The sequence below is a fragment of the Neoarius graeffei genome, chromosome 9 (assembly GCF_027579695.1).
Source record: "Neoarius graeffei isolate fNeoGra1 chromosome 9, fNeoGra1.pri, whole genome shotgun sequence".
Classification (NCBI taxonomy): Eukaryota; Metazoa; Chordata; class Actinopteri; order Siluriformes; family Ariidae; genus Neoarius; species Neoarius graeffei.
In genome coordinates, this window is record NC_083577.1 from 272,685 (window position 1) to 391,276 (window position 118,592).

General features: G+C 41.8%; 1 protein-coding gene and 17 non-coding genes across 18 annotated transcripts; 12 read left to right on the forward strand and 6 right to left on the reverse strand.

Moving 5' to 3' along the window:
- The first annotated feature begins 771 nt into the window (after nucleotides 1–771).
- Nucleotides 772–844, forward strand: trnat-ugu (transfer RNA threonine (anticodon UGU)). The gene has a single exon. It is a non-coding gene; the product is annotated as a tRNA-Thr (tRNA).
- A 9,485-nt stretch (nucleotides 845–10,329) lies between these two features.
- On the reverse strand, nucleotides 10,330–10,401 carry trnap-cgg (transfer RNA proline (anticodon CGG)). Its single transcript has one exon. It is a non-coding gene; the product is annotated as a tRNA-Pro (tRNA).
- Nucleotides 10,402–10,495: 94 nt separating this feature from the next.
- LOC132892224 (U5 spliceosomal RNA) lies at nucleotides 10,496–10,610 on the reverse strand. The gene has a single exon (XR_009655410.1). It is a non-coding gene; the product is annotated as a U5 spliceosomal RNA (small nuclear RNA).
- Nucleotides 10,611–23,226: 12,616 nt separating this feature from the next.
- LOC132892225 (U5 spliceosomal RNA) lies at nucleotides 23,227–23,341 on the forward strand. The gene has a single exon (XR_009655411.1). It is a non-coding gene; the product is annotated as a U5 spliceosomal RNA (small nuclear RNA).
- Nucleotides 23,342–23,435: 94 nt separating this feature from the next.
- trnap-cgg (transfer RNA proline (anticodon CGG)) lies at nucleotides 23,436–23,507 on the forward strand. The gene has a single exon. It is a non-coding gene; the product is annotated as a tRNA-Pro (tRNA).
- Nucleotides 23,508–29,756: 6,249 nt separating this feature from the next.
- trnaf-gaa (transfer RNA phenylalanine (anticodon GAA)) lies at nucleotides 29,757–29,829 on the reverse strand. The gene has a single exon. It is a non-coding gene; the product is annotated as a tRNA-Phe (tRNA).
- Nucleotides 29,830–34,156: 4,327 nt separating this feature from the next.
- LOC132892240 (U2 spliceosomal RNA) lies at nucleotides 34,157–34,342 on the forward strand. Its single transcript, XR_009655422.1, has one exon. It is a non-coding gene; the product is annotated as a U2 spliceosomal RNA (small nuclear RNA).
- A 1,697-nt stretch (nucleotides 34,343–36,039) lies between these two features.
- trnaq-cug (transfer RNA glutamine (anticodon CUG)) lies at nucleotides 36,040–36,111 on the forward strand. Its single transcript has one exon. It is a non-coding gene; the product is annotated as a tRNA-Gln (tRNA).
- A 15,475-nt stretch (nucleotides 36,112–51,586) lies between these two features.
- Nucleotides 51,587–109,088, reverse strand: LOC132891405 (rap guanine nucleotide exchange factor 2-like). Its single transcript, XM_060928914.1, has 17 exons — nucleotides 109,071–109,088; nucleotides 108,815–108,917; nucleotides 108,419–108,559; nucleotides 76,801–77,064; nucleotides 76,252–76,322; nucleotides 64,501–64,653; nucleotides 62,680–62,844; nucleotides 57,599–57,706; nucleotides 57,277–57,480; nucleotides 56,897–57,005; nucleotides 56,280–56,523; nucleotides 55,478–55,705; nucleotides 54,777–55,163; nucleotides 54,384–54,595; nucleotides 53,950–54,073; nucleotides 51,782–51,981; nucleotides 51,587–51,651 (listed from the first exon to the last, which is right to left on the reverse strand). Exons 1-17 carry the CDS (start codon nucleotides 109,086–109,088, stop codon nucleotides 51,587–51,589), a joined length of 2,796 nt encoding a protein of 931 aa, XP_060784897.1.
- On the forward strand, nucleotides 84,688–84,759 carry trnaq-uug (transfer RNA glutamine (anticodon UUG)). The gene has a single exon. It is a non-coding gene; the product is annotated as a tRNA-Gln (tRNA).
- trnas-uga (transfer RNA serine (anticodon UGA)) lies at nucleotides 84,931–85,003 on the forward strand. The gene has a single exon. It is a non-coding gene; the product is annotated as a tRNA-Ser (tRNA).
- On the forward strand, nucleotides 87,720–87,792 carry trnat-cgu (transfer RNA threonine (anticodon CGU)). The gene has a single exon. It is a non-coding gene; the product is annotated as a tRNA-Thr (tRNA).
- On the reverse strand, nucleotides 93,326–93,398 carry trnaf-gaa (transfer RNA phenylalanine (anticodon GAA)). Its single transcript has one exon. It is a non-coding gene; the product is annotated as a tRNA-Phe (tRNA).
- Nucleotides 100,549–100,659, forward strand: LOC132892221 (U5 spliceosomal RNA). The gene has a single exon (XR_009655407.1). It is a non-coding gene; the product is annotated as a U5 spliceosomal RNA (small nuclear RNA).
- Nucleotides 100,758–100,829, forward strand: trnap-cgg (transfer RNA proline (anticodon CGG)). Its single transcript has one exon. It is a non-coding gene; the product is annotated as a tRNA-Pro (tRNA).
- On the reverse strand, nucleotides 106,766–106,838 carry trnaf-gaa (transfer RNA phenylalanine (anticodon GAA)). The gene has a single exon. It is a non-coding gene; the product is annotated as a tRNA-Phe (tRNA).
- A 2,964-nt stretch (nucleotides 109,089–112,052) lies between the features above and the next one.
- LOC132892238 (U2 spliceosomal RNA) lies at nucleotides 112,053–112,238 on the forward strand. The gene has a single exon (XR_009655421.1). It is a non-coding gene; the product is annotated as a U2 spliceosomal RNA (small nuclear RNA).
- A 1,721-nt stretch (nucleotides 112,239–113,959) lies between these two features.
- Nucleotides 113,960–114,031, forward strand: trnaq-cug (transfer RNA glutamine (anticodon CUG)). The gene has a single exon. It is a non-coding gene; the product is annotated as a tRNA-Gln (tRNA).
- Nucleotides 114,032–118,592: the final 4,561 nt, after the last annotated feature.

Below are 118,592 nucleotides of genomic sequence, written 5' to 3' on the forward strand. Positions count from 1 at the left end.
CTTTGTAAACTAGGGGTGGTGATTTCAATTCTTACTGGGGCCTCTGACCTACCTTCTGAAGATAGAGAGTTCTGATCTGAATTATTGGGACTGAGGACAAGTGTTGTCTGGATCATTCCTTGCTTATAAGTTCTCACTGTTTCTTCAAAACAGTTCTGCTCAATTCTCTATCAGTGAGCCAGTTGATATCAACAAAAAGACTACAGCTAAAACTCTAAAGGATTCTTATCATGCTGCACATATTTGTAAGTTCCTGGTTACACAATTATAAATTTAGACTATGTAGCGCAAGGAAACTTGGGACAAGAAGTCTGTGAGATATGCATGGAAAAAGCATGAGGTTGAGAAAATTACTTTTTTTTTAAAGAACCAAAAACACTGGTCAGCTTTTTTGGGTTGGAGTTCTCATCACCTGAAAACCACTGGCTGCTGCTGAGGATGGCCCCACATGAAGAGCCTGAAGATCAGTGAAGTCACTCATGGTGCTTATAACCATGTCTCTTGAGGGCTTGGCCTGTCCAGTGTTTTTGTTAGCTCAGATGAGAAAGTAGCCAGAATGTACAGCCCACAGCCCACTCTATGATTGACACAGCACATTATTTAAAATGTGTGTCCATTTTTTGCGACGAAAATAGTAAACAGAAGCTAACTGCAGCTAGGAACTAAAGTTGTGAGTGACGTTACAGCAGTTTCTGTGGGCTGTTTTGAGGATTGCCACAGGGGCTTCAAGGTTCTGCTATGGCCCCAATCTTTAGCTGCTGTGAAAGTCAGGGCTCCATAGCTCAGTGGTAAGAGTGCTGGTCTTGTAAATCAGAGGTCGTGAGTTCAATCCTCATTGGGGCCTGTAAGGGGCATTTTGAATGGAGAAAGATGATCCAGACAAAAGAGGGGATATTGAGAACACTGACCCCAGAAGGTGAGCAAGTGCTGCTCATGATTTTTCATCACCTGAAGACCACTTTCTGCTGGTGAGAATGGCCCCATTTGAACAGTTTGAAGATCAGTGAGATCACTGTGGATGAGACTGAGGACCTGAAGGTGTCTTTGGTGTGCAATTTCCGCAAAACACTTTGCACTCAAGTCTGCATCAATGCACAGTTGATAAAATCAACAAAAAATAAGTTCAAGGGGGACCACATGATGATGGCTGGTGAGAAGACGTGTTTGGACAGCATGCAGTCATCTTATCAGAGAAGTCTGCTTTTTATCCAGTTGTCTTTATGTTTAAACTTTTTATTTATTTATTTTTTTTTAGTTCTAAAAAAAAATTCCTGAGGTCCAGACCTCAGTGACCTTATAGCTGGCGACAGACATGATTTTAATACAGCCTAATTCCCAATAAAGCTGTTCTCATTTACATTTTTTTCTGTTTCGGTTATCAGGCAATGGAACAAGTATGAAACAGTGACTAAAACGTGGCCTATTAAAACAACATGTTCACCAGCAATCACATCCAAGCCATTTTCACGCTGCTGCTCTGCACCGAGAAAATTCCTGTTTTATAACCTCAGTGTCATCTGACAAAATCAGCATGCACATAATTTTAAAGAAAACAACCGTGCAGTGATAGTTACTATATTTCCATATAAAACGATTACTCAGAGAGAAAGTTTGAAGAGACAATGTGTTTTCCTTATGTTTTCTCTCACGCAGTGCACAGCCTCTGTCTGCCTGGGAAACCAACCACAAGAAGGATGTTTCGCTTTCAGTCAGGGATGATTTGGCCTCATCTGCCCTGGAGTGAATAAACCGTTTAATCCTCTGGAGACAAAGATATCGTCTCCCGAAAGTAGCTAATATTTGTCCAAAAACTCACAAGATTTGTTGCTAGTCGCTTTTTTTTAATTTAAAAAAGTCACTAAGTTGGCAATAATGCTTCGAGAACTGACTGTTCACTTGTTGCCTAATATTTCCCACTTCTTGACAGGTGCCACTGTAACGAGATAATCAATGTAATTCACTTCACCTGCCAGTGGTGTTAATGTTATGGCTGATCGGTGAATATAAATGTACTATGTATGTATGACTGAAGAACAGATCGGGCCTGTATAATTGTGTAAAGTGTTATTTATATAATGACAGAAGTCTATATCTCTGGGGGGGGGTGCAGGATCCTAGTACTTGGCCCACAGTAAGATAATGGACTATGCCATTTTATGTAGAAAGGAGAAAGACTTTAACCCACCAAAGTTATTATCTATCTATCTATCTATCTATCTATCTATCTATCTATCTATCTATCTATCTATCTATCTATCTATCTATTTTCTTTCACTCCTCCCTACCACTTTGCCCCATTTTGCACAGATAAAAATGGATGCTGGGAAGAAGAATGACAATAAAATACAATTAAATTAAATTTTACCTGTAAAATGCTTTTATCAATGGACATTGTCACAAAGCAGCTTTACAGAAATATATAAATCCCAGATATAAATGTTACATATATAGAATTTATCCTGAAGGATGAAGCCAGAAGGTGATGGTGGCAAGACGGGGTCACTGGTATCTCAGGAGTCGCATGTGTAGCGAGAGAGCGAGGGGGTCGGGCAGATGGAAAGAGAAACCCTCCTCTAAATACACACAATTTCAAACTGAAAGTCTGCAATGTAATTGGACAGTCAATTCAAAATATTTTTGGTTGTTTATTTTATAACAGACATTTTCTGGAGTATTTAATGAAAGAGAGAGAAAAAACAGCTGCTGGTCTTGGTAATACTAATATATAGATTGAGGTGCTGCCTAAAAGCAGAGCTCCCATCTGTTTCTGGGTTGTAGAATTTTCTTATGTCATAGCCAGCCTCTTTTGTTTTATATTGAGAATTATTTTAAAAAAATTAAAAATAAAAATTCAGGTATGACATGCGCACATCGTGCATGGAGATTTTCCCGCCATCATTGGGTTGCCTGTGATGGCAGGTACGCGAGTACACGACACACAGTGACATCGGGCGACAACAGCGACAAGTTACTCACTACTATACTGTCCTGACTACTACTCTACTTCACACTTCACTACTCACTCCACTAGTTGTTGGGTTTCCTGTGGTGGCAGGAACACAGGACCAAAACCATCAGAAAACAACTCAATGGGTTTCTTTATGTATCCACACTCTATGCCTATGGGGCTCCGCTCACGCGGGCCGGAGCTCCGCTAACACATAGTCTGGTGGTTATTTCTCAATAGGGCACTCCATAACACTTTCATGCACATCTGGGGTAAAAGCTGCCAAACATTTTTTTAGTCAGAAGGGGTCCTAACAAGTAGAAATAGGGTGGATGGCATCTTTGAAAATGCCTATGACCCTGCTTTGGCAGCCGTTGTGGAAACTGCCATAGATATTTAAAGGTCCCATGGCATGAAATTTTCACTTTCTGAGGTTTTTTAACATTAAAATGAGTTCCTCTGACCTTCTTAAGTCACCCCAGTGGCTAGAAATTTCATAATGTGTAAACCAAACTATGCCCAACATTTGAGAATGGCGCGTCAAAACGGCGCATTGATAAGCTCTTCCCTTTACTACGTCAGCAAGGGAGATGATCCCCACGCCCCCCCTCTGGATTCCCACCCACTGTATGGATTGCCCGCCCAGTTGTAGTGAGGAGACCATAGAGGACACAACAACATGGCATCACCTAAGCGAGTGAAACATGGAAATTGTGCTGTACAAGGATGTGACAACACACAAAGGATATTTTGATTACGTTCATTATGTCTTATATTAAATATAGTTAGTTTTTTTTTTCTTTTTTATCAGACATCTAGTTTTTGGGTTTGTTTACCTGACATGTTTCGACGTACGACTGTCGTCTTCCTCAGAGTGTCACCGGATGTTAATTGGTGACGCATCTTTTATCAGCTGATGTTTCTGAAGGCGTGATATCACAATCCTCCCAGCAGATAAAGGCAGAACAACAGTTATTATGGACACTGATGAATATGAACGGAAAATGATTGAATTACTCAGTGACGATGCATTTGAAATATTAAAAAAAGACCCAACAGAAGACAAGAAAAAGAAACTTAAAGCACTACTCAAACCACTACTCGATGAAAATAAAATAGATAAGCAGGCATACAATCATTTAGTACCCACAGCCAACGTCATCCCCAGGATTTACGGCACACCAAAGATACACAAACCAGGAACACCATTACGCCCCATAGTAGATAGCATTGGTTCAGTCACTTACAACTTATCAAAAGCACTTACCGAAATAATTAAACCATTACTAGGACTCACAGACCAACACTGCAAAAACTCAAAACAATTGGCAGAAGAACTAAAAAACATAAAAATGCAGCAAGACGAAGTTTTCATATCACACGACGTCATATCTCTGTTCACCAGAACACCCACGGAAGCCACCATACAGATAGTACAAGAAAAATTAAAAACAGACAGGACGCTCAAGAAACGCACAAACCTCACTGTACAAGACATCACTCAGCTCCTTCAATTCATCGCCACATCCACATACTTTCAGTTCAGGAACACAATTTACAGACAGAAGGAAGGTTTCGCCATGGGAGACCCACTATCAGCCATCATGTGCGGCTTTTTCATGGAAGATCTGGAGCAGAAAGCACTCACTACAATACCAGCAGAATACAAGCCAACACTCTGGAAACGTTACGTGGATGACATACTAGAAAAAGTGAAGAGGGGACACACTCAACAACTCACCGACCATCTCAACACCATAGACAATACCGGCAATATAAAATTCACGCATGAAGAAGAAACGGAGCAGTCAATAGCATTTTTGGACTTAAAAATACATCACACAGAAGATGGGGACATCAAAATAAAAGTACACAGAAAACCCACACACACCGACCAATATTTAAACTGGACTTCCGAACACCCCATAATGCACAAAGTATCAGTAGTCAGAACATTACATGAACGCACAGCAATAATTACAGATCCACAGGACAAAGAACAGGAGAAACAACATATACAACACGCACTGAAGGCATGTCAATATCCACAATGGGCAATATCCAAAGGGGCGGAACAGGTTAAGAACAACAAAACACAGAAGAAAGAGAAAAAACAAACCAACAAACAAGAACACAGGGGAGTAGTGACATTACCATACATTAGGGGAATAACTGAACACATTCAAAGAGCAATGAGGAAATACAACATTAACACACCTGTCAAACCATACACAACACTCCGTCAGATCCTGGTTCATCCCAAAGACAGAATACATCCGGACAACAGATGCAACACCATATATGAGATTCCATGTCAATTATGCAATAAAACTTACATTGGGGAGACAGGAAGGAGTTTCAACACAAGAAAAAATGAACATAAGAAAGAATGCGAAAAGGAGACAGCTACAAGACAAACCCGAACAATAAAAGAAAAGGCACAACAGGAAAATTATAAGTCAGCTATAACAGATCACTGTAAAAGGGAAAATCATATTATGGACTGGGGGAATGCCAGAGTCATCCGCACAGAAGATAACAAACATCAGCGCTGGATCAGGGAGGCCATGGAGATCCGTAAGCAAAGCCCGAGGACCATCAACCGGGATGAGGGAGCATACATGCTCTCCCACACCTGGAGTGCCATCTTGCAGGGGACAAACGGACAGTAGAAGGCGTGACCGACCTGTCAATCCAGACAGGAAGGCCACGCCTTCAGAAACATCAGCTGATAAAAGATGCGTCACCAATTAACATCCGGTGACACTCTGAGGAAGACGACAGTTGTACGTCGAAACATGTCAGGTAAACAAACCCAAAAACTAGATGTCTGATAAAAAAGAGAAAAAAAAAAAACTAACAACACAGAAAGGAGTCTGTTTTTACTGCCGACGGGAGAGCCCCTGAAGATGCAGTGGCTTAATTTTATTTACTCCAATAATACGCCGTCGAGTCTACCTAAGACGGTATATGTTTGTCGGAAGCATTTTCCTGAGGAATGTTTCCACAACTTGGGACAGTACAGGGCAGATTTTGCACATCAACTGTCACTGAAGCCTGGGTCCGTACCAAGCATCCCTGCCGCATCAGCCACAAACACCGAACAAGTAAGTGTATAACTGTTAAGTCGTTTTGCCGTGTTTTAAAATCGGTGCCACGTTAGCCTTGCAATGGCTACATTAGCTGTGCAGCTAACCGCTTCCTGCAGTTAGCCAGGTACTCTGCGCTACAAAACCAAAAAGCATGCAGCATGCTCTGTTATAATAGCCAATCAAAACAGTTTTTACAAAGACACCCACATTCTTTTTATTAAGTCACTCGTTCATTTTATTTGTTTGTTTGTTCAGTAAAAACCCAAACATTTGTTGAATTTATTTTATTTCCTTGCGTCGCACCTTAATGACGTCAGCGCGCGGTATTTTTCCCTTCGCGGTTTGTTCCTTCTCTCTCGCCATAGTAAGACACCCATGTCCGCTTGTTCTGACCCACTGGAGGTAGCGTCACAGTGCTGTTAGCCAATCAGAGGTAACACGTTTACATGTCATGAATATTAATGATAAGACCCGCCCCCACCCTCTACCCTTCCCCGCCTCCTGCTTCTCATTAGCAAAACGACGCACTGGGAAAAGGGCTGAAATGGGGCTTTCTCCCAGGAGGCTATATCTACGTGCCGAGGGTTCATTTCAAGAAAGGCTGCGGATATAACATCCGGAAACCTCCACGAGCCCGTTTAAAGCATCAACAAACCACCATGCCATGGGACCTTTAACAAAATAAGATCTTGGGAGCAATGAAGAACAATTAATATGCTGCAAAGCACAATCCTTCTTGTACAGAGGAAAAAATTGTACAGTTTTTACATTTTCATGAAATGTCAGCCATGTTAGTATTCCAATATGGCTGCTGAAGAACGATATTATGAAATTAATTTTTAAAGAGATAAAGAATTTTGTTGTTTCAACAGCTAATAAATTTACTGGTGACATTAACAGTATTGACACCAATTAAGAATTAAGGAACATACAAGAACATTTATTTCTGCAAAGTATGAAATGTTTATTGTGAACATCATAGCAATGTCTTCAATATTAACAGGGCTGAAGATTAATAACACTAATATATCCTTTTAAACAGCTTCAGTAATGTACATTTTATACAGCTAACACTTAATTATCACTGACCCAAGAGCATGTTCTTAGCTAGATACCCTACTCATCCTCAGGGTCACAATTGTTTATGCAGTTGGCAGACCATTCACATTCGCCATGGGTTTTGACCTTGTTGCTTTTTCAGTCTTGTTATTTCTGTTGCATTTGTGAATTGAGAATAGCATGTTTTATGCCACTTGATGCTATTGGGGTCCAGATTCATGTGCTTTTGTAAATATTCAAAAAACTCAAAATATTCCTCATCTTTATATCTTATGCGTTCTTCAGCTTTGGTCTTTAAAGTCATCATTCCTGATTCACTTGCTTGACGTAAAGTTTTGTCATTCTTGTTCCTTCCACAGTCTCGTTGACATATGAAGCACTTCTGGAAGTCAATATCCCTTCCTCTTTTTCTCTTCTTGGAGCTGAATAAGGGTTCCATGACTGACTAAAAAACAAGGGATCCACAACACAAATAGTAGTGTCTCAGTGTACAGTTTTTAAAAATGTGAGACTTAGAAATGAGTGCAAAAACTCATACTTAATGTAGCTTTGGATCCGTTAGCTCCATTCCTATAGAGACCGACTACTTTATATAAAATATATGTCTTCACCAAATTCACGTGTTCTTGTCTTTGTTCCAGCTCCAAGGTGTCTTCATCCAGGCTGTGTTAAAAACTGGCAAGCAGGCAATCTGTCTAGTTTACAATGTCTTGTAAGGCTGTCTTGTACTGTCTTGTACAATATCACATCTGCACCTTGTCTCCCATTTTATAAATAATATGCATCATGTTACAAAACACATCAGTGTTTAATTGGCAGAGGAAAACTACTTTCATGTTGAATAAAGCCACTGATTTTCTCTGTTTTCAGGTACACTGCTGCACCTTCTAGGATCTTCTAGATTGCTGCCTCTGGAACAAGTGACCTTATTGGCTGCTTTTTCCAGTTCTTCCAAGAAAAATCAAACCAAAATGTTTGAAGTATCATATTTTTAAGTGAATAAAAGCAGGTCTCTGATTGGACAACATAACATATGTTTCACACTCATAAAAAACAATATATATTGCAGGTAATGGAGTGAAATTTCTTTGATACCCATAATGCTTCGGTGGTCAACCTATAGGCAGTTATGAACTATGGCTTACACTTGTTATTTTGGTTATTTAAAATTGTTAAATTATAATATTTTTCTGCTTTTCCATGACTTTTGAAATATTTTAAAACATTCTATTTGTAGTTGTTGTTGTTTTTTTTAATTTCAGTATGCTTGAAGTGAATGGTGGAACAAATCTGATATATATATTTTTTTAAATTTGGAATTTAGCATTATTTTATATTGGAAAGGCTTCATTAATGATAAGTGTGGATGTTATTTAATATAACCACATTATTTCTAACCATCAAAGACATATAATTTTTGACACCAAGATCATGTTTGTATCTTCCTGGAAGATAAAATTACATATTTTTATTACATTTCTGGCAGCCATATTGAATTCCAAGAGGGCCACCAGATAAAATCCTTGTTGGTAGATACCAGAACATCTATTGAACAAAAAACTTAGGTTTAACCACAACTTTTATGGTGTAGATTGCTCCAGGAGTCCATACATTTAGGTGTTCAAGATTGTCCAATAGTCAGTTTCAAAATGGCTGCCAAGGGATAGTCAGAGGCATTTCCAAAGATGCCAACCACCATATTTCTGTCTCTTAGGAACAATTTTAACTAAAAAAAAACATGGTTGGCAGCTTTTACCCCTAGATGTGCGGGGTGGGTGGGTGGGGGGTTATAATACCATTTTTATCCTCCAGACTAACAGGCCACAAGGTGGCATGCATGACTGGCAATTACTATTATAACACTGGCCACTTGGCAGTGTGTATGACTGGTAATTACTCACACTGGCCACTAGGCGGTGTGTATGACTGGTAATTTCTATAACACTGGTATGGTGGCGGCGGCATGGTGGTGTAGTGGTTAGCGATGTCGCCTCACAGCAAGAAGGTCCGGGTTCGAGCCCCGTGGCCAGCGAGGGCCTTTCTGTGTGGAGTTTGCATGTTCTCCCCATGTCCGCATGGGTTTCCTCCAGGTGCTCCAGTTTCCCCCACAGTCCAAAGAAATGCAGGTTAGGTTAACTGGTGACTCTAAATTGAGCGTAGGTGTGAATGTGAGTGTGAATGGTTGTCTGTGTCTATGTGTCAGCCCTGTGATGACCTGGCGACTTGTCCAGGGTGTACCCCGCCTTTCGCCTGTAGTCAGCTGGGATAGGCTCCAGCTTGCCTGCGACCCTGTAGAAGGATAAAGCAGCTAGAGATAATGAGATGAGATAAATAACGGTAATTGTGCTATAACCCCCCCCCCAAACACACACACACCTCTCTACTTAAAATTGTAGCACAAAACAGAAAGGGTCTACATGGTCCTAACTGGTTCTGTTAGAACCAGAAAAGGTTGGTAGTTTTATGAGCAACTTAGTTTTGGAGGTGAATCCGAACAAATTCCCGCCTGTTGTGCGCCACCTGCTCCTGCAGCTCCAGCACTGTAAAGTGAGAGTAAGTGTCTATTTACTGCCATTATTGAGCCTTCTGCCGAGCAAGTGAGCTTACAAAGGTCACAATTACAAAGAGACACTGCTTTATCATAACTGTGAAAGCTGAACACCAAATCAGTTAAAAAAAATAGCAAACTATGATTTGTACCATGTATTAACTTCCCGGGTTCCAGAAAACAGCTGGTGCAGTTGTTGCTCTTCTTCTTCACGAGTGACTTGGCTTGTGTATTCACCTGCCTCTTTCTCCATGGCTATAGGTTCTAAATCATCCTTAGACATCTAACCAAAGATTGAGGATGAATTTGAAGAGCTTTGGTGTCTTTTTCAAAAGAATAGGTATCAAGAACCCACACCACTGCAGAGAGTAGGATGGAGTCTGGGTGGAAACAAAAGAAGGTTCTGGCGCAAATGACATCACGCGTGCAGCGCCGCCGACCTGTAAATCTGCGATCTAATAATGGCGGACGAGCTTTTAGTGATTTTTGGAACAGAATTCAGACGCAAGAATCTTCTTTTTTTTTTATTTATCCGCCAACTTTACAGTGTATTTGAGCGCATCACACACACAAAACTGGGGATTTTCTGATGCAACTTTCATTAAACTCGCGCTTTGAGAACAATGCAGCTAAGTGAAATCCATGTCACTGGCAGTTCAGATCGACCATTTAAAGTAAAACTTGGGCTCGTCCGGGAGTTGAACCCGGGACCTCTCACACCCGAAGCGAGAATCATACCCCTAGACCAACGAGCCAAACAACCCACAAAAAGCTGCGTCCATGCAGCTGGAATTGCATTATATCCTTCAAAGGTTACTCTTCAAAAAAAACTTTTCCACTTGAATTCTGTTCCACAAATCACAAAAAGCTTACAAAAATATGTTGAACTCATTAACATGTCTCGCTCCGGAAATAATTAGTAAAAGGCGAAAGATTTATGCGGCAATGAAAAGAACCCTGAGCTGCACTTAACACTGGATCAGGTTAGTGACACTGGATTGGAGGTGCAGAAAGCTGGTATTGAGGATTTGCAGTCATGTGACCCGCACGTGTGTACTCCGCCCACTCCGGCATATTGGACGGCTTCAGGATAGTTTACCTTGCGCGAGCGTAATGGATCCAGGCAGTAATCCCCAAGAAAATTAACCGACTTTAACCGGCTAATGAGGCTCGGTGGTCGGTCAAGATTTTTTTTAGTTTTCGCATCCCTACTATGGATTGTCCTTTCAAAGGCATATATGAGCCAAAAAGATAAAACATTGTCATAGACTAGGCCAGGGTAGTAGGGCTAGGCATAGCCATTTTAAACGTTACGGGCCTTTTGCCCGTAGTCAGCTGGGATAGGCTCCAGCTTGCCTGCGACCCTGTAGAAGGATAAAGCGGCTAAAGATAATGAGATGAGATGGTATGGTGGCAGGCACGCACGGGACCGAAACCATCAGAAAACAACTTGATGAGTTTCTTTATGCATCCACACTCTATGTCTATGGGGCTTCACTCACGCGGATCAAGAACGCACACCAATGCAGATAATAGTATAGAGTCCGTGTGGACACAAAAGAAGGCATTGGTGCAAATGACATCACCTGTGCAGCACCGCTGACCTGGAAATCAAAGTCCTTCCCATACCATGCAGCGCAAAGGGCAGGGCCAATCTCCATAGCCCTCGGCCTCTCGCCTATTACATAGCTCAGGTTACAGTGGGGGGCTAGTCCTCTGGGAACCGCAAAAGTTTGTCTCCCCACTCGCATCTGTATTGCAACGTGCCTTGCCAGATGGCAGTAGGTACCATTTTTATGATGGTCTTTGGTATGACCCGATCGTCAGTAGAACTCGTGATCGACCAAAAGGAGCATGCAATTGAAACAATCTGGGCATGTTAGCTCAGATGCTGCAAACAAAGCCTTCGGAAGTTCCACTGACAGTTGAACTGACATTACTGGAGTTAAAGTTCAGAGTGCTAACCGTTACACCATGGAACCAAAACATAGCTGTAGGATTGTTTTCAGCACCAAATTACCAGCATATACTGACATTGCCCAGGCAAAAAAAAACCTCACAGTCTTTGATATACATAAACCACACTCCTCAATGCTGAAACCCAAGATTGAACCAGGGACCTTCAGATCTACAGTCTAACACGCACCCTACTGAGCTATTTCAGCAAGACCATTGCTAGAAGCTCGTTGTGCCGAATTCGGGCTAGGCATGGCACATCAGGGTGGCGTAAGCAGCGGCCTTATTTGTTGCGATGGTTGCATTTGTTGCAATGGGTTGTCGACGAGCCTTGTGGCCCGTGCTTGGCGCAAGCAGCGAACATGGGTGAAAACGGAGGCTTTGGCTGACGTGGCTTTGCGAAAGTAAGTGCTGCAAATGGGTTTTTTTGTCGCACATGACGCTTAGCCCCTCAGTTAGTTGTGGCTGAATGGTGAAGGCGATGAACTTGAAATCTGTTGGGGCTTCCCCGCACAAGGTTCAAATCCTGCTGGCTACGTGCGGTGTGATGATCGAAGCCCATCGAGTGCTACCTGTATTGGTTTGGCTGCTGGTGGATTGGTTTCACCTGTGCTCTTGGTGTGAAGCAGGGTAGTGGTCTTCTTTCAATCACCGCACATAGGTATTTGAGCAGTGGCCCAAGTGCATCACCAACTCACGTGGTCAGCACAAGACCTGCGTGCGGTCAACGATGCGTCTCACTTTGGTGTCTGGCCAAGCGGACTACGGAGCAGTGTTCGGCTAGCGGTATCCAGTGGAGAAGCGTTCTTCTATCTTGATCCTGAGGTCTGTTAAGTCCTGCTTACTAATGTTCGGGATGGTGTACTGATACCATGCTGAAATCCAGTTTTGCATCTTAAGGTACTGAAACGGATGCCTTGATGATTCCCTATGCAGTTCAGCATGCTTACGAGTAAGTTTGAGATACTCTTTGCCATACGATGGGTGAAAACTGGTCATTGCAGTCCATTGTAGGGTTTCATTTTACAGCGCTGGCTTTATTTAGCAGCGCTGCCCTTAGACGGTTGTACAGTACATCCAGTGAATCAACTAGGCTAGGTCGTAGACTCATTCACGTCCAACCTGAGGATTTTGCCTCCCTGAAGCATATGCGTTTTGAAACGAAGTGCAGCAAAGCATCTCCTGACATTTGTCCACGCTGTCACGAGGCCCCGTGTGCAGTTATGGCCACCTGGTTAAAGCGATGTCCTTGACGTCCACTCAACGTCTCCCATGCTGCTTTGAATGTGCTGCCGACTCCATCTGAAATTTGGTTTGCCTAAAGGCAGCCGAAGCCTTGTTTTGTGGTGGCTTTTACCCGAGCTTGTCTGGCAAAAGAGGTATCTGTCCTAACCGGAAAGGGCTTCTCTCCCAGACAGGTCGAGTCAAAGCACTGTCGTAAAACGTTTGCAGAAAAGTCCGTCTTTTCTGCAAACTTGTAAAAGCACTGCCCAGAGTATTGCAATAGTTAGCCAAGCGCATGGCCCATGCGCGAGAGCAACATGAGACCTCAGCATGTTCTACGCCGGATTCAGTGTCATTGCAGTCCATTGACTCCTCCGTCATCGCCCGAGACAGTGCTTTGACTCGACCTGTCCATCACTTTCTGACCCAAGTGCATTGCCAACTCACATGATCAGCTCAAGACCTGGGTGTGGTCAATGATGCGTCTCGCTTTGGTGTCTGGCCGAGCGGACTAGGAGCAGTGTTCGGCTAGCGGTATCCAGTGGAGAAGCATTCTTCTATCTTGATCCTGAGGTCTCTTAAGTCCTGCTTACTAATGTTCGGGATGGTGTACTGATACCACGCTGAAATCCAGTTTTGCATCTTAAGGTACTGAAACGGATGCCATGATGTTTCCCTATGCAATTTAGCATGCTTATGAGTAGGTTTGAGATTCCCTTTGCCATATGATGGGTGAAAACTGGTCATTGCAGTCCATTCTAGGGTTTCATTTTACAAGACTGGCTTTATTTAGCAGCGCTGCCCATAGACGGTTGTACATCCAGTGAATCAACTAGGCTAAGTGATCCAGACAAAAGACGTCATATTGAGAACACTGACACCAGAAGATGAGCAAGTGCTGCTCATGATTTCTCATCATGTGAAGACCACTTTCTGCTGGTGAAAATGGCCCCAGATGGACAGTTTGAAAATCAGTGAGATGACTGAGGACCTGAAGGTGTCTTTCATGTGCAATTTCTGCAAAACACTTTGCACCCAAGTCTCCATCAATGCACAGTTGATAACATCAACAAAAAAAAAGACTTCAAATGAAGACTATAATGAATTTGGAAATAACACAGATGCTCATGACTACTTGGTAAAGCAATAGACCCCTTGTGTGTGGCGTCAGGTGATAATTTCTTCTGGGGGACAACCAGACCCTGTCTTTCTTGTGTGCAACGCTTAATGGGTCTGTAGCGCGTATCGAGTGTGGGTGGAGCACAGAGGACGGCAGGACAACGTTTGGAGGCAGACAAGGCGATTTATTTTTATAACTTTTCAGTTTCACTAATCTCATTCATTCACACACACACACACACACACACACACACACACACACACACACACACACACACACACACTCATCTGGTCCTGGGTTGCGCTCCCTCTCCTCTCTCTCTGCCTCCTTAAATAGGGAGCGGTTACTGGGAAAACACACACACAAACACAGGTTAATTATCCTCAGGTGTCGCGATTCTGCCACTCACCTTCCCCGGCTCCACCCTCCTGTCACAGACCGGCGCTTGACCACGCCCCCGCTGCCACATACCCCCACCGCCCGACTCAGGCTGGGTGCTCGTCCGGCCCGCAGCCGAATCCCCCCCCTTTGACGGGAGAGGAAGTCCGCCACGACCATCTGCGCCCCCGGCCTGTGGACCACCTTGAAGTTGAAGGGTTGGAGTGCCAGATACCAACGGGTGATCCGCGCGTTGGCATCCTTCATGCGGTGGAGCCACTGGAGGGGCGCGTGGTCTGAACAGAGAGTGAAAGAGTGCCCCAGCAGGTAGTAACGGAGGGCGAGGACCGCCCACTTAATCGCCAGGCACTTTTTTTCAATTGTGCTGTAGCGCCCCTCACGCACTGACAGCTTCCGGCTGATGTACAGGACCGGGCGGTCCTCCCCCTCCACCTGCTGGGACAAAATGGCCCCCAGCCCTCTGTCCGACGCATCGGTCTGCAACACAAAAGGGAGAGAGAAGTCAGGGGAGTGTAAAAGTGGCCCCCCACACAGTGCAGCCTTTACCTCAGAGAAAGCCCGCTGGCACTGCTCTGTCCACTGGACCGGATCTGGCACCCCCTTTTTAGTGAGGTCAGTCAGCGGGCTGGTGACGTCCGAATAATTAGGTATAAACCTACGATAGTAGCCAGCCAGCCCCAGGAACTGTCTCACCCCCTTTTTGGTCTTGGGCCTTGGGCAGGCCGCAATCGCTGCTGTCTTATTAATTTGGGGACGCACCTGCCCGTTGCCCAAGTGGAAGCCCAGATACCATACTTCCACCCGCCCAATCGCACACTTCTTCGGGTTGGCAGTGAGTCCCGCCCGCCTCAGCGACCTAAGGATGGCCCTCAGGTGTTGTAGGTGCCGCTGCCAATCATTACTATAAATGATGATATCATCTAGGTAAGCGGCTGCATAGGTGGCGTGGGGCCGGAGGACCCGGTCCATCAGCCGCTGAAACGTAGCGGGCGCCCCAAACAGCCCAAAAGGAAGTGTGACAAACTGGTGTAAGCCTAACGGTGTGGAAAAGGCCGTTTTTTCCCAGGATAATGGAGTCAAGGGGATCTGCCAATATCCCTTCGTCAAATCCAGTGTCGAGTAAAAGCGAGCCGTGCCTAGTCGATCGAGCAGCTCATCAATACGAGGCATTGGGTACGCGTCAAATTTAGACACCGCGTTGACTTTTCTATAGTCCACACAGAACCGGACCGAGCCGTCGGCCTTGGGAACCAAGACCACCGGGCTGCTCCAGTCACTGTGAGACTCCTCGACGATGCCCATTTCGAGCATGGCCTGAAGTTCTTCCCGAACCACCTTTTTTTTGTGTTCGGGTAATCTATAAGGACGGCTCCGCACTACGTGGTGTTCTATGAGGTTAGTGCGACCGGGCAGGGGCGAGAACACATCCGAAAACTCGGCCTGCAACTGGGCAACCTCCGTGAGTTGGGTCGGGGAGAGGTGGTCTCCACAGGGGACTGGAGAGGTACGTGATGCCAATGACCCTTTTTGGACCTCCGGCCCCGGCTCCGCCTTCTCCGGAACTACCGACACCAACGCCACGGGGACCTCCTCGTTCCAGAGTTTCAGCAGATTGTGGTGGTAGATCTGTAGCGCCCCCTCCCTGTCCGTTCGCCTAACCTCATAGTCGACGTCCCCGACTCGCCGTGTGACCTCAAAGGGTCCTTGCCACTTGGCGATTAATTTGGAGCTCGACGTGGGCAACAGGACGAGTACCTTATCTCCCGGAGTGAACTCTCTAAGGCGCGTGCCCTTGTTGTACAGGCGGGCTTGCCATTCCTGGGCCTGCCGCAAATTCTCCTGAGTTAGGTGGGTGAGCGTGTGGAGTTTTGCGTGCAGATCCATAATGTACTGAATTTCATTTTTGCTCGGTGAAGGTCCCTCCTCCCAATTTTCCTGCAGTACATCTAAGATGCCGCGCGGCTTACGCCCATATAATAATTCAAATGGGGAGAACCCCGTGGAGGCTTGGGGGACCTCTCGCACTGCAAACAACAAGGGTTCGAGCCACTTATCCCAGTTACGTGTGTCCTCACTTACGAATTTTTTGATAATATTCTTGAGGGTGTGGTTGAACCGTTCAACTAAACCGTCCGTCTGTGGGTGATAAACGCTGGTGCGGATCGGCTTAATACCCAGTAGCCCATACAGTTTGCTGAGTGTTCGTGACATAAACGAGGTGCCTTGGTCAGTCAGAATCTCTTTCGGGATTCCAACCTGGGAGAAGACGTGGAAGAGGGCCTCCGCAATACTGCGTGCTGAGATATTGCGAAGAGGCACCGCTTCCGGGTATCGCGTTGCATAGTCCACCAGAACCAATATAAAGCGGTACCCTCGTGTTGACCGATCTAATGGCCCGACGAGATCCATCCCAATTCTTTCAAACGGGGTCTCGATTAATGGTAGGGGGCGCAAGGGCGCTTTTGGAATGGCCGCTGGATTTACTAACTGGCATTCGCGGCACGCCGTACACCACTTACGGACGTCGCCGCGAATCCCCGGCCAATAGAATCGGGCCATTATCCGGGCGAGTGTCTTATCCTGCCCGAGGTGTCCAGCCATGGGATTAAAGTGAGCCGCCTGAAATACCAATTCCCGGTGGCTCTTTGGAATTAGCAATTGGGTGACTCGCTCTTTCGTCTGAGTGTCCTGCGTCACTCGGTATAACCTATCCTTCAAAATGGAAAAATAGGGGAAGGACAGGGTGGCGCCCGGCTGGAGCGTCTGACCATCGATTACTCTCACTTGGTCAAACGTGTGTCGCAGAGTCTCGTCTCGCGATTGTTCCAGTGGGAAATCCGCGAGGGATTCCCCAATAGAAAGAGGAGGGGCCGGTGGCTCCTCACTCTGTCGCGGAGATGACGTAGACGGCTCTGCGACCGCAGCTCCAGCCAAAGCGACACCGGGACCCTCCCCTGTTAACTGGCAGGACCCACTCTTTATTAGGCGTGCCATTAAACCCCGAAATCCCGGCCAATCAGTCCCCAAGATCAAAGAGTGGGTAAGGCGAGGATTAACCGCCGCCTTCACTATCGATTTCTCCCCTCTGAAATGTATGTGGACCGACACCAACGGGTAGCTGTGAATATCCCCGTGCACACACAACACCTTCACCCCTTGTGCTCCCCCCAATGCCTCGTCTTGCACCAGGCTTTGGCGGATCGAGGTCTGATTGCAACCTGAATCCACCAACGCCTGATATGTAGCCCCTTGTACACTTACCGGTATGCGATACGCTCCGGCCCGATCGAGGGCAGTCTCTGGTGCGTCGGGGATCCGCACCACCGCCCCCACTTCCATCGCTGCACACTGTTGCTGCAGGTGGCCCGGTTCCCCGCTGCGCCAGCAAACCGGCCCGGGCCTTCCCTCTGCAGCTGTGTTCTGGGGCTCACTCACCTGAGGGGGGGGAGAGACAGACACAGAAGGGAGAAATGGGAGGGCACCACGGGTGCGGCAGGCCGGCTGGGGTGGAGCCGGCTCCCGCCTCCTCGGTGAGGGAATGGGGCGAGGACGGGACACGGGAGGAGGGGGGGAGAAAGAGAGAGAGAAGAGGAGAAAGAAGATGCTGTCGTCCTCTGTCCTGCTGCCGGAACAGCCGCCAGATGATCCTCTGCCAGTCCCACGGCCTGATCCAGCGACGCCGGGCGGTGGCACTGGACCCACTCTGCGGTTCCAGCTGGTAAGCGGGCGATGAACTGCTCCAGCACCACCTGGTCGACGATTCCCTCGGCGTCGCGATCTTCGGCCCTCAGCCACCGCCAGCAGGCGTCCCGGAGCTGCTGGCCGAAAGCGAACAGGCTGCCGACTTCCTCCATCGGCAGCGCGCGGAAGCGTTGGAGCTGCTGCTCCGGCGTGTGCCCCACGCGCTGGAGGACAGCCCGGCGAAGGTCGGCGTAGGCCAGCCTGCAGTCGGCGGGGAGCTGTAGTGCGGCCAGCTGCGCCTCTCCCGGCAGGAGGGGGAGGAGGCGCGCCGCGCGCTGCTCCATCGGCCACCCCGAGGCTTCGGCGACCTGCTCGAACAATGTGATGAAAGCCTCGGGGTCATCCTGCGGGCCCATCTTGGTCACGGTGAGGGGAGACGGGCCCGTGGCCGGGGCGCTGGTGGACCCCGCTGACACGAGGAGACGCCGGAACGCCTCTCGATCTTCCTGCTGGGCCAGCACCAGGGCTTCAAAGCGGCGCTCCTGCTCCTTTCGGAGCGTGACAAGTGCCTGGTGCTGGCTCTGCTGAGCCGTGGCGAGGGTGTGGACCAAGTCCGCGAATGGGGAGGATTCCATGGGGCTGCTGTGTTGGTGCTCCACCTTTTCCCGGGTTTTGGCACCACTGTAGCACGTATCGAGTGTGGGTGGAGCACAGAGGACGGCAGGACAACGTTTGGAGGCAGACAAGGCGATTTATTTTTATAACTTTTCAGTTTCACTAATCTTATTCATTCACACACACACACACACACTCGTCTGGTCCCGGGTTGCGCTCCCTCTCCTCTCTCTCTGCCTCCTTAAATAGGGAGCGGTTACTGGGAAAACACACACACAAACACAGGTTAATTATCCTCAGGTGTCACGATTCTGCCACTCACCTTCCCCGGCTCCACCCTCCTGTCACAGACCTGCGCTTGACCACGCCCCCGCTGCCACAGGGTCTTAAATATGGTTCATTTTTGCCCTGCTTTTGTTGTTCTGATCGTTCAAACAGAGGAAAACATAAAAAGTATTACTCTCTCCCTGGAATTTTGTCTTGAACGTCTGATTGGGGCTTAGGAACTTGACTTTTGGCATTTCTTCAGAAAGAAATATCTCTGAACTGGGAGTAGGAGATGTTTTTCACTGAAAGTATTTATCTGTAACTGTCAGTGAATCCCTTTGTTTCACTCCAGCTTCGATAGCCCACAACAGCAATGGCACGTGAGAAAAGTTATCTCTAAGGCCTGCCATACAGTTGCAGTTTGTGACCATGATCTTGCCATTTTATTAACCAACAATCCATGGAGTTAGATATTTTTCAGTCGTTCTTTGCAAGTGCTTAACCTGGAATAGAGCAGAGGTTGTATTCATTCACGTAACTTACTTGCGAGTTTATGTCCGGTGAATGAAGTGGTGGTCAGGCAAACTGATTTGGCTGCTGGCATGTAAAGAGTTAGTGAAACTGTCTCCGATTCTTGCTGTTTGTAGGCATCTTTGCAGTGATTGCTAGGATGCTACAAGTTTTGTTATTGGGTGTAAACAAACCACAGCTGCTGGATTCAAAATCTTCCCTGCCCTTCTCTTTCAGCCAACAATAAGTTTTGTTTATATATATATATATATATATATTTTTTTTTTATTACAACAGAGAAAATGCTGTGAGAAGGTACATTCTAACATCCATGGAGGTAAACCTAGGCCACAAATGGACATCATCACTCCAGTCGTTTCAGGTAATTTTGCACGGACCATAACGATAATAAGCTCTAACTTCTGCATGTATCTATCCGTTGCTTCTCTCATCCAAGCAATCCGGAAGAATAGCTTTTTTTAGTGGTAGCTTTTTTTGAACTGCAGATGTCTGACATTTCCAATATCGCTTGCCTTCAGTATGTAAACAAAGTTCATTTGTCCCCCAGGACAAGGGCAGTCACAGTTGCTAATCTAAGTGTGACGTCAGTGCAAGGGGTCTGTTGCAAATTTTGGCAATGTGCCACAAACTTATTGAAGGGAACTTATTTATAATCTTACTATCTGGTGTGACCCAGATGAGGATAGGTTCTCTTTTGAATCTGCTTGCTCTCAAGGTTTCTTCCTCATGTCATCTCGTGGAGTTTTTGCTTGTTTCTCAGAGACGAACCCTTAAATGTTGTATGAAAAAAAAAATCCTTCAAGACTGTGTCCCAGCAAAACATGTCCTAGCCACTGACGTAAGCAGTTCTTGGTTCTGGACCAGCAAAGATTTGGTGGCACTCTGGGACCAGTTTTCCTGGCTGAGAGCTGGTTCTTTGGCTGTGGAAACTTCAAGAACTGGCTCAAGATTAGGCACTAGCTCGGAACCAGCCCTCAATGGAAAAGTGGTGACTTGGTGGACAAGTGGTATTCCAGGATCAGCAGAGGATCCTCAAGGTTCTGCTTTGGGCTGAATCTACAGTACAATAGATAGGTGCTTGTTTAGAGCACTGGCCTTGTAAACCAGGGGTGGTGATTTCAATTCTCACTGGGGCCTCTGACCTACCTTCTGAAGGTAGAGAGTTCTGATCTGAGATATTGGGACTGAGGACAAGTGGTACCTGTATCATTCATTGCTTGTGAGTTTTCACTGTTTCTTCAAAACAAATCAGTGAGACAGTTGATATAAAAAAAGACTGCAGCTAAAACTAAAGGATTCTTATCATGCTGCACATATAAGTTCCTGGTGACACAATTATAATTTTGGACTATGTAGCGCTAGGAAACTTGGGAGAAGAAGTCTATGAGATATGCATGGAAAAAGCATGAGGTTTAGAAAATTAGTTTTTTTTTTTAAGAACCAAAAACACTGGTTAGCTTTTTTTGGTTGGAGTTCTCATTACCTGAATACCACTGGCTGCTGCTGAGGATGGCCCCACATGAAGAGCCTGAAGATCAGTGAAGTCACTCATGGTGCTTCTAACCATGTCTCTTGAGGGCTTGACCTGTCCAGTGTTTTTGTTAGCTCAGATGAGAAAGTAGCCAGAATGTACAGCCCACAGCCCACTCTACGATTGACACACTGCATTATTTAAAATGTGTGTCCATTTTTTGCGAGGCAAATAGTAAACAGAAGCTAACTGCAGCTAGGAACTAAAGTTGTGAGTGACTTTACAACAGTTTCTGTGGGCTGTTTTGAGGATTGGCACAGGGGCTTCAAGGTTCTGCTGTGGTGTAAGAGATTGGCCCAGGCCACCTTACTAGACAGGTCATGACAGGGGATAATCAGAAAAAATTTGGGCTCAGAATTTTTATTGTTGATTATAGTTCTGTAAACAATCCAGAATTTATTTAAATTTGGGGACAGTCAAAATTTTCAATATGGCTGCCAAAATCCAAGATGGCCGATTTTCGCTAAAACTTCTCATTTTTTCAAACAATAATTTATATTTTGCCATATTTTAACAGGGTATGGGGGCCTTATATGATTCCTGAACATTTTATAATATTGTATAATAATTATTAGGCCTATAGGAAAACTTAGTCATCAAATTTGTAATTGTGGAAATAGTTTCACTTTCACTTTAGGGTGAGCATGTGAGCATAGGGTGAGCAATGATAACAACATCTTTAATTAAGTTCAATGACATGGACAGTCTGGGCCCTATAATGTTAGATAGCCTACGTGTGACAATTACGGCATGAAGTGGACTTAAAGACGTTGCGCAGTTTGATATATATTGTCTAGTGAGGGCGAATTCGAAACTTTCCTCAAAGATATGCAATAGCAAGCATGTGCTACTCAACCACATGATAGCGATTTAAAAGGTAAGAAAGTATTATTAACATTGTATATGCCCAGATCTAGGTGGGGTTAGCCACCTGGGGGACCCTGGTCTGGAAAATTTTCATTTTCAGGCCTGTTCTCTTAGAGTTCTTTGTAGGCCTATAAATAGGCTTGTACACATAGGTGTATATGTATGAAGTTAAAATTATATTAATCTAATAAGGTAAACATTTTTATTACAAACTGATTTGTAGGCCTATCAATATTGCATTTTTGAGAGGGTGCATTTTCCATGTTTCAGCAAAACAATGTTATCATCTGGACCATTTTTATCTCTGTCTCCTGAGGAGAAATGCTTACTCTGCAACTGTGAATTGTCTGGAAAGGATGTAAAACCTATTCAGCAGACTGGCTTTCAGACCCTAAAAGAGACTGCAAAACTGTGGTCTTAATTAAAGATGTTGTTATCATTGCTCACCCTATGCTCACATGCTCACCCTAAAGTGAAAGTGAAACTATTTCCACAATTACAAATTGGATGACTAAGATTTGCTATAGGCCTAATAATTATTATACAATATTATAAAATGTACAGGAATCATATAAGGCCCCCATACCCTGTTAAATATGGCAAAATATAAATTGAAAAAATGAGAAGTTTTAGCGAAAATCGGCCATCTTGGATTTTGGTGGCCATATTGAAAATTTTGACTGTCCCCAAATTTAAATAAATTCTGGATAGTTTACAGAACTATAATCAACAATAAAAATTCTGACCCCAATTTTTTTCTGATTATCCCCTGTCATGACCTGTCTATACCCTATTGACCCATTTCACGTGACGTCATGAGGTCACGTGATATTCGTTATGCGCCATTTTGGACGGCAAGGCCGCGCATAGAACTTAGACAAACCCGTTCTAATTATCAAGTGTGTGGGAGTAGATCTTTTGAGAATGGTTATATCTTGTTCAGCATTTGGTGTAATCTTCTAATTCAATACTCCTAGTACATCTGTTAAGTTGATTTTCGGATTGAATGATAGCTGCATACTTAGAAACTAGACAGTCTCTAACGTTTAAAATGGCTATGCCTAGCCCTACTACCCTGGCCTAGTCTATGACAATGTTTTATCTTTTTGGCTCATATATGCCTTTGAAAGGACAATCCATAGTAGGGATGCGAAAACTAAAAAAAATCTTGACCGACCACCGAGCCTCATTAGCCGGTTAAAGTTGGTTAATTTTCTTGGGGATTACTGCCTGGATCCATTACGCTCGCGCAAGGTAAACTATCCTGAAGCCGTCCAATATGCCGGAGTGGGCGGAGTACACACGTGTGGGTCACGTGACTGCAAATCCTCAATACCAGCTTTCTGCACCTCCAATCCAGTGTCACTAACCTGATCCAGTGTTAAGTGCAGCTCAGGGTTCTTTTCATTGCCGCATAAATCTTTCGCCTTTTACTAATTATTTCCGGAGCGAGACATGTTAATGAGTTCAACATATTTTTGTAAGCTTTTTGTGATTTGTGGAACAGAATTCAAGTGGAAAAGTCTTTTTTGAAGAGTAACCTTTGAAGGATATAATGCAATTCCAGCTGCATGGACGCAGCTTTTTGTGGGTTGTTTGGCTCGTTGGTCTAGGGGTATGATTCTCGCTTCGGGTGTGAGAGGTCCCGGGTTCAACTCCCGGACGAGCCCAAGTTTTACTTTAAATGGTCGATCTGAACTGCCAGTGACATGGATTTCACTTAGCTGCATTGTTCTCAAAGCGTGAGTTTAATGAAAGTTGCATCAGAAAATCCCCAGTTTTGTGTGTGTGATGTGCTGAAATACACTGTAAAGTTGGCAGATAAATAAAAAAAAGAAGATTCTTGCGTCTGAATTCTGTTCCAAAAATCACTAAAAGCTCGTCCGCCATTATTAGATCGCAGATTTACAGGTCGGCGGCGCTGCACGTGTGATGTCATTTGCGCCAGAACCTTCTTTTGTTTCCACCCAGACTCCATCCTACTCTCTGCAGTGGTGTGGGTTCTTGATACCGATTCTTTTGAAAAAGACACCAAAGCTCTTCAAATTCATCCTCAATCTTTGGTTAGATGTCTAAGGATGATTTAGAACCTATAGCCATGGAGAAAGAGGCAGGTGAATACACAAGCCAAGTCACTCGTGAAGAAGAAGAGCAACAACTGCGCCAGCTGTTTTCTGGAACCCGGGAAGTTAATACATGGTACAAATCATAGTTTGCTATTTTTTTAAACTGATTTGGTGTTCAGCTTTCACAGTTATGATAAAGCAGTGTCTCTTTGTAATTGTGACCTTTGTAAGCTCACTTGCTCGGCAGAAGGCTCAATAATGGCAGTAAATAGACACTTACTGTCACTTTACAGTGCTGGAGCTGCAGGAGCAGGTGGCGCACAACAGGCAGGAATTTGTTCGGATTCACCTCCAAAACTAAGTTGCTCATAAAACTACCAACCTTTTCTGGTTCTAACAGAACCAGTTAGGACCATGTAGACCCTTTCTGTTTTGTGCTACAATTTTAAGTAGAGAGGTGTGTGTGTGTTTGGGGGGGGGGGGGGGGGGCGTTATAGCGCAATTACCGTTATTTATTTTTTACTAAAATCATCGTATCTCTGCAACCATAAAATATTTTTTTCCCAAAATTCCAAAACCTACGATCTTCTTATGGTGTCCCTTTACAGAGAGCTGATTTTAAGGTGAATTGAACCTGTTTGGAATTTTAAGGTAAAGTCCCTACAATAATCACGGAATTGGTGTGAAGGAAAAGGCCATTGCAAGATGAATTTATAATTTATCACTCTGTGATAAACTTCCCTGTGTATTTCTGAATCTTGTTGTTGCCTTTTTGTCCACTGAAACAGGTGCGACGTTATATTGCATCTAAAAGCATGATTTCTATATAAAATAAATGGACATGCCATCCTGTTATCTCTCTCAACTAACTCATCGGGGTTTTTCAGTATTTTTAGGCTCTGAAAGAGATTCTCTCACAACATGAGCAAAATGTGCACTGTTCAATTAATACTGTATCTTCAGCTACTATGAACACATCATATCCATCTTCTGTCAAATACTGCCTGGAAACACCATAAACTGTCTCAACAACCTCTCTCTTCTCCTTTCGGTATTTCATCTGAGTGTGCTATAGCCAAAACAGCTGGAGCATCTGTATCTACTGTTGTACAAATAGCAGCTCCTCCTTCTTCAAATACTGCATCAAACACAAACAGCTTTTATGCCCTCTCCTTCAACTACAGCATTGGGGTTCTAATAAAAAAATAAATTGCAGTAACTGATTCTGCAGTGCCAAGTACATTACTGTTTCTGAAATGTGATCAGGAAATTTTACAGGGGCACAGCAGATATTTATTGGAGCACGTGCCCCAGGAAAATGGGTCTGGCGAGCCAATGGACAACTTATAAATTCAAGCGACAGGCTAAATGCAAGCTTGACCCTTACTGTGCGGTGAGCTCTTTGGGATGGCACTTCTGACTTTTGTTTCCAGATCGTAGGAACTGCTCCGCGTACCAGACATCACTCAAATCCTTCAATGTGACTCTACCTCACAAATTTACCTTTTTCAAAATCTATGGAGCAGACACCAAACCATCATGTTGGCTTGAAGTTACCTCTCTTTGTCAGTACAAATCAAATCCATTCATTCCGCAAGTGTCCTGCTGACTTTGGGCTACAATGGATCAAAATTCTGCTTTTTTTTATATCAGCTACACTTGAACAGCCTTGAAGGACACACCCCTTAGAAGGCAGGCTTTGGTTTTAGTTTTGTTGCAGAATTAAAAAAAAAAAAGTTTAAAATGTGCTGCACTTTGCAAAGCAGACGAAGTTGGAAATGCCACGGACTTTCAACTGTGGGTGGTAAAAGAGAGCAACTGGACTTGCTTGAAGATTCTTGAAGACGTTTCACCTCTCATCCGAAAGGCTTCTTCAGTTCTGTCTGACTGGTAGGGAGTATCAGGTATTTATCCTCTCATGGATGAAAAGCTCATCTAAGGTGTCGTTGAGTCATCCTGTTGGTGAGGGTCAATGGGGGCTGGATGTGAACGGCCTCGAGAGTCGTTTGGGTGATCAATGGATTGCCCATTAAGGTGATCAATGGAATGCTGATTCTCTCTGTCCTCTTGTGAGTCACTGAGGCTACATCCACACGACAACGGCAACGAGATGTTATTTAAAAATATATCGCGTCCAAATGGGCAACAATCAGTAAAATATCAGATCCATATGGCAACGCAACGCTTGTTGAAAACGATGCAATACACATGCCACACCTCTAGGGGCGCTGTAAGACAGTCCCTTCGGAGACACCAGAACAATAGAAGAAGTAACGACGCATGCGCATAAACTATTATGCGCGAGACTTCATATTAGCCACAAAGTCAGGAAAATCTGTTTTGTAAAATTACATTATAATTACCAAATACAATGAAAAGTATTTTTCCAGTCTCACCTGTGAAAGGTAATCCCATGTGATCTCGTTTGGACAGAAAACCTGTTGGTACAGTTAAATGCAGCTAATCTTTATTCTCCGCTTTGACCTATCCAAAATGGCGGCGAGGATGACGTATGATTCTTCGCGGAAGGCGGCGTCTTCAATGGTCCGGAATAAAGTGAATGATACACGTTGATGGAATTAATTTGTTGTTTCTCACCTGTGAAAGGTAATCCCATATGATCTCATTTGGACGGTAAACCTGTTGGTACAGTTAAACGCAGCTAATCTTTATTCTCCGCTTTGACCTCTCCAATATGGCGGCGAGGATGACGTATGATTCTACGCGGAAGGTGGCGTCTTTAATGGTCCAGAATAAAGTGGATTAATTTGCTCCTCTACTCCCTTTTTAAGGAATGTATTTTCGGACTTAAATCAACATCTGAAGAGGTGAGATCGCTCCTTTTTTCCCCTATTTTTGCTGGCGGGATTGCACCATTACACAATAAATATTCACAGTGAAAATATTTTGTAAGCGCGTTTCATGAACCAAGTTATAGGATTTGTTGACAACTCGCATCGCAATGAGAAGATCATTGGCACTACTGGTGTTAAGAATCAGACCATTTCATGTTTTTGCTTCACTATTACTGTCACTATTCTGCTTCTTGCATTACTACTGTGAACTAACACTGAACATAATAATAATAATAATAATAATAATAATAATATCCAAGCTCGTGTTTCACTCTCACTAGTGCTCTGTAAGGCTTTTTCCTGGTGATATTCGTTACACTTCTACCCGGCGTGAAGCACTCACAGTCATGTGGTTGTGACGTCATCGTAAACAAATCCGTTCTACTCATCCAGACGACTTCACAACGGCAACGTTGCCAGATCTTTCCACTCTGGAACCCGTTCTCAAAAAGATTGCGTTTTGGGAACCCAAAATGCCGGTGCCGTGTGGACGCCAGGCCTAAACGATAAGCAATTGTATCGGAGTCACCTGAATCCGTTGCCGTGTGGACAGGGCCTGAAAACAGCTGGGTTTTGGTGTGCATTCAGTTGTCTGGGAAGTGTGCCAAGGACTGCATTGTAGGTGGCTGATAAATGATGTCTTAGACCCCCACCTCTGTTCAGTGATGGCCGTTCCAGGTTGACAAAAATGGCTTCTTTAACTCCTCGCTCATACCAACGATCCTCTCTGGCTAAAATGCGTACGTTTCAATCCTGAAATGAGTGTCCTTTGTTGTTAAGATGAAGGTAGACAGCAGAGTCCTGGCCTGAGGAACTGGCTCTCCTGTGTTGAGCCATGCGCCTGTGGAGCGGTTGTTTAGTTTCCCCAATATATGAATCCGTGCATTCCTCACTGCACTGAATTGCATACACTACGCTGTCCTGTTTGTGTCTGGCTATTCTTTCCTTAGGGTGGACCAGTTTCTGCTTCAGGGTGTTACTGGGTCTGAAACGTACCGGAATGTTGTGTTTGTAGAAGATCCTCCTGAGTTTCTCAGATAGACCAGAAATGTAGGGAATGACAATGTTCTTGCGTTTGTTCCTGTTATCCTCCTTGTCCATTATGTTCCTTTTTCTACTCTTGAAGAAAGCCCAGTTGGGATACCCACAGTTCTGAAGTGCTTTCTTGATGTGAAGTGCTTTCTGCTCCTTCTCTTTTCCCTCTACCGTTGTAGGGATGTTCTGAGCCCTGTGTTGCAAGGTCCTAATGACCCCCAATTTGTGTTCCAGTGGGTGGTGAGAGTCGAAGAGTAGGTACTGGTCTGTGTGTGGGGGTTTCCGGTAGACCTCGATGCTAAGGCTTCTGTCTTGTCTAATGTGTACATCACAATCCAAGAAGGCTAGATTATTCCCACTGACGTCCTCCCGAGTGAAACTGATGTTGATATCCACTGCATTGATGTGTTTAGAGAAGGCTTCCACCTCATGGGCTTTGATTTTAACCCAGGTGTCATCCACATATCTGAACCAGTGGCTGGGAGCAACTCCTGAAAAAGTGGTCAAAGCTTTATGTTCCACTTCCTCCATGTAAAGATTGGCCACAATAGGGGACACCGGTGAGCCCATGGCGCATCCATGCTTCTGTCTGTAGAAACTTTCATTAAACTGGAAATAAGTGGTAGTCAGGCAGAGGTCAAGCAGGGTGCAAATCTGGTCCGTGGTGAGGTTTGTTCTATCCAGTAAGGTGTTGTCTTGAAGGAGTCGTTGTCTAACAGATTCAACTGCTTCTGTGGTGGGAATGCAGGTGAAAAGAGAAGTGACATCATAAGAAACCATGGTTTCATCTAAGTCTAGTTTGAGGTCTGCAAATTTAGTAGCAAAATCTTGGGAGTTTTTGATGTGATGTCAAAAACTCTTCAGGTGTTTGGCAATGTTATAGGTGACCGAGTTCCTCAGGCCAGGACTCTGCTGTCTACCTTCATCTTAACAACAAAGGACACTCATTTCAGGATTGCAACGTACGCATTTTAGCCAGAGAGGATCGTTGGTATGAGCGAGGAGTTAAAGAAGCCATTTTTGTCAACCTGGAACGGCCATCACTGAACAGAGGTGGGGGTCTAAGACATCATTTATCAGCCACCTACAATGCAGTCCTTGGCACACTTCCCAGACAACTGAATGCACACCAAAACCCAGCTGTTTTCAGTGGCTCACAAGAGGACAGAGAGAATCAGCATTCCATTGATCACCTTAAGGGGCAATCCATTGATCACCCAAATGACTCTCTAGGCCATTCATATTCAGCCCCCAGTGACCCACACCAACAGGATGACTCAACGACACCTTAGATGAGCTTTTCATCCATGAGAGGATAAATACCTGATACTCCCTACCAGTCAGACAGAACTGAAGAAGCCTTTCGGATGAGAGGTGAAACGTCTTCAAGAATCTTCAAGCAAGTCCAGTTGCTCTCTTTTACCACCCACAGTTTACCATGACCTGGATGACTGAGAATCTTCACAGACACGAACTTTCAAGCGTTTCGCATATGACGTCACTTCTTTGAATGAACAGTAACTTACCAGGAACGCGTTCGTGTAATGGCGGACTCAAAGAGCCAAACTTTACCAACTAAACAGAACATGTTCCTGGTCTCGTATTAAAATACAATTTAGACAGTAAACTATTTAACATGTCTAGTTTTATAAGGTATAATTTCCAGGGGTAATGTAATTTTCGTAAGACAAGCACTTTAATGGAAACAAAGGGTTTGGGACATGACAGCGTGCTTGACCAAAAGGGCCCTGTAGTGGAGAAAATCTGCAAACAAAAGCTCTACAGAGATTTGAATTCAGATCACTGGAGTCAAAGTCCACAGTGCTAACCATTACACCATGAAACAAAGGGCAAATTGTTTTCACCACCAAATTACTGACATATACTGACAGTGACCTGGAAAAAAAAAAATCAAACAGACCCTTGGTCAAAGGCTTAAATGAACACACACTACAGTCCTCATTGCCAAAACCCAGGATCGAACCAGGGACCTTTAAATCTTCAGTCTAACACTCTCCCTACTGAGCTATTTCAGCAAGAACACGCCACCATCTGAGCAGTCGCGGCCCCGATATAAACATTAGTAGTTGCTAAAGCCAATCGGTAAGGTCACATGGTGTTCCTTTTTAACCAAAATCTAATGAAATATAAAGTGATTAAAATAATAGATAGTATCATCTGGAAGTATTACATATGTAATGTGCTAATTGATTAATGAAACTCTTTTACGTTGTTGGCAATTTGTTTTATTCCAAGCGTGTTTTTAATTAAATGAACAAAAGTTCACATGAAAGAATGAGCAAATAATAAGCTAAATAATGAGGTAAATGTGTTCTCTGTGCTCGCTCATTTCACTGTTACCCCCCAATCATGCAGTCTTAATTATTCCACTGTTATCCACAGTGCCAAGGGGGTAATGATCTCCCTTATAAGTGCACAGAGAGAGAGAGAGCGAGAGGTTTTGATAGCCGGATCCACTCTGTGGGTCATAGAAGTGTTCCTGTAATATTAAAAACAATAAATTGTAGCGTAAGTTCAGAACATATTACTACTACAAAAATTGACATGCAAGCTTTTCATTTACAAACTTACATATCCATTGTCTCAGTCTGGCTCTCTGAGGCGGGAAATAGAGAGATGATGCCCAAAGCATTACTTCGCAGAGAGACAGGTGGGCTCCTCCTGAAAAATAAACATGACATTACTACTCCATTTCCTTCAGTTTAAAAGATACAAATTTTTACTATTGTTATGTTTTCATTTTATCATATTCATCCAAGGGCAGCACGGTGGTGTAGTGGTTAGCGCTGTCGCCTCACAGCAAGAAGGTCCGGGTTCGAGCCCCGTGGCCGGCGAGGGCCTTTCTGTGTGGAGTTTGCATGTTCTCCCCGTGTCCGCGTGGGTTTCCTCCGGGTGCTCCGGTTTCCCCCACAGTCCAAAGACATGCAGGTTAGGTTAACTGGTGACTCTAAATTGAGCGTAGGTGTGAATGTGAGTGTGAATGGTTGTCTGTGTCTATGTGTCAGCCCTGTGATGACCTGGCGACTTGTCCAGGGTGAACCCCGCCTTTCACTCGTAGTCAGCTGGGATAGGATCCAGCTCGCCTGCGACCCTGTAGAACAGGATAAAGCGGCTAGAGATAATGAGATGAGATATTCATCCAAAATAATCTGTCCACCTGGTTTAGCCTGGAGAGCATCTCTCACCATCTGAAAGATAAAGAGTCAGAAAGTTAGCAATTATCCATCATCATCATTACGTCCAACAACAAAACCACAGTTTAACTGCACAATATCTTTGTGTCTGATATTTGATAACTAATATCATTTGTTCCAAAAGCCGCATGCCTCTTTTGCCGATTCTCGTTCAGCATGGTTTCTCTTCCCTCCGTTTGTCTGAACAATCACTGTTGCATCTGATGAATCAGAGGATGCTGGCAAGGAGTCTCCTGACACTGACACAGATGAGTTGTCTGACATGGTTGACTCCAACGAAGTATACGATAGATCATGTTGAAGCACAACCATAAACAGTTAAAAAAATGTATACACAAAATGAAAAAATAAGTAGTTCTCCACAATATTCATTATTGATGATCCACTCCCTCCCTAACAAGGCTGAGTCTCACCTGTTGACTTTTCAGTCGTCACCCTAACAGTAAGGTTCCCCGCTTGCAAAAGCTCCTCAAACACATCTGCATCGACTTCTGTCCCTGATTCATCTGTCAAGTGCAGCTCAGTCTCAAGTGGAAGATCTAGCTTTTGAATGACTGATAAAAATATGAGATTTAGAGCAATGAAAAATGACAATAAGAGCATTACCAGAAATTTGCTAAGCTTGTTTTTCAACATTTTAGGTCAACTTCTAAAAGTATTTTTTGATTTCTTCCCAGGGCATTACCATTAGCTATCATAAACACAACTCCACAATATAAGACATGTAAATATCACATAAATTCAACAGGTATTATAGCAAGTAGTCAATTAACACAAACATTCTGGGCTGCATGAAAAATGATGCCAACCTTTCTGAAGAAATGTGTTGAAGTCATCATAGCCATCTTCAGTCTCAGCCACTTTGACATCCTTCTGCGTTTCTCCAAATCTCACCTTCACCAACATGATTAACTATGAAGAAAAAAAGAAGAGAATACATCCACACTGTGCCATAATTTACAGTATGTTCACCATGGATGTGTAGAGACAGGAGAATTTTTGCCTGGCTTTAATCGCCTGAGTTCGACCGTCGGAGTATTTGTTTTGATTTTTAGCGTTACTCACGAGTAAAGGCATAAACATGATAGCGACGTTATTGTTTATATGCATAGATAGCTACACACTGTGTAACTTGTTAAGTTCAATAAACTCATTTCGTATTTCAGACGTTTATTATTATGGCAGCAGCTGAGGGGGGGTGTGACTCCGGTGTTAGCTCCGGCTAATGTTAGATTGAGAAGCTAAAGTTAAGATAAAAGTTGTTTTTTTTAATCCCGACAAAGTTTTTTAAAAATAAACTCCCGCCCGTAAAAAGCTCCGGATTTAGAGCAGGACTTGGTGTGGCGGCCTAGTGTGCGTGTGTATTCCTCCAGCAGCAACATGCCACCCGGCTCTCAGTAGCTGCCCCTTGGCAAGCAGGAGCTCAACCCCCCCGGTCCAGCCCCGGCTCTCTACTCCATAGCTTGACACTCAGCTGCCGTGACATTTTGCCATGTAAAGCCAACAACGTCGTTCATCAAGACTAGACAATAGCTATTTTTTTTCCCAATTGATTTTTCCAACAGAGAATGTTCGCTAACACGATGCCTGGTGCGTGTGCTACATCACTTTAGCTAGCTTAAACCCCTCACAAAAAATGTGCAGTTGTACATATATACCGCGTTATCCAAACGTGTATACTTACATCAAGCAAACTACGTATATTCATCGACACTCTTGTGCAAAAGGAACATTAATGTACCCATCAAAAAACAGCATATAACAGTCATGCTAACCTTAACACGGGACTTGCCTAGTCACAATGTCAGCAGCAGCCGGGACTCCCTGCTACTTATTTTCGGCACATATAAAATGCTACTGCATAGAAAGTATTATTAAATAGACATAATACCTTTGATTTACTTACACAAAAACACTCGGTACAATCGAAGGAAGTGAAGAGAAAGCTGTTGTCCGCTGTCCCCGCTCGGAGTCGTCCCGCTCTTTTGGCAAACACGTCACAGATACGTTGGAATGCTGGGAGCGACTCTGTTAAGTGTTTATTTTAAAATCAACACTTAACAGAGTTGCTTAGATTGAACTCCCAGGATTAACACCAACTCTTTTGAACAACTAACTCTCACGTAGTTGAATTAGACTAAACAAGTGTTGAACTGACACTGTATTTTTAACGAACAACACCAACACTGGAAATCTAACACTTTTGATTTTGTTGTGTAACTACCACAAGCCCTCCAAACTGCCCTTCCTGGCCTGCTTGTTGATCTCTGGAACCATGCCTGAGTTTCCATTGGTTCGTGCAAGACGTGCACACTTCTAAACAATATTTTCATTTTTTACAAACAAACTATAACTCTAGAAAACTCTTTAATGGTCTTTCTAGTTTCATAACACAATTTCTTAATATTAGTATGCTGATAATGCTGATGCTGAGTGTTTTAAATATTTCCTCAACTTCACTTTTTTTTTTAACAAAACCTCGATCATCTTTTCAAAGTTAAAGCTCGAATCCCCGGAGCTCCATGCGCTGCATTCGGGCGAGGAGTCCGTTCCCGGGAGGTTCGAATCCCACTGGGGTTTTAGCCCGGGGTTTCGTACAGGGCAGCGGATTCATTGTATTATATTTAGTTTTCAATATGATATTATTTTTCCAATATGTTGTTTTTTTGTATTCTTGTCTCAGCAATGGCGAATTTGTAAATAAAATCAGTGCCCTGACTCTACTCATCAGGCCAGAGCTATTCTCTTTCTGCGTCTGTTTTGTACAACATAAGGAAACAGTATAGTAACTCTAACGGTAAAGAAATAAAACAAGAGTCTGGCTATGATATAAGAAAATTCTACAACCCAGAAACAGATGGGCTTTTAGTCAGTGCCTCAATCTATATATTACAGATTTTACAGAATGTTAATGAGTTCAGCTTATTTTTGCAGGCTTTGCTCTGGTAGAGCTGCACATTTTTGGTGGTCAAATGTTAGAAATATCGAGCTTTTTGCATGGAAACCACACACACACACACACACACGCCCAAAGCGATGTCTCTCTTCAAAAGGATCCAGCTGTTGGGGGCGGAGTCTAGCTGTGTTTCCCTTTCTGGATTTTAATATTTGGAAGTGGTTTATTTAAAGCCAGTGACAGCAGTAAGTTATTGTTTTTTGGCCTTTTGTTTAAGATCAAGTGTCGTGTTTGTTTTTAATCACTTTAATATCTAATATGTTCTTTAAATGAGAATATTATGTTCAATAGATTTTTAGACCAGGGAGTTGGGGTTTACTCTTTCTGCTCCACCCATCAACCTGGTATTATAGTATCTCCAGGAATAGTGCCTTGTTCTAAATACAAAGAAACAGCTTTCTTATTTGATGTATTTTTTAAATAAAGATGATAAATGAGTTTTCTAAAGTAATGAGTGGGAATAGCACTTTTTGTATTCTATCTGTTTACATGGCATTGTAGTAGATATAGGAATTGTCTTGTTAAAAAATTAAGTAAAGAAAAAAGTTCTTTCTTTCTTTGCTGGGCCTTTCTTTTCCCCATTTCCTGGTTTTCTCCATGTTCAACAAGCTACTGGACTGTTTATGCTGACAACCCAGTCCTCACAGATGGCGTCTGCAAAGCCCCCCCTCTTCGCAGACGCTCTGCGCGCACCTCGCAAAAATTGTGACCACCGCAGAAGCCTCGCAGACAAGAGGGCTCTGATTGATCCACTCTACATCCGCTGTACACGCACTTCCGCTTCCCTACTTTCCCGGTTTGGTTTGTTTTCACGACCGCCATTTTTAAAAACACGAGCGAAGATGGAGCAGCACGAAGAGCGGTTGATCGAGGAAGTGAGGAAGTACGTACATCTATACGACTCCACTTCTAGTCATTATAAGGACAGCGAGGATAAACACTCCACTAACCACACCCACCAACTACTCCTAACGATTTCGCGACTTCGCGCCCCCTTGCGTTGTGGCGGTGAATAACATCGCGCACGCCTATTACTCCCCGCTCAATGATAAATTACAACTGTCTGCGAAAAGCTATCTGCGAAAGCCTTGTCGCAAGAGCACGCAGAGGCCTTTTAGTCTGCAGTAATTCTTTCCCCTACTTTCTCATTAGACAGATCACACAACACCCCACCCCCTTCTTTCTGTCTATCAAAAACACTCGTTGGTCAGGCATTTCTCTGCCTGTGTGCAATGACTAATAAAGCTGTAAAGGTGGAAGAGATTGGCCCAGGCCACCTTACCCTATACCAGCTTTCTGCACCTCCAGTACAGTTTACAAACCTGATCCAGTATTAAGTGTAATTTAGATTTTGAGTGGTTTAAGGTGCTGTGCTTTGGTTGCAGTCTTTTCTTGAGGTGTGGGTTTGAATCCCACTTCTAATATTTGTTATCGCGGGTTATTAATGAGCCATGGGTTCCATGCTCATGGTCTGTGTTTGTTGAATGCTTGTTGGGAGTTTTGCCAGCACATGAGTGAAAATGGAAGCTTCAGCAAGCATGCCTTTGCAAAAATAAGCTTGAAAAATGTGTGGCATAGAATGCCTCGAGAGTATTTGGAGTCCTACTACAATAAATAAAATTAGATCAGAATTAAATTCTTAGCCTGTAATAAATTGCATGCTTGAAATATTCAGATTTTAAAATTCTATTCAGATAAATTTTTATTTACTTATTTTTTCAGTTTGTTGTGAATATCTGCCACATATTACAGTATCAGTAGGTATTTTATATTTTTAGATGTAAAAATATAAAGTTTTAGTTTGTGGAACAACATGCGACGTTTGACCTGGATTATCATGTGGTTACAATGTCAATTGCCTGTTGGCATTGATTGATAAACTACAACACTAGAAATTAATACAAATAACAACGAATGATTAACCATGTAGCCAGCAGTCCAGGGTTCCTTTAATTTTTTTTCCAACAGGTTGATGATTTAAATTAAAACCTCAAATCATGTGTTCATGTGCTGCTGGAATTTCATTATATCATTCGAAGGTTTGAGAGTGAAAGCAATGCTTTTAGCTGTGTCTTGGTTCTATGGTGTAATGGTTAGCACCCTGGACTCTGACTCCAGTGATCTGAGTTCAAATCTCAGTGGAACCTCTGAAGCCTTTGTTTATGGCTTCTGAACGCAGACTGTTTCAACTGCATGCTCCTTTTGGTCAAGCAAGCTGTCACGTCCCAAACCCTTTGTTTCCGTTAAAGTGCCAGTCTTCTGAAAATTCCATTACCCCTGGGAATTATAGCTGATAAAACTAGACATGATTCATTTACTGTCTAAATTGTATTTTAATGGGAGACCGGGAACATGTTCTGTTTATGAATGAATGAATTGAATGAATGAATTTATTTATTTTCGAACACGTATAAAAATGTATGTAACTATTTGTACATACAAAAGAAAGAAAATGAAAAAAAGTGACAAAAAAAGAATAAATAAAATAACATAAAGAGCTAAGACCTTACAATACACCGCACATTGTTCGAAAAAGGAGTTAGAGAAGTACAATACTTTTTTTTAATTTCCCACCCCTTTTTAACTACCCCGAAATCCAAACTACATTAATACACCTATAAAAATATATACCATATATACATACATACACATACACTTCATAAATATCTATATAAATATTTAGTTACAAAATTAAATATATACTTCATTCCATATATACACTTCATAAATATCTATATAAATATATAATTACAAAATAAATATCTACTACATACCTATCCCTGTAAATATGAAGATATAAACTATCCCCATAAATAAATATATACCATATACTAAGTTAGTTCTAATATAACAATCCACCCTATTCTATTTATCCCTCATCATCCTCCATTAACATACTTCCTCTTCTATATACTTATTTAAAAATATTTTTGTACCTTTTTTTAAACAGATTTATATTTGCACTTTGTTTTATTTCTGTCTCCAGTCTGTTCCATAAAGTCACCCCACAGCTCGATACGCACATGCTTTTCATATTTGTTCGAACCTTTGGTTTTTTAAAATTTAGGTCTCCCCTTAGATTATATCCCCCCTCTCTCTCACTAAACTTTCCTTGTATATTTTTCGGCAATAGATTATTTCTCGCTTTGTACATTATTTGTGCTGTTCTGAATTTGACCAGATCCATAAATTTCAACATGTGTGATTTTATGAATAGTGAGTTTGTGTGATCTCTGTATCCTGTTTTGTTTATTGTCCTTATTGCTCTTTTCTGTATTGTACATATCGGCTGCAGAGTGGTTTTGTAGGTGTTTCCCCAGACTTCGACACAGTCAGTCAGATACGGCAAAAATAACGAGTAATATAGAGTATACAAAGATTTACAATCAAGAATATGTTTTGTTTTCCGCAGAATTGCCGAGCACTTTGCCAGTTTTGCTCGTACATATCCTACATGAGGTTTCCAGCAGACTTTAGGATCCAAAATCACACCAAGAAATTTAATTTCCTGTACCATTTCTATCTTAGTATTGTCTATTATCAATTCTACATTACAATCTATTTTGTGTCTCCCAAACAACATAATCTTTGTTTTGCTTAGATTTAATGATAATTTATTTTTGTCAAACCATAGTTTTAGTTTATTTATTTCAGTTGTGATTGTCTCTAAAGTCTGCTGCAAATTCTCACCGGAACAAAAAATATTGGTGTCATCTGCAAACAAAACAAATTTCAGTACTTGTGAAATTCTACATATGTCATTGATATATGAATAATTTCGGACCTAATATTGACCCCTGTGGTACCCCACATGTAATGTTCATGAAATCAGATTTATGGTCACCTATCTGCACAAACTGTTGCCTGTTTCTTAGATAGCTCGACAGCCAGCTCCACCCAACTCCCCTAACACCACACTTTTCTAGTTTACTTAATAATATACTATCATCAATGGTATCGAATGCTTTTTTTAGGTCCACAAATACTCCTATTGCTATTTTTTATTGTCTATACATTTTGTGATTTCCTCTATTAGTTCCATTAGTGCCATCGATGTTGATCTGTCCGTTCTGAATCCATACTGACTGTCTGTAAGGAGGTTGTGTTTTTCAATGAATTTGTCCAGTCTATCTGAAAAAAGTTTTTCGAGTATTTTGGAGAATTGGGGGAGTAAAGAAACAGGCCTGTAGTTTGTGAAATGGTGTCTATCTCCGGTTTTAAACAATGGTATCACTTTTGCAATTTTCATTTTGTCTGGAAATGTACCTGATTGAAAAGATAAATTGCAGATGTGGGTGAGTGGTTTCACAATTCCCTCAATAACTGTCTTTACTGTTAACATGTCTATATCATTCCAGGCTGCAGAGCTTTTGTTTTTACATTTTCTTACAATTTGGATAATTTCTTCCTCATCAGTTGCAGTTAGAAAAATTGTACTTGGATTTCTGTCCCCCATATCTTCTATGTCCCCACATTGTGTTGTCTCGGGTTCCTTTATTTTTGCCGCTAAATCTGGTCCCACATTTACAAAGAATTGATTAAAGCCATTCACCACATCCTCCATATTATTGATGGTCTTATCATTTTCAGTGTAGTACTCCGGGTAATTTGTCGTTTTGGATCCCTTTCTCACAATACCATTTAGTACAGTCCATATACCTTTAATATTGTTTTTATTTTTCTCCACTAATTTATTATAATAGTCTTTCTTACATATCCTTATAATATTAGTTAATTTATTTTTATATTTTTTATATTTTTCCTCTGCCTCTATAGCTCGATGCTTTAAGAATTGTCTGTATAATATATTTTTCTTTTTGCAGGCATTTTGTAGCCCCTTGGTGACCCACGGACTATTTGTATATTTATGTATATTACTGTATTTCTTTATAGGACAATTTTTATTATATAGTTCATTGAATATTATTAAAAATTTCTCATATGCTTTATCATTTTTTTTTCTTTATAAACTACATTCCAGTCCTGTATTATTAAATCATTTTTTAGTGCAATCATGGTTTCTTCAGTTTTCACTCTTATATATTTATAATTTTTAGCATCCTTTTTCTTGCTATAATTACAGTAATATACATTAAAAATAGGTAGGTGGTCACTGATGTCTGTTAATCGTAGTCCACTCTCTGTATTATTTTCCAGGATATTAGTAAATATATTATCTATTAAAGTGGTGCTGTGAGAAGTGATCCTGCTTGGTCTGGTAATAGTTGGGTACAGTCCCATACTGAACATTGAGTTAATGAACTCTTCTGTCATTTTATGTTTCTTATGATTTAAGAGGTCGATGTTAAAATCACCACAGATGTACATGACCTTCTGAGTTGATTTTATAAACATACTTTCCATCCAATCTATAAAAACTTCTATGCTTGATCCAGGAGATCTGTATATACAGCTCACCGTTATATTTTTCATTTTTTCACAACATATTTCTACTGTAATACACTCCATCCAATCATCAACAGCTACCATCATTTTATTATTAATTTTATATTCCAAACTATTATCAACATATATTGCCACTCCCCCTCCGCTTTTGTTCTTTCTATTGATATAATTTAATTCATACCCGTTCAGCTCAAAATCTACTCCCATCTCATCATTGATCCAAGTTTCTGATATGGTTATTATATTGAATGGAGTATTGAACTGACTGAGATATTCCTTCATTTTATGGAAATTGGCATACAGACTTCTGGTATTGAAATGAATAATTGATATCTTATTTCCGTCTCTGATCTTTGCATTGTATTGATATTCAGTGTAATACCGGCAGCTGATATTGATGTTGTTGAAAAGATTATTTTCCGGATCAATATTATTTTCCATGTTTTGTGCTCAGTATAAAGGAAAGTGTCCAGTCCTTGTGTCATGATTGTAAGTTGCTTTGATTGGCTCCCTCAGAATTTGTCCAGTTCCCCAATATCTCGGATGACCAAGATCTTGGCCTCTTCTGGAGATCCCTTCAGCTTGATGAAAATCTTGCAGTTTTGTGTCCAAGTGTTTTGGATTTTCTCCTGTTTCCTCAGGAGTCTCGCCTTTCTTGCAATGTCTGCATTTTTTTTTTGTTAAGTGCTCATTTAAAAACACATCTGAGCCTTTCAGTTTCTTCCCTTGTTTTAACAGCTGCATCTTATGCTTTCTGTTGGCAAATCTTATTATTACAGCCGGTTTGCCTGTGTTGCTTCTCCGTGGGAGAGGGTGACATGCTTCAATGTTAGTGCTTTTTACCTCAATCCCCTTGGAGTGCAGAAATGCTAACACCTGTTTCTCCACAGAGTTAGCATCCTCCTCGTTCAGTTCCTCTCCATCTCTTCTCGCCACTGCTCCAGCATATGAGCGGGGCTGAATCTGCAGTCCGGTCACAATGATGTCATTCATCCGGGTGTACTGCTCCAGCTCCTCCACTCGGTTCTCGAGAATGGCGATCCTCTTTGCCTTCTCCATGTTCTGCAGCCTCAGAGCTTTGACCTCTTCTACCAGGTCCAGGATGGTCTTCTGCTGCATCCTGACAGCAGAGATTTCTTCACCCAGAAAGTCGAGGGATTTTTTAATATCGTCTATCTCCTCGACCGTAGGAGCTTTCTTCGGGGGCATTGCGTTGGTTGTTGTTACGCGGCCTGTTCCCGCGCTACCTCTCGGTCCGCTCTCGCGCAGCCTCTCAGCCCGATCCCTGTAAAGAGTTAGTGAAACTGTCTCTGAATCTTATTTTTGTTGGCAAGGACGCTACCAGTTTTAGTATCGGGTGAAACAAACCACAGCTGATGGATTCTCGATCCTCCCTGCTCTTCTCTTTCAGTAAACGATAAGTTTTTTTAAAAAATTATTAAAACAGAGAAAATGCAGTGAGAAGGTACATTCCAACATCCATGTTGGTAAACCTCGGCCAAAAATGGACATCGTCACTCCAATAATTTCGAGCAATTTTGCACACATCATAACCATAAATAAGCTAACTTCTGTCTGTATCTATCCTTTGCTTCTCTCTGACTTAGATTATCCAAGCAATCTGGTAGGACAGCTTTTCTAGTGGTAGCTTTCTTCGAACTGCAGACATCTGACATCTTCAATATCGCTTGCCTTCAGTATGTAAACAAAGTTCGCGTGTCCCCCAGGATAATGGCAGTAACGGTTGTTAATGTAAGTGTGGCGTCAGTGCAAGGGGTCTGTTGCAAATTTTGACAATGTGGCACAAAGTTATAGACGGGAACTTCTTTATAATCTCACTATCTGGTGTGACCCAGATGAGGATGGGTTCTCTTTTGAGTCTGCTTGCTTGGCTATCGGCTCCAAATCATCCTCAAACAAAAAAACAAAGATTGAGGACGAATCTGAAGAGCTTTTGTGTCGTCTTCAAAAGAATCGGTATCAAGAATTCACGCCACTGAGGAGAATATTATAGAGTCCGTGTGGAAACAAAAGAAGGTCCTGGTGCAAATAACGTCAAGCGTGCAGCGCCGCCAAGCTGTAAATCGCTGCGATCTAATAATGGCGGGCAAGTTTTTAGTGATTTTTGGAACAGGATTCAGATGCAAAAAAGCATTTTCCAAACCAATTTTTTATTTATTCGCCAAATTTACAGTGTAATTGAGCACAGCACACACAGAAAACTGGGGGTTTTCTGACGTAACTTTCATTAGACTAGCACTTTAAGAACGATGCAGCCGAGTGAAATCCGCCTACCCGTCAGTCGCTGCGATCTAATAATGGCGGACAAGCTTTTAGTAATTTTTGGAACATTATTCAGACGCAAAGAAGCATTTTTTTTATTTATCTGCCAACGTTACAGTGTATTTGAGCACAGCACACACAGAAAACCAGGTATTTTCTGATGCATCTTTCATGAAACAAGCACTTTCAGGGCCCGTTTACACGAGGACGCTGTCAGGTAAAAACAACTAATTATTTTATCAGAAGTGCCTTGCGTTTACACGAGGACGGCGTTTCCGAGGCTGAAAAACGGATAAAATTGAAAACGCCTTCCAGAGTGGATAAGTTAAAAACGGCCCCCGTTGCATATCCGTCTAAACTACCCAATACGTGAAACTCTGCTCGGATCTGCTCACGTCAGGTACGCGTTTACGTCATACATATGTCATATACTGCACATGCCAGCCCGGGAAGTAAGAAAGTAAGTAATAAAGTAAGAGCATGTCTGATTACATCGATCCAACGGACCTTCAAGCTGCCCTGTGTTTTAATGCAGTAGATGTGTTTTCCTGCTCACCCGCCCGGCTGGAGCTCCTCAGTTTGGTGTCGCCAAGTTACACACACACACACACGTGCACACGCGCGCCGCCTATTCAAGCCGCTCGTGAAACCATAAACCCGAGACTGAAAACAAAACTAGCAGCCGAACGGGTTTATTTTGCTGAGATGGACACTGCCTTTTCTCTTCACCGAAACAAGAGTGAGTGTTACTTAATAAAGGCAGATTAAAAGAGTTTCGGTTTGCTCCTGCTCCTCCCTCGAGCACTACAGTACCTCAGCCGGACTGGTGTTCTGTAAAGTTATCCTAGCAAGTTCTCATACAGACCGTTTTATTATTCAAAACAAGTCATTACAAATTATTTGACTCGGCCAAAGACTCGACCAATACGCACAAAACATAAAAATCGGCAAATGCGTGAAATTCTCACCGATTTTCTATCAGCCCAGCTGATCGGTGGGACAAAACTACTGTTGAATTTTCCTACCCTCCTGGATTTCACACATGCGTAGTAGGCTTGGTAGGATAACTTGACAGAACAGCAGCGCAGATGTGCAGATCAGACAAGACAGAAGACGTTGCGCATGCGTGCAGACATAGCGGAGACATTTATGCGTCACCGTATAGACGCAGATTTCCTCCTTGAAAACGGTCGTGTAGACGCGGAAAAAAGTGAGAACGAAAACGGACTTTTGCGTTTTTGTTTTATACCGTCCCCGTGTAAAGTGGGCCTCAGAACGATGCAGCCAAGAGAAATCCGTGTCGCCAGCAGTTCAGGTCGACCATTTAAGGCATCCATTAAATTAGCTAACTCAATTTTCTGATATTTACCTAAAAGCTAAAAACACAGAAAACAGCTACAACTTAGTAAATGAAGATAAAATATGACAGAACTACAGACAAAAAAATCTGAACTTCAGCAAATGGAGGCGTGAATTTTTCGACTAGCATCCTGTCCGTCAGTGTTAGCTAACGCTACTGATGTCATCTGCTGCACGAGTATATTTTACCTGAGAAAGTTTCTCAGCTAAAGACAAAATAAACAAAAGAACCATGACTTTCCTCTGTCTACTTTGCTAAGGCATCGTGTTTAGCAGATAGTTACAACTTCGTACGACACAAATCCTCATAAAATATAAAGTATGACGGACTGATAGAAAACAGTGGCGCCAATTTCTCGAGCTGAAGTCCATTAACGTTAACATTAAACGTATGATGATGCTGTGTGACGTCACGCATTCTCGCAGCGCATTCAGTGATAATTCCAGTGAAAATGTTTTTTTTTTAAATTGATGGGTGTAATTCACTTTAGCTTATTTTTTGTTGTCTAAATCATTACTGACGAACTCTCATATTGATGGTGTTTTTAGAATAGATGAAAATGAATAAAAGTATTATATTATAATCAGTGGTGTAGTCTATGTGATGCGCATGCCCACTGGAAAAGCTCAGCGATTTCCGTATACTCACTGAAGAGCTCAGTGATTTGCGCATGCGCATACCGAAAGATATATTCGTTATTTGAACTGGCCAAACCAACGTCAACATTGTCAGATGAATGTTCCACAGTTCCATTCCTAGATGCCTGTGTCCACCAAACGCGCTTTAGCGCTACAAGCGCCGATTCAATTCCAATCCTATGGGCTTCATTTATTAGACGCTGACAGAGCGAGTTGATCCAAGAGCAGAGAATTGACCCTTCCGGGAGCTCCGCCCCCCATAGCAACTGTTGCTATGTCAGTCAAGCCAGCGCGGCATTATCTAGCATTCAATCAAGCTTGCGAAATCATGAAACGAAAACAAACGACACTATTTCAGTGTTTTCAGAAGTGTCCTCAGCCATCACTCTGCAGCACAACCAAGGAGGCAATGCAGACCTCAAATGCCAGAATATAAAACACCGGGAAAGTCCTGTAGACCTCTTTTGCAGGGCTTGTGGACTAACACACTGAAGGGCATTGCGTATTTGTTAATTAAATTAATTTTTTCTTCTTTGAAGCAAACATCTGTTTTAGCACATCTAGGATGTTTTCTTGTTCATTTAAGCTGATGTGCTGAATAGATAAGAAATAAGAAATGCATTTAATATGTTAAAATATATTATTGTGTGATATGTGTTTAATTTACATGTCAATATGTCAAATTTTCTTGATACATGAAAAATAAAAAAAAACAATGATGGAAAAGCCCACTTATCTTAAGTTGAACGGTGAATCAAAATTTAATAAATTTTGTACATTTAAACCACATTTGTTTTGCATACAGTCAGGGCCGTTGACAGCTTTGGCTGGGCCCGGGACAAAATAATCTGAGTGGGCCCCCCCAAATAATCTGAGTGCCCCCCCCACACACACACACATACGCGCGCACGCACATCGCCACACAGCAACCACCCACACCCAACCCCTCTTTTCACAGTCTCCATTCACTCCAACCCTTAAATAACAGGTATTCCAAGCCCATTATAACAGTCAACCATTTTATTTAAACATTTCAACATATTTACAATTTGAACATTTCCTTAGTCTGCAACTATTCAGGTGCGAAATGCAATGCGCCGGACTTTTGCTGTGGCAAAGTTGCCAATAAGGTCATTGAAGTCCAGCTTCTTTGCAAGTCCGCGCTCTATAGAGAGCATAGCCAGCCCATTGAGCCTCTCCTGTGACATGTTTGAGCGCAGGTAGTTGATAAACCAAAATGATTGTTTACGGGATGGAACTGGGCCTCAATGAGAACGGAGTTATGGCTTTCCCAAAATCTGAACATAGAAGCATCACCACTAGTGATGTGTACAGTGAGTTTTTCAGTGTATTTTTTTGTCTTGTTTTTCATAAACGTCCTTTCCGTACTCGATTTAGAATGCTACAAAAAAAACTGACACCCTCCCAACCACGTAACATTAGCCTATCTGACCTGGGGGCTGACACGTTTATTACGGATAAACCAAAAGGATTACAACGTTCCCTGGATATAGAACTGGACCGAGAAGATTTCAAAATCTTAACGTGTAAGCAACAACAATAAAACAGAGGTTGTTTTATTCATTTAGGGCTTATTAGGCTACTTTCATTAATTGCGCTTTTCATACAGGCCTATCATTTTTCACTTGAGCAAGGGAATTGTTTGAAGAGTATCCAGTCTAAGCGAAAGTTTAATGTTTTGTAACAGACTAACCTCAAAACACCCCATTTATAGCCCATTCGTTACATTAAACTCTATCTAGCTGGCAATTTCACATGCCGTCGTATCTACACGGGATGATTTCCAACAAAATAAGGTTTAATTAACAAGAGGCAGCGTTCCACGGGCTTTCAGCTAACCGGAGTCCAGCTCAGCGCAGCTCAGCAAGCGTGCCTAAAACATTTGGATATGATTGCGGGCCAATGTGCTATTCTTTGCTTCATTGAGATATATGCAACACGGTGTTATTAAACCGATATGTTTATGAAATAATTCAATGCCCTGTGCATTTCAGTGTTCACTCAGTGTACCCTGCTATCCCCTACTTTATAATTATGAATGGCGCGTCGTGCGTGCTGGGGTTACATTACGGGGCTGGAAAAAAGTTATCTGTGTCTTACCTGGCTCAGCTGCCCCACTGCCTTCACCACCTGCTGCATCATCTGAATCTTTTCTAAAATATCTATGCAGTGAGCCCCTGAGGCTCTTGGCTTCTTCATCTCTTTTTCTCTTTTCTTTTCTTTGCTCCTGACTTGTGCATGTTGGCAAACGGGCTCGCACGCTTATTGTCGAAGCGTTATGATGGAATAGTGCCGTGTTATTTGGCGCCTTAATCAAAGACCAAACCATTTCTGCATTAGGGGTGGTAGGTGGGTTCTTGAATCTATTTTCGAAGACAATAAAGGCAAAAGAACCAGAAATCATTCATTGAATGCAAATATAGCACATTTTTCTCCCCCAAATCAACACATTTTGAAATGAAACAGAATGATTAATGGCATCTTCATGAGGGACCAGTTCTGGGACCCCCCTCATGCCTGGGCCCGGGACAAAATACCCGGTTGTCCCCCCCTGTCGACGGCCCTGCATACAATAGATCTGTACACAAAACCAGTTTCAAGATGCATATTACTAGCATTAGGCAGTGATGGTGCTCATGAGGTGCTGCTTTCAGGTTATCGGACAGTTACAAGATGGATGAGTACAAGTATAACAGTATAGCCACAACACACACGTGTGTGTGTGTGTGTGTGTGTATATATATATATATATATATATATATATATATATATATATGTATATGCAGGGTGCGATTTGTCAAAAAACCAGAAGGGGGGATGTTTTTTTTTTAAATCATGAAAGGTCACAAAATTAAGGTAACAATAGGCTAACAGCCCAATAACATCCGATGATATCAAATGAATAACACTAAATGAAAACGAACACTAAACCAGAGATAGTACAGTAAATTCATCTTCCTCTCTCTCTGACTAAATACACGAACACTAACACAACAAAGTTCGCATTGCTTGTCGCGTTGCTGTGATGTTTCTCTCCCTCCGGATTAAATGGACAGTGACTCGATAATCACTAAAAGAATACTAAATGAACAGTTTGCTCTGATGGCGCAGTTCACATTGTGCCCAGCTTTCCGATTTAAACTGTTTTTTTTCTCATCCTTATACTTCCTGTTTCATGGACTGTAACGGATTTGCTTATTTAGTAATTTTAATACAGAATTTACTTTGAAATTATAATCAGACACTCCAACGCCCCCCTAAAAAAAAAAAAAAAAATCGGCCATGAAAAAGGCGGCATCCGCCAAAAGGCGCGCTGTTTGCATCCCTGCAGATACATTGATACATTGATGCGTTCTATGAGAACGCAAAGATATTGTTATTATCTACAATGTATCTATTTGCTGGGGACGTTCGTGAACATCAAAGCTGCCACTTCGGGTCATTTTGAAAGTGAGTGCAATGTAGACCATAGAAAACTGTGTCACAACATGCCTGTCATGTCAACTTTTTTTTTGGTTTGTTTGTTTTATTGACGGGGTTGTCCACGAGGATTTTTTTTCAGCAGAGATAAAAACCAGAGGAGGGGATGATCCCTACCATCCCCCCCAGCAAATCACACCCAGTATGTGTGTGTGTGTGTGTGTGTGTGTGAGTATAAATTTTTTTCCGGGGGGCGTTGCATGGCAAGCACTGAGTATACCCACAGCAAAAAAGTAGACTACACCACTGAGTGTGATCGATGTGAAGAGGGAGTCAGATAGAGTGATAGGCATGAAGTTGGATTTTCAAGGAGTGGTAATCAATGTTGTGTGTGCCCCACAGGTTGGATGTGAGAATGAAGAGAAAGAGTTTTTCTGGGAAAAGATGGATGAAGTGGTAGAAAGTATACCGAGGGAGGAGCGCGTGCTGATAGGAGCACATTTCAACGGACATGTTGGCGAGGGAAACAGAGGAGATGAGAACGTGATGGGCAGATATGGTGTAAGAGAGAGTGTAACAGTTCAGTGTTCGTGGGTGGAGCACAGAGGACGGCAGGACAGAGATCAGGTTTGACAGAACGTTTTATTGCCACACTTTTCAGCATAACAATTAGGTATGCACTTTTCAGACACACACACACTCAGCGTCTGGTTCAGGAAGAGCTCTCCTGCTCTCTGCTCTCCCTCCCTAAATAGGGCGCGGTCACTGGGAAGACACACACAAACAGGTTAATTGCAGTCAGGTGTAGTGATTCTGCCACTTACCTTCCCTGACTCCGCCCTCCTGTCACAGACCGGCGCTTGACCACGCCCCCGCTGCCACAGAGAGAAATGTGGAAGGGTAAACTCCAGTACTTTAACTTGAGTAAAAATTTGACTGTATGACTTGTATCGGAGTAACATTTGACCAGCGGTATCTGTACTTCGACTTAAGTCATGAAGTTGGGTACTTTATCCACCTCTGTGTTCAATGAGTGTCTGTCCACACTCTCTCTCTCTCTCTCTGTCAGCTTTCCTGGCATAACTAGATGTACTTAAACATTTCCAAGGAATAGGAAATAAGTCCTGAGATCATACTTGAGCATATTCAGAAGTAATAAAAAGTAGTAACAATTAGTAAAAATTAATAAAATAAGTTGATCAGCTTTTGGTTCAGAAGATGTTTTGGTAGTGCTTGGGGTTGGAGGAAAAGTACTTGAGGAAGAGGCACTCTTTTTAAGACTCATCTCATCTCATCTCATTATCTGTAGCCGCTTTATCCTGTTCTACAGGGTCGCAGGCGAGCTGGATCCTATCCCAGCTGACTACGGGCGAAAGGCGGGGTTCACCCTGGACAAGTCGCCAGGTCATCACAGGGCTGACACATAGACACAGACAACCATTCACACTCACATTCACACCTACGCTCAATTTAGAGTCACCAGTTAACCTAACCTGCATGTCTTTGGACTGTGGGGGAAACCGGAGCACCCGGAGGAAACCCACGCGGACACGGGGAGAACATGCAAATTCCACACAGAAAGGCCCTCGCCGGCCGCTGGGGTCAAACCCAGAACCTTCTTGCTGTGAGGCGACCGTACTAACCACGACACCTCCGTGCCGCCCCTGTAATTTACTTAGTTACTTTTAAAATCAACATTGACAACTACACACAACAGAGCGACCTGGTAGCCTGCCGCAGATAGCAGAGGGTCGTTGATTCGACGTGGAATCATCGGCATGTTCTTCGACCATACGCCGTCGAATCATCGTGGATCACCGGCGTTGATTCAACACCGCTTTGCTCATACGAGTTTCCGTTGAAACGACGTTGAAAAGTGGTTGGTGGTCGACAGAGAATAGACCCCCTTTCACCCTTTATTCAACTACGGATTTCGGTCGATTTATAGTTTAATTTTCGGCGATGATTCATCCAACTTTACTTCCTGTTTTATGTACAACAGGAAGGCTACAAATTAAGCAAAACAGGCTAAATTAAACTAGCTAACAATAAAGCATCGGGGCTCTTGCCTAGGATGAACACACATGCATACTTCAACCATGAAAGTGAAACTTAATTTATATCAATGTGCGTAGGCTACGTCCTGTTTAATGTACAACAGGATATAAAAATGCATGCAACAATGCACCTCTCCTAATGTTTGTCAAGCTATCTAATGAGGCATAACTTTTAACATTTATAAGGAACAGAACACACTTGAACAAGTTCTTAGAAACATTTTATGATTTATTTATAATTTATAATTGTGGCCTATTCCTCCTGCGGCGCAGACCTGTACATGGAAACAGAAAAACATAACCAAAATTAATTTGATGCAGCATTGATAAAGAAAGTCAGCAGTAGGCTATGGGTTTCTAAATGCCACCCTACCTCATTATTTGGACATGGGGGAAAACTATATTTAAAATCCAAAGAGGGATGGAGGGAGGAAAATTAAAACAAAAGAAAGAAATGAAATATAGAGTAGAGAATATTTGATAAAATTAAGGATGTTTTTATTCAGTAAACATTTAAAAAAATGTTCTACAACACTCTAGCCTAGTGACTTACCAGTAACAAAATAGACTTGAAGTATTCAGATCCGCTCTGCATAAAGCAGCTAAATCCTCTCTCTGTCTCCCGGCAGAAAGCTCCTTGGTTTGCTTGTGTCTCAATCACAGCTGGTATTCTGCAGAAAGACTTCTTTTCACCTTTCCCATCAGCTTTGTTAGAACCCTAACACAGCACAAAAGTTTACCATTGTAGGTTTATGATGAACCAAGTGCCTCGTGGGTTCACAGACCGCGCGCTGCCGTTATTTCCCCCAAATCACGAGTTTGTTGGTCTTCCAATGTGGCGCAGGGTTTGTTTACTTCCGGTTTCGGGTGACGTCAGTGAAAGGGGTCTAATGGGGGCATTACCGCCACCCACTGGATTGGGGTGTAAAGCAGTCTGAACAAAACGTGTAAACATAAACATAGGAGAAATGAACCCGTTTTTCTAACTCGTCCTCACTTAGTCTACTTTTCTTTTTTGATTAGTCTGGATTTGATATTGTAAATTTAAATGTGAATCAATGTATATTCATCGGACATGAACAAATGAATAAATCTTGAGTAATCTTGAGGCGTGTGTGTCCGGGGCGCGGTGTCGCGGGGGGGGGATCGAACCCTCCTATCCCCCCTGGCTACGGGCCAGAATTAGTTGCTCATACCAATGTTGAAAACTGGCCGGCAAAAGTGACGATGGTTCAACGTCGTATATTCAACCTTCTCTGACGGTCGACAGATCAACCTTTACCCACGGTGATTCAACGGTGATAAATCGACCCTCTCAGACGGCGGAGAAATCGACGTTTCACGGCGCCGTTTCAACGTTGATTTTCTGACGTACGACGGAAACCGACCATTCTGACCAAAACTCTACGTCGTTTCAACAACCCTCTGCTATCCCCTTGTAATCCCTTACAAAATCCTTTGTCCTGTTGCTTTTTTGGTGTTTGGCGAAGTTTTGGCTGAGCTGAAGTCCCAGCTCTAATAGTAACGGTTCACCACTGACATACACACACTCTCTTTTCCAGGTTTTCGATGTTTGTTGGTACATTTTTCTCTTGTAAATATGTGTGAAGAATATTTAATGAAGTTTTGGTGGGCTTTCATGTGTTCAACGTGTCTCTCTCTTTCCCAGCAAACAAAGAAATGCTTTTGTGCATTCGCAGCATAAAAGTTTCTCATGGATTATTCCCATCAGCTCCGATGTGTGACGTCATGTTGTCTTGACAACCATGCAGTATCGTAAACCATATTCAACGCTTATTCTCGATTGGGTAGAGTGACGAAATACATAAGCGATATGCTAACAATATTGCATGCTAACAAACCACATGAATGAAATCTGCTAGAAGGGAATAGAATGCATGTTTTTATTCCATGGAAAACTATGTACAATATTTGTATAATAAGGGATGTATAATAAACAATAAACAAACAGTAAATTGACTAAACAGTAAATTGACTCTCAGGCTGGCTTGTTCTCAGGCTGGCTGGTTCTCTCTGATCTTGGTCTTCTCCAACCCTCAAACATATTTCGAACTCGCAGGAAAGGGAAGAACTTCCTCCTCAGTTTTCTGCACGTGTCCCTCAGTGGCTTGCACTCTTCATCTGCTAGTGAAAAGATAAAAGAAAACATATTCAATAAACAACTCATTAGCCACATTTGAGAATAGCTTGTTTGCATGTTATGGCTAAATTATCATCGCTGTATGTGTCACCATACATATTTAAGCCTAATGCCATTTATGATTATTTTCTTCAGCAAAGCAATGTCTATGCTCTTGACAGTGGATTATGTTGCTATCATTAATTAATTAATTATTATTTAATAAGCTTTCTTTCAATCCAGTGATCACACACTAGCGGCAATATTACTATATTACTGGCGTGGGTGCTTCGCGGCTCACGCCACTATAGGTGATGTGTCCGGCCTCTTCCTGTCCCCTGAGCTTTTGGGCATTGTTAGAGGAACACGAGGTTAGCTAGACTGGCCCTACAAGCTGATGCAGATGTTCATGTGACTGTATAGTGCATCAACACAGTGTGGTGGTCAAGCTGTCATGGGTTTAATATACAAACAGAGGCATACCTGCACTTCTGGGGGGTTCGTGTTGGACAGACAGTATCTGCAGGCTCAATTCATCGGGCTCCAGTGTGAGATGAGACAGGTAGGTTTTGACCTTGTGTTCCATCTGGGCATCCTTGTATACCTTGGCATTGCAGAAGGAATACCTCTTTGCATGCTTCTTATGCCCATCCGTCTGTACAGCTGCATTGGCACTGCCCTGGCTCATTAACCTAAACACATACACAGGAGTGAGGATCACTGTGTTGGGGCATTTAGTCCACACTGCTATCGACACAGACATGCAGAAAGTCAAATTCCTTGCATCTTTAACATATCATTTTGCATCTCAGCCACTCGGGGGGAATAGAAGAGCAAAGGGTCCCCCCCCCCGTTAGAGGAATCATTCTAAAGACCTGCCTTTTTCAAGCTAATTTTTGGAATTCAGTAACAACAGAATCAAGAAATCTCTTCTTGCTATTACTACTGCTTTAATATTTAGGACATTTATGAAATCAATTTGCTTTAACACTTGTGTCTAAAACAGCACCCTCTTCACCACACCAACAGTGCACTATTGTGGACGTTTTGCATTTTTGCAGTGGTGAACAGGTGCTCATGCAATCCCACAATGCATTGCCATTTGTAGCAAATAGGGAATAGGGCATCAATCCTGACATAGGGTCCCTTTTTTTGCCCTCCATACACTTTCTTGTGTCTTCAGTCACCACCTTCAGAGGTGTGGCCTCTGACTATCAGACTAAGGTGAAAGAGGCGTGGCCCATGTTTATTGGACTCAGTGAAGGAGGTGTGGCTTCTGTCCATCAGACTTACTGAAGCAGGTGTAGCATCTGCACCTGTCTCAGTCAGTCACAGTGAATGAGGCGTGGCCTCTGTACTTGTCTTTCATGTAAAAGGAGGCGTCGCCATTTCGCTTGTCAGTCCCAATAAAATGGGCTTGTCCTCTTTGCCAGTCTTATTAAAGGAGGCACGGCCTGTGTGCTCGTCAGTCCGACAGAAGGAGGCATGGCTTCTGGGCCATAGAAAGCTGTATGCGCCACCCATTCTATTCAAAGCGCACAAGACCGACTAAAATTTAATTCCATAATAAACAAGACGGCTCCGAAACTTATCGTATTGAATCTCCTGATTTACTGTATCTGTTCATTGATCATGCATCCAAACCATGTCGGGAAGAGAGATGCACAGGACTGTACATTTCGCTTCAAAATGGTCCTGCAACTTATACTATGCTACACATTAAAACTTATAATCCATCCTACAGTTTTATAAATTACTGTGGGTTTCACCTTCAAGACACAGTTTGTCCAAGTCACGCAAAAATGTGAACTTAAAACAAACCGGCAAACTCACACAGCACTGAAAATAAAACCTGGTAAAACATGCGGCTCCGGTGAGTAGTGCAGCTGGAGGTTAAACGTGTTCGAACCTGTCGCTTTTGCTGAGATGAATCATGAACTCACTGGCAGATTATTATTCTGTAACAGATGATTGAAAAATAATCTGATCTAATCATGCAGAATGATGTAGTCATGCTGGTGCAGAATTAGTTCATGCTTAAAGAATGTGCGAGTTTGTATCAGTGACCCGGATTAGCAAAAGTGACTGCATCGCACTCCAGGACGACCTCGTCAGAGCAGGAGACACATTCAAATAGAGTCCCCCCCCCAAAAAAAAAAGAAAATAAATATTTATATAAGATATGAACAAGCAGAAACGGTGAGGAAGCAGCTGAAATTAAAGATGAGAAGGGAGGAGTGCATGAGAGCGAGTAGGCATGGGGCCAAGGGTCACCAAGAGCTCACCAGATTTATCCCAAACTCCTCCACTTCTTCTTCCTGTAAGGGACAGCTGTGAATAGTGATATGGGAGACAGAGGAGAAGAGAGAAATGAATAGACTGGGGGGACAAAGAGATGGAGATATGCTTAGATGACGAGAAAGAGTACCAAGGTGAGCAGCACCAGAGGCCCACAGAGACACAAGAACATTTATTCGGGCATGATACAACAAAACATCAGCCAATCAGAAACCTTTAGTGTGTGAATGCATGACTCTCTGCATCCGGCATACATACGAGTGTGCTCTAAGTGCACTAGAAACTCTCCAGTGAAGTGCAGCCTAAAGTGAGGACAGAACCAGACACTTTATCCTGACTCAGGTTTAAACAAACTCACTCACCTGGTGCGGAACATCAGCGCTGGGTCCGTGTTGACGGCGGCCATCTGACCCACGTGTCTGATCTCTTTAGCGATCATACGCAGCTTCTCAAAGTTCACCAGGCCGTCCACTTTTGAACTGTTACCTAAAGAGAGGTGAGAAGGTTTCAAGCTCAAGCGATACTTCTTACCATCAAGCAGTGTGAACCAGGAAGTTGTATTATGGCGCATTTTTACATAAATATTGGGATTGATATCAGTTTACTCTGAAGAAACTTAGAATCAGATCCCATCCTTTTCTGCATCTTGTACCTGGACTGCATCCTCATAATATTTTAAATGAATAAATTGAGAAAAATCTAAATTGCGGTTTTGGTTTTGCAGATCAGTCCATAATATTTCACAGCAGAAGAATATAGTAGAAGTACATCTGCTAATAAATCCATTCTGTCTTACCCTCATGGAGGAAGGTGAGGTCTTTTTTGATAACTGGGAAGAGCGGGATGATTGGCGGCTGCAGGTTCTGGCTGTTGAGAGCGTTTCTGTACTTGGCCATGTTTCTGGATGGGTCGAACAGATCCAGCAGGTCATTAAACAGCTTATCGTACTTAGTAGGAAGTTTCCCCCAAGTTCCTCGCAGTCTAGACACGGGTGCCAGATTTAGACCACTGAAAAACACGAATGGATGGATGAAGCTGGTGTGTAAAGTCTACTGATGGGTCATCTCAGATCTCCAACCTGTACTAACATCTGTAAACATAGCCTTTACAACAATTGGTAATCTTTGGATCTTAAATGCTGGGGTATGTGGGAATTGAGCATAGCAAGCTTTCATCCTTCTTTCCTCACCTGATGATGGCAAACATGGAGTTGAAGTTCTTGCACTCGCGGCAGTGCAGAGCGATCTTAATGAAGTGTTTAATGATCTTCATGCGCGTCATCTGGTCGGGCTCCCTCAGCACCTCAGTGGCCACCCAGAAGGTCTCTCGGTTTATGGACTCTTCGAAGAGCTTGAGGCTGGAAGGTACGGGGAGGTGTGACCGCAACTTGAAGAGGTCATCGATGTACTCAGTGGGCTCGATGGCAGAGAATAACTCGAAGGCACGCATGGAGAGCTGTGTGGCCACTTCCACAGTGCTGAGTTGCAGCAAGCTGATCTGACTCACTCTCTCAAGCTCCTGGGTGTCCTCGTCTGAGCACAATGTCTCCGTCTCCATGTTGCTCTTCAGGTAGTACCTGCAAATTTGGAGGTAGATACAGCCGTAAGGTAGAGGTCTATGATTGCCAGGTCAGTATATCACCTCATGTCATTATTTATAGTGCATTCTGCTTTGGGATGATCCGTTATAGGAAAATAATAAGTAATAATAAATATATTCAATCTGTTGTCTGCTGTTAGAAAATTAATCGACATCTTCTGACAAATCAGTTGAGGATTCAACAGTGCAGCGGTATAAAATAGTTCAAAATTGGACATATTAGTTACACAGAGATTAAATGCATAACTGCTGAGCATTTTGCATGCGAGTGTGTTTAATCTGAGCTCATACCTGCCACTGAGCTGGAGTCTGTCTGCCGGTTTGGAGAGCTGTTCAGGAAGCTGCTGCTGCTGTTTGATTACACCCCCAGATGTGACAGACACCTCACATGGTGAATAAGCTTCAGGTGCGGCGGTCAGAGCAAACTCCTGGACGGCCTGAGTCACGACCTCCCCTCCCTGTTTTGACCGTGTCATTTCGACAATGCTGTTGTCCTGGGATTGACCTACACCATCATCACTGCAGAACACAGCACAGACCGTGGTTAGACATTTAGCTCGGTGATGGTGCATTATATTACGAGTGCACTTTTATTTTATCCACATTCACTGGATATGAGCAATCGTGTGCTCTGATTGGCTACTCTACTACTAGGATATCAACTCATATACTGTGAGTAGAGAAAAACAAAATGGCGGTGCGTGTTGCTGAACCAACCGAGGACAAAATAAAAACTACTCAAAAACAAAAACCCCAAAACGCAAAAAAGCAAGAAAATATGGAATAAAAGCATTTCATGGTAAGAACAAATCTTTTTTTTTTTCAAGAATGATTATTATTAGCATTTTTCACAAATTGCTACTGTCATTTCGCCGGTATGTTTACATTCTAAGCGGAAATGATTTTGTCGGACGTTTCAGATAAAAGTTTTATTTATCGAATTCGCAAAAAATAAAAATGCTCTCTTTCTCAAAATCCAGTGAATGTGGATCGAAGAAAACAGTTATTCCACTCAGTCTTGTACATAGCTTATAGTCAACTCGATTTCGTGGAATAACTGTTAATTATATCGTGAATATATATCCACACTGACTTGTACAGCTTGGGCGGTAGAATACTGGTCACCGTCTTGCCAAAGATCTTCTTGAGCTTGTTCCTCCCGCCCACTGTGTTGGCCATGGCTTTCTTGCTCACTTTGTCCAGATCCAGATCCATCACCTGCTCCACAGCTGGATCTGGGAAAGAGCAATGGCTTGCCTTCTTGAGAATGTGTGGAGCCCCATTCCTCCTGTCCAGCTCTTCCTCATGGTCAGATTGAGCCAGAAGCTCCTTAAACACTGAGAGAAAATTACATAATAATTATGTTTGATCATACAAGATACGTTCATTATTACTCATACTTAGAGTGCTGATCTCGGAGCAGTTTTCGCCCAAATGACAACCTAATGAAGCATGAAAGTTTACTGATTATGGATTATTAATGTTGAATTTTGGCTTTAGTCAAGTTGAATCCCAGAAAAAGATGAAGCAGATTCCCATCAACACTGTTGGATGGCTATAAAAGAATCCTGAATTAGAAGTCGCATATCTTGGACTAATTCTCAGGCTGAGATCCGTCAGCCATAAATCTGACTGTGTTTTAACCTTTGGGTTTTTTCCAATCTTCTAATTTCTTTCTCAGTAGATGCGCTTGCTTGATGTGTAACTTACCCAAGAGATTTGTTGTCACAGTAATCGAGAGGTGCGTATTGTTGCGCAGGATCTCATTTGCTTTGGACAGCTGTACGTTCTTAAAGTTCTGCCCATTCACCTCCAGGATCTAAGAGGAACACAGAGAAAACGTACAGAGATATGGATCATCATGTTTTCCAAAGAGTCAACAGTCTTCACCACTAAGCCACCAATGCTGATTATTATTTTTTTTTATGGGGAGGAGATTATTTTGGCATATTTCTGAATAATAACTCATAACAGCATACTCCTATGCAAAATGTGTAAAGGTGATCAGATCCATGGACGTCTTGCCTTGAACCAGTTCCACCTTTATAGCTCCACCTAACCATGCCAAAGCAAGATATCATCAGAAGTACCTGATCTCCACGTCTGAGGCCTGCTTCTGCAGCTTTGCTACCCGACTCCACATTCTCAATGAAGATGCGACAGCCTTTCCCTGAGCCACCGAGCAGACTGAAGGCCAGAGGAGTCTCGCGTGACGGCTTCGTCAGAGTCACCACGCGCAGCTTGGCTTTGGCAGCACAAGCTCTGTTTAACAGTGTTAAGTGGCCAAGCATTTTCTGTTTCATCACACAAGAGCAAAGAGATTATAGTGGGTTAGGGACAGCATTGTTTAAAAAAATCATTTGTACTGACAGGTACATTAAAAAAAAAAATAAATAAATAAACAGCACTCACCTGTCTCTCTAGATTGTTCTTAAATTCTGTGAGAAAGTGCATCATCTCAGGATCACCCTCAAAGTCACTGAAGTGTTTGTTGACCCACAGCAAGACTACCTGTGTAACCTGTGAACACGAGCATTCATCCCAAAGTTAGAATATATAGTGGAATTTAAAAGTCCACTATCCAGGGTTCCCACTGGTGCTCGTCACACTCGTCATTGACGAACATCCTCCATCCGTGATGAAGAGAAAATTACTAGCAGTCATCACAGTGACAAAGGTATTTATCATTATCATAAGTCATCTTCTCTAGAAAAGCCAGAGTATAAAAATGACCTTGTGACCAATAAAAATCAACTACACTTAATGGAAATGAGCACCAAGCTTTGACCAATCGCAGCGCATCTTAATCAGCCTGGTGCGGTGGTGTAATTGTCTCTGTGTGAACCAAACAATGGCGCAGTCTAAGCTGATGAAGTTTTTCGGACGGTCTTATTCAAACAATGAAGATGATTTAAGGGCTGAAACAGCCACAGGGGAGGCTCACTCAGAGCCCCGACCGTCCCCAAGCACATGGGACAGTGTTAATAATACAGGAGATGGTTAAAAAAAAATAAAAAAAAGTGAAGGTGCTGTCCGACAGCAAGCAACTGAAGGGAGCTGTGTTTCAGGGCCATGGCATGTTGAGTCCCCCTGGCAAACGTATGATGAAAAACGTGGTGTCATTCTGTGTTCAGTTTATAAATCAACGGGAAAATTGGATTCCTTCACTGTTGGTTGTTCCAAGATCCTTCTCGACTCTGTTCAACTGTAAATCAAGTTTTGTGTTGAAGTTAAAGGCTAAGGGGAGTCCTAATACCTCTTTTGAATAATTCCCTTTAAAATAATCTTCAATAAGCTCAAACTAAAGAGGTTTATTCGAGCTTGATGGTGCACAGCGCGCCCAAAATCAACTCTTTCTTATTAGAGGCTGGAGTGAAGCCCAGATTTGATATGTAATGGAGAGGCCGAGCTGTATCTGTACAAATATTTGAATTGTGTCAGTTTGATTGGTATAAACCTGTATTAAGTCCACTTTGATAAGTCAGTAACTAAGAAAAATTACAGACTAAGCGAAGAAAAAAATAAGAAAAAGTGAAGAATACTTCTTTGACTTGATTTTTCAATAAAAAAGTGGAGAATATTTTTCAGAACCCGGGGGAACCCTGACTATCGTTGTTATTATTCAAATGGAAACTGTTTTTGGAATAAAATTCAATCGGCTCGTCGCAGCTAGAGGTCACGTGCTTGAATACCACATCGCTATGCCATACTGCAGAGCAAGCTTTCAGGTAAACAAAACCCTTGACAAGGTCAAGTACAAACATTTCAGCAGTTTATAGCGCTTAATCTCTCTCCTCTTTGAGAAGAATTGTCAAAGTAGTTTCCCAAGTTAAATTTGGCCTCATTTTTACAGGAAAAAAAATAATTTTATCACAAAGACATGGACTTTTAACGGACGGCGTTTGGATCTTAATGGCTGAACAACATGCTGACTTCGCAAGGTGTATGTATATATATATATATATATATACAGGGCTCGAAATTCGCGGTGGTCCGGTCACCCAAGGCAACTTAAATTTTCATTTGGCGGGTAGTTCCTGTCACTAGGCAGCCCGGCTGGCTAGTTGAAAATAAAAAATATATATGAAGCGAAGATTCAGACACACCGTCAACTAAAGCCGCCACATATTAAGTGTGTGCCGTGTCTGTGTTAATCAGTGTGTTTATCGGCAGGACGGAAACTACCGAAGAATTCCGAATCATATCGTGTACGAGTCAGGCTGTCGGTTTTTTCACTACTGCGCATGCGTATAACACATCTCGCTGAATATCGCGGTAATCACGTGTAGTATTGGACCAGGTGGGTGGAGCACAGAAGCACGGCAGGCCAGAACTGAGTTCTCAATGAACTATTTATTACTAGCTTTTCAGCCTTTTATCGCTTCCCACCCGCGCGCGCACACACACACACACACACACACACACACGTGTTCTGGTTGGGGAGAGAGAGCTCCCTTTCTCTGCTCTCCTCTCCTTTTAAAGGGCGCGGTCACTGGGGAAGACACACAAACACAGGTTAATCCCCATCAGGTGCAATGATTCCACCACTTACCTTCCCTGACTCCGCCCTCCATTCACAGACCGACGCTTGGCCACGCCCCCGCTGCCACATCACATTATTATCAGGGCTTTGAACCGGTTCAAGGAACGAAAACCGGGAACTTTTTCTATTTCACATGGAACAGAAATGAAACCAGAAACTTTATTATTTTTTATGTCCCGGAACAGAAACGCTTATTAAAAATAATGGTAACCGGTTAATACCGGTTTTTATTTCGTTCCTCAAAGTTTCCGTAGCCTACAAATAAAAAAGCCATTCTTCTCCTGCGCAAGTTTCTATGACCCGCTGGGGTTCACTTCCTGTGTGACGTTCGCTGACTGAATGGAGAGAGCGGGAGGGTGGACTACTATCACGTCTCCATTACTGAGTGTCTGAGCAAAGAAGAGCCTGAACGATGCAACCTCCCTATTGGCTGTTTGTAAAAATGTATCAATTGTTGCCCCTCCCACGGGAATCATCGCGGGCTCGAGAGATGAGACCTGACGGGTTAGTTCGTTGGTAGCAGAACAAAATGTCTGGACACAAATCGGGTTTTCAGAAAAGGAAAGAAAATAAACGGAGGGTTGAAAATACAAAAAAGGAGGCAGAAAATGCAAAACGAGTTTTAAGGTAGGACAAATGGTTACTTTTCTGAGGCAGCCCGCCGTGGCTGCCTGCAGGCTTATTTTATTATAGCCCATTTAGTTAAAATAGTTAATATAAAGTGTTTATAGTTATAGTTATGTGATGGTTGTCCTGATTTAGACTGGTGTTTTTTTTTTGGGGGGGGGGTGCGCGATGTTGCACCCGGGTCCAGATTAGGGCAGAACCGGCCCTGGCTACATTTCAGGTGTAGTTTGTTTTATGTATGTATGTACTTGCATAGATGTGTACTTGGTCTTCCAATATGGCGCCTAACAAAATCTCGCGGCGCGGTGACGTCATGCGGTAGCCCTCTATAGGGCCTGACTAGCCTTTGGTAACACACTAAACGAATTATCTTTCATTTTTGGCACTTTTTCTGTTTGTGTAGATGGGAAGACATACTGAGAATCCAAATCGCCAACATTTGAAATAATAGTTGTTTTGAATTATTTCTTGTCTTATTTAATGAAGGTTGTAATAGAATTAGCCTACATTTGGCTTAAGCTGGATGAGACAGAGACATAATTTTATAGCCATTTGTTAAACAGCTGACAGGGAACGTAATTAACCATTCCGGGAATGAAATTTTTTCGTTCTAACCGGTTCGGGAACGTCTATTTAATGGTGGAACCCAAAACCGGAAACGTTAAAATTCCGTTTCTGTTCGGAACGAACCAATAGGAAAAAAATTCTGGTTCAAAGCCCTGGTTATAATAGATGTGGCCACATTATTGCCCATTTAAGCACATGTTTTTGTTGTTGTTTACATCTACATCTGCCAAAGCTACGTTGCGATGTGGAATTTTCTGAAAGGTGTACAGAAACCGCCAGAGACGGGGACAAAGCGACCTCGGTCTGAAGAGGAGAAACGACAAAGGACTTATAAGCAAACGTGAGAGCAGGGTCGGCCTCGGCTGTGATATGATTTTTATGGAATGATTAATTTTTTTCAAGTTGATTCCTTGTCAATATGAAGCTCCTCATGCTTTCTCCCTCATAAATGGTTAAATACAGAAAGCATGTTGGACATATTTTGGGTGCTATAGTCATGATAGTCAGTATATTTGTTTTCAATACTCACACACCAAGTTGCCAAGTTTTCCAACATATTATTATTTGTTGATATTATATTATGGTGCTCTGTGTTGTTCTCATTTATGTATTTAACAACAGTATCAAAATACTCGGGTCTTGAAATAAATGCACATTAGTCATGAACAATGGGAACGACTCTCTTTTGCGTTATTTTTGACAGAAGTAAAATTCATACATGAACAAATTTTGGCGAGTTGATTTTCTGTTTGGCGAGTTACTTTGGAAGGGAACGAGTCCGGCTGGCTGGTGAAAAAAAAAAAAGAATTTCGAGCCCTGATATATATATATATAACCTTGTAAAAGCACTTATTTTAATTCAAGCTGCTCAGCGCAGCTCCATAATAAGTTTTCTAGGTATATAGTTGTTTTTGTAAGGTTTGGTGACATCTTGAAACCAACAATTTGGTGTGATGAAAACGCGTATTTATTACAGCGCATCAGTGGCTCAGTGATCATTTTATGTGGCACGCTTTTGTTTTGTTTGTTTTTATTCACTGAGAAAAAGCGGTCTTTTTCAACGGCAGGAATCGCATTGCTATGGCAACGGGATTGTTTACTAGTATCCTCGTCTAGCTAGCCAAGTGAGATTTAAACTTCATAAAAGTGAAGTCTGTTGATTGGGGGATTTTGTTGCCAGTAAAAATCACATGGTTACAGAAAATTTCTGATGAGATTTTTTTCAAATTAGAGCCTTTATCTGTCACACAAACACAAAAAGAGCTGAGAGGAGGAGGGAAGCCGAGCTTCGTGTTAGCATCGCTGGAAATTGTTCATTTATGTCTTCAGGATGTCGCCAAACCTCACACAAACAACTATATACCTAGAAAACTTTTATTATGGAGCAATTTGAGCTGTTAGAATTCAAAGAAGTGCTTTTACAAGGTGTTTTTTGGTGCATATATACCTTGTGAAGTGGCCATGTCGTTTAGCCACAAAGATCCAAACACCGTCCGTTGAAAGTCAATGTCTTCATGATAAAAATAAATTTTTCCTGTAAAAATGAGCCTAAATTAAACTTGGAAAATTATTTTGCCGATCCTTCAAGAAAGGGGAAGATATGAAGTGCTATAAACTGCTGAAACTTTTGTTCCTGACCTTTTCGAGGGTTTTATTTACCTGAAAGAAAGCTTGCTCTCCAGTATGGCGTTGCTATGTGGTATCCAAGCACAAGACCTCTTGCTGCAAAGAGCCTACAAGACATCTTGATATTTACCTTGTCTCTGAGGCTGGGGTCATGAAACCACTTCAACAGTTTCCTGCCCACCACCATGGGGCTGGGCAGGAAGGTGCGGTAGGTGAGCAGGAAGTCCTCAATATAGGTGGGGTCCACCGCCGAGTGCTTTTCCACCAGGTACATGATGAGACGCTCGGTTGTGCCCTGTGGGATGGAACAACCATTAGATCTGGCTTTGTTACTGAGTCAAGATATTTTAAGTGGCTAGTTTCAGTGACCTTTCCTTGTTCCTGCAGTCAGCCAAGTGGCTTCACGCGTTTGGTTTGCAGACTGACTCGGACATCACTGTGCTCTGTTCAGCCGATTATTATTTTTTAAATTATTTTTAATGCTCTAGAATCAACTGCAGCATGTGCTCGATACACATCTATGGAATTCAGTCTAAACTGTCGATCGTATGATTCAGCACTGAATCCTTCAGCTTAACAAATCTGCCACGTGAAGACGAATAACACTCCCAGTATCATTTAAAGCAAAGTTGATAAAAAGTCAAAGGCTCTGTTCACACAGGGTTCGAACGGCTCCTGAGGAAATTCCATCTTATTTTTGGTTCACTTTGTTTCCTCTGAGGAAACTGGAGACCAAATGATATATATGTGTGTGTGTGTGTGGGGGGGGGGGGGGGGGGGGTAATTTTAGTCGAATCTGGATTGACGAGTCTCAAATCACACACTTGTGTATTCTTCCAGATTGTTGAGAATTAACCTCTTAAGGTGACGATACACAGGGCAACTTTTTGGGAAATGTTGCTGGGCAATTGTGCTTCGACGCTTTCCTTTTGAAGTTGGGCAACATAGAAATCAAAGTGCTAGCAGCAAATCACATGACCACCTGAGAGTTTCTGGAATTTCCAACCAATTTAATTCAAATCAAAACACTTTATTTGTCCCCTAGGGACAACTTACAGTAAAACATGGCAGCATCTCAACTGCTTTTGCAGCAGTTACACAAGCACAAGTGCGCATGGTGAAAAGTATACACTACCGTTCAAGGGGTCACCCAGACAATTTTGTGTTTTCCATGAAAAGTCACACTTTTATTTCCCACCATAAGTTGTAAAATGAATAGAAAATATAGTCAAAACATTTTTCTGGCCATTTTGAGCATTTAATCGACCCCACAAATGTGATGCTCCAGAAACTCAATCTGCTCAAAGGAAGGTCAGTTTTATAGCTTCTCTAAAGAGCTCAACTGTTTTCAGCTGTGCTAACATGATTGTACAAGGGTTTTCTAATCATCCATTAGCCTTCTGAGGCAATGAGCAAACACATTGTACCATTAGAACACTGGAGTGAGAGTTGCTGGAAATGGGCCTCTATACACCTATGGAGATATTGCACCAAAAACCAGACATTTGCAGCTAGAATAGTCATTTAGCACATTAGCAATGTATAGAGTGGATTTCTGATTAGTTTAAAGTGATCTTCATTGAAAAGAACAGTGCTTTTCTTTCAAAAATAAGGGCATTTCAAAGTGACCCCAAACTTTTGAACGGTAGTGTATTTGTGTCTTAAAGCCACTGTGCCTCAATATCAGGTCACTTTTCATCTTCTAGAAATGAACTAACTGCAACTGAATGTAAAACTTGGAAGCACATGACACAAAAACTCTGGTTTGTAAGAAAAGCTGTATTGTATAAACGAGCTCATTCTGCATTAATTTAATTAGTAAGGCTCCTGGAAAATGTCTCCCAATGTCCAGATGTCACCCAGTGAGCGTAAATCCTGTCTGAATAAGGTGTAAGAACAACTGACATGTTGAACCATTAACAAGATTTTTTTTTGCTGTTGTTGAGCTCACCCTGGTGACAATGCATCCTTTTCTGTTGTCGGTGTGATCGAGCTGGCGATATTCTTTAACCATGATGACTTTTCTTTCCTCCTTGTCCTTCTCCATCTTGTTCTCGACTTGGTTAAGGATGCAGCAGTAGGCCTGTTGCGCTATACACACAAACTGAGGAGAAAGAGAGAGAACATGGCAGTATTATTAATCAGTAGCCGTGTTTCCATTAAATTTGAAATTGCAAACTAAAAATACGAGTAACAGAAACATGAATTTTAAAAAAAACTCAAGTTTTTACACTCAGATGAGGTGGTTTTTCAGACTATTTGATAGAGCACTAGTTCACAAAACTGAAAAAAAAAAACATTTTTCACATGACATGAGCCAATGGAGACCCTACCTAGCTGAGAAAGAGTGTTCAGGAAGAGAGTTGTGGTGAAAGAAGAAGAAAACTGAGACTTATCCGAATAAAATCACTCCAAGGAACCGATAGACCACCTGCAGTTGCAGTGAAAATCCTACTAATGAGAGAGAATTAGATCTTTGTTCAAATATATACACCAATTAGTGTCTCCGTAGCGATACGGAACTGGGGGGAGGAGTCTCTCTCTGTCACTCATATATCTCTATATACACACTACTAAAGCAACTGTATGGAATTTCCAACAAATTCAAATCAAAACACTTTATTTGTCCCTTAGGGACAATTTAAAACCTGTTCAACTCAACACAGCTGGATGCACATACTCCAGACTTTGCACATGGATTGGTGACACCCCAGAGGAGCCCAAGACAACATTTACAATTTTCCAAAACATGGGATTAGTGCTAATCCAACACACTATTCATTTCCCATAGGCTACATGCTCGTGCTAACACACTGCACTCAGCCTCAGTGGGGAATCCCAGGCAATAACTGTGTGTGTGTGTGTATGTATGTGTGTGTGTGTGTTTGATCGGATACGATGGTTTAACACAAGCCAAATACACGTGATGTGAGTGGTAAGATGGCAGCCAGATGGCTTCAGTTGTCTCTACAGCAGGGAATGGGCTATGAGCTCTCCAGATTTTATATTGAGCTCAGTGCCTGTTCCCCACTGTACAGATGAGTGAAGCCATCTGGCTGCCATCTTACCACTCACATAACATGTATTTGGCTTGTGTTAAACCATCATATCCACTCAAATTTGCCCCAAGAAAAGTATCTCCTGACTTTCTTTTCCTTTCATTATCTCCTTTTATTTTCTCAACTTTACCCATATTCCTTACATGTCTTCATAGCGCGCCCCTTCACTGTGATTTTTTTCCCCTTCAGTTTCTGATCCGGGCGGCACGGTGGTGTAGTGGTTAGCGCTGTCGCCTCACAGCAAGAAGGTCCGGGTTCGAGCCCCGGGGCCGGCGAGGGCCTTTCTGTGTGGAGTTTGCATGTTCTCCCCGTGTCCGCGTGGGTTTCCTCCGGGTGCTCCGGTTTCCCCCACAGTCCAAAGACATGCAGGTTAGGTTAACTGGTGACTCTAAATTGACCGTAGGTGTGAATGTGAGTGTGAATGGTTGTCTGTGTCTATGTGTCAGCCCTGTGATGACCTGGCGACTTGTCCAGGGTGAACCCCGCCTTTCGCCCGTAGTCAGCTGGGATAGGATCCAGCTCGCCTGCGACCCTGTAGAAGGATAAAGCGGCTAGAGATAATGAGATGAGATGAGATGTCTGCATTTACTATTTTGATGAATTGACAGGAATCGCAAACTTTCCTGGTTGCTGCCCCCTGGCCCTGTGGCATGGGTGTTTATTTAGCCACATTATTCCAGACAACAGAACGGGTTGCCATGCAACAATAAAATAAACATTAACTGGCGCGAATGTTCTTTGTCTAGCAGCCAGCAGCAGTAATGCCGCAGCAATTATGCCGAAAAGAAAATGTACCTTTTCCAAAGATTTACAGGGCACCTACCCATGGATTAAAGTTTTCCGTCGTGTGACGGATATCAGTCAACTGAACTCTCCCAAGGCCAAATGTGAGGTCGGTGCTGATCCGAGGAGAATTAAAATGACGGGTGGTTGGGTAGAGATTGGGTTATAACACTGATGTGTTGCAACACCATCAACTATCAGCAGGGTTTATTTAACTTTTTTGTTTTTGAGCCATGCTTTGTGTCATTCATTTCCTATGTTTGATCACATTTAAATGTTCGCTGTCTACGGTGCGGCATTAAAAACATGCGCTGTCAAAATTGGCAAAATACATTCCCATGTGCTTGGCGTGCTTGTGTCTGACCATTTCTGTTTTGTACTAAATTAAATCTTGCCAAAATGACTAGTTCAAACCTGGACATATAGAAATAGAGCATGTTAAAAAACAAACGAAAAAATAAAGCCCGGAAAGCCCGCTCCTCTGCTTCAGCCAGACTTGAAGACCCGACGGTGCAATGCTTGCAGACTGTCAGAAGTAATTAGACCTAAATTTATAGCTAACAAATCAGCAGACGCCCCAACAATTATTATTTTCGTTAGGCCAGTGTGTAAGGTATGTTAGAATCGTGCCTTATAGCCTACGTTATATCACAATTTAAAGGGCGTTTGAGGAGTTGGAGGCTGCGAGTGCAATGATGTTCCGACATGCGCTAAACTTTATTCCCTGAAAATCATACACCAGCGTTCAATGCCCCAAACAGTCAAAATGTCTAGAAGACTACAGTTAAATAATAATCATAGCCAGGCCCATTTCAAGCTATTTGGGGGCCCTAGGCAAAGGGGGATCTGGGGCCCATAATTATCCCCCCCTCGACGAAAGGCCTTATGGCCGCCTACCCACTGAAGACTTAATAAATAAACATCACACATTTTGTAATCATTCTTACGATTTTTACTGAATAAATGAACTCTTTACATTATTATAAATAATTATCAAACCCAATTAAACACAAGAATAGACAAAATACACACACACACACACACACACACATATATATATTATTATATATAATATTTTATAATATATATTATATATATATATAATATATATATTATAATATATATATTATATAATATATATAATATTTTCATATTTTATATATATATATATATATATATATATATATATATATATATATATATATATATATATATATATAATATGAAAATAAGACAAAGTAATATAAAATGTGTAAATAACACAACACTAAACATTTACAGTATATACACAAGTAGAAATAACTTTAAATGGTGATTAAATGATTACAAACATGAATAAGAATCTTAATAAGAACCAGCACACACAGAAAAGTGCAAAAGGTATAGAAAAACACATAAAAATTTAAGAATACGCAACTAGAATCATGGGCAAAATGTCTAAAACTGCTGCTTGCGGGCTTTGGCTTCAGCAAAGGCAGCCACAATACCCTCCATGTCCAAAGACCTGCGGACATCACATTCAATTGACATCAGTGCCACTTTTTTACATAAATAGGCTATTTATGTAAAAAAGAGCTTTCTTGTGAGCCATCCCCTGTCCTACTCCATTCCTGCTCACGACACACTAGCTACTTCTGATGAAAGCCATGCAGCTCACTGAAACTAACTCTGACTATGACATTTTGATAAACACAATAAGTTAATCTGGGAGAAGTTGACAGTCTTTCACCTATTTGTGTGGCACATATTAGAATTTTTAGCCAGTCCTTGCAAGTTTGTAAGCCTGTTGTGCATGACAACGTTTACATCACTGTTATAAACACTGTCTACAAGATAACTACCATTAACGTAAGCTAGCTACCAAATTTGCTTGTCGACCCGCTTGGTATTAATGAGTGTGTACATTCTCACTTACCAGTGTCTTGTTTTTTTCTGTCTTCCTCTTCCCTTTTCTTCTTTCTCTTCTGGCTCCCTGAGGGGTAATTTCGCTTCATATTTGATTTTGGTTTTTTTTGCCAAGGAGCTCTGCAACCACTTGACCGGACGGAGATGGGCATTGAGGGGTTGACAACAGACTGTCATTGCACTTTTCGGCCAAAGCATGTAGGGAGGCGCTGTTGTGCATTAGGGGGCCCCCTTGGAACTAGGGTATTTCAACAAGTGTCATTAGGCGCTGCACTGCCGCGCTCAAAAAGTTGTCATTGCTATTGAACACATAACCAGTCGTTCGGCAGCGGGGGCCCTTCGAGGGCTGGGGCCCTAGGCAATTGCCAAGTCTGCCTACCTTGTTGCAACGGGTCTGATCATAGCCTACTAAGTTAAATTATGTCAAAACATCTGTTTCTGGCCTATGAAATGATTGAGGAAAATGAGAACGAATGCAAAGTAGCAGCCAACTTCACGTGATCTTTTAGGTAACTTAACACTCGTGTTGGCCACAATATTTCTCTTAATAAAATCTTGAATTGTTTTTGAAGTCGTATTCAACACAAAGTAAGGTCAAATTATAATTTTAATTTTAATGTAAGCGAAGATCCAAACTTTTTTCTATATTGACGTCGAGCACAGAGGAGCATGTCATTCTGCTTTGGGTTTCAGCAGCATGGATGCGCTTTACATGAAAGAAGGCACTGATGTGTCTGCCATCGATAAAGGTGTAAAACAAGTGGAGGTGGGCTTGGCTGTACGAAATAGGTGAAAACGGAAAGCCATTTAGTTCATGGTGCAAAAAAGTAAACATTCCAGGCGCTTGCATTTGTGTGGTTTGCCACAAAAAAATAATATACGGAAGCAATGGAAAGAAAGTGCAATAAATTGAATATATTAATCCATTAATTAATTGATAATAAAGTTATCAGTTCTAAGTTAATCATTCTCAGAATTTCATCGAAATCCACCCATAACCCCCCGTAAATTTTCAGTCAAATAATTTTTTTTTTGCTTTAATCCATGCACCTACCCCTTCCTCCGAGAGGTGCAGAACAATGTGCACGAAGCTGACTGCGCACACTGTAAGTGTTCCTTCTCCGTAGCCCACAGTGGTAACGCCGATATACAGGATCACATTAAAACTGGAAAAGATTCACTCTTCTTGTAAATATACGTAGGCTAATGCATTTTGTTTAGGGTGGGTGGATTGACAGTCGCCTTAGCTTTGTTCCTGTGCTTTGTTCCTGTACTGAGTTGGGTAGCCTATTTTGCAAATGCTGTGCGCTCCTGTGGGGGCTTTCCTCGGGCTGTCGCCCCTCTCCTCCTTTATTGCTGTTTTGTTTGAGTGTATATTCTCAAATCACTTGTCTCTTTTTTGTTTCTGTTTAACACACCATTCTGACAGTTTGGCCATATTGCTGTGTTGAACAGCTTGTTGCAGCTTCCATTAAAGTGTTCACTTTTGTACACATCTTCTTGCTTTATTCATTCAGTTGTGGGGAATGGTTAGTAAGGTTGATTCTGACCGAGGCTATGTTGAGGTCACATATCTACTTTTTAAGTTCATGCTGTAATGCATACAATTGTAGAGATATAGCCTACATGTGCATATGCATTCTTCTTGGTGTTCTCACAAACAGGTGAAATAAATCAGTGTAAATGTGGCCTATGGACATAGCCTGGCCTATTCTCAGCCATTACAACATCTGCTGTCTGACCATAATTTAACTGATCTGTATACCACTATGCTACTAGATAACAAAATGCCTGTTTGTTTTATTTCATGTGAGATATAAATGTGAGCTTCAACAAAATGATAAGAGCACCTCTCTGAGTGTCACATTTACATAAAAAAAAAAAAAAAAAGGTGTGCGTGCACGAGCATGGTCGCGCGCAAAAGTGTCCCAGTTTCAGACTCGGGAAACCTGGTCACCCTAGTATAAAATCAAGTTCAGTGATTTCTCAGCAGCGTTATTTGAACACAATCAGTTGATGGTATAATAGAAGGAGGCGGTTCTTCTGGAGAATGCTCTGGGGAAAGGATTAAAGATTCATTTTGTTTTAAATGTTTGCTTTGTCTGCCTAAAACGAACCACATCACGGCCTATAAAAACTCACCGTCCAACCTGTGAGAGCATACTGAGGCCTGTAAACGTTTTATTCCAAAAGAAAACTTGCAATGAAGTTGTCTGTGCTTTTAGAGCTAGCGATAACATTGCAATAGCTGCACAGTCTGGTTAGTCAAATGACTTTCTATGGATTTGCCCACCAAGTTGCCATAGCCCCCCCTTGAATGTCTCTACCAGTGTATCGATCAAATCAATAGCTGGATGTCACAAAATTTTCTTCTGCTGAACACAGATAAAACAGAAGTAATTCTATTTGGAAAAAAAGATGAAAGACTCAGGATTACCACTATTCTTGATACAAAAGGGATTAAAACTAAAGAAATGGTTAAAAATCTTGGTGTTTTCATTGACAGCGAGCTAAACTTTGACAGTCACATGAAAGCAATCACTAAAACGGCATTTTATCACCTAAAAAACATTTCCAAACTAAGAGGACTTATGTCAAAAAATGATCTGGAAAAACTTATCCATGCCTTCATCTCTAGTAGGGTTGATTACTGCAATGGCCTTTTCACAGGCCTGCCAAAAAAGACCATCAAACGACTTCAGCTGGTTCAAAATGCAGCGGCGAGGGTTCTCACACGAACAAAAAGAACAGAGCACATTACTCCAATTCTAAGGTCCCTTCACTGGCTTCCAGTAAGCTACAGAATTGACTTTAAAGCATTGCTGCTGGTGTACAAATCTCTAAATGGTACAGGGCCCAATTCCCTCTCTGATATGTTGCAGCGGCCTAACCCAGTCAGATCTACCAGATCGCAGCAGCAAAATTTACTATTAAAACCAGTTGTTAAAACAAAGTGTGGTGAAGCAGCTTTTAGCTACTATGCAGTACAGCTATGGAACCAACTGCCAGAGGACATTAAAAATGCTCCTGCTGTTGGCAGCTTCAAATCTAGGTTAAAGACCAAGCTGTTCTCAGATGCTTTCTGTTAAATAATTAATATTTTTACATTTTTTATAATCTTTACTTTCTCTGCATGTTTTAAATTTACTTTAATTTTATTCAATTTTATTCCGCTGGTTTCATTTTCTTTTTCTCCTTTTTTCTTTTTGGCATTTTATTATTTTATTTCTACTGTTGTTTAATTCTCATTATTTTCTTTTAATTATTTTAATTAATTGTTTTAGATTAAAAATAAAATTATTTTATGTAATTTTATTTCTCTATTGTTTACTGTTTTTGTTTTTGCTTCTGTAAAGCACATTGAACTGCCATTGTGTATGAAATGTGCTATATAAATAAACTTGCCTTGCCTTGTCCACGGCTAATGTTAGCACATAGCTAGTTAACTTGGACACTGTTAGTTAGCATGCAAATACACAGTTATGCTAACATGAATAACGTTAACTTATCTAAAGTCCTTTCAGAAATATGTTTTAGCATAATCTTGCCAAATAAACAATGTAGAAATCTTTCTTTTCTAGTAATGTTAGTGACCCAATATGATTTGGAGTTTGAAAAATGTTTGCTAGCGTCAGGTGGAGCTTCACTGACTCGCTAGCTTAATGTTAAACCACCATGATGACACAGCATGCGTTCATTTTGTGAATTCACATTTCTGTCTTTGGTAACGTTAACATTGCAGCTTTTGTGACCTTGAGTAATTCCCATAGCTACTATGTTTTTATTTATTTATTTATTACTTTTACAGCCAAAGGGAAAAACTAGCTAGCATCTTACTGATGATTCTGTTTGGTTGTAAATTAGCACTAACGTAATCAGACTGTTACCAGTACGCTTGCAGTGCTGTGATTTTATAATTTTGTCTTGCTTATAGCAGTGTTGCTGTTGGGCAGTTATTAAGCTCGAGGTGCGGACCTGGGTTTTAAACAGGTTGGATTGTCATTTTTATTTTCTGAGCAAGCTGCATTTACAGCTATTCCACTGTCTTCCTGATTAACATGCATATATACACATAATGTGTGTGCACACACTGCAGAGCTGTCAGAACACTACCATGCTGCTTTGTGGGGGTGGGTCAAAGTCAGTCCCATATACGTTTTCGTACGTACGTTGGGGAGTGCCTGTTAGAGAGCACACTCTGTCTAGGCCACGGCATGGTGAGGTAGGGTGGCCAGTTCCTTTCCTTGCCGCCTTTTTAACTTCCCCAGTGTTTCCACCAGGTCCCCATTCACTGCTGGGTGGACAGGAGGCGAGCCCCAGATCACCGTCCAAGACGAGGCTCGAACCGGGAACCGTTCGCTTTGTGGTCAAGTGCTCTAACTAGAGGTCTGCGCGGGTCGGATTTTTCAGTCCCGCTCCCGCTCACGCCCGCATTGTGCAGTCCCGCTCCCGCCCGCAAAGAATTACAATTTTCAGTCCCGCTCCCGCCCGCAAATCCCACATGATGCAGACGTCCGCATTATTTCTCAGGAAAGTTCTTGTCTTGACACAGCGTGATGTGCCCCGCCCCCTACTTTGAGTGGATTTGAACATAAATATCTACAGCTCATGTTTGTTATTATTTACCTTGTTTCTGAATTCAGCATGTAGTGTCTCTAACAATAATAACGATTAGTGCTGTCAAGCGATTAAAATATTTAATCGCGAATCGCACATTTTTATCACATGAGAAACCATTGTAATTCTCTGATCAGCATAAAAAAGTGAATGGGCTTGCTTTGTACCAATGGTGGGGGTTTGTTTTTTTTATTGCAAAGCAGAGCTAGTAAGAGAAGTGAATTGATTTACTGCTTGAGTTAGTCTACAACTCTAATCAGAGAGACAGGTTACACAGTGACGGTAGGCTTGACTCAATGCTATCCCAGAAATCCTTCCTGTAATATGCAAATTTGGCTGTCCAATCAGAGGCGGCCAAATTTGCATATTACAGGAAGGATTTCTGGGATAGCATTGAGTCAAGCCTACCGGCACTGTGTAATCTGTCTCTCTGATTAGAGTTGTAGACTAACACAAGCAGTAAATCACTTCACTCATTGTTCTTTTGCTAGCTGGGTGTGAACTGCGAGTCATGAGAGTGATCAAAGGATTTCCTGTTAGGGTGATCAGTGGCAAATTTAAGATGCTATTCCTCACTCAATCTGGCAATCTGACTCTCTCTGCAAATTTAGGCATCTTAAAATGTTTTTATTAATGCCAAATAAAATATCCAGTACAAATTAAATATGATAGACATAAATTAATAATTTATAAATTTTATATCAAACAAGTTTTTAGTTAGCGGGACTGCAGCTTATCACCGCCCGCGCCTGCAATGAGCTTTCAAAATTTGTCCCACGCTGCACTGCTTTGCGGCGGGTCCCACGAGTCCCGCGGGAGTGCAGGGCTCTAGCTCTAACCACTTGGCCACTTCACCTCGTGGGGGTGGGTAGGAGTGTTAAAATAAAAAAATGAAAATGACAATGGCTTTTCTTTTCTTTTTTTTGTCAGTTCAGTTGTGTTTCATTTTGTAACATTCTACTAGGCGTTTATTCTACAGGTTCTACAAGCTAGTCAGTAAATCCAGTAGGCCACTTCAGAGCAATGTGTTGACAGAAAATGTATTTTTAAAAGCAAGTACTCCAGTAAATCCAGCCACTGGGGGTGCAGAAGTGTACTCTTGGTGCCGGTCCCAAGCCCGGATAAATTGGAGAGGGTTGCGTCAGGAAGGGCATCCGGCATAAAACAGTGCCAAATCTAACATGCAGATTGAAAAGAGAAATACCATACCGGATCGGCCGGGGCCCGGGTTAACCACAGCCGCCTCCAGTACTGTTGGTCAACAGGGTGCCAGTAGAAAGTATGCTACTACTGCACCAAAACGGAGAAGGAGAAAGAGAAGGGGGAGGCGTTTTAGGAGAGAGCACGAAAGATGGAAGGGAAGGAGCTTAGAATTGAGGGTAGGAACACTGAATGTGGGAACATTGACTGGCAGAGCGAGAGAGTTAGCAGGCATGATGGAAAGAAGGAAGTTGGACATTTTGTGTGTGCAGGAGACGAGGTGGAAGGGAAGCGAGGCCAAGAACATTGGAGGTGGATGCAAGTTGTTTTATTATGGAGTCGATGGAAAGAGTGTTGGTATTGTTTTGAGGGGAGAGTTGGTCAACAGTGTGATCGATGTGAAGAGGGAGTCAGATAGAGTGATAGGCATGAAGTTGGATTTTCAAGGAGTGGTAATCAATGTTGTGTGTGCCCCACAGGTTGGATGTGAGAATGAAGAGAAAGAGTTTTTCTGGGAAAAGATGGATGAAGTGGTAGAAAGTATACCGAGGGAGGAGCGCGTGCTGATAGGAGCACATTTCAACGGACATGTTGGCAAGGGAAACAGAGGAGATGAGAACGTGATGGGCAGATATGGTGTAAGAGAGAGAAATGTGGAAGGGTAAACTCCAGTACTTTAACTTGAGTAAAAATTTGACTGTATGACTTGTATCGGAGTAACATTTGACCAGCGGTATCTGTACTTCGACTTAAGTCATGAAGTTGGGTACTTTATCCACCTCTGTGTTCAATGAGTGTCTGTCCACACCCTCTCTCTCTCTCTCTCTCTCTCTCTGTGTCAGCTTTCCTGGCATAACTAGATGTACTTAAACATTGCCAAGGAATAGGAAATAAGTCCTGAGATCATACTTGAGCATATTCAGAAGTAATAAAAAGTAGTAACAATTAGTAAAAATTAATAAAATAAGTTGATCAACTTTTGGTTCAGAAGATGTTTTGGTAGTGCTTGGGGTTGGAGGAAAAGTACTTGAGGAAGAGGCACTCTTTTTAAGACTCATCTCATCACATCTCATTATCTGTAGCCGCTTTATCCTGTTCTACAGGGTCGCAGGCGGGCTGGAGCCTATCCCAGCTGACTACGGGCGAAAGGCGGGGTTCACCCTGGACAAGTCGCCAGGTCATCACAGGGCTGACACATAGACACAGACAACCATTCACACTCACATTCACACCTACGCTCAATTTAGAGTCACCAGTTAACCTAACCTGCATGTCTTTGGACTGTGGGGGAAACCGGAGCACCCGGAGGAAACCCACGCGGACAACATGCAAACTCCGCACAGAAAGGCCCTCGCCGGCCGCTGGGGTCAAACCCAGAACCTTCTTGCTGTGAGGCGACCGTACTAACCACGACACCTCCGTGCCGCCCCTGTAATTTACTTAGTTACTTTTAAAATCAACATTGACAACAACACACAACAGAGCGACCTGGTAGCCTGCCGCTAATCCCTTACAAAATCCTTTGTCCTGTTGCTTTTTTGGTGTTTGGCTAAGTTTTGGCTGAGCTGAAGTCCCAGCTCTAATAGTAACGGTTCACCACTGACATACACACACTCTCTTTTCCAGGTTTTCGATGTTTGTTGGTACGTTTTTCTCTTGTAAATATGTGTGAAGAATATTTAATGAAGTTTTGGTGGGCTTTCATGTGTTCAACGTGTCTTTCTCTTTCCCAGCAAACAAAGAAATGCTTTTGTGCATTCGCAGCATAAAAGTTTCTCATGGATTATTCCCATCAGCTCCGATGTGTGACGTCATGTTGTCTTGACAACCATGCAGTATTGTAAACCGTATTCAACGCTTATTCTCGATTGGGTAGAGTGACGAAATACATAAGCGATATGCTAACAATATTGCATGCTAACAAACCAAATGAATGAAATCTGCTAGAAGGGAATAGAATGCATGTTTTTATTCCATGGGAAACTATGTACAATATTTGTATAATAAGGGATGTATAATAAACAATAAACAAACAGTAAATTGACTAAACAGTAAATTGACTCTCAGGCTGGCTTGTTCTCAGGCTGGCTGGTTCTCTCTGATCTTGGTCTTCTCCAACCCTCAAACATATTTCGAACTCGCAGGAAAGGGAAGAACTTCCTCCTCAGTTTTCTGCACGTGTCCCTCAGTGGCTTGCACTCTTCATCTGCTAGTGAAAAGATAAAAGAAAACATATTCAATAAACAACTCATTAGCCACATTTGAGAATAGCTTGTTTGCATGTTATGGCTAAATTAGCATCGCTGTATGTGCCACCATACATATTTAAGCCTAATGCCATTTATCATTATTTTCTTCAGCAAAGCAATGTCTATGCTCTTGACAGTGGATTATGTTGCTATTATTAATTAATTAATTATTATTTAATAAGCTTTCTTTCAATCCAGTGATCACACACTAGCGGCAATATTACTATATTACTGGTGTGGGTGCTTCGCGGCTCACGCCACTATAGGTGATGTGTCCGGCCTCTTCCTGTCCCCTGAGCTTTTGGGCATTGTTAGAGGAACACGAGGTTAGCTAGACTGGCCCTACAAGCTGATGCAGATGTTCATGTGACTGTATAGTGCATCAACACGGTGTGGTGGTCAAGCTGTCATGGGTTTAATATACAAACAGAGGCATACCTGCACTTCTGGGGGGTTCGTGTTGGACAGACAGTATCTGCAGGCTCAATTCATCGGGCTCCAGTGTGAGATGAGACAGGTAGGTTTTGACCTTGTGTTCCATCTGGGCATCCTTGTATACCTTGGCATTGCAGAAGGAATACCTCTTTGCATGCTTCTTATGCCCATCCGTCTGTACAGCTGCATTGGCACTGCCCTGGCTCATTAACCTAAACACATACACAGGAGTGAGGATCACTGTGTTGGGGCATTTAGTCCACACTGCTATCGACACAGACATGCAGAAAGTCAAATTCCTTGCATCTTTAACATATCATTTTGCATCTCAGCCACTCGGGGGGGAGGGGAGGAAGAGAAGAGCAAAGGGTCCCCCCCGTTAGAGGAATCATTCTAAAGACCTGCCTTTTTCAAGCTAATTATTGGAATTCAGTAACAACAGAATCAAGAAATCTCTTCTTGCTATTACTACTGCTTTAATATTTAGGACATTTATGAAATCAATTTGCTTTAACACTTGTGTCTAAAACAGCACCCTCTTCACCACACCAACACTGCACTATTGTGGACGTTTTGCATTTTTGCAGTGGTGAACAGGTGCTCATGCAATCCCACAATGCATTGCCATTTGTAGCAAATAGGGAATAGGGCATCAATCCTGACATAGGGTCCCTTTTTTTGCCCTCCATACACTTTCTTGTGTCTTCAGTCACCACCTTCAGAGGTGTGGCCTCTGACTATCAGACTAAGGTGAAAGAGGCGTGGCCCATGTTTATTGGACTCAGTGAAGGAGGTGTGGCTTCTGTCCATCAGACTTACTGAAGCAGGTGTAGCATCTGCACCTGTCTCAGTCAGTCACAGTGAATGAGGCGTGGCCTCTGTACTTGTCTTTCATGTAAAAGGAGGCGTCGCCATTTCGCTTGTCAGTCCCAATAAAATGGGCTTGTCCTCTTTGCCAGTCTTATTAAAGGAGGCACGGCCTGTGTGCTCGTCAGTCCGACAGAAGGAGGCATGGCTTCTGGGCCATAGAAAGCTGTATGCGCCACCCATTCTATTCAAAGCGCACAAGACCGACTAAAATTTAATTCCATAATAAACAAGACGGCTCCAAAACTTATCGTATTGAATCTCCTGATTTACAGTGGTGCTTGAAAGTTTGTGAGCCCTTTAGAATTTTCTATATTTCTGCACAAATATGACCTTAAACATCATCAGATTTTCACACAAGTCCTAAAAGTAGATAAAGAGAACCCAGTTAAACAAATGAGACAAAAATATTATACTTGGTCATTTATTTATTGAGGAAAATGATCCAATATTACATATCTGTGAGTGGCAAAAGTATGTGAACCTCTAGGATTAGCAGTTAATTTGAAGGTGAAATTAGAGTCAGGTGTTTTCAATCAATGGGATGACAATCAGGTGTGAGTGGGCACCCTGTTTTATTTAAAGAACAGGGATCTATCAAAGTCTGATCTTCACAACACATGTTTGTGGAAGTGTATCATGGCACGAACAAAGGAGATTTCTGAGGACCTCAGAAAAAGCGTTGTTGATGTTCATCAGGCTGGAAAAGGTTACAAAACCATCTCTAAAGAGTTTGGACTCCACCAATCCACAGTCAGACAGATTGTGTACAAATGGAGGAAATTCAAGACCATTGTTACCCTCCCCAGGAGTGGGCGACCAACAAAGATCACTCCAAGAGCAAGGCATGTAACAGTCGGCAAGGACACAAAGGACCCCAGGGTAACTTCTAAGCAATGAAAGGCCTCTCTCACATTGGCTAATGTTAATGTTCATGAGTCCACCATCAGGAGAACACTGAACAATAATGGTGTGTATGGCAGGGTTGCAAGGAGAAAGCCACTGCTCTCCAAAAAGAACATTTTTGCTCATCTGCAGTTTACTAAAGATCATGTGGACAAGCCAGAAGGCTATTGGAAAAATGTTTTGTAGACGGATGAGACCAAAATAGAACTTATTGGTTTAAATGAGAAGCGTTATGTTTGGAGAAAGGAAAACACTGCATTCCAGCATAAGAACCTTATCCCATCTGTGAAACATGGTGGTGGTAGTATCATGGTTTGGGCCTGTTTTGATGCATCTGGGCCAGGACGGCTTGCCATCATTGATGGAACAATGAATTCTGAATTATACCAGCGAATTCTAAAGGAAAATATCAGGACATCTATCCATGAACTGAATCTCAAGAGAAGGTGGGTCATGCAGCAAGACAACGACCCTAAGCACACAAGTCGTTCTACCAAAGAATGTTTAGAGAAGAATAAAGTGAATGTTTTGGAATGGCCAAGTCAAAGTCCTGACCTTAATCCAATGGAAATGTTGTGGAAGGACCTGAAGTGAGCAGTTCATGTGAGGAAACCCACCAACATCCCAGAGTTGAAGCTGTTCTGTACGGAGGAACGGGCTAAAATTCCTCCAAGCCGGTGTGCAGGACTGATCAACAGTTACCGCAAACGTTTAGTTGCAGTTATTGCTGCACAAGGGGGTCACACCAGATACTGAAAGCAAAGGTTCACATACTTTTGCCACTCACAGATATGTAATATTGGATCATTTTCCTCAATAAATAAATGGCCAAGTATAATATTTTTGTCTCATTTGTTTAACTGGGTTCTCTTTATCTACTTTTAGGACTTGTGTGAAAATCTGATGATGTTTTTGGTCATATTTATGCAGAAATATAGAAAATTCTAAAGGGTTCACAAACTTTCAAGCACCACTGTATTATATCCTGATTATTATGGGCAGAACATAGGCTATACATCTCATGGATATATAATTTAAATAATGAAACAGCTGGATTTCAACTGTTGATGGCAATGCTGTTGACCACAGCAGTGATTTCAATACTGCATTTTTCTGACTTTCTATGATGCTACTTTTCTGGCTGCCAAATAGAAATAATTTGTTCAAATGGACATTTGCGCTTCTATTTGGAGGGTGTAGAAATGTTTCTTCTTGAAAGTATCATGCCTCTCCATAAATCCAAGTCTTGGGCACAGCCTCTAAACCGAGAATATTTAGGGGTGTGATATTTAAATGATGATGGTTTTCAGACACCACGTTTATCATTCTTATGCCATGATTGGCAGGACAGGAATGTTTCACAAATCACACATGAACACTGTTATATTCTGATTTCTACACTTAGATCTGGTTTCTGTGCTAGATTGGTAAATGGGGGCCACTGTGTTTGTTTATACTTGTGAATAATTAGTGGAATTCCACATGTTTCCCCTATTTTTCTAACCACTGTGTTTCTGTGTAAGCTGTATTTTTTTTTCTTTACGACTATTGATGGTATATTATTCTTGACAAAAATGTGTACATTGTAGGACAGTTGTGAAAAGTAAAAACTGAATCAGGAAAAAAAGGTTGAATGCTCATGTTTTCTGGTCTTGTTCCTATATTCAGACTTTCTGGAAGGAAATGGCAACAACCATTTTAAAAAAATTGGGGTTTTAATATCAGTACAACTTTCATATTCCTCTATCTTGGACATATTGCTGATGGATAAAGATGACACTTTCCTCCAAAAGACAGTGTTGGCCGCAAGTAAAAAAGCCATTACATAATACTGGCTTGAGAAAAATTGCCCTACTGTTGGCTTCCTTGTCAATATTGTTCAACAACTACACCTTCTCCAACAGGTGACTTACTCCATACGGCTCCAAAAAGAGCTGGGAGAAAAACTGTGGGAAACTGGTGTGTTTTTCCATAATTATTCTCTGTATGGATATTTTATTTTGAATTAGGCAAATCTGTGTTGATTTACTGATCATCCCATGATCTCATGTTATTTCTCCTTTTTTTCTTTTTGCTTTGTTTCTTAACTGCTTCTTACTAGTTATTCTTAACATGTGGAAAAGGTTTAAAAGATAATTCATTAAATTAGGTTCGAAGAGCATGCAAATTATGGAACTTATGACTTCATTTGTCTTCAGTATAATAAAACTGTTTTACTGTTTTATGATACTATTATACAACATGCGGCATCAATATAATCCCTTTATAAATCTTCAGAGAGAAAGAGAGATTCCTGCTAAACATTTCTCAAAATCATCAGCAGAACTGCCTACAGTATAACAAAACTGTGTGAAAGTTTTTGTACAGTGCAGTTGGATTTCCTGTCACTGTGGGCCGCAGAGCGCAGTAGTATAGTGCAGAGTCGGATACAGCAGCAGAGGAGATGAGCAGATCCACTCGGTTATTTCCTTCAACTTTAGCAGACATTCTTGGGGGAATGTTGGGACTTCGACCTCCACTTTGAAGAACATAAAGAAGGAACTCGGGTTTAGATTTTGGATTTTGTCTGTACCAGTGCAGGGTGGCTCCTGTATAGCTTGTTTCGTATTTGCAGGACAGAGTGACATCACCACCTTCATGAACAACTTCATGGGTGAAAAGTGACTCTATTGAATCTGCCATGGAGTCGCCGGTCATAGAAAGCAGAATATAATGTTTTTAACCTTTACATAATCAAGCCAGAACTACACAAGTCAGACCCACATTCTGCTGTTTTTAACACCACACAGACTAATTAATCACTAATTCAACACTTAATATTTCTGAAGTCACAGAAAAATGTTAACTCACCGAGTGAGAGCCACAGACACATGAATATAACAGTGAACATGACGAATGGTCTCAGCTGAATGACAATATTCTTTCTGTGCTCTGATATATTCAGATCATAAAGGTTCCTGAAGCTCCGCCCCACAGCATCACATGACAGTGTCACCAATGTTATTGACTGATTGATGATTCTTACTGAATAATCCTGGCTTTACATTCAGCCTCACATATGGAACCTGATTTTAGCACATTGTAAGCAAATGCAAACTGGAAGCAGAAACAGATAATAGTCACAACTATGTAGTGCAAATAATTTAATTTTAAAATCAATTATTATTCAATAATTACATCAGGATTTTAAAAAAATCAGGTTTCTGGTAGACAGTTGAGGTTCACCTTTGGCATTGTTGCCGCAAATCTGTGCCAAGGTCGTATTTTCACATGCAAATTAATTTTGTGCCAAACCTCTGGCGCACTTGTGGCTAACTTTGTGGAAAACTTACAGTAAACAATTGATCCCTAATTCTATTTTTTTCTGCAGGTTTGCTAGAATGTTTGCTGTTTGCAGTAAATTAGCTGGCTGTGAGATGAGTGCTCAGGGACTGTGTACAAAGTGCAACACCGAAAAGATTTATCTCATCATCTGTAGCCGCTTTATCCTGTTCTACAGGGTCGCAGGCGAGCTGGATCCTATCCCAGCTGACTACGGGTGAAAGGCGGGGTTCACCCTGGACAAGTCGCCAGGTCATCACAGGGCTGACACATAGACACAGACAACCATTCACACTCACATTCACACCTACGCTCAATTTAGAGTCACCAGTTAACCTAACCTGCATGTCTTTGGACTGTGGGGGAAACCGGAGCACCCGGAGGAAACCCACGCGGACACGGGGAGAACATGCAAACTCCACACAGAAAGGCCCTCGCCGGACCCGGGGCTCGAACCCAGGACTTTCTTGCTGTGAGGCGACAGCGCTAACCACTACACCACCGTGCCGCCCTTCAGTAAGGTTAATATAGCATATTTATGTCACACAAAAATGAAACTGTGATTGCACAGGTGCAAGCAGAAATCATCGTGTTCCCAAATAGAATAATATAGATATTTAGGCACTGCCTAAAAGTGGCGCTCCTGATGAGTGTATGAGCAAAATATTTACAAGCACACAAAATCAGCCTGACTAGAATAATAATGTTATCGCATATGAACCATCAAATTGTGCAGTGCAGTGGATTTCATGTCAATAAATTGCTGCATTTTCTTGTCACATTGACACCAAAAAAGAGAGACACATCACAGTTATGAATATGTATTTATTCCTTTATTTGACACTGCATACCATGCGCCAGAAACAACACCATGACATTATTATGGTGTGACTCTGCTGGGTGCCTGGTGGACAGCAGGGAACCAGCGCTTTCACTTTATAGCATTACTGTATAGTTATGAAACAGTTTCCTGGTTACATCTTTCATAGTTATTGGTCCGGGAAGTTTGAATCTGTGAATATATTTCTAACTTTACCACAGTTCAACCCACGCATGAAATAGAACTTGATTAAATCATGTTAATGAGCCATATTACCCAGTTTATTCTCCACACACCTCAATCAAACCCTTGGTTCAGAAATGAGTTTAAAGTTATCGTATTATAATGTGAAAAGTTACACGTTTTAACAATATAAATTATCACATCATAACGTAAATTGTTTCATGCAGTAACGTGAAAATATATTATTATAGCATGAAAAATATATTGTTATAACAATACATTTTTCACAGTATAATGTGATACTGATTTTTTTTTTTTCTGGTGTGGCATCAGTACGCTTCGGTATTTTATACAGCGTCCTTCTTGTGTCAGGAATCTTCAGAACTTTTGCACATGCAAAGAGAAAATATTCACAATATTTCTGCTACTTGTTTTCGTCATGAGACACTCAAGTCTTGCCCTAGAGGATCTTAAACAATGTTTTGAAATATGCACTGACTGTCAAAAGTTGCCCGTAAAAACACTTTTGTTTTTGGTTAAACAATCTATTGTGCCATTTTACAAACCCTAAACTCAAATCCTGTTTGGAATTAGGAATTGCAGGTGAAATGTGTGTTTGTAAAAATCCCTGTAGGGTTGAAGCTCTCCAGTGCTTGAGTTTCACTCCCCTGATGTGATGTATGCCAGGGGTTCTCAGCCTTTTCTGCTTTGAGGCCCGTCTATTCATACTTGTAACGAATCAAGGCCCATTAAAAAGATCCCCAATTATTTTGGCTCATCTATTCTATTAGAATCTAATAATCTATTGTAAAGTGTATTAATGGGATGCAACAAACGAAGTTTAGCGGGGGATATAGAAACGGGTTCTGTCCATCCGTCCGGCTGTCTGCCTGTTCATCCGGTGTTGTTGATGGTATCAAAGGCTCAAAGAGAGAGATTTGAGTGCAAGATGTTTTGAAGAAACTGCACCTTCCTCAGCAGCAGTGAGAACTCACAAGCAACAATACATGCACCACTTCTCTCAGGTCCCAATATTTTCAGATCGGAGCCTGAGAGGCTTCAGCTGGCATGCCTTTGCAAAAATAAGCGCTTGAAAAATTGTTTGGAATGGAATGCTTAGAGAATATTTGGAATCCTACTGCAATAAATACAGTAGAATTAGATCAGAATTAAATTCCTAGCATATACAACATTACAGGCTTGAAAAAATCATATTTTTCTATTCCATTCAGATTAAATTTTATTTATTTATTTACTTTTCAGTTGGTTGTAAATATCTACCACATATTACAACATCAGTAGATATTTTATATTTTTAGATGGAAAATATAAAGTTTTATTTTGCGGAATGACATGCGACCTTTGACCTGGATTTTCATGTGGTTACAATATAAATTGCCTGTTGACATTGAAAAACTACAAAACTAGAAATTAATACAAACAACAATGAATGATTAACCATGTAGCCAGCAGTCCAGGGGCCCTTTAATTTTTTTTTTCCTACAGATTGATTTAAGGTTTTACCTTAAATCGTCATGTGTTGCTGGAATTTCATTATATCCTTCAAAGGTTTGGCTGTTTCATGTCTGCAGGATCCTGCTCCAAGTTTGGGATGGTTGCATGAGATGTGTGGAGGAAAGCAGGTTCATGTTACTTTTGCTTTCTTTCAGCATTGAGGAGTGTAGTTTGTGTTTGTCTAAGCCTCTGACCAAGGGCATGTTTATTTTTTTTGCCAGGGCGGTGGCAGTATATGGCAGTGATTTCATGGTGAAACAATGCTCTAGCTGTGTTTTGGTTCCATAGTGTAATGGCTAGCACTCTGGACTTTGACTCCAGTGGTCTGAGTTCAATTCTCAGTGGAACCACTGAAGCCTTTGTTTGAGGGTTCTGAACTAACATGCACAGACTGTCTCAACTGCTTGGTCAAGCAAGCTGTCATGTCCTAAACCCTTTGTTTCCGTCAAGGAGCTAGTCTTCTGAAAATTAGCTCAATGGTGAGAGCACTGACCTTATAAACCAGCTGGTGTGAAAGTCAGGGCTCCATAGCTCAGTGGTAAGAGCGCTGGTCTTGAAAACCAGAGGTTGTGAGTTCAATCCTCACTGGGGCCTGTAAGGGATGTTTTGAATGTAGAAAGGTGATCCAGGCAAAAGAGGGGATATTGAGAACACTGACAGAAGGTGAACAAGTGCTGCTCATGATTTCTCATCACCTGAAGACCACTTTTTGCTCTGGAGAATGATATGGACAGTTTGAAGATCAGTGAGATGACTGAGGACCTGAAGGTGTCTTTTGTGTGCAATTTCTGCAAAACGCTTTGCACAGTTGATAACATCAACCAAAAAAAGACCTCCAATGAAGCCTATAATGAATTCGGAAATAACTCAGATGCTCATGAGTACTTGGGAAAGCAATAGACCCCTTCTGTGTGGTGGCAGGTGATAATTTCTTCTGGGGGACAACCAGACCCTGTCTTTCCTGTGAGCAATGCTGAATCAGACCCTCCAGGATTTCACGATGTTGCCATTTGCAACATCAACACAAATTCAACCAATCCCTGCAAATTCAGGGCGGTGTTGCAATTATATCCAATCACCGCAACTTTCCCGCAAATTTGACCAATTCTTGGCGTCGTCTTGAGGTGACGTCGACAAACTACCTTCTGCCTTACTTCCGTGTTTCCGTTCAAGAGAAGCAGCATGTGCGAGTCAGTGTTTATATAGGCTTAAATTCTGTTACTGAAAGTGTGTTATGTTTACAGTGAAGGACTGTGTGCACTTTACATTATTTTTTACTTAATACAAGAAATTAATGGATGCCAACATTTTTGCCAAAATGGTATTTTATTTTCCATTGTTTAGGCAGTTTCAGCATCATACTGTGAGATTCTGTTCAAATTGTTTTTTTTTCTTCTATGAAGCCTGAGCCATTTATTTTATTAGTTTATAATTATTGTTTAATTTAGTCTTCAGGAGAGACTGCCTGCACACAGTACTAGTATTAATAATTGTTTTTCTTACATGAAAGATGAGGCATTTATATTATATTTGAAGGTAACTTCATGTTGTGCTGTGAGGTTCTCTGCACTTTAACTTTTGAACCAACAGGTGCATTTGGATAAGTAAAGCCTATTTTTCTGCATTTTTGTAGTCCTGGTAATCTTTTATATTGGTAAAGTTGTTTATAGGACCATTTCTCAGTGTCTTTGTTTTTTTAATCAATAGTTTTTCAGTAATAACTTAATATTTAACATATCACTCAATTTTAATCACAAAAAGAGAAAATTGCAACAATTTCTTGCAACTTTCACTTCCTCCCTCAATGTAATCGCAACAAAAACCTAAAAAACACCGCAACTTTCATCGCAATTTTTTGGAAACCCCCCGCAACATCAGACGTTTTAGCCCGCAACAATCACAAAAAAAGCCTGTGAAATCCTGGGGGGACTGACTAATAGGTCTGAAATATGGTTCATTTTTGCCCTGTTTTTGGTTGTTCCGATCGTTCAAACAGAGGAAAACAAAAAGTATTACTGTCTCCCTGGAACTTTGTCTTGAACTTCTGACTGTGGCTTATTAACTTGACTTGGGCATTTCATCAGAAAGGAAATATCTCTGAACTGGGAGTAGGAGATGTTTTTCACTGACAGTTTTTATCTGTAACTGTCAGTGAATCCCTTTGTTTCACTCCAGCTTCAATAGCCCACAACAGCAATGGCACGTGAGAAAAGTTCTCTCTAAGGCCTGCCATACAGTCGCAGTTTGTGACCATGATCTTGCCATTTTATTAACCAACAATCCATGAAGTTAGATATTTTTCAGTCGTTCTTTGCAAGTGCTTAACCTGGAATAGAGCAGAGGTTGTATTCATTCACGTAACTTACTTGCAAGTTTATGTCCGGTGAATTAAGTGGTGGTCAGGCAAACTGATTTAGCTGCTGGCATGAAAAGAATTAGTGAAACTGTCAGCAGAGGGTCCTCAAGGTTCTGCTTTGGGCTGAATCTACGATAGCTAGGTGCTTGTTTATGGCTCCATAGCTCAGTGGTTAGAGCACTGGCCTTGTAAACTAGGGGTGGTGATTTCAATTCTTACTGGGGCCTTTGACCTACCTTCTGAAGATAGAGAGTTCTGATCTGAAATATTGGGACTGAGGAAAAGTGTTGTCTGGATCATTCCTTGCTTATAAGTTCTCACTGTTTCTTCAAAACAGTTCTGCTCAATTCTCTATCAGTGAGCCAGTTGATATCAACAAAAAGACTACAGCTAAAACTCTAAAGGATTCTTATCATGCTGCACATATTTGTAAGTTCCTGGTTACACAATTATAAATTTAGACTATGTAGCGCAAGGAAACTTGGGACAAGAAGTCTGTGAGATATGCATGGAAAAAGCATGAGGTTGAGAAAATTGCTTTTTTTTTAAAGAACCAAAAACACTGGTCAGCTTTTTTGGGTTGGAGTTCTCATCACCTGAAAACCACTGGCTGCTGCTGAGGATGGCCCCACATGAAGAGCCTGAAGATCAGTGAAGTCACTCATGGTGCTTATGGTTTGTCTCTTGAGGTCTTGGCCTGTCCAGTGTTTTTGTTAGCTCAGATGAGAAAGTAGCCAGAATGTACAGCCCACAGCCCACTCTACGATTGACGCACTGCATTATTTAAAATGCGTGTCCATTTTTTGCGAGGCAAATAGTAAACAGAAGCTAACTGCAGCTAGGAACTAAAGTTGTGAGTGACGTTACAGCAGTTTCTGTGGGCTGTTTTGAGGATTGCCACAGGGGCTTCAAGGTTCTGCTGTGGCCCCAATCTTTAGCTGCTGTGAAAGTCAGGGCTCCATAGCTCAGTGGTAAGAGTGCTGGTCTCGTAAACCAGAGGTCGTGTGTTCAATCCACATTGGGGCCTGTAAGGGACATTTTGAATGGAGAAAGATGATCCAGACAAAAGAGGGGATATTGAGAACACTGACCCCAGAAGGTGAGCAAGTGCTGCTCATGATTTTTCATCACCTGAAGACCACTTTCTGCTGGTGAGAATGGCCCCATTTGAACAGTTTGAAGATCAGTGAGATCACTGTGGATGAGACTGAGGACCTGAAGGTGTCTTTGGTGTGCAATTTCCGCAAAACACTTTGCACTCAAGTCTCCATCAATGCACAGTTGATAAAATCAACAAAAAATGAGTTGAAGGGGGACCACATGATGATGGCTGGTGAGAAGACGTGTTTGGACAGCATGCAGTCACCTTATCAGAGAAGTTTGCTTTTTATCCAGTTGTCTTTATGTTTAAACTTTTTTTATTTATTTTTTTTAGTTCTAAAAAAAATTCCTGAGGTCCAGACCTCAGTGACCTTATAGCTGGCGACAGACATGATTTTAATACAGCCTAATTCCCAATAAAGCTGTTCTCATTTACATTTTTTTCTGTTTCGGTTATCAGGCAATGGAACGAGTATGAAACAGTGACTAAAACGTGGCCTATTAAAACAACATGTTCACCAGCAATCACATCCAAGCCATTTTCACGCTGCTGCTCTGCACCGAGAAAATTCCTGTTTTATAACCTCAGTGTCATCTGACAAAATCAGCATGCACATAATTTTAAAGAAAACAACCGTGCAGTGATTGATAGTTACTATATTTCCATATAAAACGATTACTCAGAGAGAAAGTTTGAAGAGACAATGTGTTTTCCTTATGTTTTCTCTCACGCAGTGCACAGCCTCTGTCTGCCTGGGAAACCAACCACAAGAAGGATGTTTCGCTTTCAGTCAGGGATGATTCGGCCTCATCTGCCCTGGAGTGAATAAACCGTTTAATCCTCTGGAGACAAAGATATCGTCTCCCGAAAACAGCTAATATTTGTCCAAAAACTCACAAGATTTGTTGCTAGTCACTTTTTTTTATTTAAAAAAGTCACTAAGTTGGCAATAATGCTTCGAGAACTGACTGTTCACTTGTTGCCTAATATTTCCCACTTCTTGACAGGTGCCACTGTAACGAGATAATCAATGTAATTCACTTCACCTGCCAGTGGTGTTAATGTTATGGCTGATCGGTGAATATTAATGTACTATGTATGTATGACTGAAGAACAGATCGAGCCTGTATAATTGTGTAAAGTGTTATTTATATAATGACAGAAGTCTATATCTCGGGGGGGGGGGGGGGGGGGGTGCAGGATCCTAGTACTTGGCCCACAGTAAGATAATGGACTATGCCATTTTGTGTAGAAAGGAGAAAGACTTTAACCCACCAAAGTTATTATCTATCTATCTATCTATCTATCTATCTATCTATCTATCTATCTATCTATCTATCTATCTATCTATTTTCTTTCACTCCTCCCTACCACTTTGCCCCATTTTGCACAGATAAAAATGGATGCTGGGAAGAAGAATGACAATAAAATACAATTAAATTAAATTTTACCTGTAAAATGCTTTTATCAATGGACATTGTCACAAAGCAGCTTTACAGAAATATATAAATCCCAGATATAAATGTTACATATATAGAATTTATCCTGAAGGATGAAGCCAGAAGGCGATGGTGGCAAGACGGGGTCACTGGTATCTCAGGAGTCGCATGTGTAGCGAGAGAGCGAGGGGGTCGGGCAGATGGAAAGAGAAACCCTCCTCTAAATACACACAATTTCAAACTGAAAGTCTGCAATGTAATTGGACAGTCAATTCAAAATATTTTTGGTTGTTTATTTTATAACAGACATTTTCTCGAGTATTTAATGAAAGAGAGAGAAAAAACAGCTGCTGGTCTTGGTAATACTAATATATAGATTGAGGCGCTGCCTAAAAGCAGAGCTCCCATCTGTTTCTGGGTTGTAGAATTTTCTTATGTCATAGCCAGCCTCTTTTGTTTTATATCGAGAATTATTAAAAAAAATTAAAAATAAAAATTCAGGTATGACATGCGCACATCGTGCATGGAGATTTTCCCGCCATCATTGGGTCGCCTGTGATGGCAGGTACGCGAGTACACGACACACAGTGACATCGGGCGACAACAGCAACAAGTTACTCACTACTATACTGTCCTGACTACTACTCTACTTCACACTTCACTACTCACTCCACTAGTTGTTGGGTTTCCTGTGGTGGCAGGAACACACAGGACCGAAACCATCAGAAAACAACTCAATGGGTTTCTTTATGTATCCACACTCTATGCCTATGGGGCTCCCCTCACACGGGCCGGAGCTCCGCTAACACATAGTCTGGTGGTTATTTCTCAATAGGGCGCTCCATAACACTTTCATGCACAACTAGGGGTAAAAGCTGCCAAACATTTTTTTTAGTCAGAAGGGGTCCTAACAAGTAGAAATAGGGTGGTTGGCATCTTTGAAAATGCCTATGACCCTGCTTTGGCAGCCGTTTTGGAAACTGCCATAGATATTTAACAAAATAAGATCTTGGGAGCAATGAAGAACAATTAATATGCTGCAAAGCACAATCCTTCTTGTACAGAGGAAAAAATTGTACAGTTTTTACATTTTCATGAAATGTCAGCCATGTTAGTATTCCAATATGGCTGCTGAAGAACGATATTATGAAATTAATTTTTTAAAGAGATAAAGAATTTTGTTGTTTAAACACGTTTCAACAGCTAATAAATTTACCGGTGACATTAACAGTATTGACACCAATTAAGAATTAAGGAACATACAAGAACATTTATTTCTGCAAAGTATGAAATGTTTATTGTGAACATCATAGCAATGTCTTCAATATTAACAGGGCTGAAGATTAATAACACTAATATATCCTTTTAAACAGCTTCAGTAATGTACATTTTGTACAGCTAACACTTAATTATCACTGACCCAAGAGCATGTTCTTAGCTAGATACCCTACTCATCCTCAGGGTCACAATTGTTTATGCAGTTGGCAGACCATTCACATTCGCCATGGGTTTTGACCTTGTTGCTTTTTCAGTCTTGTTATTTCTGTTGCATTTGTGAATTGAGAATAGCATGTTTTATGCCACTTGATGCTATTGGGGTCCAGATTCATGTGCTTTTGTAAATATTCAAAAAACTCAAAATGTTCCTCATCTTTATATCTTATGCGTTCTTCAGCTTTGGTCTTTAAAGTCATCATTCCTGATTCACTTGCTTGACGTAAAGTTTTGTCATTCTTGTTCCTTCCACAGTCTCGTTGACATATGAAGCACTTCTGGAAGTCAATATCCCTTCCTCTTTTTCTCTTCTTGGAGCTGAATAAGGGTTCCATGACTGACTAAAAAACAAGGGATCCACAACACAAATAGTCGTGTCTCAGTGTACAGTTTTTAAAAATGTGAGACTTAGAAATGAGTGCAAAAACTCATACTTAATGTAGCTTTGGATCCGTTAGCTCCATTCCTATAGAGACCGACTACTTTATATAAAATATATGTCTTCACCAAATTCACGTGTTCTTGTCTTTGTTCCAGCTCCAAGGTGTCTTCATCCAGGCTGTGTTAAAAACTGGCAAGCAGGCAATCTGTCTAGTTTACAATGTCTTGTAAGGCTGTCTTGTACTGTCTTGTACAATATCACATCTGCACCTTGTCTCCCATTTTATAAATAATATGCATCATGTTACAAAACACATCAGTGTTTAATTGGCAGAGGAAAACTACTTTCGTGTTGAATAAAGCCACTGATTTTCTCTGTTTTCAGGTACACTGCTGCACCTTCTAGGATCTTCTAGATTGCTGCCTCTGGAACAAGTGACCTTATTGGCTGCTTTTTCCAGTTCTTCCAAGAAAAATCAAACCAAAATGTTTGAAGTATCATATTTTTAAGTGAATAAAAGCAGGTCTCTGATTGGACAACATAACATATGTTGCACACTCATAACAAACAATATATATTGCAGGTAATGGAGTGAAATTTCTTTGATACCCATAATGCTTCAGTGGTCAACCTGTAGGCAGTTATGAACTATGGCTTACACTTGTTATTTTGGTTATTTAAAATTGTTAAATTATTATATTTTTCTGCTTTTCCATGACTTTTGAAATATTTTAAAACATTCTATTTGTAGTTTTTTTTTTTATTTCAGTATGCTTGAAGTGAATGGTGGACCAAATCTGATATATATATATTTTTTTTTAAATTTGGAATTTAGCATTATTTTATATTGGAAAGCCTTCATTAATGATAAGTGTGGATGTTATTTAATATAACCACATTATTTCTAACCATCAAAGACATATAATTTTTGACACCAAGATCATGTTTGTATCTTCCTGGAAGGTAAAATTACATATTTTTATTACATTTCTGGCAGCCATATTGAATTCCAAGAGGGCCACCAGATAAAATCCTTGTTGGTAGATACCAGAACATCTATTGAACTAAAAACTTAGGTTTAACCACAACTTTTATGGTGTAGATTGCTCCAGGAGTCCATACATTTAGGTATTCAAGATTGTCCAATAGTCAGTTTCAAAATGGCTGCCAAGGGATAGTCAGAGGCATTTCCAAAGATGCCAACCACCATATTTCTGTCTCTTAGGAACCATTTTAACTAAAAAAAAACATGGTTGGCAGCTTTTACCCCTAGATGTGCGGGGGGGGGGGGGGGGGGTTTATAATACCATTTTTATCCTCCAGACTAACAGCCCACAAGGTGGCGTGCATGACTGGTAATTACTATTATAACACTGGCCACTTGGCAGTGTGTATGACTGGTAATTACTAACACTGGCCACTAGGCGGTGTGTATGACTGGTAATTACTATAACACTGGTATGGTGGCAGGCACGCACGGGACCGAAACCATCAGAAAACAACTTGATGAGTTTCTTTATCCATCCACACTCTATGTCTATGGGGCTCCACTCACGCGGATCAAGAACGCACACCAATGCAGATAATAGTATAGAGTCTGTGTGGACACAAAAGAAGGCATTGGTGCAAATGACATCACCTGTGCAGCACCGCTGACCTGGAAATCAAAGTCCTTCCCATACCATGCAGCGCAAAGGGCAGCACCGATCTCCGTAGCCCTCGGCCTCTCGCCTATTACATACCTCAGGTTACAGTGGAGGGCTAGTCTTCTGGGAACCGCAAAAGTTTGTCTCCCCACTCGCATCTGTATTGCAACGTGCCTTGCCAGATGGCAGTAGGTACCATTTTTATGATGGTCTTTGGTATGACCCGATCGTGAGTAGAACTCGTGATCGACCAAAAGGAGCATGCAATTGAAAAAATCTGGGCATGTTAGCTCAGATGCTGCAAACAAAGCCTTCAGAAGTTCCACTGACAGTTGAACTCACATTACTGGAGTTAAAGTTCAGAGTGCTAACCGTTACACCATGGAACCAAAACATAGCTGTAGGATTGTTTTCAGCACCAAATTACCGGCATATACTGACATTGCCCAGGCAAAAAAAACCCACAGTCTTTGATATGCATAAACCACACTCCTCAATGCTGAAACCCGGGATTGAACCAGGGACCTTTAGATCTTCAATCTAACGCTCTCCCTACTGAGCTATTTCAGCAAGCACATTGTTTGAAGCTCATTGTGCCAAATTCGGGCTAGGCATGGCACATCAGGGTGGTGTAAGCAGCAGCCTTATTTGTTGCGACGGTTGCATTTCTTGCAATGGGCTGTCGACGAGCCTCGCGGCGCGTGCTTGGTGCAAGCAGTGAACGTGGGTGAAAACGGAGGCTTTGGCTGACGTGGCTTTGCGAAAGTAAGTGCTGCAAATGGGTTTTTTTGTTGCACATGATTCTTAATCTCTCAGTTAGTTGTGGCTGAATGGTGAAGGTGATGAACTTGAAATCTGTTGGGGTTTCCCCGCACAAGGTTCAAATCCTGCTGGCTATGTGTGGTGTGATGTTTGAGGCCTGTCGAGTTTTACCTTTATTGGTTTGGCTGCTGGTGGATTGGTTTCACCTGTGCTCTTGGTGTGATGCATGGCGGTGGTCTAATTTTGATCACCGCACATAGGTATTTGAGCAGTGACCCAAGTGCATCACCAACTCACGTGATCAGCACAAGACCTGCGTGCAGACAACGATGCGTCTCAGTTTGGTGTCTGGCCAAGTGGACTACAGAGCAGTGTTCGGCTAGCGGTATCCAGTGGAGAAGCGTTCTTCTATCTTGATCCTGAGGTCTGTTAAGTCCTGCTTACTAATGTTCGGGATGGTGTACTGATACCATGCTGAAATCTAGTTTTGCATCTTAAGGTACTGAAACGGATGCCTTGATGATTCCCTATGCAATTCAGCATGCTTACGAGTAAGTTTGAGATTCTCTTTGCCATACGATGGGTGAAAACTGGTCATTGCAGTCCATTGTAGGGTTTCATTTTACAGCGCTGGCTTTATTTAGCAGCGCTGCCCTTAGACGGTTGTACAGTACATCCAGTGAATCAACTAGGCTAGGTCGTAGACTCGTTCACGTCCAACCTGAGGATTTTGCCTCCCTGAAGCGTATGCGTTTTGAAACGAAGTGCAGCAAAGCATCTCCTGACATTTGTCCACGCTGTCACGAGGCCCCGTGTGCAGTCATGGCCACCTGGTTAAAGCGATGTCCTTGACGTCCACTCAACGTCTCCCACGCTGCTTTGAATGTGCTGCCGACTCCATCTGAAATTTGGTTTGCCTAAAGGCAGCCGAAGCCTTGTTTTGTGGTGGCTTTTACCCGAGCTTGTCTGGCAAAAGAGGTATCTGTCCTAACTGGAAAGGGCTTCTCTCCCAGACAGGTCGAGTCAAAGCACTGTCGTAAAACGTTTGCAGAAAAGTCCGTCTTTTCTGCAAACTTGTAAAAGCACTGCCCAGAGTATTGCAATAGTTAGCCAAGCGCATGGCCCATGCGTGAGAGCAACATGAGACCTCAGCATGTTCTACGCCGGATTCAGTATCATTGCAGTCCATTGACTCCTGTGTCATCGCCCGAGACAGTGCTTTGACTCGACCTGTCCATCACTTTCTGACCCAAGTGCATTGCCAACTCACGTGATCAGCTCAAGACCTGGGTGTGATCAATGATGCGTCTCGCTTTGGTGTCTGGCCGAGCGGACTAGGAGCAGTGTTCGGCTAGCGGTATCCAGTGGAGAAGCGTTCTTCTATCTTGATCCTGAGGTCTCTTAAATCCTGCTTACTAATGTTCGGGATGGTGTACTGATACCATGCTGAAATCCAGTTTTGCATCTTAAGGTACTGAAACGGATGCCATGATGTTTCCCTACGCAATTTAGCATGCTTATGAGTAGGTTTGAGATTCCCTTTGCCATATGATGGGTGAAAACTGGTCATTGCAGTCCCTTCTAGGGTTTCATTTTACAAGACTGGCTTTATTTAGCAGCGCTGCCCATAGACGGTTGTACATCCAGTGAATCAACTAGGCTAAGTGATCCAGACAAAAGATGGCATATTGAGAACACTGACACCAGAAGATGAGCAAGTGCTGCTCATGATTTCTCATCATGTGAAGACCACTTTCTGCTGGTGAAAATGGCCCCAGATGGACAGTTTGAAAATCAGTGAGAAGACTGAGGACCTGAAGGTGTCTTTCATGTGCAATTTCTGCAAAACACTTTGCACCCCAGTCTCCATCAATGCACAGTTGATAACATCAACAAAAAAAAAGACTTCAAATGAAGACTATAATGAATTTGGAAATAACACAGATGCTCATGACTACTTGGTAAAGCAATAGACCCCTTGTGTGTGGCGTCAGGTGATAATTTCTTCTGGGGGACAACCAGACCCTGTCTTTCTTGTGTGCAATGCTTAATGGGTCTTAAATATGGCTCATTTTTGCCCTGCTTTTGTTGTTCTGATCGTTCAAACAGAGGAAAACATAAAAAGTATTACTCTCTCCCTGGAATTTTGTCTTGAACGTCTGATTGGGGCTTAGGAACTTGACTTGAGCATTTCTTCAGAAAGAAATATCTCTGAACTGGGAGTAGGAGATGTTTTTCACTGAAAGTATTTATCTGTAACTGACAGTGAATCCCTTTGTTTCACTCCAGCTTCGATAGCCCACAACAGCAATGGCACGTGAGAAAAGTTATTTCTAAGGCCTGCCATACAGTCGCAGTTTGTGACCATGATCTTGCCATTTTATTAACCAACAATCCATGGAGTTAGATATTTTTCAGTCGTTCTTTGCAAGTGCTTAACCTGGAATAGAGCAGAGGTTGTATTCATTCACGTAACTTACTTGCGAGTTTATGTCCGGTGAATGAAGTGGTGGTCAGGCAAACTGATTTGGCTGCTGGCATGTAAAGAGTTAGTGAAACTGTCTCCGATTCTTGCTTTTTGTAGGCATCTTTGCAGTGATTGCTAGGATGCTACAAGTTTTGTTATTGGGTGTAAACAAACCACAGCTGCTGGATTCAAAATCTTCCCTGCCCTTCCCTTTCAGCCAACAATAAGTTTTGTTTTTATATATATTTTTTTTATTACAACAGAGAAAATGCTGTGAGAAGGTACATTCCAACATCCATGTAGGTAAACCTAGGCCACAAATGGACATCATCACTCCAGTCGTTTCAGGTAATTTTGCACGGACCATAACAATAATAAGCTCTAACTTCTGCATGTAGTATCTATCCGTTGCTTCTCTCATCCAAGCAATCCGGAAGAATAGCTTTTTTTAGTGGTAGCTTTTTTTTGAACTGCAGATGTCTGACATTTCCAATATCACTTGCCTTCAGTATGTAAACAAAGTTCATTTGTCCCCCAGGACAAGGGCAGTCACAGTTGCTAATCTAAGTGTGACGTCAGTGCAAGGGGTCTGTTGCAAATTTTGGCAATGTGCCACAAACTTATTGAAGGGAACTTATTTATAATCTTACTATCTGGTGTGACCCAGATGAGGATGGGTTCTCTTTTGAATCTGCTTGCTCTCAAGGTTTCTTCCTCATGTCATCTCGTGGAGTTTTTGGTTGTTTCTCAGAGACGAACCCTTAAATGTTGTACGAAAAAAAAATCCTTCAAGATTGTTTCCCAGCAAAACAAGTCCTAGCTACTGACGTAAGCAGTTCTTGGTTCTGGACCAGCAAAGATTTGGTGGCACTCTGGGACCAGTTTTCCCGGCTGAGAGCTGGTTCTTTGGCTGTGGAAACTTCAAAACTGGCTCAAGATTAGACACCAGCTCGGAACCAGCCCTCAATGGAAAAGTGGTGACTTGGTGGACAAGTGGTATTCAAGGATCAGCAGAGGATCCTCAAGGTTCTGCTTTGGGCTGAATCTACAATAGATAGGTGCTTGTTTAGAGCACTGGCCTTGTAAACCAGGGGTGGTGATTTCAATTCTCACTGGGGCCTCTGATCTACCTTCTGAAGGTAGAGAGTTCTGATCTGAGATATTGGGACTGAGGACAAGTGGTACCTGTATCATTCATTGCTTGTGAGTTTTCACTGTTTCTTCAAAACAAATCAGTGAGACAGTTGATATAAAAAAAGACTGCAGCTAAAACTAAAGGATTCTTATCATGCTGCACATATTCATAAGTTCCTGGTGACACAATTATAATTTTGGACTATGTAGTGATAGGAAACTTGGGACAAGAAGTCTATGAGATATGCATGGAAAAAGCATGAGGTTGAGAAAATTAGTTGTTGGTTTTTTTAAGAACCAAAAACACTGGTCAGCTTTTTTGGGTTGGAGTTCTCATCACCTGAAAACCACTGGCTGCTGCTGAGGATGGCCCCACATGAAGAGCCTGGAGATCAGTGAAGTCACTCATGGTGCTTCTAACCATGTCTCTTGAGGGCTTGGCCTGTCCAGTGTTTTTGTTAGCTCAGATGAGAAAGTAGCCAGAATGTACAGCCCACAGCCCACTCTACGATTGACACACTGCATTATTTAAAATGCGTGTCCATTTTTTGCGAGGCAAATAGTAAACAGAAGCTAACTGCAGCTAGGAACTAAAGTTGTGAGTGACGTTACAGCAGTTTCTGTGGGCTGTTTTGAGGATTGGCACAGGGGCTTCAAGGTTCTGCTGTGGTGTAAGAGATTGGCCCAGGCCACCTTACTAGACAGGTCATGACAGGGGATAATCAGAAAAAATTGGGGTCAGAATTTTTATTGTTGATTATAGTTCTGTAAACAATCCAGAATTTATTTAAATTTGGGGACAGTCAAAATTTTCAATATGGCTGCCAAAGTCCAAGATGGCCGATTTTCACTAAAACTTCTCATTTTTTCAAACAATAATTTATATTTTGCCATATTTTCACAGGGTATGGGGGCCTTATATGATTCCTGAACATTTCATACTATTGTATAATAATTATTAGGCCTATAGCAAAACTTAGTCATCCAATTTGTAATTGTGGAAATAGTTTCACTTTCACTTTAGGGTGAGCATGTGAGCATAGGGTGAGCAATGATAACAACATCTTTAATTAAGTTCAATGACATGGACAGTCTGGGCCCTATAATGTTAGATAGCCTACTTGTGACAATTACGGCGTGAAGTGGACTTAAAGACGTTGCGCAGTTTGCTATATATTGTCTAGTGAGGGCGAATTCGAAACTTTCCTCTAAGATATGCAATAGCAAGCATGTGCTACTCAACCACATGATAGCGATTTAAAAGGTAAGAAAGTATTATTAACATTGTATATGCCCAGATCTAGGTGGGGTTAGCCACCTGGGGGACCCTGGTCTGGAAAATTTTCATTTTCAGGCCTGTTCTCTTAGAGTTCTTTGTAGGCCTATAAATAGGCTTGTACACATAGGTGTATATGTATGAAGTTAAAATTATATTAATCTAATAAGGTAAACATTTTTATTACATACTGATTTGTAGGCCTATCAATATTGCATTTTTGAGAGGGTGCATTTTCCATGTTTCAGCAAAACAATGTTATCATCTGGACCATTTTTATCTCTGTCTCCTGAGGAGAAATGCTTACTCTGCAACTGTGAATTGTCTGGAAAGGATGTAAAACCTATTCAGCAGACTGGCTTTCAGACCCTAAAAGAGACTGCAAAACTGTGGTCTTAATTAAAGATGTTGTTATCATTGCTCACCCTATGCTCACATGCTCACCCTAAAGTGAAAGTGAAACTATTTCCACAATTACAAATTTGATGACTAAGTTTTGCTATAGGCCTAATAATTATTATACAATATTATAAAATGTTCAGGAATCACATAAGGCCCCCATACCCTGTTAAAATATGGCAAAATATAAATTATTGTTTGAAAAAATGAGAAGTTTTAGCGAAAATCGGCCATCTTGGATTTTGGCGGCCATATTGAAAATTTTGACTGTTCCCAAATTTAAATAAATTCTGGATAGTTTACAGAACTATAATCAACAATAAAAATTCTGACCCCAAATTTTTTCTGATTATCCCCTGTCATGACCTGTCTATACCCTATTGACCCATTTCACGTGACGTCACGAGGTCACGTGATCTTCGTTATCTGCCATTTTGGACAGCAAGGCCGCTCATAGAACTTAGACAAACCCGTTCTAATTATCAAGTGTGTGGGAGTAGATCTTTCGAGAATGGTTATATCTTGTTCAGCATTTGGTGTAATCTTCTAATTCAATACTCCTAGTACATCTGTTAAGTTGAGTTTCGGATTGAATGATAGCTGCATACTTAGAAACTAGACAGTCTCTAACGTTTAAAATGGCTATGCCTAGCCCTACTACCCTGGCCTAGTCTATGACAATGTTTTATCTTTTTGGCTCATCTATGCCTTTGAAAGGCCAATCCATAGTAGGGATGCCAAAACTAAAAAAAATCTTGACCGACCACCGAGCCTCATTAGCCGGTTAAAGTCGGTTAACCTATGAGTTTAAACAGGGATGCAGATGGCGGATGCCGGTTCACGGCTGAAACGCGCAGATCTGATTTTTTTCTTTAGGGGGGCGTTGGAGTGTCTGAATAATTTCATCAGAGTAAATTCTGTATTAAAATTACTACATAAGCAAATGCCTTACAGTCCATGAAAAATTGGAAGTATGAGAAGAAAGCTGCCTGCGTTTTCACGGAAGCTGCGCAGATTTACTGTTTTTCAGACAAAAACATACATATTTACAACCCTGTCATTATCTGGAACTGAGTTTAAATTTCGAACATTATTAAGATAAAACGTCCTGCATAGTCTCTTTATGATAAACGTCTTAATGCCACTTACCCGTGAGGTTATCAAGTACACATTCTTCTTCGGGAACTTCCTGAGGTATAGTTGGGATACCCATCCCGCAACAAAATATTTATAAGCTTCCAGGCTCTTGTAAGCTTTGAGGGCTTTGCCAGTGTAACACGATTCACGATTAACGAGAAAATTGTAAATATCGTGGTAGGCCAGATCGGGCAAATCGCCGGCACCGCAGCTCCGAATTTCCCTGAACAAGGATTGCGGCAAGTTGTACAGATCTGCAATCCCCAACCTGGAACACTTTTCCACGTAACGCTGCCTCACGTCACCTTCAAGATGCTGAACAAACTTAGACAAGTAATCGCGCGATGTAGATGGGGTATTTTCCGAATTTTCTTGGGGATTACTGCCTGGATCCATTACGCTCGCACAAGGTAAACTATCCTGAAGCCGTCCAATATGCCGGAGTGGGTGGAGTACACACGTGCGGGTCACGTGACTGCAAATCCTCAATACCAGCTTTCTGCACCTCCAATCCAGTGTCACTAACCTGATCCAGTGTTAAGTGCAGCTCAGGGTTCTTTTCATTGCCGCATAAATCTTTCGCCTTTTACTAAATATTTCCGGAGCGAGACATGTTAATGAGTTCAACATATTTTTGTAAGCTTTTCGTGATTTTTGGAACAGAATTCAAGCGGAAAAGTCTTTTTTGAAGAGTAACCTTTGAAGGATATAATGCAATTCCAGCTGCATGGACGCAGCTTTTTGTGGGTTGCTTGGCTCGTTGGTCTAGGGGTATGATTCTCACTTCGGGTGCGAGAGGTCCTGGGTTCAACTCCCGGATGAGCCCAAGTTTTACTTTAAATGGTCGATCTGAACTGCCAGTGACATGGATTTCACTTGGCTGCATTGTTCTCAAAGCACGAGTTTAATGAAAGTTGCATCAGAAAATCCCCAGTTTTGTGTGTGTGATGTGCTCAAATACACTGTAAAGTTGGCGGATAAATAAAAAAAAAGAAGATTCTTGCGTCTGAATTCTGTTCCAAAAATCACTAAAAGCTCGTCCGCCATTATTAGATCGCAGATTTACAGGTCGGCGGCGCTGCACGCGTGATGTCATTTGCGCCAGAACCTTCTTTTGTTTCCACCCGGACTCCATCCTACTCTCTGCAGTGGTGTGGGTTCTTGATACCGATTCTTTTGAAAAAGACACCAAAGCTCTTCAAATTCATCCTCAATCTTTGGTTAGATGTCTAAGGATGATTTAGAACCTATAGCCATGGAGAAAGAGGCAGGTGAATACACAAGCCAAGTCACTCGTGAAGAAGAAGAGCAGCAACTGCGCCAGCTGTTTTCTGGAACCCGGGAAGTTAATACATGGTACAAATCATAGTTTGCTATTTTTTTTAACTGATTTGGTGTTCAGCTTTCACAGTTATGATAAAGCAGTGTCTCTTTGTAATTGTGACCTTTGTAAGCTCACTTGCTCGGCAGAAGGCTCAATAATGGCAGTAAATAGACACTTACTGTCACTTTACAGTGCTGGAGCTGCAGGAGCAGGTGGCGCACAACAGGCAGGAATTTGTTCGGATTCACCTCCAAAACTAAGTTGCTCATAGAACTACCAACCTTTTCTGGTTCTAACAGAACCACTTAGGACCATGTAGACCCTTTCTGTTTTGTGCTACAATTTTAAGTCGAGAGGGGTGTGTGTGTGTTTGGGGGGGGTTATAGCGCAATTACCATTATTTATTTTTTACTAAAATCATCGTATCTCTGCAACCATAAATTATTTTTTTCCCAAAATTCCAAAACCTACGATCTTCTTATGGTGTCCCTTTACAGAGAGCTGATTTTAAGGTGAATTGAACCTGTTTGGAATTTTAAGGTAAAGTCCCTACAATAATCACGGAATTGGTGTGAAGGAAAAGGCCATTGCAAGATGAATTTATAATTTATCACTCTGTGATAAACTTCCCTGTGTATTTCTGAATCTTGGAGTTGCCTTTTTGTCCACTGAAACAGGTGCGACGTTATATTGCATCTAAAAGCATGATTTCTATATAAAATAAATGGACATGCCATCCTGTTATCTCTCTCAACTAACTCATCGGGGTTTTTCTGTATTTTTAGGCTCTGAAAGAGATTCTCTCACAACATGAGCAAAATGTGCACTGTTCAATTAATACTGTATCTTCAGCTACTATGAACACATCATATCCATCTTCTGTCAAATACTGCCTGGAAACACCATAAACTGTCTCAACAACCTCTCTCTTCTCCTTTCAGTATTTCATCTGAGTGTGCTATAGCCAAAACAGCTGGAGCATCTGTATCTACTGTTGTACAAATAGCAGCTCCTCCTTCTTCAAATACTGCATCAAACACAAACAGCTTTTATGCCCTCTCCTTCAACTACAGCAATCGGGTTCTAATAAAAAAATAAATTGCAGTAACTGATTCTGCAGTGCCAAGTACATTACTGTTTCTGAAATGTGATCAGGAAATTTTACAGGGGCACAGCAGATATATATTGGAGCAAGTGCCCCAGTAAAATGGGTCTGGCGAGCCAATGGACAACTTATAAATTCAAGCGACAGGCTAAACGCAAGCTTGACCTTTACTGTGCGGTGAGCTCTTTGGGATGGCACTTCTGACTTTTGTTTCCAGATCGTAGGAACTGCTCCGCATACCAGACATCACTCAAATCCTTCAATGTGACTCTACCTCACAAATGTACCTTTTTCAAAATCTATGGAGCAGACACCAAACCATCCTGTTGGCTTGAAGTTACCTCTCTTTGTCAGTACAAATCAAATCCATTCATTCCGCAAGTGTCCTGCTGACTTTGGGCTACAATGGATCAAAAATCTGCTTTTTTTTATATCAGCTACACTTGAACAGCCTTGAAGGACACACCCCTTAGGAGGCAGGCTTTGGTTTTAGTTTTGTTGCAGAATTAAAAAAAAAAAAGTTTAAAATGTGCTGCACTTTGCAAAGCAGACGAAGTTGGAAATGCCACAAACTTTCAACTGTGGGTGGTAAAAGAGAGCAACTGGACTTGCTTGAAGATTCTTGAAGACATTTCACCTCTCATCCGAAAGGCTTCTTCAGTTCTGTCTGACTGGTAGGGAGTATCAGGTATTTATCCTCTCATGGATAAAAAGCTCATCTAAGGTGCGTTGAGTCATCCCGTTGGTGTGGGTCACTGGGGGCTGGATGTGAACGGCCTCGAGAGTCGTTAGGGTGATCAATGGATTGCCCGTTAAGGTGATCAATGGAATGCTGATTCTCTCTGTCCTCTTGTGAGTCACTGAAAACAGCTGGGTTTTGGTGTGCATTCAGTTGTCTGGGAAGTGTGCCAAGGACTGCATTGTAGATGGTTGATAAATGATGTCTTAGACCCCCACCTCTGTTCAGTGATGGCCATTCCAGGTTGACAAAAATGGCTTCTTTAACTCCTCGCTCATACCAACGATCGTCTCTGGCTAAAATGCATACGTTGCAATCCTGAAATGAGTGTCCTTTGTTGTTAAGATGAAGGTAGACAGCAGAGTCCTGGCCTGAGGAACTGGCTCTCCTGTGTTGAGCCATACGCCTGTGAAGCGGTTGTTTGGTTTCACCAATATACGAGTCCGTGCATTCCTCACTGCACTGAATTGCATACACCACGTTGTCCTGTTTGTGTCTAGCTATTCTGTCCTTAGGGTGGACCAGTTTCTGCTTCAGGGTGTTACTGGGTCTGAAATGTACTGGAATGTTGTGTTTGTAGAAGATCCTCCTGAGTTTCTCAGATAGACCAGAAATGTAGGTAATGACAATGTTCTTGCGTTTGTTCCTGTTATCCTCCTTGTCCGTTATGTTCCTTTTTCTACTCTTGAAGAAAGACCAGTTGGGATACCCACAGTTCTGAAGTGCTTTCTTGATGTGATTTTGCTCCTTCTCTTTTCCCTCTAGCATTGTAGGGATGTTCTGAGCCCTGTGTTGCAAGGTCCTAATGACCCCCAATTTGTGTTCCAGTGGGTGGTGAGAGTCGAAGAGTAGGTACTGGTCCGTGTGTGTGGGTTTCCGGTAGACCTCGATGCTAAGGCTTCTGTCTTGTCTAATGTGTACATCACAATCCAAGAAGGCGAGATTATTCCCACTGGCGTCCTCCCGAGTGAAACTAATGTTGATATCCACTGCATTGATGTGCTTAGAGAAGGCTTCCACTTCATGGGCTTTGATTTTCACCCAGGTGTCATCCACATATCTGAACCAGTGGCTGGGAGCAACTCCTGAAAAAATGGTCAAAGCTTTATGTTCTACTTCCTCCATGTAAAGATCGGCCACAATAGGGGACACCGGTGAGCCCATGGCGCATCCATGCTTCTGTCTGTAGAAACTTTCATTAAACTGGAAATAAGTGGTAGTCAGGCAGAGGTCAAGCAGGGTGCAAATCTGGTCCGTGGTGAGGTTTGTTCTATCCAGTAAGGTGTTGTCTTGAAGGAGTCGTTGTCTAACAGATTCAACTGCTTCTGTGGTGGGAATGCAGGTGAAAAGAGAAGTGACATCGTAAGAAACCATGGTTTCATCTAAGTCTAGTTTGAGGTCTGCAACTTTAGTAGCAAAATCTTGGGAGTTTTTGATGTGATGTCAAAAACTCTTCAGGTGTTTGGCAATGTTATAGGTGACCGAGTTCCTCAGGCCAGGAATCTGCTGTCTACCTTCATCTTAACAACAAAGGACACTCATTTCAGGATTGAAACGTACGCATTTTAGCCAGAGAGGATCGTTGGTATGAGCGAGGAGTTAAAGAAGCCATTTTTGTCAACCTGGAACGGCCATCACTGAACAGAGGTGGGGGTCTAAGACACCATTTATCAGCCACCTACAATGTAGTCCTTGGCACACTTCCCAGACAACTGAATGCACACCAAAACCCAGCTGTTTTCAGTCACTACGTTTACATGCACATAGAGAGAATCGAATTTCTGCCGTTGCTCGACTGAAATCGAAGTTCAAAATGCCATGTATACACCTTAATTCGGCTGAAATTGAACCGAACTTGATTTCTCGGAATCGAGCTACACGACCTAGTTTATGCAATTTCTGCCGAGCTACTTTGTGCATGTATACCCTATCGAGCTAGTTGTCGAGCTACTTCCGGAAGTGACGAGTGACGAGACCACAAGCGGGAAACACAACAGCCTCGGTCGGCATGACAACAGTAGTAGCGAGCAGCAGAAGAGGTCAGGAGGAACAAACGAAGAAGAGAAAATGGCGATGTAGAGCTCTCTGAAGTGTGGGTGGAGCACAGAGGACGGCAGGACAAAGCTTCTGGTACTAATAGGCTTTTTATTGTCAGACTTTTCAGTTTAACAGCCTACTTTTATTCTTGAGAGAAAAACACACACACACACACACACACACACACACACGCGCGCGCTGTGTTCTAGTCCCGGGATGAGCTCTCCCCTCTGCTCTCCCTCTGCCTCCTTAAATAGGGCGCGGTTACTGGGAAGACACACAAACACAGGTTAATTACCATCAGGTGTAGTGATTCTGCCACTCACCTTCCCTGGCTCCGCCCTCCTGTCACAGACCGGCACTTGACCACACCCCCACTGCCACAGGCAAGCAGAAACGTGCACTTCTGGAGCAATGAGGAGACAGAGTTCATGCTCATTCAGCTTAAGGAGTTGAATATATTAAAATTCATGGACGGGAGAAAAACGCGCAATGGAGAACACGGAACTGATAACTTTGTTTACACTCTTGAATAGCTCTTCTTCATGACGACAACCGGAAGTGTACCAACACGATGGGGCGTGTTGCGCCACCTGTGGCTCGGGTGCACAATGCACCTCACACAATAGCCCAATTTCAGTTGTGTGCATGTACGATTGGATTTCTCTGGCACCCTGCTGGGACCTTCAGCTCGATTACCGACAGCAGCTCGATTTGGATGTGCATGTAAACGTAGTCAGTGACTCACAAGAGGACAGAGAGAATCAGCATTCCATTGATCACCTTAACGGGCAATCCATTGATCACCCAAACAACTCTCGAGGCCGTTCACATCCAGCCCCCAGTGACCCACACCAACAGGATGACTCAACGCACCTTAGATGAGCTTTTCATCCATGAGAGGATAAATACCTGATACTCCCTACCAGTCAGACAGAACTGAAGAAGCCTTTCGGATGAGAGGTGAAACGTCTTCAAGAATCTTCAAGCAAGTCCAGTTGCTCTCTTTTACCACCCACAGTTTACCATGACTTGGATGACTGAGAATCTTCACAGACACGAACTTTCAAGCGTTTCGCATATGACGTCACTTCTTTGAATGAACAGTAACTTACCAGGAACGCGTTCGTGTAATGGCGGACTCAAAGAGCCAAACTTTACCAACTAAACAGAACATGTTCCTGGTCTCGTATTAAAATGCAATTTAGACAGTAAACTATTTAACATGTCTAGTTTTATAAGGTATAATTTCCAGGGGTAATGTAATTTTTGTAAGACAAGCACTTTAATGGAAACAAAGGGTTTGGGACATGACAGCGTGCTTGACCAAAAGGGCCCTGTAGTGGAGAAAATCTGCAAACAAAAGCTCTACAGAGATTTGAATTCAGATCACTGGAGTCAAAGTCCACAGTGCTAACCATTACACCATGAAACAAAGGGCAAATTGTTTTCACCACCAAATTACTGACATATACTGACAGTGACCTGGCAAAAAAAAAAAAAAATTAAACAGACCCTTGGTCAAAGGCTTAAATGAACACACACTACAGTCCTCATTGCCAAAACCCAGGATCGAACCAGGGACCTTTAAATCTTCAGTCTAACACTCTCCCTACTGAGCTATTTCAGCAAGAGCACGCCACCATCTGAGCAGTCGCGGCCCCGATATAAACATTAGTAGTTGCTAAATCCAATCGGTAAGGTCACATGGTGTTCCTTTTTAACCAAAATCTAATGAAATATAAAGTGATTAAAATAATAGATAGTATCATCTGGAAGTATTACATATGTAATGTGCTAATTGATTAATGAAACTCTTTTACGTTGTTGGCAATTTGTTTTATTCCAAGCGTGTTTTTAATTAAATGAACAAAAGTTCACATGAAAGAATGAGCAAATAATAAGCTAAATAATGAGGTAAATGTGTTCTCTGTGCTCGCTCATTTCACTGTTACCCCCAATCATGCAGTCTTAATTATTCCACTGTTATCCACAGTGCCAAGGGGGTAATGATCTCCCTTATAAGTGCACAGAGAGAGAGAGAGCGAGAGGTTTTGATAGCCGGATCCACTCTGTGGGTCATAGAAGTGTTCCTGTAATATTAAAAACAATAAATTGTAGCGTAAGTTCAGAACATATTACTACTACAAAAATTGACATGCAAGCTTTTCATTTACAAACTTACATATCCATTGTCTCAGTCTGGCTCTCTGAGGCGGGAAATAGAGAGATGATGCCCAAAGCATTACTTCGCAGAGAGACAGGTGGGCTCCTCCTGAAAAATAAACATGACATTACTACTCCATTTCCTTCAGTTTAAAAGATACAAATTTTTACTATTGTTATGTTTTCATTTTATCATATTCATCCAAGGGCGGCACGGTGGTGTAGTGGTTAGCGCTGTCGCCTCACAGCAAGAAGGTCCGGGTTCGAGCCCCGTGGCCGGCGAGGGCCTTTCTGTGCGGAGTTTGCATGTTCTCCCCGTGTCCGCGTGGGTTTCCTCCGGGTGCTCCAGTTTCCCCCACAGTCCAAAGACATGCAGGTTAGGTTAACTGGTGACTCTAAATTGAGCGTAGGTGTGAATGTTTGTCTGTGTCTATGTGTCAGCCCTGTGATGACCTGGCGACTTGTCCAGGGTGAACCCCGCCTTTCGCCCGTAGTCAGCTGGGATAGGCTCCAGCTCGCCTGCGACCCTGTAGAACAGGATAAAGCGGCTACAGATAATGAGATGAGATCTTCATCCAAAATAATCTGTCCACCCGGTTTAGCCTGGAGAGCATCTCTCACCATCTGAAAGATAAAGAATCAGAAAGTTAGCAATTATCCATCATCATCATTACGTCCAACAACAAAACCACAGTTTAACTGCACAATATCTTTGTGTCTGATATTTGATAACTAATATCATTTGTTCCAAAAGCCGCATGCCTCTTTTGCCGATTCTCGTTCAGCATGGGTTCTCTTCCCTCCGTTTGTCTGAACAATCACTGTTGCATCTGATGAATCAGAGGATACTGGCAAGGAGTCTCCTGACACTGACACAGATGAGTTGTCTGACATGGTTGACTCCAACGAAGTATACGATAGATCATGTTGAAGCACAACCATAAACAGTTAAAAAAAATGTATACACAAAATGAAAAAATAAGTAGTTCTCCACAATATTCATTATTGATGATCCACTCCCTCCCTAACAAGGCTGAGTCTCACCTGTTGACTTTTCAGTCGTCACCCTAACAGTAAGGTTCCCCGCTTGCAAAAGCTCCTCAAACACATCTGCATCGACTTCTGTCCCTGATTCATCTGTCAAGTGCAGCTCAGTCTCAAGTGGAAGATCTAGCTTTTGAATGACTGATAAAAATATGAGATTTAGAGCAATGAAAAATGACAATAAGAGCATTACCAGAAATTTGCTAAGCTTGTTTTTCAACATTTTAGGTCAACTTCTAAAAGTATTTTTTGATTTCTTCCCAGGGCATTACCATTAGCTATCATAAACACAACTCCACAGTATAAGACATGTAAATATCACATAAATTCAACAGGTATTATAGCAAGTAGTCAATTAACACAAACATTCTGGGCTGCATGAAAAATGATGCCAACCTTTCTGAAGAAATGTGTTGAAGTCATCATAGCCATCTTCAGTCTCAGCCACTTTGACATCCTTCTGCGTTTCTCCAAATCTCACCTTCACCAACATGATTAACTATGAAGAAAAAAAGAAGAGAATACATCCACACTGTGCCATAATTTACAGTATGTTCACCATGGATGTGTAGAGACAGGAGAATTTTTGCCTGGCTTTAATCGCCTGAGTTCGACCGTCGGAGTATTTGTTTTGATTTTTAGCGTTACTCACGAGTAAAGGCATAAACATGATAGCGACGTTATTGTTTATATGCATAGATAGCTACACACTGTGTAACTTGTTAAGTTCAATAAACTCATTTCGTATTTCAGACGTTTATTATTATGGCAGCAGCTGAGGGGGGGTGTGACTCCGGTGTTAGCTCCGGCTAATGTTAGATTGAGAAGCTAAAGTTAAGATAAAAGTTGTTTTTTTTAATCCCGACAAAGTTTTTTTAAAAATAAACTCCCGCCCGTAAAAAGCTCCGGATTTAGAGCAGGACTTGGTGTGGCGGCCTAGTGTGCGTGTGTATTCCTCCAGCAGCAACATGCCACCCGGCTCTCAGTAGCTGCCCCTTGGCAAGCAGGAGCTCAACCCCCCCGGTCCAGCCCCGGCTCTCTACTCCATAGCTTGACACTCAGCTGCCGTGACATTTTGCCATGTAAAGCCAACAACGTCGTTCATCAAGACTAGACAATAGCTATTTTTTTCCCAATTGATTTTTCCAACAGAGAATGTTCGCTAACACGATGCCTGGTGCGTGTGCTACATCACTTTAGCTAGCTTAAACCCCTCACAAAAAATGTGCAGTTGTACATATATACCGCGTTATCCAAACGTGTATACTTACATCAAGCAAACTACGTATATTCATCGACACTCTTGTGCAAAAGGAACATTAATGTACCCATCAAAAAACAGCATATAACAGTCATGCTAACCTTAACACGGGACTTGCCTAGTCACAATGTCAGCAGCAGCCGGGACTCCCTGCTACTTATTTTCGGCACATATAAAATGCTACTGCATAGAAAGTATTATTAAATAGACATAATACCTTTGATTTACTTACACAAAAACACTCTGTACAATCGAAGGAAGTGAAGAGAAAGCTGTTGTCCGCTGTCCCCGCTCGGAGTCGTCCCGCTCTTTTGGCAAACACGTCACAGATACGTTGGAATGCTGGGAGCGACTCTGTTAAGTGTTTATTTTAAAATCAACACTTAACAGAGTTGCTTAGATTGAACTCCCAGGATTAACACCAACTCTTTTGAACAACTAACTCTCACGTAGTTGAATTAGACTAAACAAGTGTTGAACTGACACTGTATTTTTAACGAACAACACCAACACTGGAAATCTAACACTTTTGATTTTGTTGTGTAACTACCACAAGCCCTCCAAACTGCCCTTCCTGGCCTGCTCGTTGATCTCTGGAACCATGCCTGAGTTTCCATTGGTCGTTTGTTTATTTTCAAGTGAGCGATTGGCCAGAAGCAGATGTTATTCTGGGAGAGTGTATTCTGACTCCCATTTGCTTGAATATCAGTTGGTGAGCTTCAAGGGTTTTGCCCCTAAAACAACCCAATCTCCTCACATGGAGTCCCTGGCATGCTTCTCACACTTTTGGGGCATGCCTCAGGAAGCACTTGTTGCTTCATTGTTCAATGAGCGCAGTTGGCTGGAAGGTGGTGAAAAGTGCCTTTTCAGGACAGCAGCTTGCTTTTCACCAGCAGCTTTAAGAATACAAGCAGGTAAGCATCATATTTTCAGTTTGTAAAAGCTGCTTTGCACTTGAGCGAGAGTTAGAATTTCATAGTGGATGGTGGGAATATGACAAGCCTGTTGAAAAATGTGAGTTGGAGATACTGAGGTCAGTCAGCAATTCAAGACATAAAGCCAAGCAAACTGAAAGGAATCTGTGATAGCTCACCTTCGGAGCTCATCAGAGGAGCATATCAGCAGAAAAGTAGTGTGCAGTTAGTTGATTTGGTCGTTGTTGCAAACAGAGCCAAGGTTGTGGGTTTAATCCAAATACTGGCTGTTTTCACAGATGTGCTGCTTTGAATGTGGCGAAAGAAATTTGATCTTGACTTGGCTGAAAGTGCAGATGATTCAGATGGTTTGCAAGATGACAAAGTTTTCCTCTCTAAAATGCGAGCAAGGTGGCAGCTGCTGTTTTGGAGAATGTGGGCATTGATCCCACTACCTCTTACATGCTAAGCAAGTGCTCTACCACCTGAGCTAAGTCCCTTACTGTAGCTTAGGGTTTGTCCAACTAACTATGGCAAGCCCCGCCCAAACTGCCCTTCCTGGCCTGCTCGTTGCTCTCTGGAACCATGCCTGAGTTTCCATTGGTTCGTGCAAGACGTGCACACTTCTAAACAATATTTTCATCTTTTACAAACAAACTATAACTCTAGAAAACTCTTTAATGGTCTTTCTAGTTTCATAACACAATTTCTTAATATTAGTATGCTGATAATGCTGATGCTGAGTGTTTTAAATATTTCCTCAACTTCACTTTTTTTTTTTAACAAAACCTCGATCATCTTTTCACAGTTAAAGCTCGAATCCCCGGAGCTCCATGCACTGCATTCGGGCGAGGAGTCCGTTCCCGGGAGGTTCGAATCCCACTGGGGTTTTAGCCCGGGGTTTCGTACAGGGCAGCGGATTCATTGGATTATATTTAGTTTTCAATATGATATTATTTTTCCAATATGTTGTTTTTTTGTATTCTTGTCTCAGCAATGGCGAATTTGTAAATAAAATCAGTGCCCTGACTCTACTCATCAGGCCAGAGCTATTCTCTTTCTGTGTCTGTTTTGTACAACATAAGGAAACAGTATAGTAACTCTAACGGTAAAGAAATAAAACAAGAGTCTGGCTATGATATAAGAAAATTCTACAACCCAGAAACAGATGGGCTTTTAGTCAGTGCCTCAATCTATATATTACAGATTTTACAGAATGTTAATGAGTTCAGCTTATTTTTGCAGGCTTTGCTCTGGTAGAGCTGCACATTTTTGGTGGTCAAATGTTAGAAATATCGAGCTTTTTGCATGGAAACCACACACACACACACACACACGCCCAAAGCGATGTCTCTCTTCAAAAGGATCCAGCTGTTGGGGGCGGAGTCTAGCTGTGTTTCCCTTTCTGGATTTTAATATTTGGAAGTGGTTTATTTAAAGCCAGTGACAGCAGTAAGTTATTGTTTTTCGGCCTTTTGTTTAAGATCAAGTGTCGTGTTTGTTTTTAATCACTTTAATATCTAATATGTTCTTTAAATGAGAATATTATGTTAAACAGATTTTTAGACCAGGGAGTTGGGGTTTACAATTTCTGCTCCACCCATCAACCTGGTATTATAGTATCTCCAGGAATAGTGCCTTGTTCTAAATACAAAGAAACAGCTTTCTTATTTGATGTATTTTTTAAATAAAGATGATAAATGAGTTTTCTAAAGTAATGAGTGGGAATAGCGCTTTTTGTATTCTATCTGTTTACATGGCATTGTAGTAGATATAGGAATTGTCTTGTTAAAAAATCAAGTAAAGAAAAAAGTTCTTTCTTTCTTTGCTGGGCCTTTCTTTTCCCCATTTCCTGGTTTTCTCCATGTTCAACAAGCTACTGGACTGTTTATGCTGACAACCCAGTCCTCGCAGATGGCGTCACAGATGGCGTCTGCAAAGACCCCCCTCTTCGCAGACGCTCTGCGCGCACCCCCCAAAAATTGTGACCACCGCAGAAGCCTCGCAGACAGCCTCGCAGACAAGAGGGCTCTGATTGGTCCACTCTACATCCGCTGTACACGCACTTCCGCTTCCCTACTTTCCTGGTTTGGTTTGTTTTCACGACCGCCATTTTTAAAAACACGAGCGAAGATGGAGCAGCACGAAGAGCGGTTGATCGAGGAAGTGAGGAAGTACGTACATCTATACGACTCCAGTTCTAGTCATTATAAGGACAGCGAGGATAAACACTCCACTAACCACACCCACCAACTACTCCTAGCGATTTCGCGACTTCGCGCCCCCTTGCGTTGTGCCGGTGAATAACATCGCGCACGCCTATTACTCCCCGCTCAACGATAAATTACAACTGTCTGCGAAAAGCTATCTGCGAAAGCCTTGTCGCAAGAGCACGCAGAGGCCTTTTAGTCTGCAGTAATTCTTTCCCCTACTTTCTCATTAGACAGATCACACAACACCCCACCCCCTTCTTTCTGTCTATCAAAAACACTCGTTGGTCAGGCATTTCTCTGCCTGTGTGCAATGACTAATAAAGCTGTAAAGGTGGAAGAGATTGGCCCAGGCCACCTTACCCTATACCAGCTTTCTGCACCTCCAGTACAGTTTACAAACCTGATCCAGTATTAAGTGTAATTTAGATTTTGAGTGGTTTAAGGTGCTGTGCTTTGGTTGCAGTCTTTTCTTGAGGTGTGGGTTTGAATCCCACTTCTAATATTTGTTATCGCGGGTTATTAATGAGCCATGGGTTCCATGCTCATGGTCTGTGTTTGTTGAATGCTTGTTGGGAGTTTTGCCAGCACATGAGTGAAAATGGAAGCTTCAGCAAGCATGCCTTTGCAAAAATAAGCTTGAAAAATGTGTGGCATAGAATGCCTCGAGAGTATTTGGAGTCCTACTACAATAAATAAAATTAGATCAGAATTAAATTCTTAGCCTGTAATAAATTGCATGCTTGGAATATTCAGATTTTAAAATTATATTCAGATAAATTTTTATTTACTTATTTTTTCAGTTTGTTGTGAACATCTGCCACATATTACAGTATCAGTAGGTATTTTATATTTTTAGATGTAAAAATATAAAGTTTTAGTTTGTGGAACAACATGCGACGTTTGACCTGGATTATCATGTGGTTACAATGTCAATTGCCTGTTGGCATTGATTGATAAACTACAACACTAGAAATTAATACAAATAACAACGAATGATTAACCATGTAGCCAGCAGTCCAGGGTTCCTTTAATTTTTTTTCCAACAGGTTGATGATTTAAATTAAAACCTCAAATCATGTGTTCATGTGCTGCTGGAATTTCATTATATCATTCGAAGGTTTGAGAGTGAAAGCAATGCTTTTAGCTGTGTCTTGGTTCTATGGTGTAATGGTTAGCACCCTGGACTCTGACTCCAGTGATCTGAGTTCAAATCTCAGTGGAACCTCTGAAGCCTTTGTTTATGGCTTCTGAACGCAGACTGTTTCAACTGCATGCTCCTTTTGGTCAAGCAAGCTGTCACGTCCCAAACCCTTTGTTTCCGTTAAAGTGCCAGTCTTCTGAAAATTCCATTACCCCTGGGAATTATAGCTGATAAAACTAGACATGATTCATTTACTGTCTAAATTGTATTTTAATGGGAGACCGGGAACATGTTCTGTTTATGAATGAATGAATGAATTGAATGAATGAATTTATTTATTTTCGAACACGTATAAAAATGTATGTAACTATTTGTACATACAAAAGAAAGAAAATGAAAAAAAGTGACAAAAAAAGAATAAATAAAATAACATAAAGAGCTAAGACCTTACAATACACCGCACATTGTTCGAAAAAGGAGTTAGAGAAGTACAATACTTTTTTTTAATTTCCCACCCCTTTTTAACTACCCCGAAATCCAAACTACATTAGTACACCTATAAAAATATATACCATATATACATATACACACATACACATACACTTCATAAATATCTATATAAATATTTAGTTACAAAATTAAATATATACTTCATTCCATATATACACTTCATAAATATCTATATAAATATATAATTACAAAATAAATATCTACTACATACCTATCCCTGTAAATATGAAGATATAAACTATCCCCATAAATAAATATATACCATATACTAAGTTAGTTCTAATATAACAATCCACCCTATTCTATTTATCCCTCATCATCCTCCATTAACATACTTCCTCTTCTATATACTTATTTAAAAATATTTTTGTACCTTTTTTTAAACAGATTTATATTTGCACTTTGTTTTATTTCTGTCTCCAGTCTGTTCCATAAAGTCACCCCACAGCTCGATACGCACATGTTTTTCATATTTGTTCGAACCTTTGGTTTTTTAAAATTTAGGTCTCCCCTTAGATTATATCCCCCCTCTCTCTCACTAAACTTTCCTTGTATATTTTTCGGCAATAGATTATTTCTCGCTTTGTACATTATTTGTGCTGTTCTGAATTTGACCAGATCCATAAATTTCAACGTGTGATTTTATGAATAGTGAGTTTGTGTGTTCTCTGTATCCTGTTTTGTTTATTGTCCTTATTGCTCTTTTCTGTATTGTACATATCGGCTGCAGAGTGGTTTTGTAGGTGTTTCCCCAGACTTTGACACAGTAAGTCAGATATGGCAAAAATAATGAGTAATATAGAGTATACAAAGATTTACAATCAAGAATATGTTTTGTTTTCCACAGAATTGCCGAGCACTTTGCCAGTTTTGCTCGTACATATCCTACATGAGGTTTCCAGCGGACTTTAGGATCCAATATCACACCAAGAAATTAATTTAATTTAATTTCCTGTACCATTTCTATCTTAGTATTGTCTATTATCAATTCTACATTACAATCTATTTTGTGTCTCCCAAACAACATAATCTTTGTTTTGCTTAGATTTAATGATAATTTATTTTTGTCAAACCATAGTTTTAGTTTATTTATTTCAGTTGTGATTGTCTCTAAAGTCTGCTGCAAATTCTCACCGGAACAAAAAATATTGGTGTCATCTGCAAACAAAACAAATTTCAGTACTTGTGAAATTCTACATATGTCATTGATATATGAATAATTTCGGACCTAATATTGACCCCTGTGGTACCCCACATGTAATGTTCATGAAATCAGATTTATGGTCACCTATCTGCACAAACTGTTGCCTGTTTCTTAGATAGCTCGACAGCCAGCTCCACCCAACTCCCCTAACACCACACTTTTCTAGTTTACTTAATAATATACTATCATCAATGGTATCGAATGCTTTTTTTAGGTCCACAAATACTCCAATTGCTATTTTTTTATTGTCTATACATTTTGTGATTTCCTCTATTAGTTCCATTAGTGCCATTAGTGTTGATCTGTCTGTTCTGAATCCATACTGACTGTCCGTGTGGAAACAAAAGAAGGTCCTGGTGCAAATAACGTCAAGCGTGCAGCGCCGCCAAGCTGTAAATCGCTGCGATCTAATAATGGCGGGCAAGTTTTTAGTGATTTTTGGAACAGGATTCAGATGCAAAAAAGCATTTTCCAAACCAATTTTTTATTTATTCGCCAAATTTACAGTGTAATTGAGCACAGCACACACAGAAAACTGGGGGTTTTCTGACGTAACTTTCATTAGACTAGCACTTTAAGAACGATGCAGCCGAGTGAAATCCGCCTACCCGTCAGTCGCTGCGATCTAATAATGGCGGACAAGCTTTTAGTAATTTTTGGAACATTATTCAGACGCAAAGAAGCATTTTTTTTATTTATCTGCCAACGTTACAGTGTATTTGAGCACAGCACACACAGAAAACCAGGTATTTTCTGATGCATCTTTCATGAAACAAGCACTTTCAGGGCCCGTTTACACGAGGACGCTGTCAAGTGCCTTTCGTTTACACGAGGACGGCGTTTCCGAGGCTGAAAAACGGATAAAATTGAAAACGCCTTCCAGAGTGGATAAGTTAAAAACGGCCCCCGTTGCATATCCGTCTAAACTACCCAATACGCAAAACTCTGCTCGGATCTGCTCACGTCAGGTACGCGTTTACGTCATACATATGTCATATACTGCACATGCCAGCCCGGGAAGTAAGAAAGTAAGTAATAAAGTAAGAGCATGTCTGATTACATCGATCCAATGGACCTTCAAGCTGCCCTGTGTTTTAATGCAGTAGATGTGTTTTCCTGCTCACCCGCCCGGCTGGAGCTCCTCAGTTTGGTGTCGCCAAGTTACACACACACACACACGTGCACACGCGCGCCGCCTATTCAAGCCGCTCGTGAAACCATAAACCCGAGACTGAAAACAAAACTAGCAGCCGAACGGGTTTATTTTGCTGAGATGGACACTGCCTTTTCTCTTCTTCACCGAAACAAGAGTGAGTGTTACTTAATAAAGGCAGATTAAGAGAGTTTCGGTTTGCTCCTGCTCCTCCCTCGAGCACTACAGTACCTCAGCCGGACTGGTGTTCTGTAAAGTTATCCTAGCAAGTTCTCATACAGACCGTTTTATTATTCAAAACAAGTCATTACAAATTATTTGACTCGGCCAAAGACTCGACCAATACGCACAAAACATAAAAATCGGCAAATGCGTGAAATTCTCACCGATTTTCTATCAGCCCAGCTGATCGGTGGGACAAAACTACTGTTGAATTTTCCTACCCTCCTGGATTTCACACATGCGTAGTAGGCTTGGTAGGATAACTTGACAGAACAGCAGCGCAGATGTGCAGATCAGACAAGACAGAAGACGTTGCGCATGCGTGCAGACATAGCGGAGACATTTATGCGTCACCGTATAGACGCAGATTTCCTCCTTGAAAACGGTCGTGTAGACGCGGAAAAAAGTGAGAACGAAAACGGACTTTTCCGTTTTTGTTTTATACCGTCCCCGTGTAAAGTGGGCCTCAGAACGATGCAGCCAAGAGAAATCCGTGTCGCCAGCAGTTCAGGTCGACCATTTAAGGCATCCATTAAATTAGCTAACTCAATTTTCTGATATTTACCTAAAAGCTAAAAACACAGAAAACAGCTACAACTTAGTAAATGAAGATAAAATATGACAGAACTACAGACAAAAAAATCTGAACTTCAGCAAATGGAGGCGTGAATTTTTCGACTAGCATCCTGTCCGTCAGTGTTAGCTAACGCTACTGATGTCATCTGCTGCACGAGTATATTTTACCTGAGAAAGTTTCTCAGCTAAAGACAAAATAAACAAAAGAACCATGACTTTCCTCTGTCTACTTTGCTAAGGCATCGTGTTTAGCAGATAGTTACAACTTCGTACGACACAAATCCTCATAAAATATAAAGTATGACGGACTGATAGAAAACAGTGGCGCCAATTTCTCGAGCTGAAGTCCATTAACGTTAACATTAAACGTATGATGATGCTGTGTGACGTCACGCATTCTCGCAGCGCATTCAGTGATAATTCCAGTGAAAATGTTTTTTTTTTAAATTGATGGGTGTAATTCACTTTAGCTTATTTTTTGTTGTCTAAATCATTACTGACGAACTCTCATATTGATGGTGTTTTTAGAATAGATGAAAATGAATAAAAGTATTATATTATAATCAGTGGTGTAGTCTATGTGATGCGCATGCCCACTGGAAAAGCTCAGCGATTTCCGTATACTCACTGAAGAGCTCAGTGATTTGCGCATGCGCATATGCCTACCGAAAGATATATTCGTTATTTGAACTGGCCAAACCAACGTCAACATTGTCAGATGAATGTTCCACAGTTCCATTCCTAGATGCCTGTGTCCACCAAACGCGCTTTAGCGCTACAAGCGCCGATTCAATTCCAATCCTATGGGCTTCATTTATTAGACGCTGACAGAGCGAGTTGATCCAAGAGCAGAGAATTGACCCTTCCGGGAGCTCCGCCCCCCATAGCAACTGTTGCTATGTCAGTCAAGCCAGCGCGGCATTATCTAGCATTCAATCAAGCTTGCGAAATCATGAAACGAAAACAAACGACACTATTTC

Coding starts and splice junctions, on each gene's coding strand:
- LOC132891405 (XM_060928914.1), bottom strand. Junction 77,065..108,418: donor GACGACTGAAAAGTCAACAG/GTGAGACTCAGC, acceptor CTGTGTCGATAG/CAGTGTGGACTAAATGCCCC. Junction 64,654..76,251: donor AGTTCTTCCCTTTCCTGCGA/GTTCGAAATATG, acceptor CTTTCTCCTCAG/TTTGTGTGTATAGCGCAACA.